The sequence below is a fragment of the Ceratotherium simum genome, chromosome 29, assembly GCF_057802395.1.
Source record: "Ceratotherium simum simum isolate JZ-2026a chromosome 29, ASM5780239v1, whole genome shotgun sequence".
Taxonomy (NCBI): Eukaryota; Metazoa; Chordata; class Mammalia; order Perissodactyla; family Rhinocerotidae; genus Ceratotherium; species Ceratotherium simum.
This window is the reverse complement of record NC_141928.1, coordinates 8,600,696-8,711,280: the sequence shown is the minus strand read 5'-3', so window position 1 is coordinate 8,711,280 and position 110,585 is coordinate 8,600,696. Positions and strand designations below refer to the sequence as shown.

At 57.1% G+C, this 110,585-nt stretch overlaps 6 protein-coding genes across 13 annotated transcripts; all 6 read right to left on the bottom strand.

Moving 5' to 3' along the window:
- Positions 1 to 9,190: 9,190 nt before the first annotated feature.
- Positions 9,191 to 18,054, bottom strand: AK1 (adenylate kinase 1). The gene is made up of 7 exons (XM_014782178.2): positions 17,980 to 18,054; positions 14,896 to 14,934; positions 13,285 to 13,320; positions 12,958 to 13,121; positions 12,119 to 12,235; positions 9,620 to 9,811; positions 9,191 to 9,430 (listed from the first exon to the last, which is right to left on the bottom strand). The coding sequence occupies exons 2-7, from the start codon at positions 14,900 to 14,902 to the stop codon at positions 9,362 to 9,364; spliced, it is 585 nt and encodes a 194-aa protein (XP_014637664.1). The 5' UTR covers positions 14,903 to 14,934; positions 17,980 to 18,054; the 3' UTR covers positions 9,191 to 9,361.
- Positions 18,055 to 24,687: 6,633 nt separating this feature from the next.
- ST6GALNAC6 (ST6 N-acetylgalactosaminide alpha-2,6-sialyltransferase 6) lies at positions 24,688 to 37,033 on the bottom strand. 7 transcript variants are annotated; one of them, XM_087419020.1, is made up of 7 exons: positions 36,941 to 37,015; positions 35,812 to 35,866; positions 34,015 to 34,105; positions 32,090 to 32,269; positions 29,671 to 30,077; positions 26,005 to 26,112; positions 24,688 to 25,105 (listed from the first exon to the last, which is right to left on the bottom strand). In XM_087419020.1, exons 2-7 carry the CDS (start codon positions 35,835 to 35,837, stop codon positions 24,847 to 24,849), a joined length of 1,071 nt encoding a protein of 356 aa, XP_087275146.1. In that variant the 5' UTR covers positions 35,838 to 35,866; positions 36,941 to 37,015; the 3' UTR covers positions 24,688 to 24,846. The 7 variants fall into 7 exon arrangements, with proteins under 7 accessions (XP_087275146.1, XP_087275149.1, XP_087275148.1 ...); XM_087419024.1 differs by having other exon boundaries at positions 24,777 to 25,109; positions 36,941 to 37,033; XM_087419023.1 differs by lacking the exons at positions 35,812 to 35,866; positions 36,941 to 37,015 and adding an exon at positions 35,902 to 36,868 and having other exon boundaries at positions 32,090 to 32,207.
- Positions 37,034 to 43,683: 6,650 nt separating this feature from the next.
- On the bottom strand, positions 43,684 to 52,234 carry ST6GALNAC4 (ST6 N-acetylgalactosaminide alpha-2,6-sialyltransferase 4). Of its 2 annotated transcripts, none has more exons than XM_004423498.3 (6): positions 51,978 to 52,234; positions 51,568 to 51,654; positions 49,930 to 50,115; positions 47,269 to 47,681; positions 45,328 to 45,435; positions 43,684 to 44,393 (listed from the first exon to the last, which is right to left on the bottom strand). In XM_004423498.3, the coding sequence occupies exons 2-6, from the start codon at positions 51,577 to 51,579 to the stop codon at positions 44,204 to 44,206; spliced, it is 909 nt and encodes a 302-aa protein (XP_004423555.1). In that variant the 5' UTR covers positions 51,580 to 51,654; positions 51,978 to 52,234; the 3' UTR covers positions 43,684 to 44,203. The 2 variants fall into 2 exon arrangements, with proteins under 2 accessions (XP_004423555.1, XP_014637667.1); XM_014782181.2 differs by having other exon boundaries at positions 52,077 to 52,234.
- A 4,008-nt stretch (positions 52,235 to 56,242) lies between these two features.
- Positions 56,243 to 63,021, bottom strand: PIP5KL1 (phosphatidylinositol-4-phosphate 5-kinase like 1). The gene is made up of 9 exons (XM_014782182.2): positions 62,773 to 63,021; positions 61,505 to 61,555; positions 61,144 to 61,298; positions 60,801 to 60,925; positions 60,255 to 60,289; positions 60,109 to 60,164; positions 59,253 to 59,365; positions 58,811 to 58,964; positions 56,243 to 56,844 (listed from the first exon to the last, which is right to left on the bottom strand). Exons 1-9 carry the CDS (start codon positions 63,007 to 63,009, stop codon positions 56,577 to 56,579), a joined length of 1,194 nt encoding a protein of 397 aa, XP_014637668.2. The 5' UTR covers positions 63,010 to 63,021; the 3' UTR covers positions 56,243 to 56,576.
- Positions 63,022 to 66,905: 3,884 nt separating this feature from the next.
- Positions 66,906 to 69,796, bottom strand: DPM2 (dolichyl-phosphate mannosyltransferase subunit 2, regulatory). The gene is made up of 4 exons (XM_014782183.2): positions 69,721 to 69,796; positions 69,330 to 69,419; positions 68,420 to 68,522; positions 66,906 to 67,598 (listed from the first exon to the last, which is right to left on the bottom strand). Exons 1-4 carry the CDS (start codon positions 69,721 to 69,723, stop codon positions 67,540 to 67,542), a joined length of 255 nt encoding a protein of 84 aa, XP_014637669.1. The 5' UTR covers positions 69,724 to 69,796; the 3' UTR covers positions 66,906 to 67,539.
- A 2,179-nt stretch (positions 69,797 to 71,975) lies between these two features.
- EEIG1 (estrogen-induced osteoclastogenesis regulator 1) lies at positions 71,976 to 108,383 on the bottom strand. The gene is made up of 11 exons (XM_004423500.3): positions 107,422 to 108,383; positions 84,251 to 84,371; positions 83,973 to 84,002; positions 81,677 to 81,793; positions 79,485 to 79,531; positions 79,173 to 79,330; positions 77,159 to 77,263; positions 76,887 to 77,082; positions 76,326 to 76,447; positions 76,151 to 76,220; positions 71,976 to 74,780 (listed from the first exon to the last, which is right to left on the bottom strand). Exons 1-11 carry the CDS (start codon positions 107,565 to 107,567, stop codon positions 74,735 to 74,737), a joined length of 1,158 nt encoding a protein of 385 aa, XP_004423557.1. The 5' UTR covers positions 107,568 to 108,383; the 3' UTR covers positions 71,976 to 74,734.
- Positions 108,384 to 110,585: the final 2,202 nt, after the last annotated feature.

The following is a 110,585-nucleotide window of genomic DNA, read 5'->3' as shown; positions in this document are numbered from 1 at the left end:
AACAATCACCCTAACAGCCCACCAGGGGGACCTTTCAGGGGCCAGGCCCTGGCCCAGGCAGTTCACGTGGAACTCACAGCCCCATGAACTCAGTGTTCCCATTTTGCAGATGAGGAAACAGAGTCCTGATGAGGTGAGATAAGGGGCCCAAGGAGACGGTGGAGCTGGGATTTGAACAGGTCTCGTCGGGTGCCAAAGCTGGCTTACACAGCACGACACAGGGCTGTCATTCCAGGTTTTGCGGGCAGAGAAACTGAGGCCCAGAATAGCAAAGGAACACTCTCAAATTGGGTCAGCATGGCAGCTGGGGCTGAGGCCTCAGGCCCATGAGGACAGGGGACCTGCCCAGGGCCACACACTCCATGTCTGCCCTCTCCATGGGTGCAAAGTCCTTCAGGGACAAAAGACAGCCCCAAACAAAAGGGGGACACAATCTAACGGCTTCTCTGAAGTCAGATGGCCCCAGGGTTCAAAACCCTGCTTGCTCTGAGCTGAGGCCTTTAGCAAGTCCCCTCAACACTCAGTCACCCTGTTTGTGAAGTGGGCACATGGTGCCTTGCTCGCCAGGCTGTTGTGAGATTTCCAGGGGACGGGGCACCACAGTGCTGAGTTCTGGGCCTGGCACCCAGGAAGTGCTTCCCCATCAATGCTCCCTGAGCCTGGGAGACAACCCCAGAACTGTCACTTGTTCATTCTGCATATAGTAAGCGCCAATTATGTGCTCACCATGGTGCGAGTCACGGGTAGCACCTAGCATCAGGCCCCAGGGAGCTCCAAGGAGGATGCCTGAGCTGTCTGGAGGAGGTGGCATTTAGGCCTGGCCTGTGAAAGACCAGACAAGTTGGTGGGTGGAGAAAAAGGGGTGAGGAGGGCATGTCAGGCACGGGGACCAGTCCGAGCAAAGGCACAGAGGCAGGAAGTGGTCGGACCCCCGTGGGACAAGCAGGGGCTTGGTAGGGACAGGACGCCTAGAAAGGCAGATGCTGGCTGAGGGGTCTCGAATGCCAGGACTTTATCCTAAAGGCCACAGGATGTCATGGAGGGTTCTGGAGCAGAAGGTGCTGGCAGAGCTGGGCTTTGAGAAGACAAATCTTGGAGTGTGCCGGCAGGACTTGCAGAGGGCATGGAGCCAGAGGTCTTCCTCTTTATACTTTTCCTGGCTCACAGATGGAGAAATCGAGGCCCAGGGAGGAAGGAGAAGGCAGGAGCCCTGGCTGCCTCCAGAGGGAGCAGAGCAGGAGTGTGTTTGTCTCTCCAGGAGTGGACATCAGGGCGGGAAGGGCGGGTGTGGCTCCTTGGGTGGGGATTGGGAGAAGGTTCGCTGCTCGTCCAGCCCTGCAGCTGCCGGACACTTCCCGGCCAGGCATGGGTGTGGGGTCACAGGAGACCCATCCATGCCCAACAGGCCCCGGGAAGGCTGTGATGGGGCGGAGTGGGCCACCCCCAGGCCCCCAGCTCCTCTGCCTTTTTCTGTAGGCGCAGAGATGGGGAGGTGAGCACCAAGAGGCAAACGATGGCTTCGGTGGGGGATAGTGGGGTGGCTGTGAGGTTTCCCCAGGTCCCTGACCAGGCTCTGTGCCCCACGGACAGTTAATCCAGCCCCAGGACCTGAACTCGCCCTGCACCAGGCCCCACCCTAGGCGTTCACCTTATCAGCTCTGAATCCTCACAGCCACTCCTGGAGGCCGGGCCATGACCGCTTACGGAGGAGGGACCCACGGCTGGCTGAAATTTAAGTGACCCCCAGCCGGAAAGTGGAGACCCCAGGGCTGCCTGGCTCCAAGCTCACCTCCTTCCCTGCTGCCACCGCCTGAGCTGAATGTGGAGACGACAGATGTCACTGGGACTGTGGGTGTCGTGGGGTGAGGGAGGTTGTTGTCCACAGTGGGTGTCGGGGCATCCGCAGCAGTGACAGGGACCCCCTTGGAGGCTCTTCCCAAACTTCCCTCCCTCCTACTTCCCTCCATGCTGCAGAATCCATCCCCGCCCACGTTATAAACAAGACCTCTGGGTTCTCTAGAAAGCAGGAGAGTCTGCAGGTGGATGCAAGGAAGAACTTGTAGGAAACCTGCAGGGAGAAAAACCTACAGACAGCCCCGGAGGGCCTGGAGTCACGACCTGGGAAAGCGCATGGAGGAAGGGAGGGACTGGGACCCCCAGGGGTGGAGAGGAGGCAGCCCCGCGGCTCCCACAGCGCCCTGGGCCTCCCCAACCCCCCAGCCTGTCTCCCCTTTCCCCAGCACACAGCCCAGGACCCATTGGTCCTTGAGATCTATTTATTGAAAGCACGAGGTGCCCTGGAAGGTAAGGCGGGGCAGGGGCTGTGCAGGTATAGGGAAACTGAGGCACACAGAAGTAGGTCTTGCTCCTCTTCCGCAGAGGAAGAGGCCAGTCCCTGGACTGGGTCGCCTGCCCCCCAGGAAGCCTGATGGTCATACGGTCTCACAGCCAGGGCCAGCCCTTGGGTTAGCTGTCTTCCGTCTGTCCCCTGAATGTACTCTCCACCCCGATGGACACATCTACCTCCTCCTACCCGCTCACCCCTGCACAGATCAGAGAGAGGAAGGAGGAGGAGGATCCATCCCTCTGGCTCCTTTCCTGAAGGGTCACTGCAAATTGGTGGCCTCCCTCCAGTGCAGGCCGCAGCCCTGACCGGGCACTCTCCACACAGCCCTTCAGGCCGAGGGTGGTCATGGCCCACGCTGCGCTGGGGTCCTGGCTGCCCCCTGTGCTTTCCCCTCACCCTGCCTGCACCTGTGTAAACAGACCCTTCATTACACTCTCCTCAAATTATCCTATTGGAGCGTGCCATCTGTTTCCTGCCGGGGCCCTGACTGATGCAGATGTTTTCAGGTGCCGCCTATCCACACGCCAAAGAGACACATGGCTGATAGCCAGGCCCCTGTGCCTGGACCTCGCAGTGCGCAGGTGCACGAATTCTGCTCCTTCCTCCTCCTGGCTGGCCGGGAAGGCCAGGGTTGCAGGAAGGGATGGAGCACGTCTACCCTGGCCGCTGGCCACTGAAGGAATTTTAGGCGGCCCCCAGGGACCCCCCCAGGCGGCTGTCCATCTCCAGCACCGGCCTAGAGCCAGGGGCTATTGAGGACAGCAGGGCCAGACCCACAGGGACAAGGGAGAAAGTGGGTGCAGAGGAAAGGGGGCGCTGAATTGGGAGTCAGCGTGCCCAGGCTCTGCCCCTGGTGGCCTCTGGCAAGACCTTTCCATATTCTGGGTCTATTTCTCCATCTGTGCAATGGGAGGGCAGCCTGCTTACCTGGAGGATCTCCAAGCCCAGGGCAAGGATCGGAATCGCTCCACCATCCACATGCTCGCCCAGCCTTGTGCCAAGTGTCACCTCACAGCCACCTTAACGGGCCAAGACTCATGTTGCCATTTTACAGTGGAGGAAACTGAGGCTCAGGTGTGCACGATAACACGGCTGGGGAGATGCAGAGGATAATTCAAATCTGGGCCTGTCTTATCGCCCTTGGCTTCCAGAACATTTCGTCCTGGGTTGCCTCCCACCTCTCTGGTCGCCTTATCTGCCTCCTCATGGTTCCTCCTCATCCTCCCACGCTTGGTCCCTGGGCCTCTTCCCTTCTCTGTTTACCCTCCGTCACTCCCAAGTCAGGTTTTCTCAAACCTGAGTGACCGTGATGTCCTTCCTCAGCACAAACACTGGGACTCAGGCTCAAATAATTGAAACAAACGTTTTGTGAACCTGTATATGCCCTACGATGTGCATCCATCCTCTTCGTTTTCTTTCAAATACTGATCACAAGCCAGTGATTGACCTGTTGAATTCGTTACCCACCAATGGGTCTTGGCCATAAAACAGAATGCCCTAGATCCTTGCTGCTCCAAGGAGGACCTCTCTCAGGCCCTGCCCCAGACCTGCTGAATCAGAACCCGCATTTTATCAGATCCCAGGGCATTCTTGTGCACATTAGAATTTGAAAAGCGCTGTTCTGGGTGCCCTCATCCAGACAAACAGCTTTAAATACCGTCTATATACCGATGGCTCCCAGCTTTACATCTCCAGCTGGAACTCTCCCCCGGGTTCCAGGCTCCCGGATGTCTAACAGGCATCTCAGACCTCAACGCGCCCGAAACTGGGCTCTGCTTGTTCTCTCCCGGCTGCGCCTGCCTCAGTCTCGGCATCGCAGACCGTGACAGCGCCCTCTGCTTGTTGCTCCAGCCTTGAGGTCGACCTTGCCTCTTTCTCTTACACCCCTCATCCGACCCGCAAGCAAATTCTGGCAGCTGCTCCCCCAGATTCCCAGTGTTTGTGGGGTTCCCCCCACCCTACAGCCAGCGCCCTGATCCAAGGCACCAGCACCTCCTGGTACATTGCCGTCGCCTCCTCACTGAGCTTGCTCTCGCTCCGCCCCTGTCCCAGCCCACCCTGCACCCCCGTGAAGGGAGCCCGTGTTAACCCACGTCAAGTTCCATCCCTCCTCTGCTCAGCGCCCTTCCCAGGCAACCTTCTCACTCAGCATGAAAGCCAGAGCCCCTCAAATGGCCAGCGAGGCTCCCCCGTCCCCTCTCCGACCTCGCCTTCTGCCCTTCTCCCCCTTGGTCACTCCACTCCAGCCACGCTGGCCTCCTCACTGTTCCTCAGGGCCTTTGCACTTGCTGTTTCCGCTCTCTGAAACTCTCTCCCCTAGGTAACCATAGCGCTTGCTCCTCATCCTTTAAGTGGCAGATCAAATGCCACGTGGTCAGTGAGGGCTTCCCAGACCATTGCATTTAAAATAGCCATCTCCCTGCACCAGCAATTGGCCCCTGGAGCCCATGTCACCACCTGACATGCTACATATTGTTGATGTTGTCTGTTTTTCCCTCTCTAGAACCAAAGTTCCATGAGGCCAAGGGCCTTGCTTTGTTTGCTGCTGCATCTCCATCGCTTGGAATAGTGCCTGGCTGATGACAGGCACTCACTCGATAAAGGCTTACAGAATAAATGAATGGGCATAACCACTGGGCTACACGGCTCAAAGTTTCATAAGTTGTGATTCTGAGTCCCCAGGGTGTGGATGTTGGGAGCATTCTGAGCCCAGGGACAGGGGCTCTGAGGAGGAGGAATGACTCCCCAAGGGTACAGGGTGGTCACAACGGTCAGTGGTCCTAGCAGACTCTGTTCTAGAAGAGCAAAGTCCCTCCAAGTCTCCCTCTCCTTCCCCGAGGAGTGGTCCTGATACCTGCTGCCTCCTGGGCAATGTTGGACTCCTTGATAAAACCCGTTCCCCCAGGTCTGAAGAACCCATGAAGACCACCTAGGAGGCGGAAGGATTCCACCGGGCCAGGATTCTAGAACCTCTGAGTTGTAAGGGCTCTGAGTTCATAGAAAGGGAAACTGAGGCCCAAGAGGGGGAGAGACTCACTCAGCACCTCATGAATCATGCTGGGCAACTCAGGCAGGAAACCCTGCACTAGAACCCCAGGACGGGGCAGAAGCAGGACTGGCAGGCAAGGGTCTAGCCCTGTGCCCCTGCCTCACTGTGTGACCTGGGGCAAGCCACACAACCTCTCTGGGTCTGTTTCCCCATTGAGGAAACCCTGTGCTCACAGGCTGCGCATGTCCGGTAGGGCTCTGGCCCCCACCCTTGCAAAGCCCCCCCACTGTGGAGCCGCCAGGCCTTCCTGTTTACTCGAGGCCCCTCTCGCGGCTGGGAGGCGACAGCCTTGGCCTCCTCTGCTCCCTGCTTCCTTCCTCTCCCACTTCAGCGCCTCCGGCCAGGCCCCCAGGGCCCCGAGGCCAAGACTTAGGGGCGCAGTCCAGGGGGGGCATCTGAGGCCACAATCCCAGAGAGGCCCACCCGGGAGCACTCCTCTCTGAAACTCTGAGGTTACAGAGGCACTGTACCATCTCTCTGGCTGGCTTAGAATGTTCTGGCACATTGGGACAAGCTGTTGCCAGGAGTGTCCCTAGAGATAGGAAGAGAGACAGCATTGACTGTCTCATATCCGACGCCACGCGCAGCTTTCAGCCCACCACTAGGGGATGAGCACATCCTGACTCTAGAGATGTGCCCTCCTCCCGGCCCCTCCCCGGCTCCCACCTCTCTCAGAGCTACTCAAAGTGTGGGCCTCGGACCAGCAGCCAGGGCATCACTGCCCAAGCCAGACCTGCTGAATCAGAATCAGCTTTTGAACAAGATGCGGGGAGATTCGTGTGCGCAGTACAGCTGGGAGCACTGCAGGTCCTGCCATCCTGCCTGGTTTGAAAACCCTCCATGAGTCTCGCCTCTTAGATATTCTTGCTCCAAAGGCTTAACCTGAATCTATGAAGCCTTTACAAATAACTTCCAGTTTACAAGAAATTCAGGGGATGGAGGAGCAAGTTAAATGACACCACGAGGAAGCAACAGATGAATCTGGAAGGAAGAATTTTTTTTTTTTTTGTGAGGAAGATCAGCCCTGAGCTAACATCCATGCCAATCCTCCTCTTTTTTTTGCTGAGGAAGACTGGCCCTGGGCTAACATCTGTGCCTGTCTTACCCCACTTTATATGGGACACTGCCACAGCACGGCCTGACAAGTGGTGCGTCGGTGCGCGCCTGGATCTGAACCCAGGCCGCCAGCAGCGGAGTGCACGCACTTAACCGCTACGCCACGGGGCCGGCCCCTAGGAGGAATTTTCTGTAGGACAACTGGTCCCTTCACAGGCCAATGTCATAAAAAGAGTGGGAGTTCTAGGTTAGAGGTTTGCTGGACGGCACAACCAAATGCACGTGCGGTCCTGGATTGCATCTTGGTTTGAACAAAGACACATTTTAGGGACAACTGGGGACAACTGCATGTGGACTGATTATTATCTATTACAAGATCAGTGTTAACAGTGTTATTAAAACTCTGAGTTGTGGTTATGTAGGAAAATGGCCTTATTTTTGAGTCCTACTGAAGTCATACTTTTGGGGTGAAATTTTTTCATATCTATAATTTAAATACCTTGTCAAAAGTATAACAATAATGGAGGATGTATGGGATAATGTTCATTATTCTATGTTGGAGCTGGGTATGTGGGTCTTCATTATATTATTTCCTCCCATTTTCAGTTTGTTTGAAATTTTTCATTAAAAACTAAACTCTTTCTGAGCCTCCTGTTGCCCCTTGGGCAAAGACTCCACACTTGGGTTGGCATTCAAGGCCTGCGAGTCTGGCCCCGACCACCCGCTGGGCTTGTCTCTTGCTACTGCACCCCCTCCAGCCTGCACTCCAGCCCCACTGAGGCCTCAGCCCTCTGGACACCCAACATGTCCCTTCCACCTCTGTGGCTCTGCAGAGCTGTTCCCTCTGCCCTTCCATGCCTTCTGTCTCGTGCTGAAGTGAACTCCTAGGTATCTTCAAGGCCCCACTGCGTAGCTCCAGCTCAGGGAAACTCCCGCCACCGGGGGCCCCTCTGAGCTCTGTGTACTGAGCTGGCCAGAGCTGATCCGGGTTGAGTAGTGCTGATGGAAGTTAGTGAGCATAGGTCCCCTCCTCCTGTCAGGAGCCACATCACAGCGAGCCGGGGACACGTGAACCTCTGTCTTGCCAGCATGGCAAGTACTCCAGAAAATTGCTGAATGAACAAACGTGCACACAGGAAACCCTCAAAGGAAGGTTTGTGGTGGCAAGGATGGGTGGCGGTTACCGGAACTTTTAAACTTTCTGTATTTTTTTTCAAGTTTTTAAGTGTTTTTTTTTCTTTTTTTTTTAAGTGAATAAAGTGATGCTGTGGTGAATAGTTTGGATCAGCTTAGGTTTTCACCAACTGGGACACACCTGAATTCATGAAGCTGTAATTAAAAAAATAAAGATGATGATGATTTTGTCAGGTGGATTTCTCTAGCTCTTTCTCACCTTTGGCCTACTTTCCCACTCATCTTCATGCTCATTCTCAGACACCCTGAGACAGAGGGGTGTGTGCATGTGTGTGTGTGCCTGTATGTTAACCCAGTTTGACAGATGCCACACCCCAAGGTGGGAGGTCACAGAGCAAATTGGGGCTTCCCCGCATGCCCCAGCTGGTGAGGGGAGCAGAGGGACCAGCTGCAGAGGCCTTCACTCCGCACCCCACCCAGGCCAGACACCTCACCCCCGCATGACGCCTGACTTCTCCTCTCTCCCCTGTACCATCGTTTATTTATTTCATGTTCTTCTTCCAATAGACTCACCTTCTATAACTTAAACACATTTATTTTAAAGGAGAGTTTAAATAACTAATGTAAATGGAAAATCAGCCAACTTGCCATAAATGGAAGGGACACACAGCGGCACAACCGGCCCCACACGGGGTTTCGTTCCAGCCAGGTGTGGCCCGCTGAAGTGTCTCTCAGCTTTAAAGGGAGCCCGCTGGGGCTGGGACAGGTGTTAAGGACACATGAGAACCAGGTTGAGCCTTTCTTGGTGATGAGGTCAAAGAGAGAAAGAGAACAGAAAAGGGAAGATGGCTCTCCTCGGGGGATACCGGGACATCCCCAAAGCACCCCAGCCCTGCACGTCCCCAAGGCTGCTCTGGTCCCGGCTCCCACAGGCCGTGGGGACTGACAATCTACACTCCTTGTTCACTGTGTTCTGGTCCTCATCTTGGGAGTGGGGCCACCGAGCCTAATTCAGATTCAGAAATGGGCTCAGAAAGGGCAGGTTGTGACCTGACAGGGCCACCCGGTGGGAGGTCCTTCAGGTCTCACCTCCTCAGGGAGGCACACCTGACCGTGACCCCCCACTCAATCTCAGTGCCCTTTCCAGACCCTCAGAGATTCTTGCACCAAGGAGGCCAGTTCACCGCCCACTTGGCCGGCTGACATGTGCCACCCCCACTGCCCAGGAAGCCCCCACAGGCCATGACCTCGCTGCCTGCTGCAGCCCGGGCCCCAGGGGCAGATAAGCACAGAAAACACACTCAGAGAGATGAGGGGTCAGGGCCAAGGCCACGCAGCAAGGATGCGGAGGAACCCAGGCCAGGGCCCAGCTCTGCCTGACCACAAGTCCCCGAGAGCAGGGACCCTGCCTCAGCCACCCTGGATCCCCAGGCCCAGCACAACCTGTGTGAGGAAGGGCCCTGTGTCTTCCACGGGAGCTCGGGGAGGGCGGCTGGCCAAGGTGGGCTGAGGGGCCCAAGGAGGAATGGGAGGGTGAGGGGCCGGGGCGGCCATGCCTCGTGAATCAACTCCGATGGAAGCAAAGAAAAAGGAGGAAAACCAAATGTCCTTAGAAATTCCTTTAGTGCTGGGCTGTCCATGAAAACAGGATAAAGTGGCTTCCGCTGTCTGTGCTCGAGCCCGGCAGGGTGGAGGCGCTGAGCTCAGGCCAGGCGGCCTCCGGTCGGGACAGGGGTGGGGCAGGGCTGGGAGCCGGGCGAGGGGCTCCAGCATTGCTACTTGAGGGTGTCGAGGTGGGTGCAGACTTGGGCGAAGACGCTGTCCACGGAGCCCTCGGCGTTGACCTGCGGGGAGACGGGCCGTCAGGGCGGAGATGCCCAGGGAGGGCTGGGCGAGGCAGGACTGAGACAGTGGCCCATCATCCAACTAGTGGGGAAACCAAGGCCCAGAGGGGAGGGCTGGCCCAAGGTCACAGCAATTTGAGGCCACGCCAGGAAAACCCCAGGTTTCCTAGGGCTCCCTCGGGCCCACACCTTGCGTATGATGCCACGTTTCTCGTAGAAGGTGATGACGGGTTCTGTGGCCTTGTAGTAGGTCTCCAGCCGCTTCTTGATGGTCTCCTCGTTGTCGTCCACACGCCCACTGGTCTGTCCACGCTTCAGGAGCCGCTGGGTCATGGTCTCAGGGCCTGCGTCCACATACAGCAGCAGCGTGGGCTGTCCGATCTGTGGGCAGGGCACTAGTCACAGGGGCCCCGTTCCTGTCCCCTGGGGCCACCTTCTCCCCATTTTCCCACTTCTGGGGCCCCACTCGAGACCCACTCAGACCTACAAGCCCTTCCCCAAGGCAGCCTGACGGACCTTCTGAAAACCAATCTGCCCTGCCACTCTCCTGCTCAAACCTCTTCCATGGCTCCCCACTGCCCTCAGGAGAAAGTCCAAACTCCTTCCCCGACCTATGCGTCCTGCACGGATGGGCCCTGCCTCCCTGCCTCCTCATCTCGAGCTTCCCACTCCCTTGTTCTCCGTGCTTCAGACACTGACTCTCTGGTCTAGGCTCTCATCAACCTCCTCCCGTGCCAGGCCTCTGCTCCTGCCAGCAACCTTGGCCAGGAACCCTTTCCTTCAATAACGAGTGCTCCTCCTCAGATCTGAGCTAAAATCTCCTTCCTCCAGGGCAGTCTTCCTGGATGCCACCCCCACCACCATCCCCAGCCCCCGGGACAAGCTCCTCCAGTCCTCCTTCCTCTCCTTCTGTCTGGAGCTTGTCTCAGGAGGGCGTCTGGCTACTGACTTCACGTCCCTCTCCCCAGCCAGGCTGGGAAGCCCCGGGGGCAGGCAGGCATCTGTCTGTCTTACACCAGCGGGGCTGGATAAGGACTTGACAAAGGAACAAGGGCTGAGTGAAGGGGTGAGGGGCTGCTGAGCTCTGGGGGTTCTGAACAATGTCACTGTCATTGGAACAAGCATTTCATCCGCTGGGATGACTTGGAAGGGCGAGAGGGAATAAGGCCGACCGTTCTCCTTCAGTGAGGCCCTGGCGCCCCCTGGTGTCCAGATCCAGGAAGACCAGGTGCCCGGACCCAAGCAGGATACAGCAGGGCTGGGCCCTGTGCCAGCCCAGCGCCCACAGTAGCACCCAGAACAGCCCCCGGAAGGATGGAGACTTTCATTAACCCCACTTTCTAGATGCGGCCCTGAGGGTCAGAGGTGGCGTCACACAGCTGGTGCATATGGGCCAGGCCAGGAAGCACCTCAGGGCTGCCTGGCATGTGACCACGGGTCCATGGCCTCCTAGTTGGAAGGAAGCTCAGTCAACTCCCATTTCACAGACAGGGAAACTGAGGCCCAGATCAGGGTAGACACTTTCTTGAGGTCTTTCAGCCACTTAGAGGTCAAGAAATACAGTCTCCGACCTCTGGATGAGGCTCAAAGCTATGGAAACCCAAAGACAGCCCCAGCCTCACAGAGATGGGGAGTGGGGATAGGGGTCTGGTCCTGCCTCCAGCCCACTGGGATGCCCAGTCCTGCCTGCAAGGCCTGGAAGGAGTCCCTCCGCCAAGAAGCCCTCCCTGAGCCCCCCACCCACCCTTGCTGACCTTTGCCTCTTAGGAACCTGTAGTTTCATCTGTCTCCCCCATATGGCCTGTGACACCAGAGGTATGGGTGTACGTGTGTGTATGTGTGTGCATCTGCGTGTGCCCATGAGTGTGCACTTGTGTGTGTCCCTGCGTATAGGTTACTGCATCCATGTACACGCATTGCATGAGTGTGTGTGTATATACATTGCCAGATGCGTGTGCACATGTACATATGCCTGTGGCCTTGTGTCCGTGTATGTGTGCCTCTGGACATGCGTGCACATGGACGTGTGCTTGTGTGCCTGTGTGTGCATGCACGTGGGCCTGTACATGTGTGTGTTTGGGTGAGGTGCTCCCACCCTGCAGAGAGTTTTCCTGGTGGGAACCTCAGGCAGCTCAGAGCCATCGTCCTCAAGGCCCACTCTTTCCAACCAGACTCCCCGCCCCAGCATTCGAGGCCTCCAGACAGACCTGAGCCTCCCTCTCCCACATCACCCCCAGTTATCAGGCCCCACAGATTCTGTTCTCTCCACACTAGCCTGACCCTTCCAGCCCTGTTCATGCTGTTCCCTGCCCCTCTGACCATGTGTTTATGGAGTGCCAAGCCCCACTTTTGAAGAATGCATTCTCTCTAATCCCCATCCTGCCCTTCAAGGCAGCTGCCAACTGTCTTTTCCCATTTTGCAGAAGAGGACACTGAGGTTTAAAGAGGCAGAAAGACTGGCCCAAGACCTCAAGGGGTTGAGCTGGAACCTGAACCCAGGTTGGTGACTCCCCAGCCTGGTGCTTCCTCTTCTACACCTTTTCTTCTAGACTTCAAGAAAGACTTCCAGAAAGTCTTCCCTGGTTTCCCTCCAACCCCACTCCCACCCCCAATCAGTCTCTCTCTGCCCATGACAGCAGCCTCCGCCCAGCCGCCCCACGTCACAGCTCCCGCCAGGTTGCTTCTTACCCTGCGCTCAAACTCCTCCCCCTGCTTCACCTCCCGAGGGTAGCCGTCGATCAGGAAGCCTTTGGAAGTATCCACCTTGGCCAGCATGGCGTCTCGGAGCATGTCCAACACCGTCTCCTAGGGGTGCAGCAAGAGAAGGAGGCCATGAGCCCCCCTTCCCCACCCCTCCTCTGGGCCTTTGCTGCCCCACAGCCTGAAATGCCCTCTGCTCTAAAACGCATGGCCGGAACAAGCCTCCCTCTCCAGGAAGCCTTCTCTGAACTGTGAAGACTTGACAGATTGAGCAAATCAGTCATTCATTCATTCCTTTCTTCGTTCATTCAATAGTATCGACTGAGCCCCTCCTCCCCGCCAGCTCCTCTCGGGGCCCTGAGGACACAGCTGTCAACAAAGCAGCCCTTCCCTGCCCGCAGGAGGCTCACAGTCGGCTGAGGGGACAGACAACCACACAGTTGATCCATCAAGTTCCAAGCATGACACAGGTTGTATGGGCAAAGAAGGGGGGCTACAGGGGTATAAAGGTGGGGGGGGTCTTAGCCCAAATCGGAGGAGTCAGGAAGATCTGAAAGCTGAGGAGGAAAGAACATTCCAGGCAGGAAAGATTGTGATGAGTTTGAGGGGAGAAAGGCCAGGGTGGCGGGAGACTGGAGGGATCAGGAGGACAGGGTCCTGGAGGCTCTTGGGAGCTTCTGGAAGGAATTTTCTGCCCAGGACCGTGGGGACCCACAAGAGGGTTCAGAGCCAGGGAAGGTCAGGGTCAGCCTTGCCAGTGTGTCATGGGCTCCGCTGACATCCACTCAAGGCCACCGTCACCTCCCACCCCACCGGGGCCCACTCACCAGTGGCACCAGCTGCCCCTTCTCCATGATTTCCGACAGCTTCTTGCCCCTGGCTGAGCCCGAGCTGACCTCAGCCCGCAGGAGGTCCCCGGTGGAGAGGTGGGTGTAGCCGTACTTCTGGACAATCTTCTCACACTGGGTGCCCTTCCCCGAGCCAGGCCCGCCTGCAAGCGCCCACCCATTCAGAAGCCCTGAGGAACGGGGCCCCCGCAGGGACAGGGTCTGCCCAGGTCACCCAGCGAAGGAGGGGCAGAGCCCAGGATGCAGCCCCCGGTGCCTGCGAAGACCCTCCCTGCTCGCTGCCTCACCCGCCTGCCTTGGACTCACCCACCACGAAGATGATCTTGGCTTTCTTCAGCTTCTCTGTGGGAGAGAAAGGGGGGCAGAACTCAGCCACTTGCTTGACAAAGAGCCAGAAGCACCTCTGGGGTCCCAGGCCTGTGCTGGGCCGCAGGCAGAGGGACAGACACAGCTCACGACAGCCCAGAGTGAGCGGAGACGGGCGAGGAAAGCTCAGAGACTGGGACAGGCCAGGGAGGAGAGGGTGTTACAGGCGGAGGGACCAGCTCAGGCAAAGGCCCAGAGGCTAGGGGCTCGGGCACAGGCTGTGAGGTGACTCGGAGGGGCTTGGATGCCAACACTCACGGCCCCTCTTTGTGGGGGGCAGGTCACCTCTGGCCTTAGAGTCTTCCGCATCGCGGGATTTTCTCGCTGAGCAGCAGGCCCCCATTGTCCCGTTCTGCTGTGTCCCCTCCCCTGCCCCTCCCAGGCCCTGGGCCTGCCCATCGCCCGCCTTCCCTGGGCAGTATGAATGTGGAGTCGGCAACCACAACATACGTTGCCCTGGAGACGGTTGCCCGGCAGAGGGCTGCGGTGGGCACATGGAACCCTTGCCCAGAGAGGGAGGCCAGCTTACATTCCAACCTCTGCCTCGCTGGCCCTGAGAACTCAGCAAGACCACAGCCCCACCAGACAGGGGAAACCGAGGCCTAGAGAGGCAGGGGCCTGCTCCGGGGATGCCAGAACCGGAACTGGAACCCAGGCCCTCTTCCCAGGCTGCCTGGCCTTCCCTCCTCGGGGAAGTAGGCCCTCACTGTGTGACCTTAGGGAAGAAGTCCTCGCCCCTCTCTGGCTCCTTGTCCCTGCCCCACTGAGGAGGTGAGCTTGGCAGCTCCCAGGGGCCCTCCCAGCCACGGGGCTGGAGGCCTAGAGGAACGACTTCTTCTGTGGGCTCCCGCTGTCTGCCTGCCGTGTGACGGGCACAAGCCTGGGCGTGGGGAGGCCACAGCCCAGTGGCAGCTGATGTTCGGAGCCCAGGGGTGGAAGGGTGACCGCTGGCTTCAGGCAGCAGCAGCAGCCAGGCCCTCTGGGCTCCTTTAAGAGCTGCCCAGGCCGAGGCCCAACGCCAGGGATGGGACGGGTGGGGCTGCCAGGAGGCGGGCCAGCCAGTTTCTCTGTCCGCCCCACGTCTCCCTCCCAGCCCCAGCCCACAGGAGCCAGGAGGGCCCCAGAAATCCTCAAGACCCACCCCTCCTGGAGGAGAAACTGAGTCCCAGAGAGCAGAGGGCACTTGCCTCGTCCTCGTTAGCCTTGGCCTCTGCACACGTGGGGCCTCTTCCCAAGGCAGGCCTCCCCTCGCCAAGGCCCACCCTCTCTAGAAAGAGGCAAGGATTCAGCTCTATAAATACTAGCATAGAAGGTGAGCTGTGGGGCCCTCAGGAGCCTCAAGGAGGCCTCGTCACTTCTCAAATTAATCTTGGAGCTGGCACATCCCGTGAGAAGCCCAAGGAGGATGCTGGAGGCTCCCAGACAGGCCCCCTCTAGCAGCCCCAGAGCCTCCTCCAACCCCTCCCAGAACCTCTCCCGAGAGCACACCCCCTTAACAGATGGGCACACTGAGGCCCAGGCAGTGAGCAGGAAAGGAGAGGAGCCTCGTACCTTCCATCCTGCCGAGGTCCGGGGAGCCGAGTCAGCGCTCTGCAACACAAGGGCACAGGAGGGTGAGTGAGGGGGATTCTCCTGCGCCCGCCTCTTCGCCCGCCAAGCCACACAGTGCGTGCCAGGCCCCAGCGTGCTCTTGAGGGGGCTGCTGGGGGCAGAGAAAGCCCAGGAGGCTGGGTGACCTTGGGAAAGTCACTTTCCTCTCTGTGCTGCTGCTACCTCACCTGTCACAGAAGGGCAGCATTCCCCTCCCGTCCACCTCTTCCCGTTGGAGGAGTCGGTGGCGAGGGCAGTGCTGAGGGGCCTAAACAGACACCAGCAACTGCTGGGCTGCTCCCCCTGCAAGTCCCAGAAAACAGGGCGTGGGTCCAGCGTCTGCCCGACACCTTGACGACGCTCCCCGGGGCCTGGAGGAAGGCTGCCAGGAGGCAGGAGGAGGGCCAGGAGCTGCGTGTGTGCTCATCTGGGATGGGGTTTGCAGGAGGATGCTCAAAGGGACACAGAGGCCTGAGGGGGAGGAAGCTGCGGGGGCTGGTCACGTGGACACAGCCCTTACAGCTTTCAAATGAGGGGAGCCCCAGGCTCTCGCCCCTGCGCAGCCTCGCCTTCCACCACCCCACATCGCGCTGTCCCCTCACCCCGCTGAGGTCCTTGCTGCCCTGCCTCCTCCTCCCGTCAGCAGGTAAGGCAACTCCAACCCCTCCCGGACCCCACTCTGTGCTTCCACGGCCACCCAGGGGCCTCCCTCAACCTCCTTTCCCATCAGTCTCCAGACTTACTGTCTACACTCCTTTGGCCTCCACTCTCCACCCACCAGCCCTCCCCAAGGCCACCAGCAGCCATCACAGCCCCTCTCACCTTGACCCTTGACCCTCGACCCTTGGCCAGCATTCTTCCTGCCTGGGACCCCCACCCCAGGCCCCTACTTCGCCCTTTCGCTGTTGGCTTCAGTTCCCCGGAACCCCCCATCCCTGCCCAGCCAGCCCAGGCCTCCCTCCCCAGCCCCATAAGTCTACGGCCCCTGGACAGGCCCAGAAGCCCCACAGACCCTGCAGACTGTGAACAGCCCCTCCCGTGTCCCCAGCTCCTCCGCATCCCTATCGCCCAGCCAGAGGCCCTGGTCAGCGTGAACGCCCTTCCCCCACACCCCACTTCCGCCCCGTGCACACACATCCCAACCCTCTTGCTCCCGAACCTCTCTCCAGTCTGTGTCCTCACTGCCACTTCCTTGTTCCAACAGGAGGCTTGGCCACTGTCCCTGCCACCACGGGCCTCCCCACCTCCTTACTCCACCAGGCAAACTGCAGGATTTTCTCTGACAGGCATCAGACCATGTCACTCGCCCGCATGAAACCCCTCCATGTGTGGCCCCCTCAGTTCCCGAGATAAAGCCTGGGCCCCTAACACAGCTGACAGGGCCTGGCGATCTGGCCCCTGACACTGTCTGCAGCCTTAGCAGCAGTGGCTTGAACTACATGGAGCTCCCTTACCCACGGTCCCCAGGACCATGTCCCACCTCCAGGCCCCAGCTAATGTCGCACAGTACATGGATGCCTTTCCCCAAGGTGCTGTAGTGTAGGACTCAGTTCGGATGTCACTTCCTTCAGGAAGTCTTCCAGGACTCTGCCCGCCACTCCCACACCGGCCAGGGCCTCTCTAAACTTCCCAGGGTGTGGCACATACCACACTGTATGGCACCTTTCTGTCACACTGCAGGCCTGTGTCCCCCGCCAGACTGGGCCTGGGCTGAGCATAGGACTGGGGGCCTCGCTCCACCCTCACAGCTGTCTTGGGAGGGAACGGAGGCTTGGAGAGGAGGAGAGACTCGCTCCAGGGCCTGGCTGGGGTCAAACTTGGGGCTGCACTTTCTGCTGCTCTGGGCCTGGCACCCAGTGGGTCCTTAAGCAACTTTGCTGACTGTCCCGCCACTCTGAGCCTGAGTTACAGCCTCTTTCCTGCTGAGTGTGCTTAAGGCAGGGTAGGAGCTGCCAACGCCCTTCAGCAGCTGGTGGGAGAGGGGGAGGGTCCCCAGGCCAGGGACAGCCTGCAGTGCCACCCTGAGGAGTGGCCTGGACCCCACTTGCCCCACCCTCTCCCGGTAATCTAAGCCCCTCTGTCCTGCTGGGACCTGCCATTTCCTTGGTCCAAAATAACTTGGGTTGTGAGGAGGCCTCACGGTGGCCAGGGGGTCCAGGATGGAGTTGGGTTACAGGCTCAGCACCCAGGCCTTATAAGGCCCCCAGATCAGGGCCACAGCTACTCCCAGTAAGACTGGGTGGTCTGCCAAGGGGCCTGGGGACCTGAGCTCAGAAGGACAGTGACTTAACCTCAATCACAAGGCAATGCCAGGGCAAGACCCAGGTCTCCCAGCTCCCGACCAAGAGCAGCCTTCCCAGCGGTTGGCAACCGACTAGGGTTCAAATCCCAACTCCATCACTCAGCTGTGTGACCTGGGGCAGCTGTTGTTCCCTCTCTGGGCCTGTACCCCAGGCTGTGTCCCACTGCTGCTGGAGCCTCCTGGTGGGTACCTGAGCAGTGCCCAGGAGAGGCCCCAGCTGCTGACCTCAGAGCTCCACAGAGCCCTTGCCCTTTCAGGAGGCTGGGGCAGGGGGCCAAACACCCAAGGGGCTTCCCGTCCCAGCAGTGCTGTCCAAATGACATCACAGGATAGCTCCTCCAATCACACAGGCTGCCTGGGCCCAGGTCCTCCAGGGCAGTCAGCCCAGGCCCCTCCTCCCTGGGCCCCAGGCGGGATGTGCCAAGGGCAGGGACCTGGAGCCCGGGGAGTGCTGGCCGGACAAAGGGGTGACTATCTAGGAGGCTGGGAGGGACTGCAACACACACCCACACACACACATCCACAAAAGCACACACAGTGTGGCACAAATGCCCAGAGCAGAGCCTGGGGAGTACAGACAGGCAAACATGTCCAGATCACCACCACGGAGACAAACACAGCCACGCAAACCCCAAGGATACCCCGACACACACAAACCCGCGGCCCCCAGGTGCGCGCGGCTTCCCCCTCCCCGCAGGGGCGCCCCCGCCCGCGCGGGGACAGACCCACGGGCACACACTGACCTGGGGGAGGGGTGCGGTGGGCGCCGGGGCCAGTGCGTGCCCTGCCCGTCCTCGCCACCGCCGGCAAAGGCGACTATTTATAAGGCTGTCAGCAGCGCGCGGCATGCCGGGAGCCAGCGCTTGGCGATGGCAGGGAGGGAGGGAAGGAAGGAGGGACAGCGCACCGGGAAGGGAGGGGGGACTGGACCCCAGCGGAGCCCTGATGGGAAGCCAGGCCAAGACTGGCGTCCCCCAACGTGCACGCGCAGGTGCCTGTGCCTGCGCTCGCTGGCGTACAGGTCTTTACAGTTGCGGAGGGTTTTCCCTTCCTGCATTACCTGTGCCCACATCACTCCAGGGGAACAGGACCCGGCTTCCAGTATGACAGCTGGGGAAACTGAGGAAAGGCTCTTTGCACAAAATCCCACAGCAGATTGGTGGCAGAGAGAGGCCAGAACCAGGGAGGGAGGGGACTGAGGCATGGATTCTGGGGGCTTTGCTGGCCAGATCAGTCCCCCAGCCCCTCCCCAGAGGCCCCTGGGCCAAGACCCACCTGGAACTCCTTCTGCCCTGTTGGCAGGGGCCCTGAGAACTTCTTTGGGACTGAAACTCCCCAGGACCCCAGAGACCACCCACGTACCCATCTCCCAGCTGGTGGTCATGTAGAAGATTATAAAAAACCAGCCCTGCCCTATGGAGGTGCCAGGCAGCTCCCAATGAAGCGAGTGCGAGGATGTGGGACATTCAGAATGCTGTGGGAACCCACATAGGGGACAGACAATCCTGGTCAAAAGAACAGCTCCCATTAATGAGCACTCACTGTGCCTCAGGTGCTGGGCAGACCATGGGACTCAGACCATGTCTGTGCACCCTTAAACGTGGAGGAAAGTGAGGCTCACAGGTGAGGTAAAATAGCTTGCCTGAGGTTCCTAGGTAGAAAGTGATGTTTTTATCCGTGGAGACTGACACATAGCAGAGACCAGAACCACACAGCTTCAGAACTCATGCACTTGACCACTAGACCACATCACAGCCTTGAAGGTAGCAGCCCCAGATGGTGGGGCGGGTTGAATTTAGAATTTGTCTTGCAGGCACTAGGGAGCCATGGAAGGTGTTTGAGCAAGAGAGTCATACTACTAGGACAGTGAGACCACCTTAGGTGGGTGGTTTCTTAGCAACAATAGCAGCCAGGACACCAGGAGGCCTGGGTCTCATCCCAGTTCTGCCACCTGTGACATGAGACAAGGTCCTTACTTCTTGGGACCTTCATGTCCCCATCTGTGAGAGGGGTGGGTGCTGGCTCAGAGGTTCTGCCTTAGAAGTTGTTTGAAAAAGCTGTGGTAGGGCCGGCCCCTACCACATACCACAAAATAAATAAATAAAATTATGGAAAAAAAAAAAAAAGCTGTGGGTAGCTGTGTGCATTGGCACAACCTTCGGGGAAAGCAAATTGATGTCAATCAAAATTTCAATCCAAAGTGCCCTTCTGCTGTTGGGAATCCCACACGTGGGCAGGAAATGTGTACAGGCTGGTTCTCTGGTGCCAGTGGGGACAGACTGATAGGGGGACGGTGGCACAGCCAGGAGGGGTAGGAGGTGGTGACTCTGCTGTAGAGTCAGCACAAGAAAGGAAGCCAGAGGTCTTCACAGCTGGTGGTGCAAGAGAAATAGTCAAAAAGCCCACTGCACAAGACTTATCCTGCCTTTGTGAAAATCATTCTAGATTTTTTTGCATTTTAGCACATCTGAAATTGTGTTTTTTTTTTTAATTTTATTTATTTATTTATTTATTTTCCCCCAGAGCCCCAGTAGATAGTCGTATGTCACAGTTGCACATCCTTCTAGTTGCTGTATGTGGGACGCGGCCTCAGCATGGCCGGAGAAGCGGCGTGTCGCTGCACGCCCAGGATCCAAACCCGGGCCGCCAGCAGGGGAGCGCGTGCACCCAACCGCTAAGCCACGGGGCCGGCCTAAAATTGTGTTGTCTTATATTCAAATCGAAGGTATCTTAAAGTTGATGAAATGAAGCAGAATTGAGAGGGCGAGGGTGCGCACGTGATTCTGGGGGGGCGGGGCTTACCCAAAGCCTTCCCTGTGCTTTTTTTTTTTTCGTGAGGAACATCAGCCCTGAGCTAACATCTGGAGCCAATCTTCCTCTTTTTTGCTGAGGAAGACTGGCCCTGGGCTAGCATCCGTGCCCATCTTCCCCTACTTTATATGGGACGCCGCCACAGCATGGCTTGACAAGCGGTGCATGGGTGCGCGCCCGGGATCCAAACCTGCGAACCCTGGGCCACCGAAATGCAGCGCGCGTTAACCGCTGCGCCACTGGTCTGGCCACCCCCCCTTTTCTTTTTTAATACAAGAAGCATCTATTACTTTACATATAGAACAATTTTAACACAGATGAACCCTGAGGACATTATGCTAAGTGAAATAAGCCAATCACAAAAAGACAAATATTGTATGATTCCACTTACATGAAGTATCTCAAGTAGTCAAATTCATAGAAACAGAAAGTGAAATCATGGTTTCCAGGGACTGGGTGGGAAGGGGAAATTTGGAATTGTTGTTTAGTGGATATAGATTTGCAACATGGAAAGTTCTGGAGACCTGTTTCACAACAATGTAAATATAGTTAATAACACTACTGAACTGTACACTTAAAAATGGTTAAGTGGTAAATCTTATGTATTTTTTTACCACAATAAAAAATTTTTTAAAGCTTAAAAACTGAAAAAAAAAACTATTTTAAGTATGTGTTTTACTCTGCCTTCGTCTTAACCATATTTAAGTCACTGTGAAAAACACAATTTTGCCTTTTTGTAATTCTGTTTGAGAAAGTTGGAAGTTTAATTAGCTTTCCAATCAACCAAACTTCTGCATTCGAGTACCTGTTTTAATTATTTTATTTGCATATGAACTATGGGTTTGCCACCAATGCTGGGATATTAAAGTTTCAGGACTTTTTCCCCCAGCTATAACCTAAAGAAAGAAGGGAAGGGGAGAGAAGGAGAGGTGGGGAGGAAGGAAGAGAGAAGGGAAGAAGGGAAGGGAAAAAGGGAAAGAAAAAAACTGCATGGAGGAAAAATCTGGAAGAGTATACCCTAGACTGTTAACAAGGAATAGGACTGGGCAATGCCCTTGCTTTCTATCTTATATCATTTGTATGGTTTAAGTTATTTTATAAGATAAAAAATGCCTGGGGGCCGGCCTAGTGGCGCAAGCGGTTAGGTGCACACACTCCGCTGCGGCGGCCCGGGGTTCGGCGGTTCGGATCCTGGGCGTGCACCGACGCACCACTTGTCAAGCCATGCTGTGGCGGCGTCCCATATAAAGTGGAGGAAGATGGGCACGGATGTGAGCCCAGGGCCAGTCTTCCTCAGCAAAAGAAGAGGAGGATTGGCAGATGTTAGCACAGGGCTGATCTTCCTCACACACACACGCACACAAAAAGATAAAAAATACCTAAAAGCATAAGCATATAAAATGAAACCAATTTTTTAAACATTTAAAAAATATTTTGGTTAAAGAAAGAATTCCAAGGCTTGAAAACAAGCCAGCACAGGGGATGCATCTGGGGCGGCCTCACTCTGAGGGTCACAGCTGGATCCACGTGTCAGCACACAGGGCCCGGTGCCAGGCTGCCCCATGTAAGCCTGGTTGGTGGGGGAGCATCACAGGAAATAGCTGGACCGGCTGCTTCGGGAAGCACACGTTGGGTTTGCAGCTGGTGGGAGATGCCCCCACCCCCAAGGGAGGGACCCTGAACCCCAAACGAGGAGGAAGTTTGGTCCTGGTCACAGAGGAGAGCCAGTGGAGGTTTCAGAGCAAAGAGGACCACGATGAGGTGGCTTCAGGAAGATAACTCTGGCAGTGAGGGGACCAGTCTCTGCTGGGTCTCATCTGAGAGAGTGAGAGTTTGTGCGGTTGAGGACTAGGCCCCAGGCCTCCTGCCCTCAGCGTCCTCCACCAAAGTCCCACCTCCTGATGCTAAACTGAACTTTCCCAGGGGCCACCCCCAGCAACCGACCCCCTCTTGACACCCTCCTACTGCACCTCCCCTCATGCCCACCAGTGGACAGACAGAAGAGCCATAGCATTCTGGGAGAAATTCTACCTAGAAACCTCTGTCTGACCCAGATTCCCAGAAGCCTTTGTGTGCGGCTGGAAGTCTGCCATATTCCCATATCCCCATTCCCCTGCAGGGCCTTGGGCTCCCCACACACGTAATGACTTTGCAAGGAGTAGTCCCTGTCTCTCCAACACGCCCCCCACCACCACCATTACTGTGTCTGGTCAGCCGGGCCCTGGGCCCTGCATCCTCCCAGCCTCCTGCCTGTCCTGCTGCTGTCCCAGCAAGGATGACCTCTCCAAGCAAGAAAGATGGAGGCTTTGCCCGCCTTGGGCTGGCACTCATGGCCTTTTGCCATCTGGCCCAAAGTGGTCTCACCTCCCACTGCTCCCTCCTTCTGCAGCCTCGCTGCCTACTGAGTAAGGCTGCGGGTCCCACCACTAGGCTTTCGTTTGGGCCATTCTTCCCCCCGACATTCCCTCCCTCATCAATTGCACCTAATACAGCACATGCACAAGGCTACCTCTTGCATGAACGTATATGTGCAGCGAGAGACAAATGCATGGTGCCATTCTCGCCTCCCAGCACCGTAGCCCACCGTCCCCGTTGGCCCAGTGCCCAGGAGAGCTCTCTTTCCAGTCCAGCAGACGGCCTGCCCTTGTCTCACACAGCCACCCTTTGTCAGGCCTCCACTCCCACGGGCATCTTATCTGCCTAAACAAGTTGTAATCTCCCAGAGTCACAGACCCCTTCTTCCTGCCAACCTGGAGTAAACAAGCCCTTTTACCGAGAGGTTGGCGGCAGCACCGCAGAGTCCACGGCTCACAGCACCCCTCCCAGGGTTGCAGCCCTGCCCGACTGCCTCCTGCTGGGCCCTGCAGGAAATTTCAGCTCCCTGCCCTCGGTGCCCCCAGGCCCCAGAGCTAACCTCTGACCCCACGCCTGCCCTCTCCCCCTCCACCCGCCGCTCTGGCCTCCTCCCTCCAGTCCCCCCCACCTGCTTCCTAGGACAGGGGTGTCATTATTCGCCCTTCCCCCAGCTCTTCCCCCAAATCTCTGCAGGACTCTTCCTTGTCCTTCAGGCCTCAGGAAGAACGTCACCTCCTCAATACTTCCTCTCCAAGAGCCCTGTTATTGTCATCGTAGTCTGACTGGGTGGCTGACTGGGACAGAACCTGCCATGGGGCCCCTTCCACTCCCTAGAACTGAGCTGGAGAGCAGTGTCTGGTCCCGTCTCACCCAAGAGGGAACTGGGGCTCTGAGACATAAAGTGACTTGCCAGAGATCACAAAGGCAGGGGGAAGCGGACTGGAAAAGCCAGGTGGGCTTGGCTCCAGAACCCCACACCCCGCCCAGCCCCTAGAGCTGCCAGGTCTCCACCCAAGCTGCAAAATGCACGACCCACTGGCTGGCTGAAAAATCTGGCCGTCCTGCTTGTGTGTGAGCTCCCTGCCTGGAGAGTGCGGGCACTGTCCGGAGGAGGCTCACAGCCCCGGGCAGAGAGAGCCAAGCTCGATCAGGACACACAGGAAACAGAGCAGGAGTTTAGGTGCATTTATTCCTGTACAAATCATTACAAAACCAAGTATGGGGTACTTGCCAGCCCCCGACCCCTCCATCCCAATGTGCAATGGCTCGCTGCTGGCCTCCTCCTCCTCCACCTGACCCCTCCCACTCCACAGCCTCCTCCAGGAAGCCCTCCAGCCTTCCCTTCCAGACTCTGAAAGAGCAGGGAGCAAACCCACCCCACTGAGGCCAAGCAATAAAGTGCCTGGTGTAGAGTGAGGGGACAGAACCCAGGCAAGACACCTCCCAGCCCCCTAGAGCCTTCCCAGTCCCAGCTGGGGGGACACCCTTGGACGACTCCAGCAGCTGCAGTCAAAGGGGCTGCATGCAACCCCAGTTTGGCTGGGATCCCCCTTTCTCAGCCCCACAGGCTCCTCCAACAGGTGGAAAGCCTGTCAGATGGCAGAAAAGGGGGCCTGGCTCTTTAAGAGCCAAGCTAATGGCAGCTTGGGTGGAGGGGCTGAGAGAACAGCTGAAGGTTTGTCCCTTTCCTACCAGCATCCCCCAAACCCTGGGGGAGTTTGCACAAAAATACTGTTTACTTTCCAGGAGAAGGTAGGGAAAGGAACCCCGGAGCCCCAGGGAGCTGAGCCCCCCAGCAAGCGGTGGTGGTTGGAGGGGTCCAGCCTTAGGGCGGACAGACCCAAGCCGTGGGTGGGGGAGGTGGCAGGGGGTCGCAGACTCCACGTTAGAATCTGACACAGGCAGAAGTGTGCCCAGAGAGCGTGCAAGGAGTTTGTCTAAGGCCAGTAAGGGCAGAGCCAAGACCCAGCCGCAGCCTCCCGCCTCCGGGATCCCCCACAACCCCACAAATGCCCCAGGCCGGCCTCCAGGCAGCTCCCACCCCCACGCAACCTCTCTTTCTGGCTCTGGGAAGCGAGGGGGCAACGCACAGCTTCCCCCAGCTCCTTGGGACAGGACCCCAGTGTCCCAGCCAATAGGAAGTGATTTGAGGTCCATCGGGGCTCTGAACCAAGGCCTCATGGGAAAGGACATGGCCTTAGCCTCAGATTACTCAGAAATACCCTGATTGACTGCTCAGACCCTGAATGGACAAGAAATACCCCTGACACCCCTGATTAACCACACAGAAGCCCAAATCCCTGATTGGCCAAGAAATACCCCCAGGCCCTGATTGGCTGGAGGATACACCCTCTTCAAGGTCCTGATTGGCCAGACGACACACTGGCCAGCCCTGATTGGCCAGGAGATACTGCGGCCAGCCTTGATTGGCCAGGAGCTGGCCATCAGCCAAGCGGCTGGGCGGAGAAACCCTCCTCCCGTGCCCCCTGTGAGGGACCCCTCCCCCCAGCAGGCGGCCTAGGTCCAGGACGGGTGGGAGAAGGTGATTCCGTACAGCTGGGCCCACGACGAGAAGACCCTCTTCTCGGTGATGAAGCGGTGGTGGTTGCCCTTGCGGCTGTGCTCATTCTGGATGTAGGTGACGCACTCGTCCGGGCCCTTGGGCTCGTAGTAGTGGTAGGGCATGTGCTGCAGGCGGGGCCGCTGGCTGGGCAGAGCGGAGGGGGCCGTAAGGGCAGGGTGGGCACCCAGGGGGCCCTTGCCCTTTCCAGCTCCTGACCTGCTGTAGGACCTCAGTGGGGGAAATCCCTGCCCTGGTCCTCAGTTTCCCCATCTGGAAAATGGGTGTAGGGTGGACTAGGTTTACTAGTCAAATTTTTTCTTTTTAAATGCAGTGGAACCTTTTCTTTTCCCAAGAGGGTCGCAGTGTAGGGTAGTGGTAACGGCTCTGGAGCCTGGCCTCTTACTATCTGTGGGACATTAGGCCACTCACAAAACATCCTCCTCAGTGTTTCTCATTTATGAAATGGGGAGAATAACGTACCTATCCCTTAGGGTCACTGTGAGGAGTAAACGAGATAAGGAACGTAGCTATGCTTGGTACACGGTCAGCACTGTCACCTAGTGGCCTTTTCATATAGTGATAATCATCACAGCTGTGATTTTTTTTGTGTGAGGAAGATCAGCCCTGAGCTAACATCCACGCCAATCCTCCTCTTTTTGCTGAGGAAGGCCGGCCCTGAGCTAACATCTATTGCCAATCCTCCTCCTTTTCCTTCTAGTTGCTGTATGTGGGACGCGGCCTCAGCACCGTGGACAAGCGGTGCGTCAGTGCGCGCCCGGGATCCAAACCGGGCCGCCAGTAGTGGAGCGCGCGCACGTAACTGCTACGGCCACGGGGCCGGCCCCAACAGCTGTGATTCATTACAAACTGGACTCCGGCTGAGCTTGGGGTTGAGGCCCCTGAGGTAGCTCAAGGAGCCTAGATCTCTGCAGTTTGAATCCCATAAAACAGAGGCCCTTGAAGGCCCCTCAGCCAAGGTTTCCAGGCCCCCAGCTCCATCCTGCGGCCAGCAACGGGGCGTTGTCCCGGGGGGGCTCACCTGCAGTAGTCGGGGGGGACCATGCCATAGACGTGCACGTGGTCACACAACTCCACCGCAATCACTATGGTGAACCAGCCTGTGCTCAACCACGAATGGGACTTTTCCCTGGGAGCAGAGAGGGGGCATGATGAGGGGACATGCAAGGATGAATCGTCAACCCACTCAGAGTTTCCCAGAACTCCTCCCACCCACCCCCTGGGGCCCTCCCCGACTTCAATACCCTGAGTCCAACCTGGCTGTGGGAGCACGGGCATGCCAGCAGAAGGCTTGTCTGGGCAGAGCTGAAGGGTGTGGAGAGAGCTCCTTTGAGGGAAAGAGTAGGAACAGGGCATGCTGGGAATAAACTGGGGAGACTGGTCACACTTGGGCAGGCTGGGAGTGACCATGACCACAGAGCATGCTAGGAACAGCTGTGCTCATGCTAGGAGCAAACTCCTAAGGAGAGACTAATCAGAGAAGGTCCTGCTGGGAGTGACCACAAGTTCAGAGCAAGGCATGGAAGAAGCAGCCAAGAATCTAGAGCTGTGCTGCCTACTACAGCAGCCACATGTGGACATGTGGGGTTGAGATGTGCTGTCAGTGTAAAATACAGACTCGATTTCTTAGTATGAGAAAAAGAATGTAGAATATGTCACTGATAATTTTTGATACTGATTACATGTTGACCTGAAAATATTTGGGATATATTTGATTGAAGGTGGTTCTTTGAAAAGTTTAAAAGAAAATAAACCTCTCACAAGATTGACAAGAAAAGAGAAAAGACACAGATTACCAATACCAAGAATAAAAGGGCCAGCCCACTGGCATAGTGGTTAAATTCACATACTCTGCTTCGGCAGCCCGGGGTTCGCCAGTTTGGATCCTGGGCGCGGACCTACTCACTGCTCATCAAGCCATGCTGAGGCAGTGTCCCACATAGAGTAATTAGAAGGATGTACAACCATGACATACAACTATCTACTGGGGCTTTGGGGAGAAAAAAGGAGGAAGATTGGCAACAGATGTTAGCTCAGGGCCAATCTTCCTCAAAAAAAAAAAAAAAGAATGGAATAAAAGAGAAGATACCATCACAGACCCTGTAGACATTAAAAGAATAATAAGGAAACCGCAAAAAACTACATACATGAATTTGACAACTTAAAAGAATAGGACAATTCCTTGAAAACCACAAACTAACAAAACGTAACCAAGACGATAATAGATAACCTCTAACTATTAAAGAAACTGAAAGCAACCTATAACTGTTAAAGAAATCATAGTTTAAAACCTTCTGAAGGGGCCAGTCCCGTGGCATAGCAGTTAAGTGTGCACGCTCCACTGCTGGCGGCCTGGGTTCGGATCCTGGGCGCGCACCAGTGCCCCGCTTGTCAGGCCATGCTGTGGAGGCGTCCCATATAAAGTAGAGGAAGATGGGCATGGATGTTAGCACAGGGCCAGTCTTCCTCAGCAAAAAGAGGAGGATTGGCATGGATGTTAGCTCAGGGCTGATCTTCCTCACACACACACAAAAAAACCTTCTGAAAAAGAACTCTCCAGGTCCACAAAGTTTCACTGGCAAATTCTACCAAACATTTAGAGAAGAAATAACACCAATTCTATACAATCTCGTCCAGAAAACAGAAGAACCATTTCCCAATTCATTTTCTTTTTTTTTAATTTTTTTTAATTTATTTTTTTGTGTGTGAGGAAGATCAGCCCTGAGCTAACATCCATGCCAATCCTCCTCTTTTTGCTGAGGAAGACCGGCCCTGAGCTAACATCTATCGCCAATCCTCCTCCTTTTTTTCCCTTTTTTTCCCCAAAGCCCCAGTAGATAGTTCTATGTCATAGTTCCACATCCTTCTTAGTTGCCGTATGTGGGACACCACCTCAGCACGGCCAGACAAGCGGTGCATCGGTGCGAGCCCAGGATCCGAACCCAGGCCGCCAGCAGCAGAGCGCGCGCACTTAACCGCTAAGCCATGTGGCCGGCCCCTCCCAATTCATTTTCTGAGGCCAGCATTACCCTGATACCAAAACGAGGCAAAGACAGTACAAAATAAACTACAGACCACTATCTCTCATGAACACAGATACAAAAATCTCCAAAAAACATCAGCAAATCATACCCAGCAATATATAAAAAGAGTAATACACCACAACCAAGTGAATTCCAGAAACACAAGGCTGATTCAACATTCACAAATAAATCAGTATAATCTACCATATTAATAGTCTTAAGAAAAACCACATGATATCAATTGATACAAAAAAACATTTGATCAAATTCAATATCCAGTAATGATAAAAACTCTTAGCAAACTAGTAAAAGAAGGGAACTTCCTCAACCTGATAAAGGGCACCTACAAAAACCTACAGCTAACATCATATTCAATGATGAAAGACTGAATGCTTTCCCCCAAGACTGGGACCAAGGCAAGGATGTCTACTCTCACCACTTCCGATACAATTCAACGTTGTATTGAAAGTCCTAGCCAGTGCAATAAGGCAAGAAAAAGAAATAAGAGGCATACAGATTGGAAAGGAAGAAATAAAACTGTCCTTACTTGCATGTCCTTACAACATGATCATCTGCACAGAAAATCCCAAAGAATCTACAAAAATTTCCCAGAACCCATAAGTAAGTTTAGCAGGATTATAGGATATAAGGTCAACACACAAAAATCAATCATATTTCGGGCTGGCCTAGTGGTGTAGTGGTTAAGCGCGTGCGCTCCGCTTCAGCGGCCCGGGGTTCGCAGGTTCGGATCCCAGGCACGCACCAACATACCGCTTGTCAAGCCATGCTGTGGCGGTGTCCCATATAAAGTAGAGGAAGATGGGCACGGATGTTAGCCCAGGGCCAATCTTCCTCAGAAAAAAGAGGAGGATTGGCATCAGATGTTAGCTCAGGGCTGATCTTCCTCACACACACACAAAAAATCAATCATATTTTTATATACTAGCAATGAATAATTGGGAACCAAAAAAAAAATGTTAAATACCATTTACAGTAGCTCCAGAAATTTTTAAATATTTAGTTATAAATCAAACAAAATATGTACAGGATCTATATGTTGGACAAACTGGGTTAAATATATTAAAATTAATTTTACCTTGTTACTTTTTACTTTTTCAATGTGGCTACTATAAAAATTTAAGTTACGTATGTGGCTCACATTACATTTCTATTGGACAGCACTGGTCTAGCTTTTCTAGGGAGATTAGTCAAGAGAAGGGCATGCTGGGAATGATGTATCCTTAGAATGGAGCATGCTGGGAGCAACTGTGTGCTTAAAGCAAGACGTGCTGGGAATAGTATACACTTTCCATGAGGCATGCTATGGGGAGTTCTCCTAGAAAGACGTAGGAGTGATGATAGATCTTTCTAGCATCTCCTAGAAAGACGCTTAGAGCAGAGAATGCTCGGAGCCTTTGTTTGCCCAAAGCAATGCATGCTGGGAGGAAGCCCTCCTGGGGAGACGAGGCCATATGGAGCATGTTAGAGATGACTCATGCTAAGAGCTGGACATGAAGAGAAGTCCCCTAGGAAACCTGACCTGAGGGTGGCAAGAAGTGACCACACCCTCAGAGCAGAGCATGCTAGGAGCAACAGGCCCTCTGGGAGGAACATGCTGAAAGGAGTACAGGGCTGGCGAGAGGGGGCAGGCAGGAGGCTGGTACCTGTCCTTGCCCGTCTCACCCCGGAAGAGGTCGTCAAATTGGCGCATGCGGCTGGGAGAGACGGCATAGGCCTCCATGTTGGGGAACGCCAGGCCTGCCCGCTGAATGACGTGCACGAGGCTGCCCTGGGGCTTCTGCATCCTGTTCGGGGGGCCCCAGAAGATGAACACGGTTTCGGGGGTCCGGTTGACGAACTCCTGGGGCCTCCGCAGCACACGGAATACGCTGGAATGGGCCACCACGCGGAAGGTGGTCTTGTTGCCCACGTCAGCTGAGTAGCCCGTGGTGGGCGCATCGTTCATGCGGATTGTGCACTCGGCCTGCTCGATCTCGGGGCCCAGCTTGGTGCCCAGCAAGTGGCTAGAGCTGGTGACAATCACGCACTGGCGGCACCGGGAGGGCAGCGTCTGGGAGAGGGGCAAGAAAAGTCAACACCGTCATGACCACTTGGAGCCAGGCCCTGTGCTATACGTCCTGGCCTCCAGGAGGCAGGAATTATTATGCCCATTTTAACGACAGGGAAACTGAAGCCCATTCACTCAACAATCAACAAATATTTAAAGCAAGCTGGCTAGTGGCCCAGTCCTGGGGACAGAGCAATGAGCAAGAGACCCCGCTCGTGCCTTCAAGAAGCTCCTGGTGGGGGAGACAGACAGTGAACAAGTCAAAGACAAAATAATGCCAGGCAGTGAGTAAAACATGCCAGGAAGAAAATAAAATAGCGGCAGAGGATCAAGAGTGACAGGAGCAGGGGCTCCTCTAGAAGGGTCGTCGGGGGAGGCCTCTCCAAGCTGAGACCTGAGGATGAAAAGGAACTTCGGAGGGAAAGTACTCGAGGCAGGAGGCACAGCAAGACCAGAGGCTCCAAAGCGGGAACAACCCTGGGGTGCTGAGAAGCCAAAGGGGGCTGCTCCACTGGGGCAGAGTTAAGGAGCAGGAGAACAGGACGGTCATCCAGGATATCCCCAAGGTCACACAGCAGAGGAGTGCAGGGCTGGGACTTGAACCCAGGTCTGTAGGGCCACAGAGCCCCAGCCTCAGCCTAGCTCCCCAAAGAGGAGGGAGCCCAGCTCTCAAAGAGGACGTCCTCCCCAATGCACCTGTGACATTTCCACGTCACCCACAAACAAGACACCACCTTGTCAGTAAGGAAAAGGTGTGGAAGCTTCTCTGCGCCTCTTTCCCCATTGATGATATGAACCAGTTGGAACCACATGTTCTCTGGGGCCTATTTTCTGCTCATGGAATTCCCATTCACTCTTCAAGGCTAAGTTCAGGTGCCACCTCCCCCAGGCAGCCTTCCCTGAGCCATTACTCCAAGATCCAGCAACCTGTCCCATGTACCTCAACCGATGGCCTTTCCAGCTTTGTGGAAGTCTACTTTTCTGGCCTCCCCATCAGGCTGGAAAGAGCGACAAGCCAAGCTCTGCCTCATTCCCTTCTGCATCCCCCACACTCAAGCTGTTCCACTTTCTCCCCGGTTCTACAGGTTTTATTTCTTTTTCAAGGGTTCTTACGGTAGAGAAAGTCTCAGTTAGGTGTTGCTCTGTCTCTAAACACCTGCTAATGGGCCCTTTCCCAGTGAGGGGGTGTCCAGAGCCCCAGGCTCTGCACATTGTGTATGCAAAGAACTTCAGAGATTTAGAAGGGTTAGTGAGGGTGGGGAGGGAGGAAGGCAGGGCCTCAGGGAGACCTCCTCTTCCTGGAAGGTGGATTCCATGCTTGAGGCCAATAATTTTCTCCCTGGGTGAACCCCAGAAATACAATCTGAGTTTTCTGGCAAACCAAGGCAAACAAAAGCCCCTGGAATGACTTTTGGCCTCATTCTACACAGCTGCCACTCAGCAGGGGTAGGGGCAATACCCTGGCTCCTCCCCTCCCATGCTGTGTGGCCTTGGACAAGCGACTTCACCTCTCTGAGCCTCGGTTTCCCCATCTCTTCAAGGGAGATAACAATGCTGACCTCATGGGGTTGGTGTGAGGATTACCGCTGATCACAGGGCCTGCACACAGCAGGCACTTGACAAAGGGCAACCATTATTATTACTGTTTTTGTGTTGTCAAGTACCCCAGTGTCCTGCTCCCAAACTCGCTGTGGACCCTCCAGCAGAGAGAGAGGTCAGTGAAAACCAGGGACACGTTTCCAAAGGGATTCTGACTCAGGAGAAGGTAGGATATTAGCACTAAGGGTGGGACCCTGGAGAGAACTGAGGCCCAGAGAGGAGCAGGGCGCTTGTCCAGGGTCACACAGCAAACGAGGGGCTGACGGCACTGGACTCCGGAGTCCACCCTTTCCTTTAGGAGGGATGGAGGGATGGAGAGAAGAGGGGGAGGAGGAAGGGGAAGAGGGAGCAGTGATGGGAGCAATGGGGAGACCAGTCACCGGGCGGCTCCCAGGAGCTCAAGGTAGCCGCCCTACCTTGTTGCCGAGAAGGGGGACGTAGCCTTCGGTCATACTCCACTTCTTGAAGTTGACGGGCCGGCGGGCGCGGCCCCGCAGGGAGCCGTAATGGAAGACCTCACTGGCACTGTTGGAGCTGTAGAGGATGAGGATGGTGATGAGGGCAAAGAGGATCACGAACACCGCTGACCGCTGCTCCTGGAGAGGGGAGAGGCCAGTGAGGGCCCAGCCACCTGCAGGGCCCCGCTAACTCTTGCTCTTCATTCCACCAGTTCAGGCACTGCCTCCTCCAGGAAGGCCTCCTCCAGCCCCCTGAGCACCCCCTCTCACAGCACCAATCACACTGCATTCAAACCACCATCCCCCCACAATTAGACCATGAGCTCTGAGGGCAGGGACTGAGTCAGCCTTGCTCCCCACCGTATCCCAGCTCCCAGCACATTCTCTTCTCTGGCTCCAGCCAGAAGGATGCTTGGACACACATGGGACATTCAAACAAGAGGGTCCAGGTCTTCCCCAAACTGTAACTCTCCATGAATGTTTATCATCCGGTTAAACCTGGAGGGGATGGATCTGGTCTGGAATCAGCATGCATGGGTGGTGGGAGCACCAACATGCGGCTGGCCAGGCAGGAAAGTGATATCCAAAGTGTCCACTGGGATTTATTTGCTCAGGGTCTGCAAGGCTAGGCGAGACCTGGGGGTCCTGGTTCCTTGTGCTGAGCCAGGTTAGTGAGGTTAGTGAGGTATTGCTTCTCAACTCCAAGTTCGCCCTTTTTGCCTGGTCTGTGAAAATGGATCTGGGCTCTTAACACATTTTTCCTTGCCGTCTAACTGCCTATTAAGCTTCGTCAGTAGAGGGCGGTGGAGACACATTGCAGGAGGAAAGGAGTTTGCTTCCTGGTTCTGGTGCACATGGCTTCCCCAGCACATGCTCCCTCTCCAGTTCCCAGCAGCCAGCATCAGCCTTCAGGCAGTTCTGGAGCAGAGCGCCTCTGGCCCCTGCAGTGATCACAGCTTCTCCAGAGCTCAGCTCATGCAGTACACTCAACCACCTGCAATACCCAGATACCATAAGCCTCCCCTCCCTGGAGCAGTTCTGTATGGAGCTTGGAGTGCCTCCCAGGAGTTACCTGCCATGAACAGCCCTCCCTGTAGCCTAGAGGGTGGATTTATGACAGCTTCCACCAGCACAGCACCACCGTGAGTTCCTGCCATCCAGTGGGCCACAGCTGTGCCCTCTCCAGCAAGGCCTGGATCTCAGCCCTGGGGTGCTGGCTGCTCCTTATCCCTGCTCTTCCTGGATTCCTCAGAGTTCCAATTCCTCGTTACTCCAATGCCCAGTTAGAGTTAATAATTCTTTACATTAAACTCTCCCTGTTCAAATTACTATGTGGTTTCTCTTTCCCAATTGGACCCAGACTGATACACCCACATCACCCCATCCCCAACCCTCAGGATCTGCCAAGACTGTGGTGCGGTGGATCCCAGGAAGGGGGTGTGCAGGCCCCGGCACACAGCAGGTGCTCAGGAAAGCATGAATGAATGGATGATGGGGAGTCCTGACACCCTCAGAGTGATGCTCACCACATTCAGTCATCTTTGACTCTGACCCTCCCCCATCCCCCACCTCCCCTCCACCTTCCCACCTCCACCCCCTGCACAGCACTCCACAGTCACCTTCTTGGGCAATCCTCTACCACAGATGGACCAGTCAAGCCTAGGAGGACAGAGCTGGACCTGTGCCCAGAGAGAGGCAGGAGCCTGCCCAAAGCCACACAGATCAGTGGCCACAGCAGGGCTCAAACCAGGGCCTCCCAGGCATCAGCTGCATCTTGGCGGGGAAGAGACTCGTGGGGCCTGGAGCTGAGGCAGGTCCAAAGGAGCCCACTTCACAGAGGGAAGTGAGAGGGAAGTAAGGACAAGAAACGAAGGGGGACTTACTCTGCTGCTACTCATCTCTCTCCGGCGTCTGCTGAGGGGCAGGGGCCAGTATCCTCCAGGTAGCCCAGGGGGCAGGGATGTCGGGTCACACCTGCAAGCCACAGAAAGGGTTATGGCCTGGGCGCCCTCCCCTAGGTCCAGCTGGTCAAAGGCTTCACCCTCCCACCCCCACCAGCTCTCCTACCCACCCATGACTGCAGGGCTCAGGGCCGTATCCATTTTGCAGATGGAGACACTGAGGCCCAGAAAGGGCAGGAACCTGCCTAAGATCACAAAGCCAGGTGGTGGCAGAGCCCTGCCTCCCTCCCTGCCCCTTGCTCTCTCCTACTCTGCTCCCTGAGCAGAGGCCTCCCTACACCCTGGCTCTCCCAGGCAGCTGGCAGGACTAAAGCTGGCTCCCCTGCTGGGGGACCTTCCCCCCACCCAGCAGGAGCCCATTCACACCGCTATCCTAAACCCTGCCGTGGGTCCCTGTGGCCTCGGAATAAAGCAACATTCTTTGTGTGTCCCCAAACTCCTCTGCACTCGCACCCTTCCAGGTCTTGCACAAACTATTTCCTGTCTGGAACACCCAGTCCTCCTGCACCCTGCTCATGCCCACTCATGCTCCAAGCCTGGGGTGGGCCATCAATTTCCCCTGCGTGTCACCTCCTCGCCAGGCTGAGAGCTCTCTGAGGACGCACAGGTCCTCACTCACATTCTCTGCTGTGCCTCGAGCGTGGAGACGGGTGCAGGAGGGTCGCTGAATGACTTCATTAATTATTAACGAGTAAGATCTTGGGGGTTAAGGGCACAGACTCATCTGTCAAGTGGCCACAACCACAGCCTCACCCTCAGAGGGCGGATGGGGGCCTCAGGGGATGGTGCAGCCTTGGCCAGCCCTTCCTTCCTGCCCCAGTCTCAGCGGCCTCGGCTGTGAGGTGACAAACTCAGCTCTGACCCGCACTCCCCAACCGACCCCCATTCTCGCAGGACCCAGCTCCTCTCCAGACCTCAATTTCCCCACCTGTCAAAATAAGTACGTGTGTCCAGCCCCCTCCGGCAGATTCAAGGACGGAGGGCACTAAGGGAGGGAGAGTGTGCAGAGAGAAACTGGGGCCTCGACGCTCCCAGCTCCGTCCTCCCCTCCTGGGGCCTCCCAGCTCCCGCCACTATCTCCGCCCCCTGACCTAGCTGCTGTTTACTCCTACACCGCCACCAGGAATAGCCAGAGAATCTCAGGCCAAAGGAGGCTCCGCCCACACGCCGCTCCTGATTGGTTAGGTCCTGGCTCCGCCCACTGACAAACCCCGCCCCCTCTGCGCGGGAGCCCCCCTCCCTCCTCCCGAGCCCAGTTTCAGGTTTCTCCCCCTCCAGACCCACAGCCAGTCAGGGGGCCCCGCGACTCTCACCGGGTCCAGTCCCCGCGGTACAGATCAGGAAACTGAGGCTCATCAGAAGGGAAGAGTGGCTTGTCCTTGAACTCACAGCCCGTCAGGGCAAAAGACAGGAGTCCAGAATTCCGGAGTCGCCCCCATCAGCCCTGATACCTCGGGCATTCCAGGCCCTTCCGGATCCAGCCGCCTCTCTGAGCTGAGCCTCCCCCCTCACTACCCTTTCTTCCGATGCCCCATGCTCCAGACACACTAGAGCACGCCAGTCCCCAGGACCACCCCCCACTTTCCCACCTTTGCCTGAGCAGTGCCCTCAGCCAGGACCACCGTCCCCCTGGTCAGCCCCGTCACAATCCTGCTCTGAGAAGGTCATGGTCAGTACAGCATCTCAGGTGCCAGTGCGCATCCCGAATCCAGCACTTACTGGCTGAGGGGCCTCGGGCAAGCCATGTGACCTCTCTGAGCCTCAGTTTCCTCATCTGTGAAACGGGAATGATAAGAGGAGGTAACTCACGGGGTTGTTGCCAGGATTCAAGCAGATGTGGCAAGGGAAGCACGGGGCTCGAAAGTGCTCGGTCGGTGCCCGCCGCTGTTAGTCTTGTGGTTATTCATTGTTCAAGGCCAGCCTCACCAAGAGTTTGCCAGGGAAACCTCTGACCCCCTAGGCCAGCGACTTCCCTCTAACATCAAGGATCGTGTGCAGGGAGCCGTGCTAAGCATCACCCACTCACTGAATCCTCCTGGCAACGCGGCACGGTAACGGCTCTTATTCACCATCTCACAGATAAGGAGACTGAGGTTCACAGAGGCAAAGTGCCTTGCAGGGCGGCCCAGAGCCTGCTGGGGAACCTTGTTTACAGGGAGAAGCCCAGGGCTGAGCCTGACGGGGTCTCCCTCGAGGATCCCCCTGGGCTGGAATGGGCACCTGGCTCGGCACCGCACCGGGGAGCAGGCCTGCTGGAGAGCGACTTGCTCAGGCTGGGGAGGCGGCCGCCCAGAGCGCTGGGCCGGGAGCCTGGACTCAGCCCCGAGGGGGGCCGTGCGGGCCGTGCAGGAGGGCTGAGTCTGTGGGCTAAGGGTGGGGGCCACACCCTGGCCTCTGTTTGGGGGCTTTGCCTCGCCCAGCCCGGGGAGTCCTCCCGCAGGGTCGGGAAGCCCCCACGATGCTCCTGGGAGGAGGACTCCGGGGAGAAGGGGGAGGGGGACTCCTAATTCCGAGATGGGGGGCGCCCAGCCCGTGGGTCCACCCGGGGGGGCGACTCACCCTCTGCGCCCCCCTTGCGCTGACCCCCCAAACTCCCGCCCTCTGAGGGATCCGAAGCCCTAGCCCCAGCTGGGAAGAGAAGGGAGGCAGGGTCCCCAAGCTCTAATGGGGTAGTGAGCGGCAGGAGGCCCCGCGAACCCCCGACAGCCCCTGGCCGCGGGGGCCGGGATTCCCGGGCGCGGTTGCCAAGAGCGAGTGGGTCTAGGGGAGCCCCCGCATCAATCTTCATCCCCAGCAGCTCCCGACCCTCCCCCCTCCCGCTGCCCGCCCCCGCGCGGCGCCCGCTCACCTCCCCCGGGGAGCGCCCGGCCCCCGCGGCCCCCGAGCCCCCTCACATGGCGCCGGGAGCCGAGAGCCGGGGTCCGCGCTCCTCCGGCCGCCCAGGCCCCGCCGCAGCCCCGGCCCGCCGGGTCCTAGCGCCGCCGCTCCCCGCTCGGGCCCAGGCCGGGGAAGCGGGCGGAGCCTCGAGGGGCCGCAGGTGGCTCCGCCCGGGGGCGGCGCCGGCGGGGAAGGGTGAGGGACAAGCGACCCCGGGCCCGGGCCACGTGAACGCCTCGCTGACCCCTCTGGGCAGCCCGCAGTGACAGCGAAACTGACAACAGCCTTCTGGAGTCCTTTGGGTCAGGCCCACTTCTATCTCGCGTTATCACCACCATGAAACTGAGTCCCGGAGCACACTGTACTTGCCATCAGTTGAGTTTCTCCCTGGACTCCCTTACCCCGGGCCTCCAGAGCGCGGCGTCCAGTAGTCACCCTGGGTGAACTCGGGGATCCACCTTGGATTCAAGTACAGCTCTGCCATCTACTAGCTGTGCAGCCCTGGCACATTACTGACCCTTCCCCTGGCTCTGGAAAATAGGGAGAACCTCATAGCGTGTTGGAATGATTAAAAATGCTATGTTACTTCTTATAAGTATTCATTGCATTATTTTATGTGATAGTGAAAAATAACTTAAGTAGCCATGATAGGGGCCTGGTTAAATAAACAAATGCACAGCCCTGCCAAAATGCATGATGCAGATCAAGGTGGACTGACAGGAAGAGATGTCCAGGATATTTCAGCAAAGAAAGCGAGTTAGAGAACTGCATCTCTGTAATCACTTTGGAAAACACAGTTGCAAAAATTTGCATTCTGCTCCTGGTAGATACCCTGAAGAATTTCTCGCACATGTATACAACAAAGTTCACAGCAGCATTGTTTGAAACAATACAAAACTGGGAACAGCTCATATATCCATCCACCGGAGAATGGAATATTTTATATTTTGGTACCCTCACAGTGTGGAATATTATAGAGCAGGGGAAAATGAATGAGCTACAATTACATGGATGGATCTTAGAGACATGGGGAGTGAAAAAGACAAGTCTTGGAAGACAAATGAAACTACACAATATATTGTTTAAGCATACAGTGGCCGGTAGGTCACCTCTCATAGCCAGGGACAGGAGATAGCTTTTGCCTGTCAGAGTGATTAAAGTTTTAAAAGCAAAAGTCAATGGGCCGGCTCCGTGGCTTAGCGGTTAAGTGCGCACGCTCTGATGCTGGCGGCCCGGGTTCGGATCCCGGGCGCGCCCCGAGGCACCACTTCTCCGTCCAACGCGAGGCCGAGTCCCACGTACAGCAACTAGAAGGATGTGAACCTATGACATGCAGCTATCTACTGGGGCTTTGGGGGGAAAAAATGAATAAATAAAATCTTTAAAAGCAAAAGTCAAGAACACAGTCATCTCTGTGGGGGAGGCAGGGATGCAGGAGAGGAGAGGAATGCAGAGGTGTGCAGTTCTAGTAATAGTCTGTCTTTAAGCGGGACATGGGTTCAAGAGGTTCATTATATTATTATGTTTTATACCTTACAAAGTATAATGTATGCTGTCATTCGTGTGTATCATAGTATTTAAAAAGAAAAGTGAAAAAAAGAGGAAAGATAAATGAAATGAAAATAAGGAGATACCTTTTGCCTAACATGGTGATTAAAGTGTTTATAGTGTTTATTTCTGGAATGATGAGATTATGGGCTGCTATTTTTCTTTTGGCTTAACTGTATTTTCCAAAAATTTTAAGATAATGGTCACATAATGTTTTTATATTTAAAAACTTATTTTTGGGGCTGGTCTGGTGGCGTAGTGGTTAAGTTTGCATGCTCTGCTTTGGCAGCTCGGGGTTCGTGAGTTCAGATCTCGGGTGCAGACCTATGCACTGCTCACCAAGCCATGCTGTGGCAGCATCCCACACACAAAATAGAGGAAGATGGGCACAGATGTTAGCTCAGCGCCAATCTTCCTCACAAAACAAAAACAAAACTGGGGGGCCCATGGCCTAGTGGTTAAGTTCTGTGCACTCCACATAGGCTGCCTGGGTTTGGTTCCAGGGCATGGACATACACCATTCATTAGCAGCCATGCTGTGGCAGTGACCCACATACAAAATAGAGGAAGATGGGCACAGATGGTAGCTCAGGGCGAATCTTCCTCAGCAAAAAATTTAAAAAGGCAATTAAAAAAATAATAAAAATATTTTTAATTCATAAAAAGTAAACTGCATATATAGCATGATTCCTTTTTTTAAAATACAACTACCTATGCCTATGTGTTTGTAAATGCAAACAAAAGGTGTCTGGAAGAATCCACTCGGGACTACTGGCAGTAGTTTCCCCTGGAGAGTGGATGTGGAGCAGGAGGAGTGGGTGCTACTTTCACTTTTTGCTTTATAAACTTCCAGGTTGTTTGCATTGGACTAATTTGGTAAGTTAATACCACTTTGTTTTTAATTGAAACAAAAGTCAGTGGCCCCCAAGGTCCAGTCTCCACACTGTGGAGACATAGCCCACCAGGCAGTGGGGAGGAGATGGCAGTGGGGGCGGCAAGTGTGGATGGGAAGCTTCCTGCCCATCTGGTGTCCCCTTCCATCTGTTTCCTGAGCCTCAGCCCCATCCCCACCCCTGGCCCTTCTCACACCTGACCCCACCCCACCCACTTGCGGACAGACAGAAACCGCTGAGCCTGTGAGCTGGGGCAGGGCAGTCACCGGGGAAGTCCAAGGAACTCCACTTCTGGCTCAGAGAAGAGAAGTCCCCTGCCCAAGTTCACTTAGCAGGCTGGAGGATGCACTAGGGGTGGGGGTGTCTTGTCCCCAGCCCTTCTCCCTGCCCCAGGCCAATGACCTGGCCTCCGCAAGTCAGAGGGTGCAGCAATGTATGTAAATATCAAATCACTGTGTTGTACACCTGAAACTAACATAATATAGTATGTCAATTATACTTCAAAAAAAGAAGAGAGTGTGGTAGCCCAGCTCTCGGACCAAATCCAGACCTGGAGGCACCCGCTCAGGCCTGCCATGTCTCCAGGCCCAGGTGACTCCAGGAGGCTCTGCTTTGGGGCTGGCTTCCCCTTCCTGGGCCCCAAAACAATAACAACCACTTCAAAAATAATAATGAAAATATGAAAAACAGCAGCTCCTGTGTGTTGGGTGCTTTCTCCTGTGCGAAGCCCTTTGCAAACATATCTCATTGAATCCTTAAAATAATCTATGATATGGGTTCTACTGTTACCCCGCTTTCCAGAGGGAGAAAATGAGGCTGGAGAGTGCACAGAAGCCCGAGCTGGGATTCCCCCGGGGCCGGCCTGCTCAAAGCCCCAGGCCTGCCCCACACCCACACCAGCACCTTCACGGATGGGCCAGTCCTGGTGCCACTCCCTGAGCCTGCCTGGACCAGATCCTCCCCACCAGTTCCTCCCCCGTGGGCTGGGGGAGATGGCCTCTCCTTCAGCCCTTCCTGCCCTAGGATGGGGGCCTGGTGTGGCCCCCCGCCCCCGCCACTTCTTACCCCTTAGCAATCTTTGCGCTGTTAGGACTTTTCCCTTCCACAGTCTTGGCGAGAGCCCTCAGAGAACTCACCTGCTACCCCAGCTCCCAATTTACAGAGACTGAAACCAAGGCCCATAGAGGGGACAGGACTTGCCCAAGACTCCCCACTGGGTCCCAGGCAGAGCCAGGGTGGGAGCCAGGCCTGGGGACTCCAGCGTCTCTCCCTCTGGGCAGAGAAGGAGCCCCCGGAGGGAGTGGCCTCTGGAAGGGACGCCAGCCAGAATCGCTGGCAGGTGAGGACCTGCACATGGTGGCTGCTCCACAACCACATGTTCCCAAGGCCTGGGCACTGGGTCTGGGACCAGGAAGTACCTGGTTCTTCACAAACAGAGTATGGAGTAGTCAGGCTGGCCCCCGGGCCCACGGGTACCTGGAAGAACCCACATTCCTTTGCTCACCTGGCTAGATGAGGTTTGAGTGTGAGTCCCTGGCCCAACCCCAAGATCCTTCTGAGAGGAGAGGCCCCTTAAGATACCTCCAGGCTGTGAGGCTCACCTGGCTTGCCATCGTCCTCAGGAGAAAGTAAGCGGGTCCCCAGGAGGGGACAACAGAGCCAGGGTGTGGACAGGAAAAGAGGCCCAGAGAGGGACTACACACCAAGACCCCCCATACACACTCCCCAGGGCTGGGAGGAGGCTCCGGTCCCCCACTTAGCTCCCAGCAGCTGCGGGAACTGAGGTAGCAGAGGAGAGGGGTCCTCAGAGAGCCTTCAGCAGGCCCCAAACCAGTCACCAGACCAGCCAGGGGTCAACGTCATCGCCTGGAGGAAGTGACTGGTGGATTGCTACTGCCCAGTCACCACCCGGAAAGACACACTACGTGGGCCAGCCCAACAATACACACCTCACCCAGGGGCAGGGCCAGGACAGAGGTGACTGTGCACTGGGCCCAATGGCAGGGCCAGCATCTGCGTCAGGTGGGAGATGAAGCAGGAGGAGGCAGCAACCTCCTGGCAAGGGGCTGAGTTCAAATCCCATCAGGGCCTGCTGGGAGCAGGGAGACAGCCGATCTCACATATCAAGTGCTCGCCCTGGCAACAGGCACTTGACAGGTGCCATCTGTCTGAATTCATACAATCCTGTAAGGTAGGAACTACTTCAATACCTTTTTTTAATGTTAGTGCCGTCGAGTTGATTTCAATTCCTAGCGACCCTGTGGACGGCAGAGCAGACCCCTGCCCGCTCCTTTTGCGCCACCCTCTCACCTTCCGGGCTGTATCAGACAATGCTCCGCTGCTATTCACAGGGTTTTCATGGCCAAGTTTTCTGGAAGTGGGTGGCCACTACGTCCTTCTTCCTAGTCTGGAAGCTCTGCTGAAACCTGTCCACCATGGGTGACCCTGCCGGTATTTGAAATACCACTGGCATAGCTTTCAGCATCACGGCAACACGCAGCCGCCACAGTGTGACAACCAACAGATGGATTGGGTGGGGTGAGGTGCTTCCCTAACCTGGAAACGAACCCGGGCCGTGGCAGTGAGAGCACACAATCTTAACCGCTAGAACCCCAGGGCTGACTTTTACAGATGAAGAAACTGAGGCCTGGAGAAAAACACTAGTCTCCAGGGTCCCACAGCAGGAAGTGGAGCCAGAATGAGGCCAGGTCTGACTCCAAGCCCTCCCTTGGAGCCCAGAAGTTCCCCACCAACCTCCTGCCTGCCAGGTCACACTCCACCTTTTTTTTGTGTGTGTGTGTGAGGAAGATCAGCCCTGAGCTAACATCTGATGCCAATCCTCCTCTTTTTTTCGCTGAGGAAGACTGGCCCTGAGCTAACATCCGTGCCCATCTTCCTCTACTTTATGTGGGACGCCGCCATAGCATGGCACGACAAGCAGTGCGTCGGTGCACACCCAGGATCCGAACTGGCGAACCCCGGGCCGCTGCAGCGGAGTGCGTGCGCTTAACCGCTTGCACCACCCGGCCGGCCCCTCACATCCCACGCTTACCTCTGCCTAACACCTGCCCAGACACTGGCCACTGCCAGGCCAGCAGCTGTGGTTCGGCTGCCAGCATGCTCCCTCCTACCGCAGTGCTCCCGGCTTCCCCAGCTCAGGGCCCTCCCCCCTCCTCCCACACTTGCAGAGCCTTCTGGGCCCGCCTGGCACTGGGTAGGGGGAGGCAGGGCACAGGAGGCAATGCTGTGGGCCGGGTGCCAGGCCTCCAGCCTCTCCTGAGAAGGCTGGGGCAGGAGGGGGAGCGTGCCAGGTCACTCAGACTCCCCGCCAAGACCGGCTACATAATTTGTGGGGTCCAGTGCAAAATAAAAACTCCTTGATAAAAAAAACTAGTAAGAATTTCCAGTGGGCAACAGCAGAGCATTAAGCTAAGCAGAGGGCCCCGGGCAACTGCACAGGTCATACGCCCATGAAGGGGGCCCTGACCCTTGGAGCCGGAAGCTCAAACCCCAGGTCTCCATCCCAGCTGAGAGCCTGAGGTCCTCCATTAGTCTCCTGGTATCCAGATGAAAGAAGGAAGGTGGGAGAGAGGGGAGGAAAGAGAGAGGAAGGAAAGAAGGAAGGAGGGAGGGAGGGATGGTGAAGTCCCCTGGTGTAGGCCCTGAGGCTCAGGCTCAGCTCTTAGACCTTGGACTGCATCCTGGCTCATCTGTAAAATAGGCCCACACTGGCCCCCCTCCCAGGGTGACTGCACGCCCTTGCTACCTGTTTGCTGGTGGGTCTGCTTTTCCCACTTTACAGGTGAGGAAACTGAAGCTCAGAGCCTGGGAACCACCCTCCCCTTCCCTTCTTGCAGTGTAATGAAATCCAGAGCTAACAGGGAATTAACTGGCAAAGTCCTTGGAATCAGACCACAGACCAGGGAGGTGACACGGGGTGGAGGAATTTCCTTCCCACCCCGAGTCGTTTCCTCCCTGGCCCCAGATTCCCCTCCCACTGGGTACAGGGTGGTGGTCGCTCCCATGGAAACCTCTGAGTTGGGCATTTCCTGGGCCGAGTGCAGCCAGGGGCCAGACTCCCTGACCTGGTGGGGAATAGGGTAGGCTCTTGGGAAAGAAACACGCAGGCAGATTAAATGGCCAGAAGCCCAGCCAGCTGTGGGTCTGGGGAGGGACCCCAGGACTCAGCCTGCCCTCAAATCAACAGTTTATGGGTTTGTGTCAGGGAGAGGAGCCCCAATCCCCACCCTCAGACATGTGACCACACTTGAGATAGGCTTCCAGAAAACACGTTTACCCGTACACTCCAGAGGTGGCCCTGGCAGTCACAGTACAAAGACTCCTTCGCCTAACAAACCCCAAGCTCTAGGTTGCCCTGAGCGGACAACCAGCCCAGGAAGTGTGGCACCAAAGGCGGGTGGCGGCGGGGAGGGGTATGGAGAGGGAGGACGAGGGCTGGTGCAAGGTCGAAGGTCATGATGCTGGTGAGTCGCGGGCCATCAGCCCCAGGGGCAAAGGCCACTGGACAGACCCAGAAGTGGGATGAACCCCAAAATGAAGATTCAATTACTGAGGGAGAGGGGGTGGGGAGGAGGGTATAAAGGTCGTCAAGGCCTCCCTCTTCTCCCCGCTAAGTCCGGAGGCCTGCGATGGCTCCAAGTGTCCCCAGGGTTGGGCAGGAAGGGACGCAGGTCCACGTGGCATGTGGCAGGATCCATAAATTAAATGTTTTTGGTGGAGTGTGGATGGAACGGAGGCCCCGTGAAGGCATTGTGGCCGGCTGGGTGGTGGTGCTACTGGGTCCTCCAGGACGGGTGGGCGAACACGATGGGCCTCTGCTTGGCCCAGCGGGAGAACACGGCCTTCTCAGTGATGAAGCGGTGGGCGCTGCGGGGCGCCCGCTCGTGTGCCAGGTACATCTGACACTCGTCCAGCCGACCCTTCTCGAAGTAGTGGTAAGGCACCGACGGGTGGCTCTCCTCCCTGCGAAGGGGAACAGGGACAGGTGTGGGGCACCAGAACTTGCCCGCCTCCCGCCAGACCCTGCCCCCCTCATCAGGTACGACGGGCCCACGGAGCCCATGCCTGGTCCCAGCGTAGGCCAGGACAGACGGGAGGAGCAGGGCAGGCTGCAGATCCCAAAGGCCAAGCTTTGAGCCCTGATTCCGCCTCTGGCAAGCCAGTTGACTCTAGGCCAGAGATGGACCCCATGAGCCTCTAACCCATCTGCAAAATGGGGTTGGTGAGATCCACCTTCTAGGCTGAGTCCTTAGGTCAAAAAAGATGAAGACTGCACAGCACCTTGCTGGTGGTGGGCTCACAGTGAGGGATCCTCATTCCCCGTGGTACAGGGCTGCCAGCCCTGCATGCCCACCTACTCATTGGCACTGTGCACGCTGGAGGCCTGGCCAGGTGCCATGGCAGAGGGCACACTGGTTCCTGCCATCTCACCCATGTGCTCAACAAACAGCTTCCAAAAAGAACAGAGGGTGAAGATGTGGGACCCTTTCTGAACTTGTTACAATACTATTGAAATATAATAATATCAAAAGGAAATGTAATACATCACTGACACATATATCAGCCCCAGTGTTGTGGTAACCACTTGGGAGATTATTCTCTCTAAATGTTTCCACAATCTTCTGAGGAAGGTATGTTATTTTCTTTACACACGAGGACATGGAGGCCCTGGGAGGCGGTGTGACCTGTCCAGGACCACACTGGCAGAGCGGAGGCTGAATCCTTTCTCACTGGGCACTGGGCTCGAGGGGTGTCTGTGCCCCAGCCACCCACCGGGAAGCCCACACACCCTGCGCCCCACAGCTCCTAGATCCCCTGGTGGGAGGCCTGGGCAGGGAGCCCACAGTCCTTCCGGCCTCCCCAGGTCCCCTCCTGCCCAGGGCCGGGCTGGCCTGACCTGCAGTAGCTGTCGCTGACCATCCCGTAGACCACGATCTCCTCGCAGAGCTCCAGGGCGAGGATCATGGTGAACCAGCCAGTGCTGAGAAAGGAGCCTGACTGTCTCCTGGCAGGGAGGGGAAACGCAGTCAGCTGGGCCGCTGCCCCCACTCAACCTGGAGCAAGGGGCTGTGCGGTAGCCTCAGCCTCAGCTCTCTCAAGGCAGAGCACTGGTTACCCTCCCAGCCGAGGGGCCCTCACCTGGACCCCTAGAGAGGGGGCCCTGAGGGAGGGTGGGGAGCGGACAGAGCCAGCCCACGGTCAGCTGTGGGCAAGAGGTGGGGCTGGATGCAAACCCAGGTCTGTTCAACACCCTACCACCCACGCAGGGCTTGAGCAAACCCCCCGGGTGATGGCATGGGGCCCTGGCCACATCTTCTCCGGATCTAAGGGACCTAGCTTGGGGAGACAGTGGTTGAAAGTGGGGAAGAGAGCTATCTGGAGTCCAGTGGTCTTTGATTCGAACCCTGAATCTGCTCTGGGGTATCAGGTTTGCTCATGAACCTCTCTGAGCCTCAGTGACCCATCTGTGAAATGGGGATAATTGTAGGTGGTTATGGGGAAGGAACACTGTCAGCCCAGCACCCCCATGCCCCACACCCAACCTGGAGCAAGGGACTGTGTGGCCACCCCAGGCCTCAACGCTCTCAAAGCACTAGCACTGGTTACTCTCCCAGCTGAGGGCCAGTCACCTCCACCTCTATACAGGGGTTATGGGGTGGTTCATTCATTCAAACCGAGCCCCTCCCAGGCCCTGTGCTGGCCAGGAACCCACCACACCCAGGAACACCAGTTCTTAAGGAAGGGCACAGCTGAGAACACAGGAAACAAAAGGAATGGGATAAAGACTGTCAGGGGGGAGGTGCTCCTTCAGATGGGGTGGTCAGGGAGGGATTCTCTGAGGTGACATTCTATCCAGACCTCAACGGCAAGAAGGAGTCAGTCATGGGGCGATTTGGGGGCAGAACTCTCCAGGCGGAAGGAATGCCATGTGTGAAGGCCTGCAGGTGAGAACCAGTGTGGATGACTGAGGAAGCCCCGACAGCCAGTGTGGCTGCAGGAGGGTGAGTGAAGGGAGGCTAGGTCACAGAGGCAGGCAGGGGCCAGATCATACAAGGCTTGCCGGCCAGGTAAGGGGAGGAGGTGTGAGTCTGGACTTTATTCTCCATGTGAAGTGAAGCTGCTGGAGGGTTGAGGGCAGGCAACTGATGGGATGAATTCACTGGGGCGACTGGCGCTCAGACTGTGGGGGGGTGAGGGTGGCAGTGAGGGGTGGCACAAGGGTGGCGGAGGATGGTGGCTTCGGTCAAGGTGGCACCCGTGAGCAGAGAAGAAGATTCAAGAGCCCATAATATGTGGTAGGTAATGGAACGAGGGGAGTTGGGGGCAAAGCCCAAGTGCTTGGCTGGGAAAACTGGAGGCTGGCGGCTGTTTCTGGAGCTGGGGAGGTTGGGGGGGAGCCGGCGTGCGGAGGAGGAGGAGGCCGGCAGGAGTTGGAGTGCTCTCTTGGGTGTGGGATGAGATCTTGAATGCAGAGTGCTTAACCCAGTGCCTGGTGCATGAAGAGGGCTGTTAGTACTATAATTGTGACCTTTATTACCTGGAAGGGATGTCAGAGACCAGTTCAGATCTCAAAGCACCCCCTCCAGAGGGAAGAGCTCCCTGACACGGCCCCACGCTGGGCAGTGCTCCCCATCCTGTGCTCCCAAGGCCGAATGCCCCTCACCACCATTTGGGACACCTGATCTATGTGACGATCTGATGAAGGACAGGCCCTCTGATTCCTGCCCCCCAGTGGAGGGCAGGACCAGTCTGCTTCCATCACTGCTGACCGCCAGCGCCTGATGAGGCAGACCAGCGATGGATAAGAAGCTCCTCAAGAAGGCAGCCCCAGGCTCACCGGTTCTTGCCCGTCTCGTCCTGGAAGACCTGGTCGCAGTACGCCATCATGCGCTCGGTGAAGGTGAACACCTGCAGGCCCGGGTACATCTGGGTGAGCTGCAGCAGCATGCGGTAGGTGCGGCCACCGAGCGCCCGGTCCATGTGCCTGCCCTGGCCCCACACCACGTAGAGCGTGTCGCGGGCCTGCTGGAAGTAGTGTGAGTAGTTGCGCAGCAGCAGTGGCACGCTTGTGTGCGAGATCACGCGCAGGGTGCTGCGCCGGCCCACGTCTGCCTCAAAGCCCACAGTGGGCGCCTGGTTCATGCGCAGCACGCACTCAGCACCATCAATCTCAGCGCCCAGGCCCGAGCCCAGCATCTGGCCGGAGCTGGACACCACGGCACAGCTGCGGCACGGTTCTCGGACTAGCGGCTGCAGGGGGAGGGAGATAGGGAGAGAAAGGCATGGGCACAAAGCTTCCAGCCCCTGCTCCTCCACCCAATACCACCTACTGACCCCTCATGACCCCTATATCAGCTCCAAGTACTTTATCAACCCATTTTGCAGATAAGGAAACTAAGGTTCGGCAGGTGGAGTGACTTTCCCAAGGTTATACGGAGAGCAAGTGGCAGAGCTAAGATTCTGTGTTCAGAGCCCCGTGCTTCCTCATCAGCCATATCCGTGGCCCTTGTCCCTGTTGCTGAGGACCTAAAAGGCCCTACCTCATGGGTTCCTTATTCGGTTCCATGAGCAAATATTTACAAAGCACTTACAGCAGCACCTGGCAAAGACCAGGTGTCATAAATGTGTTTGTTAAGTAATCATGAACCTCAGCTCTTCAGAATCACTCCCTCCTCTGCCCCAGCCCCACTCACGTTGTGAGTGGAGGTTGTGCCCAATCTACAAGTAAAAGCAGAGTCTTTAGTGCCCAGGACAGGGCTGGGAACCTCTGGTCCTGAGCCTGAATCCTGGCGCTGCCCCTTCCTAGCTGTGTGGCCTTAGGCAGGTCACTTTGCCTCTCTGAGCCTCAATTCCCTCATCTGTACAATGGGGATGAAAACAGTATCTACTTGACCAGGTTGTGAGGATTCAATTAAAAATGCCAGGAGAGTGATGGGCACAGACCTAGGGCACAGTGAGGGCCCAACTCCCATCTCCTTGTCCCCCAAGAGGCGGAAGCTCAGCCAAAAAGCCTGCAAATCTTCACTGGGAGTCAGGGGCCAAGGCTCCCAGAAAAGGACTTGCTCCCCACCCCATGCCTCTGAGCCCTCCTGGGGGAGGCCTGTAAAGGATGTGGGAACATTAATTCCAATCAATAAAAGACACACTGTCGTACCCCACTCAGGGACATTTTTATCTGACATAATCTTGATTTAAGGACTCGTAGGCTCATTTTCCACACCCCAGCAATGAAAAACAAGACTTCCTTATTCTGCCCTCAGTGTGAGCCTCTCCTGACACCTGGAGTCTGTTCAGATCCGAGGTCGCCGCTGGCCCCAGGAGGTGTTCTGCTTGTCCCGCACAAGGTCTTTAAAATATTTAATGAATCCCTAGTTTATTAAATCAGTCCTTTTGACATTGAAAACTTGGATCTCCCACTTTTCTTAAAAAGAAAACAGAGGATCTGGCCACCCTGGGCCCATGTCCTCTGAGTGTCTGAAATGAACACTGGCCACCAGCACGGAAGACGGAATAGGATCCACCCTGCCCACCCCGCCCTTTGTCCCACCTGGCCAAACCTGGGGCCCTCAAGCTTGCTGCACTCCCCCCAGCAACAGTTGTTTCTGCATCCTGATCAAATATTTATACAGCACCTGATCTGAACACTGTCCGTGAATCATCTAGCTGGACAGAGGCAGAAACTGCATTGATCGTCTTTTACAGATGAGGAGGCAAGTGACTCAGAGGAATGAAGACTTGAAATAGGTCTTCTCCAAGCCAGGGGCCCTGAGTGCACCTCCCTCTGACCAACACGCAGAAAGCCATCCAACTCAGAACTGGGAGCTTTCTGCCTGGGTATCAACGCGGGAAGCCTTTGAGAAACCTGCCATGTGCGGCCCCTGAAATCAGGGTGATGGGTGGAAAGTGCTCTGAAGTGCACCCGGCAGAGCAAGCATGGGGAGGTGGGCGCCGTGGGGCAGGGGCCACAGCTGCCTCGTCACCCCTGGGCTCCCATGTCCCTGTGTCCCCATGAGAGAGAGCGCTCTGGGCTTGACATGACTTTTATCTGTGTCATCTTTATTCCCAGAAGTGATCAGCACAAGGCAGGACATGCCCAACACACCAAATACACACTTGTTGAATGAATGCATTGTCTGTGTAGACAGTTTAGAAATCTAAAGATGCACAGAACGCACCTATCCTCACCATGTGATGGTGTCTGTCTCCCCCACTGGACTGGGAGCTCCAGGTGGCCAGCTACCCTGTCTCACCTTTTTTATCCCCTGTACCCAGTTGAGATCAGCCAGGCAATATCTGTTGAATATTTCCTCTTAGAACTTGGGGCTCAGAGAGGACAAGTGACTGGTCAACATCACACAGCTGGTGAGCAGAGTAGCCAAGCCGGGGGTCCAGGTTGGCCTGGCATGAGCCCAGTTCTTACTACCTGTCACAGAGTTGGGGGGGGCAGGCTGGCAGTCTTGGCTGAACCTGCCCTTGACATGTTGCTCAGAAGACTCACCTTCCCATCTGGCACGCTGCTATAGCCACTGAAGTGCAGGGGCCCTGGCATGGTGGGCCTGAAGTTGGTAGAGAGGTGGGGGTCCAGGCAGGAGGCCAGGCAGAACGGCAGGCAGGCCCAGCAGCACAGAAGGATGTAGACGGCGGAGAAGCCCAAGGAGCACAGGATGACAAGCAGGAGCCGGCCCTGGGGGAGACAGCGGTCATGGGGTGGGGGTGGGGGTGCCTGAGGCTCCTAGAGGCTTCGCAGCGGGGGCTGCACCCCAGCCTCATGGGCTCAGGGCATGGGAGGCCCTGGAGATAAGGAAACCAATTTGGAGCGAAGTGTGTAGCTCAAGGCCACCTGATAAGAGAGCAGTATGGTGGGGCTTCACGTTCATAACCAGAAGCCTGGGTGCACTGTGCAGCCTTGGCTAGGACTCTCCACCTCTCTGGGCCCGTCTGCTCCTCCCGATAACACCCGCAGTGCGAGCTTACTGTGAGGACAGTGGTCAAAGTGCTCTGTATACTGTAAAGAGCTGTGCACATGAAGACAGGAGAGTGACCCATCAGAAGGGCAACCAGCCCCCTTCAGACCCTGGACTACTGAGGCTGCCAGTATGCCCATCCCCCGTCCCCTCCCCCTGCTGACTCAGTGGCCATCCTCCTGGCTAACGATCACGACCTGGGTCAGCAGTTCGGGTGAGTAAAGAGGACGGCAGGAGGGGATGTGAGGGAAACATCATTCAAGAACTGGTTTCAATAATTGAAATCTGCTGCCCAGAGGCTGCCACCTCCAGAAACCAAGTGCCAAAGGCCATTGCAACCAGGAAGCCCTCCTGACCCATTGGCCTGGGCCCAACCTGTGGCTGACTCTGCTGGCAGACCTAGTGAACGCCCCCACCAAGCCTTCAAGGAGGGGCTGCCTGCTGGGGAACACAACCCGGGGCTGCTATCGTGTGCTGGACCTGGTTACCACCTGTGTCTCTCTGCCCAAGGCACAGGTCCCTGGTGCCCCTCAGAACCACCTAGCAGCTGGCTGAGGCTCTTTGAAAACGAGAAATGGGAAAGCAGCCCCCCCATCCCTCCCAGGCATATCCTGCCAGAGGCCCACACTTTTCTGCCCACAAGTGTATCAGCTTCTAAAAATAAATCTCTGTGTGGCCAGCTGTGCGGGGGAGGGGTTCTGCCCCTGAGGCCTCAGGCTCTGCCTGGCATCTGCTCCCCTGCCCACAGGGACCCAGAGACCTTGATTCAGGCAGTTGTGGTTGACTCTCTCCAACATCCAGGGCTCTCCCACAACCACAGGGCTCCTGAATAAAGTCAAGAGCAGTTGACTGAACTTGCACACCATATCCCACACCCAGGTAGGCGCCTCACCTGGGGGACCTCGGGGATGCTCACAGGAGGTAGTACTATTATCTCCATTTTACAAGGGGAGGGGCAAGGCACTGAAACCAGAGAGGGAAGGCCACTTGCCTGGGGCCACACAGTCTGCCAGATCAGGGCTGGACTTTGAGGCCAGTATGCCCTTCTCGTCAGCTCAGGAGCAGTGGGGGCAGAAGTGACAGTCAGTTGTGGGGTGGAAGAGGCTACTGAGACTGCTGTGCCTGAAGCCACCTCTAAATCCCCAGCGAGCCTTCCTCCTTCCGCTACTTACCGGAGCCTTCATGCTGTCGCTGCTGCTCAGCAGCCAGGGGGCTGCTGTCTCCAGGGCTCGGGCTGAGAAGGGGCGGGAGCCGGGAACCTGCCAAGACCCAGAAACTCAGAGCTGGGTCCCAGGCCTCCGAGGAAACTGCTCAGGGAAACTGAGGCAGGGGAGGGTACAAGCCGGGGTCAAGGCAGATGGCTTCTGGGAATCAAACACCTTAAAGTCCCCAAACATCGGGCAGCACTATCCCCATCCTAAAGGAGCTGGAATGGTGACCTCTGGGAAATCTCCCACCAATCCAACCCCCATTGCGCAGAGGGGGAAGGAGAGGCAGGGAGGAGAGCCCTCGGCTCAAGGTCACCCATCGAGTCTGGGTCGGACAGAACCAGGAGCGCTGACTCCCACCGCATCCCTCCTACCTCACTGCCCGCGGGACGAATGGAGAGGCCTGGGGCGGGAGGGGACCGGGGATTTCCACCCCTCTCCCAGATTCCACCGCCCCCTCCCCGGACGCTAACCGGGCGGACAGGTTGGGGCGCGCCGGCTGCTCTCGATTCGTTGCTCGGAGCTCCATGGCCCGCGGGACGGGCGGGCCGGACTGGAAGCCGGTGCCCCGGGGCGGAGACGGCGCGGCCGCCGCAGCTTCTGGAGGCGGGAAGTCGAACGTGCGCGGCCTGCGGCGGGGGCGGGGTCTGCCGGGGCGGGGAGGGGACCGGCGCGCCCGGGGCGGGCCTGCGCGGCGGGGGAGGGACGTGCGTGGCAGGAGGAGAGGCCTCGGGGTGAGGGCCGGGGGCGGGGCCTCAGCAGCCGGGGGCGGGGACTGAGAGCGAGCGTCTACCCTTTTCCGCGCTCCTACGTTTCTCCCAAGCTCCCGCGGGGGTTGGGCGGCCTGTAGAGGAAAGACCTAGGTCGGAACCACTGCGCCTGGCTGCCTGGCCGTCGGGACTTGAGTTTCTCCTTTTCTGAAATTGGGGGGTGGGTAAGAAAATTAAGCAGGGACTTGGGTGTCGGGCAGCCCTGGGTTTCAAGCTGGTAGGGTTGCCAGATTTAGCAAGTAAGATACAGGACGCGCAGTTATATTGGAATTTCAGATAACGAATAATTATATTAAAAATCTGAAATTCCAGTTTCACTGGGCGTCCTATATTTTCTCTGGCAACCCTACCTGGGCTCTCCCTGGCCGTGTGACCTTCACTCGAGCCTCAGTTTTTCTCCTCCATGAAGTGGGGTTAATAACAGCACCTACAGCCCCATAAGAGATTGTAGGGGCAGCTCATGGCAGACCCAGGCAAGATTCGAACCCTGGGCAGTCTCACTCCAGAGCTGGGGCTCTGACCACCTACTTTCACCCCCCAAATGCCCCAAAGTGTCCTCCAAATCCAAGCCAACTCAGTCCAGGGCCCCTCTGGATTGCTGAAATGTGTCCCATTGGAAGGCTCAGATGGGGTCCCTCAGGGATTTCAAACTCGGGCCAGAAAGAGTTGAAGGGGCAGATGTGGGGCAGGAGGGAGGGGTGGGTGTGGTGAAGTGAGAGCATACTTCCCCTCTAAAGGGGTTTTTTACAAAATGCTGCCTGGGCCAGAAAGGTCATCTTACCACCCACACCACACCCACCTCCCTGGCCTGGGAACCAGCCTGGGTCCCTGCTCTGGCCCCATTTCAAACTCTATTTTCCTTTCTCTCAGGGCTTCTGGTGTGGGCACACGCCAGCGTACCCATGTTGGGGCATCCACACTTGGCTCAGCAATTCTCCGAGGCTACCTTGCTCCGGGGGCAAAGCCAAGTCCCCAGGCTGGTGATCTGGTCTCCATGCCTCTCCCTATCCCATTGGGGGGCGGGGAAGGGCATTGCCCACACGGCCCTGTCCCCAGGGCCTCCTTTGAGCAGAAACCCTCCTTGTCTCCCCCACCCCAGGCTGGGCAGCCTCAAGGGTAGTGGTCCAAGTTCAGTCTGTTTCATGGGTCCCCTTTTACACCAGGCAAGGCACACGGTGGGTCCCCAAAGCCAGAGCCCTTCTGGCCTCCCCCGCGTCCTCATCCTTCACGTCTCTCTCCTCATAGACCCAGCCCCAGGGGATGATGGTGAGAAGTGCCCTGTGGATTCATCCATCACCCACAGTGGCTGGTGAGATGACAAGTCCTTGCCCGGAGGGGCAACTCCCTCCTTACTAGGGCCACATGGAGACAGGGGCATGCCCCAATGTCCCAGGCTCCCAGAGCAGATGAGGATCAAACATCCACAGTGGGATTGACACTGGAGAGTCCCGCAGCCTCGGATGTAGCTCTTCTTTTTGGTTTTAGCAAAAGCCCACTTTCCTTACCCTGACCTCAAGGCCCTGCGCAGTCTGAACTCCTGCCTACTTTTTTTTTTTTTTTTGCTGCGATTTTTTGTGTGTGTGTGAGGAGGATTGGCCCTGAGCTAATATCTGTGCCAATCTGCCTCTTTTTGCTTGAGGAAGACTGGCCCTGAGCTCACATCCGTGCCCATCCTCCTCTATTTTGTATGTGGGATGCCACCACAGCATGGTTTAATGAGCAGTGCGTAGGTCCACGCCGGGGATACGAACCTGCGAACCCCGGGCCTACGAAGCAGAGCACACCAACTTAACCACTACGCTACCGGGCCGGCCCCTCCTGCATCCTTCTTAATCACCGTCCGCCCACCCTGGCCACCCTTCCGGCCCCCAATCACATTAAGCTCATTCCTACCTCAGGACCTTTGCGCTTGCGGTATCCTCTCCCTGGACTGCTCTATTCACGTGGCTGGCTCCTTGTCATTCAACTCAAATGTCACCTCCTCAGAAAGGCCCCCTCCAAACACCCTGTCCAACACTGCACCCCCATCCCTCTAGTCCCGCCTTGATTTATCTTTGTCATAGTACTTGCCACACTCTGAAATCACCCCGTGTGTTAACTGGTTTTCTTGTTTACGGTCCACCCACCCGCTGGACTCTAAGCTCTGTGTGGGCAGTCAGGCCTTCCGAGCACCTGCACAGTGCCCGGCATACCCTGGGGGCTAGATAACGTCTGCTGAATGAGCGAGTTAGGAGAGCCAGGAGTCCTGGGCCCTGTGAGATCCTGGACGAGTCACTTCCCTCTCCGGCCTCAGGCCTCCGCTCAGCCTGTTGCCAGAGACCCAAAGGGGTGAGGCTGAGCCCTCCCCTTCTGTGAGCGCGGGACTCTGGAGCTCTGACTCAGCCCTGTCGGATCCAGAGCCCAGGGAAACAGAGGCCCAAAGCCCGGGTCCTGCCAAGCTTCCTCCCACCACAGAGTTTCCACCCCCACCCCCCTACCTATTGAGTGATGAGCTTAACACACCCTATGTGCCAACTTCCTGCTGAGCCACAAGAAATTCTCCTTGGCTTGTGCCAGCTCAGAGAGCCTGAGTAATCACCCAAGATCACCGAGACAACTAGGGGAGATGTCAATAGTCCATTTTCCAGGAACCCCACTCCAGCCCTGCAGCATAAGCCCCCCCCCCCCCCCCCCGCTTCCCCATCAGCTATTTTTCTTCATTTTCTCTGAAGGCCAAAGAAACGGCGGTGTTTGGTGTAGCTGAGCGGCTTTCCCAAGGTCTGGGGTCATCCAGTCCTCGGGGGCAGCTCCTGGCCCACAAAGGCCCCACCACCACACTGTCCCCTCCCACTCTGAACTCCGACCACAGTGAAATGTTTCTTTCTCTCAGATGCCAGGCTCCCCTCACCCGAGACCTTTGCTGTGCCCTCGACCTGGAACCCTCCCAGGGCTGCATCGTACTCTTCTGGTCTCAGCTTAGAGGTTAGAGCCCTGCTCCCATCAGATAAGTAGCTGGGGGCCCCTTGCCGGAGCTCCGTGGCCCCATGCTCCTTCACAAGGCTGTGTCACCCCAGGTTGCTTTGTCACTGCCCCCGCCCCCAGACTGTGAGTTCTGTGAAGGTGGCATCTGTGCATCTTGCTCCACCCCCAGGTCCCCAGCGCCCGGCAGAGGGCCTGTCACATAGCAGGTGCTCAATAAATATTTAATGAGTTAATGAGGTCCACTTTCATCCTTTCCATTTTACAGATAGACCATTGAGGCACAGAGAGGTTTAGCACCTTGCCCTGGTCACACAGCCAAGCCCCAGAGAAGCACTAGAGGAAAGGCCGGCTTGGGCATGGTCCGATTGGACGGGGGTCAGAGGCCAGGCTGGAGTTTCCTGGAGGAGGGAGAAGGAATGATCAGGGGCCGTGCAGCCACTTTGCTTCTCTGCTCTGCTCCCAGTGATGTCTGTGCAGCCAGAGCCCTTGGTCTGACCACCAACCCCTGCCCCCATTTCACAGATGTGAAAAGAGACTCCCAGAGGAGGGCAGAGCTTACTCAAGACCAATAGTGGACCTCAACATAGTGACTCCCAGAGCTGAAGGACCCCCCAATACCCTACCTTCTTCCACTTGCATCCATAGAGGAGCAGGAGCAAGGGGGCCACCCCAGTTGGAGGCCAGGGGACCCTGCTTGAGTCAGGGCCAAGGGGTTGGGAGGCCAGGGTTCTCGGGCTGGCCTTGCCACTTACCCGTGCATAAGCCCCTTAAAGTCTCTGGGCCTCAGTTTTCCCATCTGGACGACAAGGGGGCTGGGCTGGAGCCTTCTGCCTCCCCCCTTCCCCAGAGCATGGGGCCGGGGCTGCAGGAGCTGGTGGGTAATAATACAGGTTCCTGACTCCAAAAGGCATAGTTGAGTCCTGGTTCCAGCTTTTATTGCTGAATGATCTCAGTCCCTTCACCCCCTGAGCCTCCATTTCATGGTCTGTAAAAAGAGAATAACAGCATTTTTTGAGGATTAAATGAGCTAATGTAGGGGAGTCCCTGGCACAACGCCGGGCACAGCATCACCATCGAAGGAGGCTGTGTTGCCATCGTATTAGTTAGGGGAGACCGCCCTCTGGAGGCGAACGGGAGGAACAGCAGGCGAGGGGAGCCCAACCCGCTGCCCGCGCCAGGCTGGAACTGGCGTTCCCGGCGTGCGCCCATTGTCCGGACGGGGAGAGCGGGCCCCGGCGCCGGTCACTCGGTGTGCGCCTCCACCCACTGGCAGAGGCGACGGGCGTAGCAAGCCGGGCTGACTGTGGAGAAGGTCCGGCCCGGGTAGCGCAGGGTCTTCCACAGGTGCTCCAGCCGCTTGCGGAGCCCGTAGACCGTGACGAGGTCCACGAGGCCCAGGAAATAGCGTTGCTCCGGCCCGTCCAGGATGTGCAGGGCGTTGGGGGCGTCGGGCAGCAGCCGGCGGTTCTGGGCTCCCGACTGCTCCGGGCTCTGGACCCCTCGCACAGACCTAGGGGCCGACAACAGGGTGAGGCTACCGCCTCCTCCAGGGGGCCCAGCCAATGGACCCTGCAAGCGTGGCCAGGCTGCCCCTGGGCGGCGCTCTGCGCTGCCCCTGCGCTTCCTTCCCTCATTCCCAAGCCTGTGCGCCAGGCCAGGCTGTGAGGGCAGATAGACTGGGAGGCTCAGTAAAGGGTAGTTAACGGTCGAGAGCTGCACTATCCGATATGTAGCCACTAGCCACATGTGGCCATTGAGCACTTGAATGTGGCCAGTCCCAACTGAGATGCACTGAAGTGTAAAATACATAGTGAATTTCCAAGACAGAATGAGAGAAAGAATGTAACATATTCATAAAGGTTTATATTGATTAGATGATGAAACGATAAAATTTTGGATGTATTGACTAAATAAAATAAATTATTGAAATTATTTTGACCTGCTTCTTTTTACTTTTTAAAAGACATTACTAGAAAATTTAAAACTGCACGTGAGGTTCCCATTGCACTTTTATCAGGTAGTGCTGGTCTAAAGCATTTGGGTCACACAGACCCTGGCTCTGCACTTATATATGCCACATCACTTTGAGTAAGTCTGGTATTTCGGTATTTTCTAAACTTCTGTTTGGGGTCGTCCAACTCTGGAAGTTTCAGAGTGGCAGAGCTGAAACCTTGTGAACAAAGTCTAACTCCATTTTGCAGATGGTGTGTGTTTTTTGCGTCAAAATGTATTCCAAATCAGAAGATGCTTTTGGCTGGGTCCCCAGTCCCAGCTGGAAGCAAGTTCAATTCCCTAACTTTGTCCTTCTGGGAGTGGGAAGGAGGTGGGGGGTTGGAGTTGTTCCATGAGGGATTTTATTCTTGCCCTGCCCAGGGAAATAAGCCAATGAGAGACAAGCCCCGCCCAGACATTGCCCAATCAGAACCCAGTGGTGTGGGAGCCCCCCCCACCCCCCAAGGCGCTGGTACCCTCTGCGGTGCCAGCGTTAACATGGATGATGGAGGCCGGCCCTGTGGCTTAGCGGTTAAGTGCGTGCTCTCTGATGCTGGCGGCCCGGGTTCGGATCCCGGGCGCACACCGACGCACCGCTTCTCCGGCTACGCTGAGGCCGCGTCCCACATACGGCAACTAGAAAGCTCTGCAACTATGACATACAACTATCTACTGGGGCTTTGGGGTGAAAATAAATAAATAAATCTTTAAAAAAAAAAAAAAAAAAAAAAACATGGATGATGGAGAGGTGGTAGGGGGTCTTTTCTGAATGAGAGGCTTGGAACTGGGTGGAGCTGGGGCTGGGACAGTGGCTATTTACCAGCCAGTATGGAAATATTTCAACATGACAACAACCATCATACGCACACTCAGGCTCATGGGCTGAATGACAGCCATGATCTAGACACCGGCTGGGTACCGGTAGAGGGCAAGGGAGAAGCTGACCTAGCTTGGATGGGCAGACTTGCGGGGCTCTGTGCCCTGTGGCAGGCATTCCACCATCTGGTCAGGACGTGTCCAGCCCAGCCACAAGCTGTGTGGGGAGCCATTACCATGGATTCTGCCCAAGCCACAACCATCCCAACGTGATGATGGTGCCAGTGGTGATAAACTCAGGGTTCTAGAAGTGGAATGACAGAGTTAAGGGGCAAGGGCTCTTTCTAAGGCAAAAATTAAATAGATCGGAAACCTTTAGTGCCTCTGCATCCCCTTCTGGAAAATGGGCAGAATTTTCAAATCAGCATTGAAGCCCTTGTCCAACTGGATCTCATCTATTCTTTCCTCTGCTGTGGTCCACCTGTGCCCACTACCCCTGCCAGCCAGGCTTCACCAGCCACTCCTCCACCCCCCTCACACACACACATACACAAACACTGCACTTTCCAGTCTCCCAGCCTTTGCCTGTGCTGTCCCCCCACCTCACCATCTGTCTTTTCCATGCTCTCATCACCTCATTCTTGCTGTTGCCCCTGTTGGGGGCCCACCTGACTGTGCGGAAGATGAGGCTGCTGCCCAGGCCCCTCTCATCCTCATGGAGACGCTGGAAGGCCATCAGGAGGCTGTAATCCAGCACGTTGAGCTCCCGGAGGAAGGCGGTGTCCAGTTCCATCTGGCGGAGGAGCCAGCTCCGCTGGGACCCTGCCGGAGCACCAGTGCCCCCACCTGAGTTCTCATCGTGTGCCAGGCAAGGTGCTGAGGCCTCCAGGAGAGCAGGCATCATTACTGTCCCATTTCACAGATGAGGAAACTCATCTGTAATTAGCCTTGGTCACCTAGCTAGTAAGTCGTGGGGGTGGGAATTGAACCCTGCTCTGCCTGACTCCAGAACCTGGGCTCTTAACAACTCAGGCAGAGGGCAGTGCCAGGACACCCTTCTAACTTCACCCTGAATGGAGAAGAGCATGCAGTGACCGCCCTGTGGCTCACCCAGGTTGATGCTCTTGCCCTGAAAGTTGAGGTCTTTCAGCACCAGGACGATGGGGCTGCCCTCAGGGGCCGGCTCCACCCAGCGGCTCACCTCACAGCCCTTGATGTCATACCTAAGACACAGGAGATGGGGGGCAACAGATTTCAGCTTTACACAGACTCGAGACACACAGGGAACCTCACAAGGTAATCCTAAGAAACAAGAGTTTCCACTGGGTGACAGTTCAAATCCTCAGTACAGCCCCATTCCACTGCTGTCCCAAAAAAAGGTGCAGAGAGTTCCTTTGACTCACCCAAGACCACACAGTATGTAAGGGGCAGAGCAGGGATTCGAACTCAGGCCTGGAAGCCCGGCCCAGGCTTTACTCCTGCCTGTGCCTGCCTCTTGGTGCCATTTCACCCCTGCGGGTGTCCCAGACCAGGGGTCCAGCGCAAGAGGGCAGCACTAGGAGGGCTAGAAGGAAGTCTGTGGCCCTGGGGGAGCACTAATGGGGAGCTTGTGGGCAGAGTCTGGGCAACGTGCAGTCGGAGGCTGGGTTTGAATCCCTGCTCCTCACATGGTAGCTGTGTGGCCCTCCACCTCCTCAGTTTCTCATCTATAAAATGGGGATGATGATAACCTCTACCCCTCGGTGTTGTCCTGGGAATATGGAAGATAATGAATGCAAATGGCTCAACACAGCGCCCAGTGCATACTGAGTGCTCAAGAGCTGCTGCTCTAGGGTACCATTGTCTCCCACCCGTCAGATTTCCGGAACGTCCCTTCTCTTCCCTGGGCCTCAGTTTCGCCGTCTATCCAGGGAGTGTTCAGGCGGCACATTCCGGGTGTGGTCAGGGCCCTGTGGGGCCCACTCACCTCTCGGAGATGCGGCCGGCGGGAAAGAAGACGCTCTGCATGATGATGAAGTATTTCTGGGGACGGGGGTAGGGAGTGAGGGAAGACAGGATCTCACCCTCCGGCCGCCCCCTCCGGCCCGGCCCCCTCGCCTCGGCCTCACCCACCTTCTTTCCCCGGGCGACCCGAAGACTGTGCACTCCTGGAAGGCGAGAGGGCGCCAGGTGAGCGACCCAAAACTCGGCAACCCCGGGCCCATCCCGCCCCAGTCCCAGCTCCCGGCCACACCTCCTTCTCGAGACCCGCCGCACCCCGAGCCCGCCCCTCCAGGCCTCGCCCCCAGACCCCTTCCTCTGCTTGGATCGGTGTCCCCACTCCACCCGCCTCTAGACATAGTCCCAAAGATGCCGGGTCCTCAGGTATGGTCGCTCCTATATACCCTCCCCCAAGGACTGTCCAATCCCAACCCCGCCCCCTTGGGCCCCGCCCCAGATATTGGCCCCGCCCACCGACCCCGCCGCTCCCCTACACCGCGGTCTAGGACCCCACCAAACTGTGCCCGCCGCCGGCCTCGCCTCCTGTTCGTTCCCCTCCAGCCGGCTTGGGCTGGGGTCGCATCCTGGGAATCGCCCCCACTCCCTGGCCCCCTGCCCTCCTGGCTCTCTCTTCTTCACCGCCCCCGCCCCCGCAGTCCCGGGTCCCGGCCGGCATACCCAGCAAGCGCGCGAGCAGCGAATGTGGGTGCCGCTGCAGGTGCTGCACGTAGCGGGGCAGGTGGGCGAGCAGCACCTGCACCTCGTGGCGCCGCTGGGTCTTCAGGAAGAAGCGCTGGTCGTGGCTGGGGGGCGGGAGGGAGAGGTCACTGACCGGCCGGGCTGGAGCGGCCTCCCCACCGCCGCTCTCCCCTCCCGTACCCCTCCTCAGTCTCATCTCCTCCGTCTGACCTCTGTCTGGCCCTGACCCTCCCTGACCTGGCGGTTCTGTTTCTCTCCCCAAGCGTCCCCTCCACCCCAGAACACCGCTCCCACCCCTTCCCCACCCCTGCTGCCGGCTCACGAAAGAAAGAAGCTGGCCTTGCTCTTGGAGGTGCTGAGGAACTGCAGGTAGGGGCCGCCGGGGCCCAGCGCAGCCTGATAATCCTCCTCCGCCAGGCCTAGGGAACGCCGCAGCCGGGCGAAGACCGGGCCAGCCAGGGTGCCCACCTCGAAGCCCTGCAGGGAAGAAGAGCAGCCCCAAGAGTGTCCACAGGGGCTTAGGTGTGTGCAGTTGCCCGAGTGCGGGAGGGTCAGGGTAACCACACCCTTCCTGCAAGGCTCTGAGATGGGCCATCACTCCCACTGCACAGCTGGGGAAACTGAGGAGAGAGAGCTAAGATGGGTACACATCCCCTTCCATGCAGCAGTCATGGGCTTCCTACCTCATGAACCTGGGTCAGGACCTCGGAGAAATCCTCCTCAGTGGGCGGTCCCTACAGGGAGGGGCAGAGGGGCTCAGGGCAAGTCTCAGTCCCCCACTGCCAGCCCCAGGATCTCCAAGCGTCCTGCACCTGGCCTCGCCCCCTTCCCCCAGTTTGATTCCTCCAGCAAACAAGCATCACTCTGGGTGTGCCTGAGTTGGGCAGATGGGTTGCTGGCCCTCTCAAAGCTGGAGGGAAGATGAGAGTGACCTGGGCAGGTCTTGGGTGTGCCTCATCCACTGCTGGGTCCCCAGGACCAGGCTTTGAGTTCAAGCCCAGCACACGAGCCCAGACACACGCTGGCCAAGTGACACCAGATGCCATCCCAGTGAAAAGGGATGGCCTTAAAGCCAGGGGACCCGCCTGACTCAGCCTGGGAGGAACAGGATCAGAGAAGCTTCCTGAAGGAAGTGACTTCTAAGTCTGAAGGGTAGTGGAGAGGAAGAGTAGGGTGCTCATAACAGTGGGAACAGCATTGGCGGCCACCAGGAAAGGAAGGAGGGCCCAAGTGGCTGAAGTGAGGAAGGGAGGGATGGAGTGTGAACAAGGCTGGACAGTTGGCCCCTGGGCTTGAACCAGCAGGATCCTGAGCCCATGCTGAGTGTTGGGAGCCCTGTAAGATCCTCAGCAGGTGATGAGATTTAGAGGACTCTTACACTCTCCCTGGACCTCCAGGTCCCTGTGCCAGGACGTGGCCTGTGGGATGTGGTCACACTATGTGCACGTGTGCACACACAAACACACATGCTCACCCCACCGTGCACCTGCTGAGCTGGCAGTTGGGGGACCCTTTCTGCTGAGCCAGCCTGGCCCCAGCCTGAGCTCCAGGGAGGATGGGCTGGGCTGGTGGAGTGGGGGTGGGGTCCCTTCTCAACCATACACCCTGGCAGAGCTGGGAGGGCCTCGGAGACCAAGGAGTCCAATCCCTCCCACCCATTATACAGATGGGGACACTGAGGACCAAAGAGAGGCAGAGGCCCGTCTAGAGTCACACAGCAACTACCTGAGTCAGGGGGTTCCTCACATCCACACCACATCCTGGACTTTTGGGCTTCCTGGCCTCAGCCCCCACCCCAGAATGTCCCTCCCTCCCTCCCTGCACCAAGCCCCTGCCTTCCTCCCCTTCTAGCCCTCTCTGATCCCCATTCCTGTAGTATCAGCAGGACAGGGCATCAGTCTGGTCTTGCTGTCAGTGCTGCAGAGGTGCATGGGACAGACTGGCCACTCACCGTGGGCGGGTGGTCCATGGAGACCTGGGTGGCAGCCCACAGCCCTGCCTGCATCATGCACGTCATCTGGTGCAGCTCATGCCCCGGGTCGATCTCAAAAAGGCCTAGGCGCAACTGCTTGTCGCGTAGACGCCAGAGGAGGCCACGGCGGCTGGAGCTCGAGGCAGCTGCTCTGCATCCAGCCTCTGGGGAGGGGGCTCGGACCTGGTGGCAGGAGGCACGAGAAGCAGTGAGCATCCCAGAGGGGAAAGATCTGCATTTGAGTCCCACCTCTGCTACTTGTGAGCCCTCCTCTCATCTCTCTCTGCCTCAGTTTCCTCAATTGTAAAATATGGATAATACTAGTACCCACCTCACTGGGTGTCCTTAGGAGCAGCCAGACAGTGCCTGGCACGTAGTCAGCACCCAAAATAGAGTGATAGTTATTATCATCAGTAGGCAGAGTGTGGCCCAAGACTGACTGTCTCTCACTGGCTGTGTGACCTTAGGTAAGTCACCTAGCCTTTCTGTGCCTCACTTTCTCATCTGTAAAATGAGAACTATAACAACTCCTTCGTGGCAGGCATAAACTGTTGTTACTGTTGAGTTTGAGCTCCGTGCACAGGAACCCTTGATAGTAGGAGCCCTGATGCCAGTGACCCGGTCATCTATTCCACTGGTCTATGCTGAGTTCCTCCAGGCCAGCGCCGAGGGTCAGCACGAGGCTGAGCTCAGAGCAGCTGACCCATTAGTAGTGGGCACCCACCATGTGCCAGCACTGGCTGAGAGTTTGACCTCCTAACAGCCCTATGAAAGAGGAGCTTTTATTATCATCTCCGTTTTCCCGAGGAGGAAACTGAGCAAGTTCTCAGGGGGTACCCGCCAGACTCCTCCCTTCGTACCTGCTGCCCCATGTGGGGCGTGTCCTGGTCCCCGCCCAGTGCAGGACCCCTCCGGGGCTTGGATAGGGGTGTGTCAGCGCCGCACGGGGAGGGGAGGCCCGGATCCTGCCCCCCAACCCTTCCCTCTCCTGTCTTCTCTCGGGTCCGCACCTACCTCGCAGGGTCCCGGGCTCGGCGCGGCCATCGCCCCCGCAGCAGCTTCCTGGGCTCTGGCCTCGTCCCCCGCCGCCCGGCCTCCCGGCCACCCCGGCCCCGCTGCGGGAGCCAGGCCCCGCCCCTGCCTCAGGACCGACCAATCGCGCCGTGCCGGTCACGGCTACACCCAATCCGCGCGGGGGGGGCCGGCGATCGCCTGCGGGTTCCGCCCCCGGGGCTGCAGCATCCTTCGGACCGCGGTCCAGGGTGGGGCGGGGCCGCTGCGCGTTGGTTAGGGTCCCCAGGCGTGGGGGACTCGGGTGTCGGGGCGGCTTGGGGAGGCAGATAACCTAAATCCAGTCCCGTCCACCCATTCTGACGTGAAATTCCCACCGACTGTCTTTTGGGTGAGGAAACTAAGATCCAGAGAGAACAGTGACTACCTCCAGGTCACACAAGAAGTCAGGGGCATGCATTCATTCAACACATGTGTCGAACGCTCATTATAGGCCAGGAGCAGTGCTAGGACCCGGGGATTTAGTGGTGAGTGAGAGGGAGGAACACGGCTGCCAGAGTGAGCTTTTAAAAGCATAAATCGGATGATGTCACTGTCATGCTTAAAGCCTCCGGTGGCTTCCCATGGAACTGGAACAAAATCCAAACCCCTCGCCATGGCCCCAGGCCCATCTGCCCACTCTCCAGCCCCATCTCAAACCACTCTCCTCCCTACACCCTCCCCATGGCCACAGGGGCTCCCCGCTGCTCCTTAGCCACGAAACTTTCACACCTCAGGCTTTTGCAGCTGCTGTTCCCTCTGCTTGAAATCCTTTTCCCTAGACTTTCATCTGCCTTATTCCATCTTATCACCTTGCCTGCCTCTGCTTAGAGAGCATCCCCTCCTCTCATTCTTGATCACATCACCTTGTTTTATTTTCACCATCACCCTTAACACTGAAATCGTCTTGTTCATTTATTTGTTTATTACACCTCTCCCCTAGAATAGGAGTGCCAGGAGGGCAGGAACCATGCCAGGCTCCTTTCCTGACTCAGTGCCTGGCACAAACCGGAGTTTCATAAATATATGTTGAACCAATGCAGAATGTGCAAAGGGTTTTGGAGAACCCCGGGAAATGAAAGGCCAGCATGGCTGGAGAGAGGAGATAGTGAGCGAGCGAGCACGCAGGCTCTTGTAGGCCATGGTAGGGAGAGGGTGGGAACCTGGAGAAGCATTTTAAGTGTGAGTGTGAGGAAGATACTCACATGTTTTTAAAAGGCCACTGGTCGTTGTGCATTGTCAGACTGGAGGGGATCAGAGTGGGCAGGGGGAGAGCAGTGAGGAAGCCTTTGGTGACTTAGGGCAGAGGATGGTGGCTTTGCATCAGGAGGGTGATTACTGGTGGGGGTGGGGAGAAAAGGGGAGAATTGACAGGATTTGGGGTTGTGTGGATGTGGGGGTGGGAGAGGAAAGCCAAGATCAGTGATGTCTGTCAGGCTGGAGTCAGGGACACAGGATGATGCCAGTCGTGAGAGGGGGCAAGGCATGAGGGCCAGACTTGGGGGGAAGTCTGAGAATTCAGCACACGAAAGGATGAATTTGGGGCTGGCCCAGTGGCGCAGCGGTTAGGTGTGCGCCCTCCGCTGCTGCGGCCCGGGGTTCGCTGGTTCGGATCCCGGGTGCGCACCGACGCACGGCTTGTCAAGCCATGCTGTGGCCGCATCCTATATAAAGTAGAGGGAGATGGGCATGGGTGTTAGCTCAGGGCCAGTCTTTCTCAGCAAAAAAGAGGAGGATTGGCATTAGATGTTAGCTCAGGGATGATCTTCCTCACAAAACAAAAAAGGATGAATTTGAGAATTTGAGGTGCCATTACAACACCCAATGGGGACATCAAGTGGGCGGCTGGTGCATGTGCAGTGCATCGGGGCTCAGGAAAGGGCTGGGCTGGAGGTGAGCCTGGGTAGGGACCAGGTTACCCAGGAAAAGTGTGAGGTGAGGAGGCCTGTGACCTGAGGCCCACCCTCTCACAGCAGAACAGAGGAGCCAGAGTGAGAGACATGAAGTAGGAGAATGGGTCACCAGAGACACCAAGAGAGCATCTGAAGGTGCATTGGGGGAATGTCACAGGCCAAATGTGGCAGACGGTCAAGGACACGTGCACCCGTGGTCTCAGTGGGTGCAGCTTTCCTGGAGAGACGCTGAGCACGGCGGAAGTGAGGAAGTGCAGGCAGCAGGTGTGCACACCCTTCTCCGAAGTTCAGCTATGAGGGGAGGAGAGGGAGGGACTTGGGTGGAATTACTGGGTTGATGGAGGGTCCTTTATGTGGCAGCCTGGAGCAAGTTCATGAGACACTGAGAGGACCCTGTTGAGCAGAAGAAGCTGTTCCCATGAGAGGGGCATCATCGGTGATAGGAGGTGCCTACCACAGCAGGGGAAGGACAGGACCCAAGGCCCAGGTGGGCAGCTCTGCCTGGACTGGAGGATGGGGAGAGAGCGGGGCAGGTGAGGGGAGGGCAGGTGTGTCTGCAGTTAGCCTCTCTGAGGGAGAGCCCTCTGCTGACTGGAGGCAGAGCGACCGTCCACGGTGTGCTGGGATGGAGGTATACACTGGGCACTGTGAACGGGAGAGCTGGATACCCACAAGGGGGATTGCTGGGGGGTTGGGGCTGTGCCGGATCAGTCAACCTGAACACAGTGGAACCAGCCCTACTCCGGCTCAGTGAGCAGCCCTCACTGCTCAGCCGTGCTAAATTGGGCTGCTAGGTACAAGAGATGGACAACAGGCTTGCACTTTTCGGGGACTGGCCTGAGGGTCCCTAAAATACTAGCGCATGCTGGCTGGGCTGGCACAGGGGAGGCATGGTGGAGGCTAATGTGGTGTCTGGAGGGTCGCCATGCCTCCACCCACTCCCCAGCTGTGAGCTGCACCAGGCCGGAACCACGTCTGTTCCTGGCCCTGCTTTATCCCGTGTCAGCACAGGAATGATCCCGGAGGCACCTCAGGCACCCTTGTTACACGACCAGGGTCTCCTGCCCTGAGATCAACGCAGGGGCCAGCTCCCAGCCCGTGCAACCCCTGAGAAGCCCGGCTCCCCTGGTCAGGAATGGCACAGAGACGAACACGCCATCAATGTTTATTGTTCAGCTCTCCCCAGGAGGCCAGCGCTGGAGCTGGGGGGCTGGCCTCCATGAGGAGCGGTTGGTTTGGGGGCCCGGTGTGGCCACCCTAATGTGCCCTGAGGCCTGGCGGTGGTCCTGGGGCCTGTCAGGCCTCTCGCTGGGCTTTCCTGGTCCAGAAGTCCGTGTGGGGTTGGGGCTTGTCAGACCAGGAAAGCTACCTTCGTGGAGGGGCAGGACATGTGGGGAGAGGTCACGTGCTGCCTCAGAACCTGCTAAGTCCAACATCAGCATGTGATAGGAGGGAAACTGAGGCAAGAGGGTAGAACCTAGAGGAAGAAGTGACAGGGAGTCTGAAGGTGAGATGGGAAGGACCAGCATCTTTCAGGCCGAGCCAGAAGGGGGTGAGAGGGAGACTTCCAGGTACTCCTCCCTCCTGGCTTCTGGAAGGGTGAGCAGGGGCTCTGGTCAGTCGGGGGTGAGTCCTGAACAGCTCCGTCCCACAGGGGTGTCTGCAGGGCAGCCAGGCTTGAGAGGGCCGCAGTGCCTGGATGAGTCCGGCAGGCCCCCACCCTTGGTCCCTGCCCGGGAGGGGAGGCAGAGCTGGGGCCGGCAGCCTCATCCCGGCTGGGCCTTCACTGAGCCTTTTTGGTCACCTTCTGGTTCTTCAGCATCACGTAGGTGATGAACACTCCTGGAATATACAGATCAGAAAGGCCAGGTAAGATCCGGGCTCGGGGCTACCGGGAGGCCAGAGCAGGGCACAGCATGGCAAAGCGACCCAGACTCGGGGCCAAGCACCTACCCAACCACCCTCCGGGCCACCTGGTCATCTCCCTAGTCACTCATCAAGCCACACATCCACCCACATTCATTCAACAAACACCAACTGAGTGCCAACCGCAGGCAACTTGCTGTATTTGGTGTTTCAGATCCTATGAGGAACAAGATCCACCCACCCATCCATCTACTCACCCAACCACCTGTTCACTTACCTACCCACCCACCCACCTGCCCACTCAACATCTATCATCCACCCACCTACCCACCCACCCCTCATCCAGTCATCTGATTGTTGACTCAGCCAAACCACTTTGTTGAGCACAGATTCAGTGCCATGGCCTGTGCCGAGCTGAGGCCATGGTAACGAAGCCACAGTCCCTGCCCCTAGGAGCCCACCCACTAAACCACGGGAGACAGAGAGGCGCAGGAATCAGGAGCCAGGGTGACAAGGGGGTGAGAGGTGATTGAGGTGTGAGCAGAGTAAGGATGGCGGTGGTAGACGGAGCAGGAGAAAGGGAGACATCCCGTTAGAGTCCAGTGAGCCTGAGGCGTCGGAAGACTGACTTGCAGCCCTGAAGGAGGAACAGGAACAGGAACCTGGGGGTGAGCTGGGGACAAGGAGCCTCAAACAGATGTACAGCAAGTGCCAAAGCGTGGCAGTATGTTCAGCAGTGGGAGAGGGTCATGGGATCCCCCAGACGCCCTGCCCAGGTTGGGGGAGTGATGACTTACCCACAAACAGGAGCAGCAGGAGGCCGGCAGCCAGTGGGATGGCAATGGCATAGGCTCGGGGCAGGAAATACTTGTGGATGACATGCTGGCTGTCGATGAATGGCTGCCATAGAGGGCAGAGCTCTGGTGAGCATTCCTCACCTTGCCCAGCCCCCCAACCCCAAACATCTCTCCTCCTCTGTCTCAGGGGCTGACCCCATTCAAAGCCTGGGGACAGCATTTGCTTTTCTGTAAGATGATGGCATTTTTGGTGCCCTGTTTCCTACCTTCCTTCATTTATTAAATGGTTGTTTACTGGGCACTTGCCCGGCGCCTGCCTAAGTTGGTGCTGGGGACATGGCAGTGAACAGAAGACAAAGCACTTGTCCTAAGGCCCTCACAGCCTAGCAGGGGCAAAGGGTACAGGAGGAATCCTTGAGTGATTCCCAACCTGGGCTCCAGGGCTTTCTTTACCAATATTTTTCTCCAAAGGATACCAAGTTCTGCAAGATTTTGCCTTCCAAGCACACCCCACTTCTTAGGCAGTAACCAACAAATTTTCCCACGAGAAAAAGAAAAAACTAAACACCCTCAACAAAATCCATTAGCACTCATCATGCCCAGGAGCCAGCGGGATAACCAGAAGGACTAGAGCTCCCATCAAAGGCAAAGCAAATCAGGAACAGGGCTTCACAGGGCAGCAGGTAAGGGGCGACCTTGGGCCCGACCCTTCTCCCCGAGCCTTAGCGTCCTTATTTATAAAACGGGGACGCCACTAGCCTCTTCCTCATAGTGCTGTTCTGGAGCTTTCATGAGATATGCAGGCACTAGCACAGTCCCTGTCACACAGCAGCTGCTTAAAAGATGCTAGGGGTCAGCTTCAAGCTCCAGGGATGGGAGAAGGTGAGAGAGGGCGGGAAAGCTCACGTACCAAGAGAATCACCCAGGCGGTGTAGTAGGTGAAGATGATCAGGCTAACGGCGACGAGGCCGAGTCCCACTACCTGGTCTGTCCCGGTGGCCTGGAGAAAAGGGAGGGCTCAACTGACGAAGTGACTCTCCATCCAGGTGCACTAATAGAGGGGGGAGTCGCAGCCCGATTACGCTCTAAGCTTTCCATTCACTCAATAGACGTATCTGACGTGACTGACTGGGTGTCAATTTCTCCGCTGGACAGAGAGTGCCGGACCTCGGCGTTTTCATCCGTACATTGGGCCGGCGGGGGAGCAATGCCGGTTCTGAGCGCCCAACCCCCGGCTCCTGAATAGACCGGGACCCCACCCCTAGACGCCACCCACCCCCCGCATTCGGTCGCAAGCTCACCATCTCCCCCGCGCTCCAGCCCCGGAGCAACAAGCCACATCCGGTTCCGGATCCGGGCCCTTGGCCCTTGTGCCGCTGGGCACGCTGGGAGTCGTAGTCCTTAGGCAGGCCCAGGCGTTGCCCAAACAAGCAGGCACCGCCTCCCCCTTTGCATGTCGGGAATTGTAGTTTCTCAAGGGCATTGTGGGACTTGCTGCCGAATCTCGCGAGGGAAGGGGACGGAGCTGGGAACCCAGACTAGCTGGCGCTCGTGGCTTCAGGCCTACCGACCTCGCCCCAGAAAAAAAAACCCAGCTTTACATATGCCAAAGTCTGAAAGCCAGAGCGGAATGGGGGTGGGAGTCGGAAGTCCCATCTGAAAAATGAGGCTCAGAGGGGCGCGAGGATTTGCAGGAGATCACAATTCAAGTCAGTGGTGAAGCCAAAATCCGAATCCGGGGTCCTACTTCCTGGTCCCGACGCCCTAATTTCTCTCTTGAGAGGAGGGTGCTGAGAATGTTCCTGGAGTGGGAGGAGGAGGCGCTGCCCGAGCCCGCAGGGATGGGGAGGATTTCGATTGGCTGAGAGGGGCACCCTCTTACCATCGCCTGGCTTGCCTGGCGACCCTTTGCTGTGTCCCCTCTTCACTGCAAGAATGAGGTCAGGGTGACCCTCCCTTCCCTCACCATCTGCCTCTGGGGTCCTGGGTGTCGCGGCAGCCCAGGCAACAGGTCTTCGGACTGGCCGCGTGTGCAGGCCCCTCCCCAGGCTTGGAGGCCGTTTCTTCTGTGAGCAAGGGGAGGTTGGGCCTGACCACATTTTACGTCTCCTCCAGTTCCGGGGTCTGGAACAGTCTTCCCACAGCTCATGGGGCTGGCTGCTCCTCACCCATCAGGTCTTACTGGGATGCCACACGTCCCAGGGAAGCGACCTTTGCAGCTGGGCAGAGGTTCTCAGTGCTCCACAGCCTGGAGTGTGTCTCCATACAAACACTTGTCCCTGCATTTTCATTAGCTGATCTGGCCCACCTGACTGTGAGCTCCCTGAGGAGGGTCTGTGGTCACTGCTGTATCCCGAGTGCCTAGAATGGGGCTTGGCACAAAGTAGGAGCTTTGAATCAACCACCCACCTTTAAGATTTGCTGACTTTTTTAGATCCTGGAATGCCACACAGTACAGCATCCAGGGACTCTAGGCCTCCTGAGGGGTTGTGTGGAGGCTCTTGGCCTGCTGTCTCCACTTGGGGGGTGAGGGGCACGTGGAGGTGCAATCTGACCCTGGCATGGTTTGCTCCTGCTGGCATCCTGCTCCTGGATCATCTCAGCCCATCTCTGACTATGGGGACTGCCCTCCCAAAGCTGATAGGAGCGACTGTTTTTTTCCCTACCATTTTGCATACTGATTTTTCACTTGGATTACTGTGTTGCAAAGGAGCAACCCTCTTTGGCCTACATCCCAATTCCTTCCCTCTCGTCTCAGGACAGACTTATGGCCTCAGCCGGGGGCCAACTTTTCCCTCCCCAAGTGTGCACAGAAGAAAGGGAGACTGAGAATCAGTCTCCGGGTTTACAGGGGCCATGAGTGGGCATCAGCCCTGAGAAGGGGTGGGGATACTGCAGTGCTACAGCCCGGACGAGGCCTGGTAGCCTCCTGGTAGCCTGCTCCCTTCTGGCCTGTGCAAAGCCACAGAGGCTTCCTGCCACTCCTGAGCTCATTCAAGTCCCAGGGCAACTTGCCTTTCCCAGAGCTTGGCTAAGCCGCTGGCTCCTCTAACTAACTTGAGTCGGGGGCAGGGAACGAGGGACCCAGGTCTGGAGACAATGCCGGCCTGGGGCTTTACAGAGGTTGAGAAAATGCTCAGCACCTCCCAAAGGTCAGGCTGTGCGCCCACTCTCCCATCTGATCCACCACCCCATCTGCAGCTGAGAAAACCGAGGCCCAGACAGTTCCTTGTCCTCAGGCATGCTTGTTAGAGGCCACCTGACCGCGGGGCGGTCCGCAGAGCAGTGGTTAGAACTTAGGCTGAGCTCAGAGCTGCCACTTACTAGGTGTGAGACTGGCGAGAAACTGCCCTTCTGGGCCTCCGTTTCCTCCCCAGAAATCTGGAGTAATAAAGGTAGTAATAGTTGTGAGGGCAGCCAGGACTTGGATAACCCTGTCCACCTACATCTTCCCACCCCCAGAATTCTGTCACCTTACACATCTGGATTCCTACAGATGCCATCCTTGACCCCAAAGTCAATTCAGTAAAACAAACAAACAAACAAAAAACCAACATGCTGTAATAAACAAAAACTGCAACATTTAATTTTTTCCCCCAAACCAAGACACTGACACTAGGCTGATTTCCCCTTACAATGTTATTTTCTACAATAGAAGCTGGGACAGAGACACAAACACAGTCCACTGAATCATCGCGGGTTGGGGGTTGGTGGTGGCAACATTCTGTTAGAAAAGAGGGGAATTAAAAAAAAAAAAGACCTCCCCTCTCCCCCATGTCCCTGCTCACCTCTCTAAAGAGAGGAAAACATGGACATTCTCCATCCTGGCAGATCATGCCATGTGGTCAGTTTGTGGGGTGACCAGAAAAAAAATTACCTAAAAATATTGTAGACCTTTATTTATTTTCTTTAAATCTCCTAATAAAAACGTTAAACTGTCTTTCAAGAAGATTCCAAACTGGCATTGCATAGACCAATTCCTTTCCAAAAATATCTCTAATATATCTTCTCTCTCTATATATAGAATTTTAAGTCCAGGAGCTGTGGGCGCCTAGTGGGAATTCACTGAGCTTGAGGGAACCAGAGGGCCGAATAAAGGGCTCCTACGTGGGGATGAGGCCAGGTCTCCAGGCCTCCGGCTCCAGCCAGCAGTAATTTGGTTGTGGCCGAATTCTCAGTCCAATTACCCTGGCCCAGGGCCTGGCATGGGAGAATGTGGCCGGCTCTGTCTCCTTCTGGGGTGACTGTCAAGTTAAGACCTTGCCTAGGGTGGGGCTGGGGTTCCTGGTTTTGGGGAGTCTCCCCACAGCACCAAAGCCAGCTGTTTTATGCCTAATGCCCCAGAACTTTGAATCAGACCCCAAATACACCCTGAATGCACCTGCCCACTGGGCTGAGGTCATCCAGACACAGAAGGGAAGGGCAGCACCCTCCCATCTTCTGGGGGTCGCTTCACCTGGAGACAGTGCGGCCGGATCCCTTTTAAAGTGCCAGGTGTCTATGGGGCAGGAAGGGACCTGAAGAGCTGAGCAGAGCCTTCTCCAGCCAGAGCGAGTGCTCTGTCCTGCCTCAGCAGGCACCTTCTAACATTCATTTTCTAAAACAGCTGGATGATTAAAAACAACAACAAAAATCCTACAAATGCTCTGGTCCCAACGCCAGGAGGTTCCAAGACCAAGACTCCAACTCCAAGCTGGGGCAGAAGGGCAAGGACCCCTCCCAGCCTGGGGAGGACACCCCCACCCCACCTGTACCCCTACCAGAGAGAGACCAGGATGCTGGCCCCCCGTCCAGACCCCCAGCCCTGCTGGGATCCAGCCAGCAGGTAGGGCAGAGAAGAGAACCACCTCCCCTCACCTGGGGGAGGAGAAAATACCAAACTGGGAATGCTAAAAAAAAAAAAGAAAAGAAAGAAAAAGAAAGGAGGGAAAGAAAGAAGAGAAAAAAAGAGGAAAGAAAACAAAATATAGGGCTAAGTAAACACCAGCCTGCTGGGTTTATACAAAATGAATGAAATTTCAGAGCGGCAGGGGAGTCTGTCCAGGGACTGGCTGGCAGCCAAACCCACCTGCAAGCAAGTAATGAGGACCAGGGGGAAAAGTGCTGAGAGCAGAGGCTTCAGCGAGGGCGGGGCGGGAGGCAGGGCCAGACTGCGCCTCGCTAGGAACACCCCCCCCCCCCCCGAAGGGACCCGCCTCTCCCCTCCCAGAGAAAGGGATGCTTTCAGAGGAGGGCTGAGGATTTTCTGGCCAGGAAGCCAGCTCCGGGCCAGTCCAGTCACAGCCCACCTGCCTCTTCAGCATCAGCCCCAGCCTGGGCCAGCTGACCCTGACGGGGAAAAGGGGGCTTTGCTTGCCAAGCCTGGCCCAGCCAGGCCCTGGACCTCCAAGGGCGTGGGAGGCACCTTCCTTGGCTTCCTGTAGGAAACCAGCTGCCCAGGACCCAGCCCTGGACAGAGGGAACCCCGTTTCTCAGCATGGGTCTCAGGCTGGAGCTGAAGCTAACTGGAGGGAGGAGAGGCAGTGCCCCGGTCCAGCCGGACGGCTCCAGCTGGGCTGCTGGCTGCACAGCAGGCAGCGCCCAGGAATTCTTGGGAAGGGCTCAGAGGAAGGGCAGGCAGGGCCTGTGGGGCTGTGCTGGAGACAAGCATGTGCAAAGTGCAGGCTGCCAGGGCAGCAGGAGAACATTCGTTGGGGGAGAGGGTCTCAGTCTGGAGTGTGGGTGGGGTCTGAGGTCTTGACTCCCAGGAGAAGGCCGCCAGCGGGTCCCCCAGGACACAGGGAAGGGACAGCTGAAACACTAAGCAGTCAGAGGGCCACGGTGGCAGGATTCTGGAGGTGAACTGGCCCCCCAAGGACAAGGGGGCAGTGGAGCAAGGCCCTGCCAGGGCATGGTTGAGCCGGCGCTCCTGGAGTGAGCGGGGACACCGGGCAAGAGGCCCCTCAGCCACAAGCATCCTCTGTGTGTAGGAGCTGCTGCAGGTCCTTGCTGAGGGGCCAGGTCAGTCTCCCGCGGGCCAGTCCTGGCCATCTGTCTTGCCCACCTGCCTCATGGGCCCGCGTGTCCTGCCCTCTAGTGGTTCGGAAGAGAATATTCACAGTGGTGCCCGGGCCCTGGCAGGCCAGGAGGGTCCCGGCATGGATGGGAGGACAATGGAATGATGCTTTGAGGCAGGGGCAGGGGCTGGAGTGCATGGAGGAGGCACAGATGAGATGCGGCGCAGACGGTGATCCAAAGGGGAAGGTCCCTCGTGGAATGACACGGGTCTGGATGCCCGCGAAGGCAGGGCCCTTCTCCAGGCTGAACACCCGCTCCTCAATGGCTTTCAATCACGACTGGCTCGTAGACCCCAGAGGAGACCCTGCAGGGGAGAGGCAGGTCAGCTCGCCCTCATCAATGCTCTTATGGGCCAGGCCTTTAGAGGTACTTCATAAGCAGGCACTGTTATCTGGCCCCATTTTGCAGAGGGGGAACTGAGGCTCAGACAAGTTGAGTCACTTGCCCAGGGTGAGAAATGGTGAGTATCAGTCTGTGGGATCGCAGAGCTGGCCGGAGCCCTTCCTGGGCACCAGAGGCTTACTCACTGGGGTGTGCTGTGCCCATCCTCAAAGCAACCCTGGCAGGGAGGATCTGCACCCCGCCCCCCTTGACAGATAACAGAGGCTCAGAGGGATTATGAGGCTTGCCAAGAGCTCAGAAGACAGTTGGGGAGCCTGATCAGCTTTCCTCCCAGCTGAGGCCATGCCCACCCAGGGGTTCATGGACATCTGGGGCTTGGCTTGCAGCTCTGCTGTGCCCTTGATGTCAAATGGATTGGTTCTTCCCTCTCCCGAACCCAATCTTCCTCATCTTCAGAGTGAGCTAGAGAGGAGTGTAAACAAACCTCCAAAGAGGTCCCCTGTTTTCTTCCTGCCCACCTGACCCAGGGGCAGCCCAGGAGGCCACAGGGAGATGGTGGCTGCAATTTCGAGCCTTGGCCAGCAGGGGTCAGCAGAGCAGCACCAGAGGGCAGGTCCCAGGACCCTGGGCCCAGCCATGTCTCCTCCGCTCTGGCCCTAGATGCTAAATGGGCACCTTTCCACCCGGCCCACAGGAACCTGGGGCAAAGCCTTTGCCACAACCCTGCACATGGGAAGCTCCTCCACTCACTCACAAACTCAGTAAGCCAGCCACATGGTAAACACACTGTAAATAAACGACTGAGAGGGCCCTCCACAAACTGCAGCGTTCAGGCCCAAGTTTCCTCCGACCACCCCCTGGTCTGTGAACATCATGTGGGCAGAATCTGTGTTGCTCACTGCTGTATCCTTAGCCCCAAGCTCAGTGCCTGGTGCTCAGTAAATATCTGTCCAATAAGTAAATGAGTCATCGTCCTCATTTTTTAGGGGTTTCCAAATCCAGGAGGAAGGGAAAGGAAAGTAGGGCCCAAAATAAAGATGTAGGAAGCTCCTGCTGTGTGCCAGGCCCTGGGCCAGCCACTTTCCAAGGTTACCCTTGAGATCCTCAGAACCAACCCTGGGGCATTGTCCCGGGTGTCCAGGTGAGGTGATGTGGTCCACACCATTTGACAGATGGGGAAACTGAGGCTCAGAGAGACGTGACTGGCCCCAGTCACACTGTAGTGACAAGAACTGGCGTTCAAAGCCAGGTCAGTGGGCTGCAGAGAGCTTGCTCTCACCACCGTGCCCCCGAGAGCCACCCTGGTGCCCACCCCTGAACCTTGACCCCTACCTGTTGGCCAGCTGGATGCCACTCAACGTGGTGGAGCCGTCACGGCTCACGAACAGCCGGAGGTTGCTGTCTGTGGGGACACGGGAGGATGGAGGCTGAGTGGGGCGGGGGCAGCCAGGGAGTCCCTGGAGCAGGTGGCATTGTCTCCCCAGCCCGCCTGGCACGGGCAGCTCACCCTCCGTGTTGCTGCCGTCCGTGAAGTCCTGGCTCTGCATGATCTTCTCCACGATGTCATCCGCATCGATCCGCGTGTCATCCACCCAGGTCGGGTGGCTCTCCATGGAGTCCTTCTTCCGCCTGGGGGGGCGGGGCAGAGTCACAACAGTCAGGGCAGTAGCAGGCACAGTGATGACCACAGCGCGCACCCACGGCACTCAGGATCTCTGCGTGCATGGCAGAGCTCGTCCAGCTTGTGTTCATTTAACCCTTACATCAGCCCGGTGGAGCCGGTGCTACTATCAGCCTGTTTCACAGATGGGGACACAGAGGCTCTGAGAGGCCGCCCGGTGCGTAACCAGGGGACCTAAGGTATGCTAACCCACACACAGCAACTAGCTGGGCACGTGCACACCAGGCCGGGGCAACGCCCTTCATGAGCATCAGTTGGTCGAATTGTCAAGATCCAACCACCTGAGGCAGAGACCCTGTCGTCTCCGTGTTACAGGTAAAGCAGCAGAGAATCAGGGAGCCATCGGGAGAGATCTGTTCTCCAGAAGCCCTGAGCAGTGAGACTCACCGAAACGAGCGGTCGGACAGATGTGGTGGCCGGGGTGGCCTCGGTGGCTTCTCGGGGGGCCGGTGCTCACGCTCGCAGCCCTCGGGGCCCTCCACGGTCATGCTGAGGCCGCCGGAGGCGCTGCTGCTGGTGGACGTGTTGCGGCGGTGTGTCAGGTCCGAGAGGCTGGAGGAGCGCGAGTGCTCCGTGCTGTAGCCTGGTGGGCAGGGGCCGGTCATTACAGGGGAACTGGGGATGTGGAAGGCTGAGGGTCGGGGCCAGGGGCCACTCACCGGAGATCTTGGACTGCTGGCTGGCATAGCTGGAGTTGCGGGAGTGGCCGGAGTGGAACACCTCCTCAGGGCTGGACAGGTTCTGGTCCGGCTCCTCCGGCAGCCCTGGAGGGCAGGGAGGGGGCAGGGGTTACCAGTGGTGCCTGCGCTCGCCCTTCACACGTCTTCTCACTGAGTCTGGATGTGGGGAGGACACTATGTATTTCCACTAACAGACTGAAAAACAGGTTCAGAGGCACAGCAACCAGCCCCAAGCCACAGTTCAGCATCTGAACCCGGGTTCACTCATTTCACAAATATCTATTGGGGAGCCCCTCCACGCAGGGCATTTGACTGGGTGCCGTGAACAAGAGAAGGGTGTCATAGGCTGGTGGGGAGAAAGAATGCGGAACAAAAAATGACCCATAATTAACCACCACTTTAGCAAGTGGTGCAGTGCATATGGGGTGTCTGACCCAGTCTGGGATCAGGGAAGGCTTCTCTGAGGAGGTGGCCTTAATGCAAGATCTTCAGGAGGTGGGGGAAGGAGCAAGTCAGAGACAAAGCCTTCCAGACAGAGGGAACAGCATAAGCAAAGGCCCTGAGGCTTGAATGAGCTTGGGTCAGGGTAGCTGGAGTGGAGTGAATAAGGGGAAGGGGGAGTGGCCGACAGCCCCGTCCCAAGTCACCCATAAGCCCAACTTTGAAACAAACTTTGAAAGCAGATGGGATCCACCCTGGGGCTCTGTGAGTACCCACCCACCAGTTCTCTTGGTCAACACATCCATCCCCTCTTCAGAGATGAGCACAGCCAGGTCACAGGCTGGACCCCAGGCCTGTCTGTGTCCCCACCCAAAGCCACATGGTCTTTCAAGTCCCCAACAGGTGCTGGGGTCTCTTCTCTGCGGACCCCCACCCTGAAGCTGGAGAGACCAATGGTGCCAAGAAGCCCCCATTCCCAAGTGCAGGCCCAGGCTGAGGCAGCCAAGAACCCCAGCTTTCTGCTCTGGCCCTCACCTGGCTGGGTCTGCAGGAAAAATGGGAGTAGAGGAAAGCTGGCTCTTGAGGTCAGAGGGTCCCTCACTGCTCCCAGCCCCCGGGGGCAGAATCACCCAGCACACATCTGCTGAGCTGCCCCAGGCTGTGAGCCCTAATTGCTCTTGTGGCACAAATTCGGGCACCTACGTGCCATCTGGCTCACTAATCGGCTTGGGGGCAGTCTGCCTCCCAGCTCTGAGCTCACTCCCAGGAGGGGTGCAGGGGCCGAGGCTCATCCTCAGCGGCCCTGCTTCACCAGCACAGCACAGCTGGAGCCTCCTCTCCCGGCAGCACCTCCTCCTGATTGCCACACTGTCTCCTCTGGAGGCTCAGGCTCATTCGGTTTTTTTATAACATTAGTAATAATGATAATTTAATAGAAACCTAGCACTGGGAGATACATAGAGGATGTACTATGTGCCAAGCAAGACACATACGTTTGCTCAGTTAATCCCCAAAGCAACCCAGGCTGTGGTTACTACTGCTGATCCCATTTTACAGAGGGGGAAACTGAGACCTGGAGAGGCAAAATGGCCAGGCAAGGTCATGCAGCAAGAGGGAGAGCAAGAGCTCACAGCATGTCCCCCTGCCAGGAACACTGCATCCCACAGCCCAGATTCAGCTCAAATGCCACCTCTTCAGCAGGCCTTCCCTGGCCCCAGACGGACGACTTCTGTGCCTCTCTCACAGCCAGCTCTCATCACATCTGTAGGAGGACATGCACTTGACTTGATTGATGCCTGTCTCTCCTGCGAGACCCAGAGGGCCACGAGGCCACGTTAGTCTCGGTCCAGGGCACTGCTTCGATCCTGGGGCCAAGGGCACTGCCCGGCACACAGGAAGGGCTCAGTGTCTGCCTAATGGAAGCACAGACAGGTGCAAACACCGTCCCACCACCTCTCTCTTCTCAGCAAGCTTCTCCCTTGGGACCGGGGGACACCTTGGAGGTAAAAAGCTTCAGCTTTGGGGAGGCGGGGCGGGCAGGTGGGGACAGTACCTGAGCTGAGGATGGTGGGCCGGGCCTTGGGGGGCCGGGACCCCGTCAGGGAGTTGGTGCTGCTGCTGCCACTGCTGCTGGTCCCGCCACCCTTACAGGTCAGCTGCAGGGAGGAATCCTGGCCTGGGATGGAGATGGACTTGGCAGTGGACGGTGGCCTTGGGAGGACACACAAGTGTGACTGGGGTGCCCCATCCTTGGCGTCAGACAAAGACAGGGGAGCCCAGGAGCCTGGAGTGGAGAGTCCCTGTCCACCCTCCCCCAGCACCCAGGATGGAGCCCCCGCCTCAGGCGGCCTGCACCAGCACTCACGTCTTGAAGCAGGGGTCTCCAGAGAGCAGGAACATTCCAATGGTGACCTGTGTGATGGGAGAAATCAGCTACCCCTGTCCAATCCCCCGGCCCAGGCGCCCTGCCTCCCTGTGCCAGCTTCAGACCAGCTTGGACTCTGAGCTTGCCGCTGGCCCTGGTGAAGAGGCCCAGTTTCCTCGTGCAGAAGACAGAACCGATCCTAACACCTGCCTCGTGCGATAGTGGAGAGGACGCGGGGAGATGAGGCTCCGCTCGGCTCGGCGCCTGGTGCAGAGTGAGCAACAAAAGCTAACTACTGTGACTTTATAACTACAGCTAACTGTGCGCCCTCCAGGGAGGGGCCGCCCAGGCACCCTTGTCTCAGGGCCCTGAGGCTCAGAGTAGGCAAGGGCGCAGGAGCTCCACACGTAGGCGGGAGGGAGGCTCTCAAAGCCCACCCTGTAAGGAGGGGGCTCACTGAGCCGGACATGGTTGGGGGGTGCTCACATAGTCCACAACAGAGGGCAGGGGCTTGGGGAAAGTCTGTTGAATAAAGTCAAGCAAGAAGCCATTAGAGGGCCGGTCCTGTGGCTTAGTGGTTAAGAGCGCACAGTCCGCTGCTGGCCACCCGGGTTCGGATCCCAGGCGTGCACCGACGCACCGCTTCTCTGGCCATGCTGAGGCCGCGTCCCACATACAGCAACTAGAAGGATGTGCAGGTATGACATACGACTATCTACTGGGGCCTTGGGGGAAAAAATAAATAAATAAAGTTATCCTCCTTTAAAAAAAAAAAGCCATTAGAAATTTAACATCTACTTGGGCAAACATTTTGGCAATAGCCCAAACAAGGCAAAGTTTGGGTTCCCAAATCTGGGCTGAGATGAAGCGACAGGCAGAGGTTGATGGGGTAGGAAAGAGATGCTCAGACCCAGGGCCACCACCAACAAAAATGGAGACCACTGGTCTGAACCACCCCTCCCCCAGCACCCTTGATCTCCCTTGAGGGTGCACGGGGCCACTGGGGTGAGGCTGAAAGGCCCCAGGGCCCCCACAATTAGCCTGGACCTTTTCGGGTACCTCTAGTTCCCTCTGCAAAGAGTCCAGGAGGACCCAGAGCCCCTGCCCACCACCTCCTGCCTGGCTCTGCCCTGGGCACAACACGCTTCCACTGGGGCAGCTCACAGAAGTGTGGTCGAGACAGGACTGTTACAGCCAGGTGGAAGGGTGTGGAGACAGGAAGAGAGGTGCACTGGCAGCACACCCACACATCTCTGTCCCAAGAGGCCAACAAGGCAGCTGCCTGGGGGCAGGAGCTGCCCTGGCCCTGGAAACCTGCCCGTGGCTGGGCCCTCGGAGCAGCCGCCCTCGGTCTGCCCGGGGCGAGAGACGGCAGGTTCTTCCGCTCACGGATGCTCCACCAGGTGCTCAGGCTGCCTCGTGTCACGTGGAGCAACAGTTAGGAGCTGGATTGCGGGGTCAAGTGCCACCTCTGCTTGGGACCCCAGGCAAATGATCTAACCTCTGTGCCTCAACTCCCTCCTGTGCAAAAGTGGGACTAATAATAGACACCACACCCATGGGGCTGTTGTCAGGCATCATGGGATAAGAGGTGGTCAGCACTCAGCAATGTTGATCTCCCCGAAAGTGCTCACCAACTTTTTTTTGTGTGTGTGTGCGTGAGGAAGATCAGCCCTGAGGTAACATCCATGCTAATCCTCCTCTTTTTGCTGAGGAAGACCGGCTCTGAGCTAACATCTATTGCCAATCCTCCTCCTTTTTTTCCCCAAAGCCCCAGTAGATAGTTGTATGTCATAGTTGCACATCCTTCTAGTTGCTGTATGTGGGATGTGGCCTCAGCATGGCCTGAGAAGCGGTGCCTCGGTGCGCGCCCGGGATCCGAACCTGGGCCGCCAGTAGCGGAGCGCGCGCACTTAACCGCTAAGCCATGGGGCCGGCCCTCACCAACTCTTGACGAGACTGTCGCATTTACCCTCCAACCCCAATTATGGATGGGGAAACTGAGGCCAGTAGCTAAGCCAGGCCTCTGATAGTGGTTTCCAGACCCAGGCCCACATCTTCACAGTGTCTCTCACTGCCTGTCATGATGAGAACCTGTACCTTTAACAACCTCCAGGGGACTCCGATGAGGAGCAAGTTTGCCCTGGCCCCTTGGTGGGAGGGGGAAGGGGAGCCAGCAGGGCCCCCCGTACCTTGAGGATGGAGTTGTCCTGGCGGGTGTTCTTCGTGTCATATCCCTCCAGCAGGCAGCAGCGCACTGTGGAGCCCGAGCCTGCAAACTCGGCCAGGTTCAAGTCGGCGAAGCCCAGCTGGGAGGGATGGAGGAGAGTGTGGGAGGCTGCTGCGGGGGGTGTGCGCACAGGGCTGGCAGCACAAGGGTTAACTCCGCAGAGGTGGGAGGGGGAGGGGCAGGCAAAGCCCCTGGGCCTGCCCCACAGCCCCACAGCCCAGACTGACTGTTGCATAACCAGCACCCAAGGACAGAGGCCCCCCCAAGGACAGAGGCCCGGGTTGGCGGCTCCGATGGACGTGGCACAGCCAGGAGCTCACATCCCTGAGCAGCACAAAGCGGTCTTTGTGTCACGTCCCAGTGTGCACCGGGGCAGTGTCTGAGATGAAAGGACATTGTTGTCTGTGACACAGACACATTGTTCCCTGAGAAACAAGGCTGTGCTGTGGGAGCCGCCAGGCCAGCAGGCAGGGGGAAGCAAAGGCCCGTGGGAACTTAGTGTGGGGGTGGGTTGGGGGGGGACACTCTGCAGGGTGAGAAGGAGACCCTGGTGCAGGCTGGAGTGAGGGGCTGGTGGACTGCTCCTCAGATGCAGAGAGAGGAGCAAGGGATGGGGAGGGAAGAGGAAGAAAGTGCGAGAACAGGGTATATGGGCTAAGGAGGCCTCTTAGATGGAAGCCAAGTCTGCCAGACCTGGAGAGAAACAGGGTGAGGTGAGGGGTGCTGGGATTAAGGACTTGGGGGACAACCAAGCCAGCCAGGGATGTTTACTGGGCACCTGATACATGCAAGTCTCTACTGCAGAGCTTAGGGGCACATGTGCCAGAATCAGGGACTCAGGTTCAGATCCCAGCCCTGTGATCGACTCAGAGTGAGCCCCACTTTACAGACAAGGAAACTAAGCTTCAGAGAGGAAGTGACTTGCCCGGGGCCCCACGGAGCTTAACTGGTGGAGCCAGGCCTGAAATTAGGTCTGATCAGCATCGTCTCACCACCTCTCTGGGCCTCAGTTTCCTCTTCTGTACAATGGGAGCTCAGCCCACATGGACGTCTGATTAGAGACCAGAAGGGCCTGGCAGGTCTGACACGTGCCAGGTGCCCGAGAAATGTCTGCCAGGCAGAGATGGGATGCTCTGGCTGTTTGCTGGTAGTTTCTCCCCTGGCTGGGCAGCTGTCCACCCACGTGAATCAACGGAAGGAGAAATTTCCACTCTGATGGCACCTTCCACAGCCCACCCAGTTCCAGCCACCCTGCCCTCTGCTTTTGGAGAGGGACATCAGTGCCCCTGGCCAGGGCAGAGCGCACGGCCCAGAATGCTGAGCTTCCTGAGCTCTGGTCAGTGGGAAGGAACACGCCCTGCGCAGCACCTCCCTCGGGCCTGCGATGCAGGGTGAGGTGAGGCAAGGGCATTTCCCCTCCGGACTGACTGAGCCCACTCCCTGCCGCTGGGCCACCTCCGGGGGGTCACAGAGGGTGGGCCGCGAGTCCCCACAGAGAAGGGGGTTTAGGGCAGAGCAGCCTTATTCAAAGCCAGAGGTAACCCTTCCAGAGTCATCTTCTCCCACTTTTCCCAGTGGAAAAGGTTTTAATGCAGAGGGCTGAACTGTCTCTGGGTACAGTGAAAACCTGGCAACAACACATATGTGCAACAGCGGGGACTGGCTGAGTCACCCGTCACCCAGCCATACAACGGGACACTGCCGCTGTTAGAAAGCAAAAGAAAATTTGTGATGACATGAAAACATGCCCAAGACGTATCGGCAAGTAAAACACCAAGCTGCAGAATCTGTTTAGAACAAGTCCCTTTTGTGTATTTAAAAATCCTGTTGTCTGCACGCACACAAGGACACAGACGGGGGCTCATCTGAACTCTCTAAACCACATGCTACGTTTTATTCACTGTTCTGTGTGTATGATAGATTTCATAATATATTTTTTTTCTTAAAAGGTATGGAAAGACCCTACCGAATCCCAACAGTGGGGTCTGGGGAGGAAGCCTGGAGAGGACGAGGGATGGAAACTGTCCTTCTCACTCCATGAACTTCTGTACTATTTGTGCTGCAACAAGCATATGCTGCCTTTATAAGTGCAAAACGCAAAGACTATCAGTAAAGATATTTCCAAAAAATTATACATCTCACGTAGGGCTGAGTGTCTCCTGTTTGGGGCAGGGAGGGGGCTGGACGTTCTTCTGGGAGCTTCTCTCACGCCCATCCCACTGGCCCGTCCCACAGCCCCTTCACACAGCCCCGCTCACCTTGGAATAAGCCTTCCCGCCTTTCAGCTCCTGCACGGGGAGACAAACACAAGCAGCAGGTTGACTAGGGAATCCAAGGGACCTCATATATCTCCCCAATACTCCCGAATCTGACTGCTGGGGGAGGAGGACAAGAAAAGGGGCAGAGCAATTCACCCCATTTTCCCTGGGGGTGGGGGGCGACAAGCCAGGGGATGGGCCAAAAGCCACCGGACCAGTGGCCCCACAGACACCCCTTGGGCTCGCAGTCCCCAGCCCCAGCCAGGAGGCAGCCTCACCTTGCGCACCGACACACGGAAGATGCAGGGATCCAGCAGGCCGGTGGCTGGGTTGGCGCTCATCTTACACACGAAGGTGAACCTCTTCCGCCACCGCACGCGGTTCTCCTGTACCTCCTCCCTGCAGGTCCAATGGGACAGGTGAGCACAAGGGAACCCGGGGGACCCCGTATCAGGGCCGAGGCTTGCCTTCAGGGTGGGGGGCTCTCACTTTTCACTTTGTATCACAAAGTGACTCTATTGTCATAACAAGAATGTGCTTGTGTAAGTGTTATAAAAACAAAAAAATATGTAATAAAAAATGAAAACACAAAAGGCAGGGTAAAGTGAGGATGCGGGCAGCTGCCCCCTCCCTCGGCTCCCTCTTCCCCACTGCCCCCTCCCTCACTGGCCTCTCTTCCCTCGGTGGCCTTGGGTGGCTCCTTCTGCTGCCGTTACCTCCCACCAGCCAGGCTCCCACTAGCCATCTCGAGTGACCCTCAGAACAGTTTTCCAGGCTGGACTACCAGCCTGTTTTACAGATGAAAAGACCGAGACTAGGTAAACTGCCTAGTGTCACCCTGCCAGGAATCAGCTGGCCCTCAGCCCAGTGCTCCCTGGCTCCAGAACACCCTTCTTCACCACTAATAACAACAATGACAATAATAATAATAATAATGGCCAACGCTCATGTGGCACTTTCCATGTGCCAGGCACCACTCAAAGCACTTTACAAAACCAGCCGCCCCAGAGCCTGCTCCAAGTGCCAGCGATCTGTGCTCACGCCAACCCTTCCAACAACAACCATCTGGGGCAGCTACAATCATTAGCCCAATCCCTCATTCAAAGAAACCGGGAGCTCTGGGGCTAAGACCCTGGCCTGAGGTTCACCACGGGTACAGCAAACAGGAACCCGAACCCAAGGAGCCTGGCTCTGGGGGCCACAGACTTAACCCTCCCCACTCCAGGGCTTAGACACCAACCTGGGGTCCTCAGCTTCCCAGACACTAACTGGGGGGCTGGCCTTCCAGTCCCTTGAGCTCCTCCTGGGCCTGGGGAGCATGACCAAGCCCAAATCTTCAGCACCCCCTTCACAGGGCAGCAGTCTGTGCCCTGGGAGTGAGTGGGAGCCAGGGAGAGGAGCTCATCCAAGCCTCTCCCAGCTGCTGTGGGAGCCTCAGCAGGACCTGGGGGTGGCAGAGACGAGTTCCTCATCCCTGCACAGCTCTCCATCCCCCCACAGCCTGCCGGGCAGAACCGGGGCTCAGGAAGGGGTGGCCACAGAAGGGAGGGGCCAGCGTGAGAGACATTATCTCCAGCCTCATCCCACCTAACAGGAACGGCCAAGCGGACAGCTGGGGAAGTGACCCCTCCACACCCTGGGAACCTGTGGAGCTCAGGTTAACCCTGGGGACCTGTGGAGCTCAGGTTAACCGCCAGACTGGGGCCTGAGGGTGAAGTCAGGGCAGGCCGAGCATCTCCTGAATACAGCTGTCTGCTTCTCACGGCAACCTCAGAAGGTGGGCCCTGCACCCCTCTCTCCTATAGCTGCGGGCGCTGAGGCTCAGGAGACTGCCCAAGGCCACATCCCCAGCGACTCACACAGCAGGATATGAACCCAGAACTGTCAGACTGCAGAGTCAGAGCACTCAGCCATCACCTTGGTCCACAGGCCACAGAGCCCTGGAAAGCCTGGCAGGCAGAACCCACTGGGCCTGTGGGGTCAGCAGTGCCCTGCTGTGTACCTGAGGCACCCACCCATGTCTCTGAATGCCAAGTATGTGCCAGGCACTGCTGTGGACTTTATTCACAGACTGACGTTTGACAGTCACTCCTGTGATGACTCAGTGTCACCAGGAGAGGGTGGGGGAAAGCGGTGAGTCAGGGAAGGTGACTAGCCACAGGGAGGTAACATTCAAGCTCAGACCCAACTAAAGAGTGGGGAGTAGCCAGTGGGGGGCCAGTTCCAGGCAGAGGGAACAGCACAAGCAAGGAGCAAATGTACTCTCCGTTTAATCAGCCCATGAGGGCCGGCCCTGTGGCTTGGTGGTTAAGTGCGCGCGCTGCGATGCTGGTGGCCCGGGTTCGGATCCCGGGTGTGCATCGAGGCACCACTTCTCCGTCCATCCTGAGGCCGAGTCCCACGTGCAGCAGCTAGAAGGATGTGCAGCTATGACATGCAGCTATCTACTGGGGCTTTGGGGGGAAAAAAATAAAATAAATAAAATCTTTAAAAAAAAAAAAAATCAGCCCATGAAAGCCCCCGAGCCGAGCCTCTACGAGGAGCTCCCTCCCGGCTCCACGAGGCTTTGAGGACATAACCAAGGCTTCTCCCACATCCTGCTTGACAAGGGGTAACAGGACTCAGGTGAAGCAGACCTGGGCTCAGAGCCCTCACACTCACTGTGCGACTTGGGCTGGGGCTTGATCTCTCCATCTTCATGGGTACAACGGGCACCCCACCCACTCACTCGGGGCACCTGGGAGCATTCAGGGAGCAAGCCCGCCCAGGGCCTGTCCTGGAGCGCTCCGTGAGATGTCTCGTCTGATGACGACACTGGGGATCTAGAGGGACTCAGTCACCACAATGCTCTGACCTTTTCAGGAAGGTGAGCTCCAGCAACGTCCCACAGCCCCAAGACTGGGGACAAGCAGAAGAGGTCAGGGCTAGAGACAAGGGGGAGGAAGGGAGAGTCCCCAACCCCTGGCAGACATGGGCAGGGACCCTCAGGCAGCAGGTGGCACGGCAAGAGCGGGAGCTCTGGGCTGGGGCATCACCTGACCCGGTCATGCCGGGTCCACCCATTCGTTCATTCATTCGAAGAACTGAGTGCCAGCTGTGTGCCAGTCCCTGCGCCACGCCCTGGGCCCACAGCAGTGACCAGCTTAACATTCTGGTAGGAGGAGAAAGATGAGGCTCAAACAAATGAGAAAAACACATGGTAGTGGAAAGGAAGAAACAAAACTATTGCTATTGGCAAATGACTTGATCTCATATGTAGAAAATCCTAAGGCATCCACCAAAAAACTATTAGAATACACAGGTTCAGCAAGGTTGCAGATCAACATACAAAGATTAACACACAAAAATCAATTCTTACTATACAGTCACGTGCTGCATAACAACATTTTGGTCAACGACAGACCACATATACAACAGTGGTCCCATAAGATGCAGCCCAGGTGTCTACTAGGCTTTGCCATCTAGGTTTGTGTAAGTCACTCTATGATGCTCGTACAACGACGAAATTGCCTAACGACACATCTCTCAGAACGTGTCCCCGTCCTTGAGCGACATGTGACCGTATAGTGAAAACCCACAACGAAATGAAGAAACAATTCAATTTACAATAGTACCAAAAAGAATAAAATATGCAGGAATAAATTCAACAAAGGAAGTACAAAACATATACTCTGGAAAACTTATAAAACATTGTTGAAAGAAATTCAAGATTTAAATCAATGGAAAGATATTCCATGGCCATGGTTCAAAAGATTTAATATTGTTAAGATGACAATACTCCCAAATTGATCTAAAAATTCGACACAACCCCTATCAAAATCTCAGCCGCTTTCTTTACAGAAATTTGACAAGTTGATCCTAAACCTTACAAATTCAAGGGACCAGAACAATCAAAACAATCTAGAAAAAGTAGAACATAATTAACAGATTCATACATCTTGATCGCAAAACTTCTACAAAGCTACAATAATCAAGAAACTGTGGTTCTGGCATAAGGACAGACACACAGATCAATGGAATAGAATTGAGAGTCTGGGGCCGGCCCCGTGGCTAGTGGTTAAGTGCGCGCGCTCCGCTACTGGCAGCCCGGGTTCGGATCCCGGGCGCGCACCGACGCACCACTTGTCCAGCCATGCTGAGGCCGTGTCCCACATACAGCAACTAGAACGATGTGCAGCTATGACATACAACTATCTACTGGGGTTTTGGGGAAAAAAAGCAGGAGGATTGGCAATAGATGTTAGCTCAGAGCCGGTCTTCCTCAGCAAAAAGAGGAGGATTAGCATGGATGTTAGCTTAGGACTGATCTTCCTCACAAAAAAAAAAAAAGGGCAGGGGCTGGCCCGGTGGTGTAGCAGTTAAGTTCGCACGCTCTACTTCAGCAGCCCAGGGTTTGGATCCTGAGCGCAGACCTACTCACCACTCATCAAACCATGCTGAGGCGGCGTCCCATATAGAGCAACTAGAAAGATGTACAACTATGACAGGCAACTATCTACTGGGGCTTTGGGGAGAAAAAAAAAAAGGAGAAAAGGAGGAAGACTGGCAACAGATGTTAGCTCAGGGCCAATCTTCCTCATAAAAGAGAGCAAATGATCTGAATAGACATTTCTCCAAAGAAAACATACAAATGGCCAATAAGCACATGAGAAGATGCTCAACATCCTTAGCTGTCAGGGAAACACAAACCAAAACTATAATTCACACCCACTAGGATGGCTATAATCAAGACAGCTAATAACAAGGGTTGGTGAGGATGTAGAGAAATTGGAACCCTCACGCACGGCTGGTAGGAATGTAAAATGGTATGGCCGCTTTGGAAAACAGTCTAGCAGTTCTTCAAAAGGTTAAACATAGAGTTACAATATGATTCAGCAATTCTACTCCGAGGTACATATCAAAGAGAAATCAAACATAGGTGCACACAAAAACTTGTAGACAAATGTATACAGCAGCATTATTCATAATAGCCAAAAAGTGAAAGCAACTCAGAAGTCCATCAACTGACAAATGGATACAGCAAATGTGGTATATCCATATAATGGAATATTATTCGACAATCAGAAGAAACTAAGCACTTACTGTATACATGCTATGATGTGAATTAACTTTGAAAATCTTATACTAAGTGAAAGAAGCCAGTCACAAAGAACTACATATTGTATGATTCCATTTATATGAAATGTCCAACAGGCAAATCCATAAGAGAGAGAAAGACTGGTGATTGCCAGGGGATGGTGGAGTTGGGAGAAAATGGGGAATGACTGCTAATGGGAATGGAGTTTCTTTTTGGGGTGATGAAAATGTTCTAAAATTGATTATGTGATGGTTGCATCACTCTGTGAATATACTAAAAACCACTGAATTGTATACTTTAAATGGGGGAATTGTGCAGGACGTGAATTACATCTCAATAAAACTGTTACCCCCCCCCAAAAAAAATTCCATAGTAGATCAGATAGAGAGAAAAATGAAAAAAACAGAGCAGGGAAGGTGGGTAGGGAGTGCTGGGTAGAGATGAGAAGGTGGGGGCTGCTACTTTGGGCGGGGGGAAAAGGAAAGCCTTTATGGTAGTGACATCTGAGCAAGGCCTGGAGTGAAGTGGGGATTCGAGCTGAGCAAAGACTGGGAGAGGAGCTAACTAGATGCATGAATAGAAACTGCAAAGGCCCTGAGGTAGAAACATGCTTGGCAAATGGAAAAGCCACACGGGGGCCCGTGGCTGAGTGGGACCGGGGAGGAGAGCAGGGGGACCGTGGTTGGCGAGGGAGCAGGGGGTTAGGTCATGCTGGACCTCGAGGGCCATGGTGAGGACTGTGACTCTTCCTCTGACGGCAGCTCTGTCTGGCCACTGTTGAGTCTGGCTTTAGGCAGAGGCCGAGAGTAGCCCTGGAGGGGTGGGTAGAAGGGCAAAGAGAGCAGACACACCTGCCAAGCAGCCAGAGGCCTGAGCTTGAAAGGGAGAAAGCTGGGGGGTGGCCACAGCTCCCATGTGGGCCTTCAGCTCTCCGCCCGCCCCCTCCGCTCAACCAGGCCCAGGAGTTGGAAGCAGCTGCTAGAGATGTGAGGGGAAAGCTCCCAGTGCTGGGCATGTTGAAACACCCAGAGGAATTAGGGTTTGTGTCTGGGAACAAATGCAGATATCGAATTGTGGGCTCTCTCCCTTCCCCTTTGTGAGTCTGTCACAGAAACGCCCAGCCAGGGAGCTGGGGCCCAGCACGCAGAGGCCTCCCAGGGCTTAGGTAACCGGCTCTCCCTCTCCCCTGCAGGAAGGGGAGCCAGGGCAGGGCTCAGGGCATCAGCGCAGGGCCTCCCTCTTGTTTCCACAGGGCTCTAAACACACACTAGTAAACGCCACCACTCCCAGGGGAAGAAGCTCCCAGCCTCACCCCGGCCCACCCCAGGTCACAGCAAGGGTAAAATCAACACCCCAGCCACAGCCATTTCCCGAGGGCCTACTGTGTGCCTCCCGGGACACTCCAACACGGAGAGTAGGGCGGCTGCTGAAAAATTAAAACAAGTGAGCATCCGCGAAGAACCACCATAAACAAGATGTTCATTAAAAAACACAGGACTGTGCATCCCCCTGGCTCGCCCTGCTGATGTGGCTCAGGATGGGCTGAAAACTGAAATGTAAAGATAATGGAACCATGCCCAGAGAGGAAACCACTTTACAGATGAGCAAAGTGAGGTTCAGAAAGGCCGAGTAACTCACCCATGGTCACAGAGCTGTGAGCAGCAGAGCCCGGTCTTGACCCCAAGCCCATCTGTGCCCAGAGCCCATGTCAGAGTCAGAGATGGCACAGCCAGGACTCAGCCCTGCAGCCCTTGCCTTCAAGGGGCTTATAGTCTGGCAGTGGGTAGGAGACAGAACACACATCAGGCGGTGCAAGTGCTATGGAGGAGAAAGGAACCAGGGAAGGAGGCAGGCAGTGTCCAGGTGGGGGAGCATGAGAGAAAGACAGCCAGGGGAGGTGACATCTGAGCAAAGAGCTGAGGTAGGTGCGAGAGTGACCCACGCAGACACCTGGGGAAGGGCAGTCTCAGCATGAGGAATAATAAGTGCAAAGGCCCTGAGGTGGAAATGGGCCTGACCTTTTTAAGAAAGCGCAAGGAGGCCAGTGTGGCCGGAGCAGAGTTAAGAGGAGAGTGGCGGGAAGTGAGATCGGAGAAGGAATCTTGGCCCCATACTTAAGAAGGGGCCCTGCGGAGGTGCCGGCCATCACAGCATCCACGTGTGCACAGGTGGGTAGGGAAGGACAGAAAAAATGAGGATGTGGTAGGGGAGGGGTATTATGTCCTTTTCTTTTTGAACTGAAAGTATCAGTTATGACTTTCGTTTTTCAAGCATGCCTGGGAGAAAAATGAATTCCTCTGTGAGTCCTCAAGATTGCAGTGAGGTCAGAGGCCAAAAAGCCGCCGTGGGGAACGACCTCCAGGAATAGCAGAGGCCCACTGCAGCACTGCCAGACGCCCAAGGGTGACTAGGACCCTGAAAGCTGAGCGCCACCTGACACCTGCTGTGACCTCCATGGACCACCAGTGGGCCCTGAGGGGCCAGGGACTGGGCCTGCCTGGGCACGTGGGCCTCTGCAAACATCCCCCAACGACAGGAAGTGCAGAGAGCCGCCTGTCTTGGGAAGAGGGAGAGCATGAAAAATTACAAGTGAGCATCTGCGAAGAACCATCATAAACAACATGTTCATTAAGAAACACAGGACTGTGCATCCCCCTGGCTCGCCCTGCTGATATGGCTCAGGATGGGCTGAAAACGGAAACGAAAGATAATGGAACCATGCCCAGAGAGGAGACCGTCCAGAACCCCGGACGCTGGGCTCCCGGGCTGAGTGGCTTGTTCTATGCACACAATGGCGTGAGAAGACAATGGCCCAAGGAAGGAGGGAGCTCAGAGCAGGTCTGGCTAAGGTGGGGTGAGAGACTACAGGGTCGTTGTCTTCGTTGCTGTCCAAGAATTCTTTCTGCAATTGAAATTTAAACTGAAAAATGAGAAAAGGGTGTGAGGTTAGAAAGGATAGTCAAAAGCAGAAGAGATTTGGGGCTGCCCGGTGGCGCAAGTGGTTAAGTACGCGCGCTCCGCTGCAGCGGCCCAGGGTTCACCGGTTCGGATCCCAGGCGCGCACTGACGCACCGCTTGGCAAGCCATGCTGTGGCGGCGTCCCATATAATGTGGAGGAAGATGGGCATGGATGTTAGCCCAGGGCCAGTCTTCTTCAGCAAGAAAAAGAGGAGGATTGGCAGATGTTAGCACAGGGCTGATCTCCTCACACACACACACACAAAAAAAAAAGCAGAAGAGATTTGAACCCCCAGCTGCCTGATTTAAGCCCTGGGCCACACTGGCCCTCCCGGCAGGACTGGGTGCCCCTTGGTAAGAGATGAAGATGACCTCAATCCCCCTAGCCTGGGGTTTCAGGGCGTGGGTCCCCAACTCCACGCTGCCAGGGACAGGTAATTACAGAGACTGGGCTTACAGGGCAGCTCAGGGGAGTTCCGTTTTTAGCTTTAAGATATACAATTAGCCGTTCAAATCCCAGAGAGGCAGCGTGAGCCCTCCGCCCACCGCAGCCCGCCATGGCCATCACAACAGCAGAATGCAGCTATTTCTGGGCTGTCCTGAAATAGAGCAGAGCATCCTACCAGGCTGGTGTCCTCAGCCCAGGAGAACTCCCTTGGAGACTCCCTGGCCCGGAATCCTGCCCAGGGCCTCTATTACGCACCCACAAAGACTTGCTTGTGGGCACTGTCTCTATCATGCAGTGACAAAGGGTCAGCGCTGTGGGAGCCACCTCCTTGCCACAGGCTGCCCACGGCCCACAGGGTCCTTGCAGACAGGGACCAAACAGGCCATTTGGGGCCTCTCCCCAGAGCTGGAGCCAAGGCACAGCTCGGCCCACAATAGTCTCAGGAGCAGAAAGTCGGGAGAAGGGAGCCCGGGTATCAGTGGGGCAGCCCATGGAACAGGCTCCAGGGAGACCCCACGCCCACCCTCAGCACGTCACCTTCCCAGCCTCCCAGCTGCAAGCACCCGTCTGCACATCTGTCCTGTCACCACCACGTGCCCAGCACAGACCCCGGCCTGGCAGGGAGTAGCTCAAGGATTTGGCCACAAGCAAGGGGTAGGGGTGGCACTGTCTGGTAGGACAGGGCTTCTCAGACTCAAGCCAACATTGAAAAACCCTTGGCTTGTCAAAAATGAGGATTCCCAGGCCCTGCCAGAACTACACACTCTGTAGGGCCGGGTTTCTCCACCTCAGTACTATTGACATTTTGAACCAGATTATTCTGTTTTTTTTTGAGGAGGTGTCCTGTGCATCCTAGGATATTTAGCAGCATCCTCCCAGTAGCACAACTCCAGCTGTGACAACCAAAAATGTCTCCAGATATTGCCAAATGTCCCCCGTGGGGGGCAAAATTGCCCCCAGTTGAGAACCACTGCTGCAGGCCTTGGACTGGACTTTTGAAACAAGCTTCCAGGTGATTCTGAGGCACAGAGTTGGGCACCTGGCTAAGAGAGGCACCCCAGGGACCTCCCAGCCCCAGCTGTGCTGCTGGGTTCCTGAGAGGGCTGGTCCCCCAATTCCTCCTATTCGGCACCTACATTGAGGGGCAACCAGAGCAAGGCTCCATCACGAGTCCCTCCCCCAACAGGGCATCCCGCCTGCACCTCTCAGCCACGCCCACTCCGTGAGCTCCCAGTCCTTGGCCAGATTCCTGGAGGAGCCCGGCTGCGGTGATGCAACCCAGGTTCCCGGCTGATGAAACCCAGCCCAGGCCGGGAAGGCAAGAGTCTAATAAGGAAACAATTTAAATTGACAACATCTGCCAGTGCTTCCCCGAAGAGAGGCGAGTACAGCTGCCTGGGGAGGGGCCCACCCCAGGGACCAGCCGAGGCGGCCGTCCAGGGGCTGCGGGGCAGTAGAGCCTCCATCCCAGCGACGCGGCCAACGTGGCAGCCCAGCGGCGTCTGGCTCCTGCCAGGAACTCAGGGCCGCGCAGGGGAAGCAGCTTGTTGCAGCTCTGACACAGCCAGCCCCTCCTCCCCAGACACGATGAGGCAGCAAGAAGTTCCTAGAAGCTGAGCCACTCTGCGTTGGATACTGGAGCACTCAGAGGAGCCACCTGGCCCCCCAAGACCCCTTCCCTGCTCCCCTGCAATGTGAGGCCTGAGGGGGGCTCGGGAATTTGGCAGGGGGCTAGGAGTAAAGGCTGGCCTCAGTGAGCGACCCACAGGAGTACAGAGTGGACGCACGCTGGGGCTTCAGAAACTCCAAACTGGAAAAGGGGTGGGGGGTCAGCCAAGTCACTCAGGCTTGGTGGGGAAGACTCAGACTCAGGGTTAGGAGTAAGGATTCTGGGGTCATGTGCACCTGGGTTCGAATCCTGCCACTCACCAGCCCAGGATCAATGGGATGGATCAAAAAACCCAAAGTGGGCAGGTGCCAGCTTCCCGGTTCACAGACACAGCCACAGCCTCTCCACTCTGCCTTCCACACCCAGAGTCAGGCTAGGCAGGCAGCTCGAGCTTCCCCACCACCCAGGCGCACGCTATTCTCGACTGATGCCAACTGGCCACTCCCTCTTGCTCTTACAGCCCGAGAGAAGAGCAGGCCGTTGAAGGGATCCAGAGTAAACTGCCGGCTTTGACCAAGTGCTGGTCCAACCCCACACACCTGGGCGAAGGTGCCCCCACCACCCAGTGTGACCCAGCCTGGCTCCTGTTTCCTGGGCACCCTCCTGTGGGCCAGGTGCTGCTCAAGCATTAACTCTCTGCAGGCACAACCACCACCCACTTCACAGATAAGCAAACTGACACAGGGAGTCCACAGCTCACACAGGAGACGAGAGGCAACCTGCACCCCCGAGCCCACCTCCCATCCTACAGGATCACTGCGAAAATGCACCAAGACAGTGCAGCAGTTCCCAGGGGACTGTGGCTTCAGTCAATGCCCTGCACTTTGTGGCTGACCCTTCACCACGAGTCTCAATACCAAGGAAGAGGCGGCCTTGAGACCAGGCTCACCTAAAGGAGGGTTGGTCAGTGGGTCAGAGTGCAGGTCAGTGGGGCACAGCCCTGGGCCACACCTATCAAGACCTGCTGGTGTTGGGGACCGAGCTAGGTCAATCTGGGGTCAGAGGCTGAAGCGGGAAAATGTTCCTGCAGAAGTTCACAACATCAGCTTCCCGCCTCCTGAGCACTTTCTACTGATCAGGCGCTGAACTGAGAGCTCTCCCTGACTGACCTCCCAGAATCCACACCCCAACCCTGGAAGGTGAGTACTAGCATCCTCATGTCACAGGTGGGGGAACTGAGGCCCAGAGCACAGAAGCCACCTACCTCAGGTCTGACTGGGAGAGGGCTGTAATCCGAACCCCTGGCTGTCTGACCTCAGAGTCTCTAACTGGGCTCCCATGCCAGGGCTGGGCCAGGCTGGAGGCTCTAGAAGTTCAAAGCAAGAAGACACAGCTGGGCTGTAGGAGCAACTTCCTCTCTCCCCAGGACCCAACTGTAGAAAACCAAGCTGCAGCGCTGGCTCTGCTTGGGGACTTTCCCTCCCTGAGCCCCGGAGACTCCCAGCAGGCTGCTCACAGTCACGGGCAGGAGGCAGAGAGGCTGGGATTTAAGGCCAGGCTCTGCCACCCACTGGACACTTGACCCCTCTGGGCCTCAGTCACTGTCCTGCCCCCAACTCACAAGGTTGCTGAGAGGCCTAATGAGAGAACAGGGCCTGGCACACACCCAGAGGGCACTCACGCTGAGTGGGGAACATGGCTGCAACCACAGAAGTAACGCCGAGGCACCTGGTCCAGCAGAAACCCAGGCAGGTAGGCCCCCGACGGAGCCTCCCCTTCCCCGCCCCAGGACCACGGATCAGGACATGTCCTCAGGACTTGAACCTGGCTGGGACATCCCAGAAGGTGGACTGGCAGGTGGCCCAGGCATGCCCAGGCCACTCCTGGCTGACTCACGCCTGGGTGGTGTTTGAATCACCCAAGGAGGGGAAGAGACAGGAGGGAGGGATCCCCGGAGCCCAGTTCCTCGAATGGCTGGACTCCAGCAAGTCACAAGGGTGTCCCTGTCCTTGAGCACCTACCCAACCCGATGGCCCCAAAAGCACCCTCCTCCCAACTACTGCAGCTGGACAAATTCCTTCCTCTTCCGGGCCTGGGTCTTAGGTATGGTGAAACGGACGAGGCTCCCGTGTCCCAGAGCACGGAGGTCCCAGAGAGGGCTGTGGCTTCAGCACTGCTGCTCCCTGCGTCCTGAGGACAGCATCTGGCACACAGAAGGCGCTCAGTACGTAACTGATGACTCAATTAGTGACCTTCACAGCCCTGCTTCCAACAAGGGCCGCCCTAGGCCTTCTTGCACAGGTACTCCGCCTCCAGAAAAGGGGCCTCCGGCTGTGGTTGGGCTGTGTCCTCTAGCTCGCTACAGAGTCTGAGGGGTCAGGGCTCATCGCCATCTCTGGATCTGCCCCCCGATGTTCCCATTGCTCCACACAGCACTCCCCAAGGCTCCTTGGATTTCTGAGGGAATCATCAGGGACGACTCAGCCAGGGTCACATCTCCTCACAGACTCAGACCTGTTTCTCCAGCCGTCTTCAGCAGCTCTCCAAGACTCCAACCACAGGACGAAGGGCTGGGGGTCAGGTGAGACCATGAGGCCCTGACTCACCAATCTCCACTCCCCAAACACCTGATTCTCCTGCAGGCTGACGGGCCGACCCTGGGCCCATCGCTGCCTCTGTCATTCACTTACTCCACACACATTAACTGAGCACTTACTAAGAGCCAGGCCTGAGCGGGACATTGGGGATACATCCAGAACAAGCCTGGGCCTCGCTCTTGTCTGCATCCAAAATGGGCGTGGCCATTCTCACCCAGGTCCTTGTGACTCCTCTTTAGCTGACACGAAACGCTTAGGAGGCGCTGGAGCCCAGGGTCAGGACTTCTCCTGGCATTCAGGGAGAGAACATCAGGCGAAAGCCCATCCCCAAAGAGAGGAGTCAGGGCCAGAGCAGGCAGAAGAGGCCAGTGCCTCCCCTCCCCTGCTGTCCTCAACACTCCTCTGAGAGCCGATGTGTCTACCAGTCTCCCCGGCTCATGGTCCCCAGGGCAAGGACCATGGCTGTCTTGGCCATTGCTGGACCCAGTGCCCAGTGCAGGGCCAGGGCAGCAGCCCGGCTCTAATCACAAATGTTTGCTGAATGGGTGAACCACAGGAAGAGAGAAGAGAAACAACAACAGTAAAAGGAGAGAGGGAGGAACATGGACCTTTCCTTTTTACTCCCACCCTTGGGTCCCCTCCAATAACTGCCCTGGATTAAGACCAACCACTGCCAGTCTTCACTGAGCACTTACTCTGTGCCAGGCGCTATGCTGGGTACCTAACCAGTGTCAACCTTTTTAATCCAAGCACCAAGAAGGAGCTTATCATTCCATTTCACAGATGAGGAAAGCAAGGCTCCGAAAGATCCTGTGCTCTGGCAGGCTCAAGAGCCCACTCTCCCTCTGAACTGCCAAGCCCCACGGCCCAGCAGCCCCTGCCTGGGTTTGCAAGAGGCAGAAGGAAAATCCCTAGCCAGAGAAGGCTGTTGGCAGCTGCCAAGCTGAGTTACGGCCTCATAAAGAAGAGCAATGCTTATCAGGTCAGGATGGTTCAGGCTGCCCTACCAGAAAGACCCTGGAAAGACCCGAGGACCGTTTCCAGGCACCCAGGAGGCGCCACATTTCTGTCTAGAGGACCTTGGGGCCCAGCACCACCAAAGGTGTGGGTGTCTCCAGGCTGCTTCTGACACAGACGTGCACACATCGTCGGTGCACAGCTCACAGACTCTCAGAGCAGTCACGTGTCACCAGTGCCCAAGAAGCAGGACTTTACAGGCCCCAGAAGCCCCTTCCAGACACAAGTTCCACCCCGACAAAGATAACATCATCCTGACTTGTATCAGGACGGGTTTTTTCCTCAGCATGCTCTTGAACTTTATATAAACAGCATCACACACCACGCTCTTGTCTCAGCTTCCTTCCCTCAACATTGCTTGTGACACTTCCTTGTTGTGTGATTGAACAAGCTGTGTGAACAAGCACAGCTTGTTCAATCTCACTGTCGCCTCAAAGGCTCGAGTTTTGTTTTTAACCATTCCTTGATGACAGAGGTAGGAAGCCGCCCTTCTCAGCTGACAGCCACCTTCCCTTCTGCAACGTGGGGCCCCAAGCGGTCAACCCCATGGCTGCCCTTCATGGTTCTAAAACACAAATCCGACTGATTCATACCCTTCAGTGGCTCCTGCCTCAGATAAGGTCCAAGCCTTTCCCCATGCCCCTCCACTCCAAGCCCCTCTCTATGTACCCCCCTCCAAGCCCCTCCCCATGCCCCCTCCAAGCCCCTCCCCATGCCCCCACTCAAGCCCCTCCCCATGCCCTCCTACTCCAAGCCCCTCCCCATGCCCCCACTCCAAGCCCCTTCCCATGCCCCCCACTCAAGCCCCTCCCCATGCCCTCCTACTCCAAGCCCCTCCCCATGCCCCCACTCCAAGCCCCTCCCCATGCCCCCACTCCAAGCCCCTCCCCATGCCCCCACTCCAAGCCCCCTCCATGCCCCCCAACTCCAAGCCCCTCCCCACATCCCCCTACTCCAAGCCCCTCCCCATGCCCCCACTCCAAGCCCCTAGGCCGCTGGCTCTTTTTCCCAGCTCAGCACTCTTGCCCTTGCCTCCCTCTGCCCTGGGCTGCTCTTCTCCCACCGCCCACTAACCTACTTGTCTGGGACCAAGTCCAGCATCACTTCCTGGGGCCTGTAGGGCCCCACACACAGAAGGTGCTCAGGAAATTGCCCCTGAGGGACTGGGGGAGCCACAGGTGTGCTGCACCCACGTCTGCAGAGAGTCCAGCCTCCCAAAGAGGAAGTGGTGGGAGGTGAGGGCATCTTGCATGCAAACAGGACCCAGACTTCTGCCCTCCCCAGCGCAGCCTGTGCACCTTCTCCCCTCTCAGCAGGTTTAGTCTGTTTCCAGCTGCCAGATGCATGGCCCTGTGCTGAGCAGGTAGCCCTGGTCTAGGTAGCCCTCCCACCCCCACACAAGCACCTCCACCCCATTTGATGGAGGAGAAAACAGAGGCTGAGAGGACAAGGCCATTGGCCAGGGTCACAGAGCCAGTGAGTAGCTGCCAAAGTCCAACTGCAGAACTCGGGGCAGGGCCCAGCCCCCTCCTGCTCCCCATCCCACTAGGAACAACCCCACGCCCCACAGAGAGTCCACCCAACACAACCCATCAGTGCCCCCAGCTGCCTCTCAATCACAGCACGGCAGTGCCCAGCTGCCTGGTATGTGGGTGAGGGCTGCGCCTGACACGGACTGACTCCTCCAGCACCGGGGCGGGGCGGGGGGGGGGGGGTTAAGCAGCTGGTGGTGGCTGGCACATGGTCCAGCACCATCAGCGCCCACACTGGTTCAATGCCAAGGGAGAAAAGTCCCAGCCCTGCGCCAGCACCAACCTGAGGCAGGAAGCCCCAGAACTAAGATGCAACAGAGGCCGCTCCAGCCCAGCCTGGGGAAGGAGCTAAGAAGCATGGACGGGGATTGTAGTGTCCTGAGATGAGGGCCCACAGAGGGTGCACAAGACCAAAAGAGGCCAGGGAAGGCTTCCTGGAGGAGGTGGCTCCTGGGCTGAGCAGGAGTTTAGCCAGGTGAAGAAGCCGGGGAAGGGAGCTCGAGGACAAGGCAACTGCAGAAGCAAAAACCTGTAAGAGGAAGGCGTAGTGGAAGCCAGGGCAGCGCCAAGAGTGGCAAGGGCCTCCCACCCACTGAGGGGCCCCTGGCTTTCTCACCGGTTCCGCCGTCCCCCAGCAGCGTCTGATGCCAGTGCCCTCACCTCATATGGGGAGCTGTCTTCTGCCTGCCAGAGTGGGTCCCGGAGCTAGCTATGCAGAGGGCCCCTTCCTGCAGGCAGAAGACCCCCCAGCCCAGCCTCGCCCAGGGGGAGTGCGCCAGCTCTCACTGGCTCAGAGCCAAGCACCCCAAGGCAGGGAAGGTTCAAGGCAGGGGGGGTAAGAAAGCGCACAAACCCCACTGAGGACCCTGAGCTCCAGCGTGAGGCCCTGCCCCTTAGACACTAGGTGTGCTCCTCATCCACTCCCACCCCTCCAGACGGCAGAGAGCACTAGACGGGAGGCACCCTCTCCCCGCAGCACCCCACAGAATCACAAGATAGACACACACCCGTCAGTCCTGGCCCAGAGGGAAGTGCCAGCTGCCACGGAGGGGCTACTGAGGTGTGCCATCCAGCCCACTGCCATGACTCAGCCCGGGGACCGGAGGATGGACTGCAGCATGGACTGTGTTTCTACCATGTGCCAGGAGCTGAGCTGGACGTCTGACAGGCATTATCTCACTGTGTCCTCCCAAGAGCACTGCGAGGCAGGCACCAGCAGCCCTGCTTGCTAGGGAGGGCCACTGAGGCTTAGGGACTAAGGTCTTTGTCCAAGGTCACACAGGCAGCAAGAGGCAGGAGGGGAACGTCCTTCCCAGGTCTGTGTATGGGGCGAGGCACCAGCCTGACCAAACAGGCAGACAGTCCTCCCTCTACCGGAGCTGGCTGGAGGGGCTGCAGGCTGGCCACTCCCAGTTGACATCTGGGCAGGGGCAGGGGCAGGTGGTTCCAGGCCTGCATGTGAGAGCTGTTTCGAGCCCGGGGCCAGGAGAGGCTCAGAGCAGAGACCAAGGGTTTGCAAACACAGCCCTAAGCAGACACCAAGGCCAGGCACAGGCTGGGCAGCTTCAGGCCTCACCAAGACCACCAACGGCACAGTGTGACCTCAGGGAGGGCCAGAAGGCCCAGGGGTGGCAGATCTCAGGTCACAGAGCACGTGTGGGGCCCTGGGGGCGGGTCTGGTGTCCCCCACAACCCTAAGCACTTGCTAGGCAAGGTGGATAATGAAGAGAGCCACCCCTTGCCCCCACCCCATGTCAGTTCCAGGTCTCCTTCTAAGCAAATCTGATGTCTCTCCCCTGCTCAAACCTTTCCGTGGCTGTCTGGTGAGATGAGGATAAACCTACACTGGCTGCCATGGGTGTTACTGCCCGTTCCCAGCAGTAAGGTCACCACACGGCAGGCACCAGACTCCACACACTGAGTCCCCTGGCTCCTGAGGCCGTGAGCATACACACCAGCAGCTACCACAAGGCCCAAGCACAGCTTCCCAAATGCAAGTCAGGACTTCCAGGTACTAAACAAGATGAGTTCAAAGGCACTCAGGGCCCCCAGCTACCCCGGGTCAAGCAGGGCCCACAGGCCCGCAATGTGACTGCTGCTAAGAACCCCTGGCCAGAGTGGCTCCCAGGACAGAGCTGGAAGTGAGGAAGAGGCCTCAGGGAACTGCCTTGGCTCTACAGAGCCAGATCACCTCAGGTCAGGGCTCTGCTGGCGCCAGGCTGGCGGGCAGGTGGCAGGGGCTGCCAGGGCGGCACCTGCCAACAGTTGGCCAGCTGGCGGCAAAGGCCAGGTCCAAGGAGCAGACACCAAGGCCAGGCACAGACTGGGTGGCTTCAGGCCTCACGAAGGGCACCAGCAGCACAGTCTGGCCCCTCGGGGAGCCAGCGGCTGGCCTGGTGCCTCCCAGCCTGGCCTCGCCCACTTCTCCTGCCAGCAGGACTTCTCTCCAAGGAGCCCCGCCTCCTCACGCCCACCAGCCTGCACAGGGAAGGACGCCCACAGCAGCCCTGGGGACCACGCTGGGCCGAGTAAAACGAGGGCGGCAGACCACAGTCAGGGCTCCAAGGGCCTGCAGTGGGGTCAGGAGGAGCCTAGAGCAGGCAGCCCACGGAGGGGGCAGCCACAAAGCCCCTTGGGCCAAACACTGCCACATGGCACTGCTGCCAGCTCTTCCAACTCAAAAGAAACTGAAAGTCTGGATTTTAGTGCTGTCAAAAACTATTAGAGAATGGGCCAGCCCCATGGCTTAGCGGTTAAGTGAGCGTGCTCCGCTGCTGGCGGCCCTGGTTCGGATCCCGGGCGTGCACCGACGCACTGCTTCTCCGGCCATGCTGAGGCCGCGTCCCACATACAGCAACTAGAAGGACATGCAGCTATGACATACAACTATCTACTGGGGCTTTGGGGAAAAAATAAATAAATAAAATTAAATTAAAAAAAAAAAAAAAAAACTATTAGAGCAACAAAACACCAGCTACGCTTGGCCACCGTGTGCCCTTGGAACTGCCATCTTCTGGTACCTAGTAAGTGCTAGGTGTGGGGCCAGGCAATTCAGGATGAGGAAACCCGCCTGCCCACCAACCTTCTCTCCAGTCTGCCCACTCCTCTCCCTCTGCCTGCCACCACCCAGCCAGGCCAGCACAGCTTGCCCAGCCAATTCCAACTGTGCCTTCTGGGGTGCCGGTCAGGCCCCCTTGCATCTTCACTTAGCAGCCAAAAGCCTTCACCCTAATGGGCAAACCAGGCCACACTGCTCCTCTGCCCCTTGAATGGACCCCCAAGGCCAGGAACGGTCCAGCCCAGCCACCCCCCATCCTCATTCACTCCAGCCCCTCCCTGCACCCCAGCCACACCAGCCCCTCGCCTAGATGACTGACCAAGTGCCTTCCCACCGGAGGGCCTCTACCCACAAGGCTCTTTGCAACCTCTCTCCAGTCTGATCTCCCTCGGCCTTCAAAGCTCCTGTGAAGGGTCACTTTCTCGGGGCAACCCTCTCTATCACCATGATGTGCTCTGTCAAGAGATCATGAGTTCCATGAGGGCAAGGACCATGTCCAGCCTAGGGTGGGTGCCCAGTCAACACCTGTCAGACAAATGGACAGCTGACTGAACAGAAATGCCTTCCCCAAGTGGTCCACCAGGATCTAACGGAATCCTGAAGAGGACCCATCCCAGATCTCCCTGGCTCTGAGGTCTCTGTGATGCCCACCAGGCACACTGCCCCACTCCCATGGGGAGCTGCACGGGAGGAGGGCTGTCTAGTCCCGTTCACCTCTGAAAGCCCAGGACCAAGCAGGGCCTTGGTAGATGCATTCCGGAATAGGGACACAGGCCTGCCAGCCTCCTCCTCCTGCCCCAGCTCTCAGCCTCCAGAGCTTCTGCTCTGTGAAGTGGATGCCCTGCCTGACTTGGGGTCCCACTGCACCTCCACTTCCCCCCTGCCTCGGGCTTGAACCATGTGTCCATCTCCACACCCCCCCCCCCACACCAAGATGTGCGTGAGGGCAGGCATCAGGGTAGCTGATTCCAGTAGCATTCTGCAGCCTTTTCCAAGGAGGGAGGGAGAGGGCCTCAGGGAATCGGAGGCTGGGCAAAGCCTGTAGTGTGTGCAAAGACCTCCCCAGGCCCAGGGCTTCCAGCTGCAGAGCTCACCTGTCCAAAGCCTTCTTCATGGCCCCAAAATCCCAAATATCCCTCAAGGCTCCCATCCCGCCAGCCCAAGGCCAGGCCCACGGAGGGAAAGCAGCACCTGTCTGTGAGCAGGCATGCACTCTTTCAATAGGTTGCCCAAATCAAAATCCCACTGAAGAGAAAACTGGGGATTCAAAGCTGCCCAAGAAGAAAGGGCGGGGCACGGGCCTCCCCAGGTCACACAGTCTGCTTCAGGGACAGCCTGGCACCCCTGGAGGGGCCCCTCCTCTCGTTCTGGCCCAGCCTGCCCACTTTATGCAGAGACAGGTACTGAGGCACAGGGGACAGAGGTCAGGGCCAGACCAGAGTCCACTCCACTGTGCCATTAGCTTTTCCTATGAAGTGACCCTGAACAAATGACTTCTCAGCCCCGGGCCTCAGTTTCCCCATCCATTGGCTGAGGAGGCACTCTCTGCCTGTCTCCTCCAGAGAGGACTTGCTGTAAGGAAAATTGATGCCTCCTTCTTGCTCCCTCCCCTGGCACCGCCAGCCACGTGCACGGGGCAGGCCACAGGACCAGTGCCAGCTGGACACAGAGACCTCTCGGGATGTTTGGGATTCTTCCTGCCTGAAGGACAGATTGGCTGGAAGCCTGCACCCAGCCCACCCTGGGGAGACCATGGCCCGGTGCATGTTTCCCGACTCACCAAACTTGGCTGGGACCTCCGCATCCCTCCAGGGACCCCCAGTAAAGCCTCCCAGATGCCATTTGGATGCATCCGCCTGGAAGGCCTCCATGCAGGGACCTTGGCAAATGCCCATTGTGCCTCAGTGCCAGCCCGTGCCTGGCCCCAAATCCGAGGCAGTGACTTCAGCTCCATCCCCATCTACGATCTTGGGGCCCCTTTTCCTCAGATCTCATGGGATCTAGCTTGGTGCCTTGAAATTACCCAAACGTGGAGCTTCCTGTACCACCCAACCCACTGAAAACAACCTTCAAAGGTCTAGGGACACCATATGGGACTGTAGCTGTTTCAGCTCTCTGCCACCAAGGCAAGGGAGGGCTTTGCAGCCGGACCTGCCCAATCTAAATCACAGCTCTGCCACTCCTGGGCCCAGCACTCTAGGTCTCCTGACCCATTTCCTCATCAGCTCATGAGGCAACCAGTTCGAGGACTCAACTGACCACACATCTGAGGTGCTCAGCAAGTCCCTGACATACAGTAAGTGCACAGTCAAAGGCAGCTTAAACCCTAATAATAAAAGGGTTATTTCCCCACCAGGTGACCTCTGGCATGTGGCTTCACCTCTCTGGCCTTGTTGCCTCTCCGGACGGCCGAGAGGATTAATGGACGAACCATTTGCAAAACTCAGCACAGTGCTTGGCACATAGCGGGGGCCCTCAGAACATGGTAGCCGTGAGGACTGTGGTTCGTAAGGAAGCCTCAGAAAGACGAGGCTGGGGAACAGTGTGATGTACCACCTGTTCTACCTGCTCAAATTGGGTCAGGCTGGAGCTGTGTACCCAGCTGTTGCCATGGCACCCATCACGCAGGGAAACACTCCAGCTAGGAGGGCGGGTGCGGCAGGGGTGGGGCCTCAGGCCTGCTTCGCTCAGACACCACCCGTGCTGCCACCACCAGTCTCTGGGCCATCTCAGGGGTACCTGGGGTTGTGGGGAGCGTGCTACTGGATCTCAGCCCAGGATCTAAGCACGTCTCATTACCCCTGACTCTACCCCAACTCCCAAACAATGGGGCCTTGGCCGTCTGGAGGGTTGGGCTGTGAGGTGGGGCTCACAGGCTGCAGACCAGGGTGGGCAGGATGAGAGTGGAGGGGGTAGCCTCAAGCCCCAACGTCACTGTCTGCCCCCTCCAGCCACACCTGCCCAGCAGCAAACATACCCAGAACCCACACAAGTGCCCAGCCTTGGGGGGCCCAAAGTCAGCTCCTCCCTCCCCAGCCCCACTCAGGTTTCATCCAGGATGAGGGCTAGGAAAGGCTGTTTGGGCTCAGCTGGGTTCAGGGAATCCATGGCCCCTTGCCAGGAGACAACAAGGGGAGGCAGAGGCGAAATCCAGACACTGTGGGCTGAGACCTGGAACTTTCCAGACTTTCCTGGATGAGAGGGCAGGTTTAGAGCAATGGAAAGGCTGACAGGTAGGGTGACAGTGGCTCCAGGGCCTGGGAGGCCAGGCGAGACGTCAGCCTGGGGCTGAATACCAATTCCTCAGTGGGATCCACGACCCTGTCCCCACCCCCAGTTCACATGTAGGACCCCTGCTGTCTCCAGCTGATCCCCCCCAAGGCCTGGGAGGGGCTAGGGCCTGGGCCCCTCTGCCATAATAACAACAAGTGCTACAACAATTTGCCTGGGCCGACATGGTATAAACATTACCCATTCCCCCTCACAACTCTAGGAGTGGGTATGATTTCTCCTATTTCATAGAGGAGGAAACTAAGACTCAAAGGCAGAACATGGTAGTAGTTAAAAGCACATCCTGAGTTTGAATCTGGGCTCCGCTGTATTAACTCACAAAAATCACATCCTCCCCTGCAAAATGGGCATAATAATTCTACAGACCCCCCCCAATCTCCACCCTGCTCCATGGCATGGTCAAGGGGTTAAGTGAGAGGTGCTAGTAAAGCAAGGAGCACAGCACCAATAATCGCCGGTTCCTGGAATCAGAGAGGTTAGGTAACTTGCCCAGAGTCACCCAGCCAGTGAGAGGCCGACCCCAAGCCCTAGCTCTGAGCACAGCCCTTTCCCTAAAAACTTGCGCTGCTTTGTGGGTGGCCACGGGATCACAGGCTTCCCGGGACACCGAGCACGGCGCCACCCCCACAGCAAAGGGCAGCCCTTGTCTGAATTCCTCAGATAAGCAGCTCCCAGTAGACTGGGGAGCCTCCAGGCCTGAGCGGGCCCAAATGCACAGAAAAGGCAACCCACCTGTCCACACCAGAGATTCCTAAATCTGGGTTGGCTACATGGGTCCTCTCCCCTCCTCCCAGCGGATATTTGACCCCAGATTCACCCAACAGGTCTCCAAACAGGCCAAGTTCAGTTGACAACCACCTCCTGCAAAGTCCCTGGCAAGCCACTTACTTCCTCTTTCTGGGCCTCAGTTTCTCCATCTATAACAGGCACTCCCATCTCAGAACCATGAGGCAGATCCAGCTAACTGGGCCCACAAAGAGGCCTGAGGGGCAAAGGGACAGACCAGGGAAGGGAACCAGCGCGTCCCCAGGCCCTGTGCCAGGCCCTGCACCACATTCTATTTACTGAAATTTCTCCACACCTCTCTGACAGAGACCTGTACTGGACCCAGAAAGTGACAGAGCTAGGACTCAATCAGACTCCCAGGCACTCTCCTGGACCGGCCAGGACTATGTGCCCCGTCAGTGGGAGCAGCTTGGGAACTCAGCCGCCCTCAGCAATGAGCTGGGCAGAGGGTGCAGGATGGGGAAGAACACAAAACCAAACTTGATCAAGCCTTTTTCAGAGAGGGTGGACAGAGTATTTGCAATGCAAAACAGCCCATTTGCAGCCAGAAGAGGGCTGTCCCTAAGAGGGGGGCCTAGGCAGGCCAAAATCCTGCCATTCCCCTCCAGCCAGACCAGGAGGGCCCACGGCCAGGCCTTCCCAGCCTCTGGGAGTACCAAGAAACCTGTGGCTGGCCCAGGCTCTAAATCATATGACATCGCAAGTGGCCAGCTGAGTGCAAGGTGGCCTGGAACCCTCCTCCCCTTCTCACCCTTCAAGGCACAAACCCCGCTGGGCTTTGTGCAAGTCTGCAGAATGGGCCTACGCAAGCTGCGTGCAAGGCCCCAAGAAGGGGCTGAAAGAATAGACCCCCCAGGTATCTGGCTGGTCACCTGCTAACCAGTGCCCGGCACCTTGCCAGCTTTCTCTGGCCCAGACCTCCCAGATCGCTTAGCCCTACCTTGTGCAAACCTGCCTCAAGACACACACAACCCCCAGCACTCTCTTGGCCCCAAGGGGCGCTTCCACACTCGCCAAGTGGCTAGATCTCGCTCATCATCCCCCTCCCCTAGAGGCGCGACTGCCCTAGCTCCTACCTTGACGACAAGCTGACAAAATCCCCGCCATCCAGCAGCCGGACCTTGCAGAAGAGGACCCCGTTCACAAAGGGGACCGCAGTCAGCTCCTCCAAGGTGAAAGTGGTTTGGAATTTGAATTTCTTCTTTTTCATCAAGAAAGCCATGAGCGAGTTCCCTGAGTCTGAAGCCCCGAAGGCCAAAAAAAAGGGGGGAGCCAGAAATCCCCAGGATTCCTTTCCCTACACCACACCCCCTCCTCAAAACACCAGAGCCGGACCCCGCCCAGATGGTGGCGGAGGCGGCAGAGAGGGCGGGGATCTGAGTCCGGAGGGCCCGGGTCTGAGCGACCAGTCCAGTTCTCGGGCCGGTTGGCTTCACCCTCGGGGAGCCGGGGCTCGGAGGGGCTCGGAGTGGCCGGGGGCTTCACCGGCATGTAAACAGTGGAGCATGGCCCAGGAGGCAAGCGCAGGGGCAGCGGGCGGCGCGCGAGCGGCAGCGCTGGCGAGCAGCATCCCGGGCCGCGGTACCCGGGAGCTCGCCGCGCGACCGGGCTCGGCGGGCGGACCGGTGAGACTGACGGCGCCGGGCGGACCGGTGAGGCCGAGGGCGGCGGGCGGCCCCGCCTCCGCCCCCGCCCCGCTGGCGGCCGGGGGAGGCGCCCTCGCCGCGCACACGCCCCCGCACCTGGGTACCGGGCTGCCGGAGCAGGTGAGTCCCGGGAGGCTGCGGGCCCCCAGGGGGCGGCCGGGAGCTCTGGGTGGGGGGTCTCTCCGGGAGGCGCGTCCGGGACGCTCCGGGCCGGGAACGTCCAGCCGCGGCCCCGGGCAGCGGGGGCGCCGCCTCCTCCTCGGTCCTTGGTCCCGCGCCGCGGGCCCCGGCGGAGCTGAGGCGCCTCCCCGGCCGGCCGGTGGCGCGCGCCTCACCCGCCGCCTCTGCCCAGCACCCCGCTAGCAGCAGCGCCGCCGTCTGCGCTCCCGACGCCGCCGCCCGACCCCGACGCTGCGCGGCGCCGTTCGGAGAATGCCGAGGCCCAGCGCGGCCGCCGCGGACCCGCCGCCCGGCGAGGGAGGGGCGGGGCGCCGGCGGCCCAGCCCGCCTGCGATTGGGCGGCCCCGCGAGGCGGGCGCGGAGCGCGATTGGCGGAGAGCGGTGTGGGGCGGGACTCGCGGGAGGCAGAGGCTGGTCAGGGCGCTCGGATTGGTGCACCGCGCGGTTGGGCCCGCCTCCTCAGTCGGGGCGGAGCGGAGGGAAAAGGAGAGGGGCCCCGGGAAGACAGTGGGAGGTCGCGGGGCGGGAATCCAGGGCTGGCAGGGCAAGGAGGAGGGCGCGAGCAGAAGAAAAGAAGAAACAATGAAGAGAAGAAACAATGTGAACACTGTGGCTGGAATGGCCCTCCACTGTCCCCCCAGATTGAGCTCGTTGACCCCTAAATCAGGCCCGGAAGGTAGCGAGTCCCGTTTTTCAGAAAACACACTCAGAGGTAGCCGGGACTAGACCAAACAGGTATTTCGCCTCCGAATCTCTAGTTCTCAGCACTGAGGAGGGAAGTGACCAGGGGGTGATTTGGAGCATTTCATTACGCAACCTTGTGTTAGACCCAGCTTCTCCCGTCCCAAGCGCTATCTTTTGTTGTCGGTTAGTTTCTTACCTAGTTGAGGTTGGTCTCCCTGACTGGATTAACTGTCCTGGGCACAGAGACTGCTTCGGGAGCCTCCCAGGCCCTGGACATACTGTTCTTTCGTTCAGTCCCCAAATGTTAAGGGGCAATCTGCTCTGAGCCAGGCTCGGACCTAGCAGTCAGCCTGGTGGGCCCGCCCTCTCCAACGTCTCCACGCTCAAGACCAGGTGGAGAAGCAGACAGGGACACAGGCAGTGACAAATCGGGTGGATGAGAACTGTAATGGGGGACGTACGGGGGACTGAGGGAGTTCGATGGAGGTAGGAGTCGGGGGGAAGGGGACACAGAGAGAAGCCTTCTTGAACAAAGTTACCCAAGCCACCTGCAGGATTCATGCCCTGGGTTAGGCAGAGTACAGGCAAAGGAAGGGGTCCTTGGAGAGTCCTGGCGCCCAGAGAGTGCAGTACTCACAGAAAGCTGCGAGTACCTCTGTCTGGCTGCACTGTAACAATTTGAGAGAAGGGGACCAGAAATGGGGCTAGAAGGCCTGTAGTCGCTGGACCTTGCAGAGTCTTGTAGTAGATCAGAGTAAGGAGGAGAGCCATGCACACATTTTGAGCAGGAGAGTGACCCAGACAGATTTGCTCTTTGTTGTAAGAAGCTTGCTCTGGCTGCTTACCACTGCTCTGGTAGTGGTGGAGGGGAGAAGATGGGAGACAGAAGTGAGGGGTCTGTTGAGGTGATCCAGGCAAGAGATGAGACAGCAGAACCTCAGCACAGGGGAAAATGGAGAGGATGGGGCTGAGAGGCATTCAAGAGACAGATTCAACTGGACTAGAGGATGAGTTAAATCTGGCCGTGTAACTGAGGACTCAGGTCTCTGATTTATTCCAGCTTCCCAGCCATAAAATGGGTGATGACCTGCACTTCTCTCCAGTTTGTCGCATGATTTAGAAAACACAGTTAGCCGGATAGGAGAAAGATGATAATAGCAGCTCCCAGCGCTACTGTATATCCCCATTTACAGCCAGGGGAGTTGAGGCCTGGAGAGTTTAAATCAGTTGACTCGGGTCTTGACCCTGGAGCCCAGGCTCTAGAGTGCTAAGCTGTGCTACCCACATGATGGGGTGTGTTTATCGCTAATCTGGCTGGGCCTGCTCCACAGGGGAAGAGCCTGTGGCTACCTGACCCCAGGAAGGAATTTCAGAGGAGGGAACCAGCCAAGGATGTCCCAAGGCCTGGCTAGCTCCTCAGCTGCGACCGTGAGTAACCCCAGGCCACCCCAACAGGAAGCAGGGTGGGCCTTGCTGCCAGACTTAGCTGGGGTGGGGTATTTGTCTCTCTGCAGCCTCAGGGCTGGGAACCCGGGAAGTTTCCCTTCCCTCATTTCCCAGATGGTGCCTGGGGAAGGGAGAGAGCTTGGTGCCAGGATGGGATGCTCCATTTGAGGTGAGACAAGCCTGGGTTAGAATCCTGGCTCTGCTGCACGTTGGTACTGTGGCCTTGGTTCGGGACACTGGGGCTCAGGGGCTCCAAATAGAGAGGGAGAGTGGTATGGTATGGC

Coding starts and splice junctions, on each gene's coding strand:
- PIP5KL1 (XM_014782182.2), bottom strand. CDS start 63,009: ATGCTCACTGCTTCTCGTGCCTCCTGCCACCAGGTCCGAGCCCCCTCC. Junction 61,556..62,772: donor CCATGGACCACCCGCCCACG/GTGAGTGGCCAG, acceptor CCCTCCCTGTAG/GGACCGCCCACTGAGGAGGA. Junction 58,965..59,252: donor GGGCAAGAGCATCAACCTGG/GTGAGCCACAGG, acceptor GTGCTCCGGCAG/GGTCCCAGCGGAGCTGGCTC.
- DPM2 (XM_014782183.2), bottom strand. Junction 68,523..69,329: donor CCGCCTGGGTGATTCTCTTG/GTACGTGAGCTT, acceptor CCTCTATGGCAG/CCATTCATCGACAGCCAGCA. Junction 67,599..68,419: donor CCTGCTGCTCCTGTTTGTGG/GTAAGTCATCAC, acceptor TGTATATTCCAG/GAGTGTTCATCACCTACGTG.
- ST6GALNAC6 (XM_087419020.1), bottom strand. CDS start 35,837: ATGGCTTGCCCGAGGCCCCTCAGCCA. Junction 26,113..29,670: donor GGTGAGACGGGCAAGGACAG/GTACCAGCCTCC, acceptor CTCTGCTCCCAG/GGAAAAGTCCCATTCGTGGT. Junction 25,106..26,004: donor GTCCCCCCCGACTACTGCAG/GTGAGCCCCCCC, acceptor CTGCCCAGCCAG/CGGCCCCGCCTGCAGCACAT.
- ST6GALNAC4 (XM_004423498.3), bottom strand. Junction 45,436..47,268: donor GACGAGACGGGCAAGAACCG/GTGAGCCTGGGG, acceptor CCTCCCTGCCAG/GAGACAGTCAGGCTCCTTTC. Junction 44,394..45,327: donor GTCAGCGACAGCTACTGCAG/GTCAGGCCAGCC, acceptor TCCCCTTCGCAG/GGAGGAGAGCCACCCGTCGG.
- EEIG1 (XM_004423500.3), bottom strand. CDS start 107,567: ATGGCTTTCTTGATGAAAAAGAAGAAATTCAAATTCCAAACCACTTTC. Junction 84,372..107,421: donor TTTGTCAGCTTGTCGTCAAG/GTAGGAGCTAGG, acceptor TTGGACCTGCAG/GGAGGAGGTACAGGAGAACC. Junction 84,003..84,250: donor TCCGTGTGTCGGTGCGCAAG/GTGAGGCTGCCT, acceptor CTCCCCGTGCAG/GAGCTGAAAGGCGGGAAGGC.
- AK1 (XM_014782178.2), bottom strand. Junction 13,122..13,284: donor CAAGATCATCTTCGTGGTGG/GTGAGTCCAAGG, acceptor GGGCGCTTGCAG/GCGGGCCTGGCTCGGGGAAG. Junction 9,431..9,619: donor AACGTGGCATCATACGCAAG/GTGTGGGCCCGA, acceptor GTCTCCCCGCAG/GTCAACGCCGAGGGCTCCGT.